Source organism: Rhea pennata, chromosome 1 (assembly GCF_028389875.1).
Source record: "Rhea pennata isolate bPtePen1 chromosome 1, bPtePen1.pri, whole genome shotgun sequence".
Lineage (NCBI taxonomy): Eukaryota > Metazoa > Chordata > Aves > Rheiformes > Rheidae > Rhea > Rhea pennata.
The window spans coordinates 84215950-84333582 of record NC_084663.1 but is presented as its reverse complement, the minus strand read 5'-3'; the positions used below and the strand labels follow the sequence as shown (position 1 = coordinate 84333582).

Here is a 117633-nt window from a genome sequence, read left to right as displayed (position 1 = left end):
TTCACATGGCAGGCTAGAAAATCATTTCTCACTATTGGCCTCAAGCTGAGAACTCACTTGTGCTAGGCAAAGACAGAATTGCAGGTTAGGGAGTCCAGTGTTCTACCTCAGAAGAACTGAAATAAATAATTAAGTGCTTTTAATGTCTTATGAGAGACATTCAAACCAAAGTACATACGTTTAAGCAAATAATCTCTAACAAGAGCACATAAGAGAAGGTAACTAAAATTCTTAAAGGGTACCTAGCTAAATCTATGTTTTTGCATTTATGGTGGAAAGGAGAAATTTTGAGCGGAAATTTATTTGCCTTTACAAAATACAGAAACAAGTCTCTTTGTGATGTTTTAGAGTAGGTTAGTATTCTTCTAACTTGTAAAGTCAGGATTTATCTATCAGCAGCAGGAAAAGATATTTGATATGAAGTAAGGGGTTGAGTAACCAAATCTTAATGTGGTGAAGTCAAAGGGCCTGAGCAATACGGAAAGTAGTCTAATGAGCCACAGGATCAGATGATCCACAGATCATAATGATTCACAGGAAAAGCACCACGCTGTTGGTACTATCATACAGGTGAGAAAATTTGGTGATAGGAACAAGAGCTTTCAGCCCTTTTTCTAAATTCTCCCTATGATTCAGATTCTCAGTCCTTTGAAGATGTAGGTAGTGATAGCAGGAAGCAGTGGGATTTTGGTACTAAGTGTTCCCATTAAACAGGAGTACGCTAGAATGAGTCGTTTTCCTGAAGATACACAAAAAAGAAAGATTAGAGGAGCTTTGTAAAGCCATACTTGTTCTTCTCTTTTCTCAAATAAGTAACTTTTGCTAAAAATCAGTGCAAATAGATAAACAATGACAACAGGTAATTCAACACTAGATTCCCACTAATCTTGAGTATACCTGTTGCTTGTGATTGAAAACAGAAGCTTAAAGGAACTTAGAACATAATTAGCTATCTTTGTGCATCATATATTAGGTTTAAGTTTCACCCAGTAGAATTAAAACAAAAATAAGATCCTGCAGTGCAAAGCATAAACCAACAGTTGACTAGCAGAAGTTAAAAAAAAAAAAAAAAAATCCCACAGATCTGTGGGGATCTCTACCTTGCCAAATATAGGTTTGCTACATTTTCTTGGATGTTTTGTACCAGCCAGATCTTTGGGCATGACAGACCAGAGATGAGATGCGTAGTCTTCATTAAGCACATCCTGAATTCCAGATAGAGGACAAGAGGTAGTGCACCTTCCCTCAGTATCTCTATTAGTTCTTTCTCATGATACATTGGTGAGATAAATCCCTTTATTGTATGTCTAGCCTCTCTCTTCCCTTTGGCTTTGATTTCCTTTTTCTATATGCCATTTCATGTTCCTTGACTGCTCAAAAAAAATTTTTTTGTTTCTGCCCTCAGTGTTTTAGGTAGGGCAAAGAGTCCCCGTGAAATCACGGTGCCTGAGGGAAGAGAAAAATGCAGAAGAGAGAAGTGTCATTAGACAGCTCATGAGAGACTTTCATAGACCATCATTGCCACAGTGCCCAGGAAGCTCAGATTCTAACACTTAACTTTGTAGTATCCTTTCAGACAAGATAGTTCTACTATCCTCTTGTAAAATCTAACATATACATTAAACAGTTTGCCCAGGTCACTGTTATGGTTGCTCAGCCTACTACTGAAACCATTTGAACCGTCTCTTCTCTCAAAGCATCACCTGCCTACAACCTGTTTCCTCCTGAGGTAGAGTAGAACTAAATGCATCCTCTCCCCATTGATCCTGTCCCCTCTCAAATTAACCTGGCCCAGAATTAAGATGCAGGGCTAAAGAACATTCATTAGGCAAGCAAAAGCAATTATTCACTCTATGGCCCAGCCTGAACACACTGCTAAAAGGCAGCAATACAAAGCGAGAAGGGTGAAAATTCAGCAGGTGCACTGCTGATCCTGAATCTTGACAACAGTAAAGACAATACTCGTCTGTGTTCCCACACAAGCTTTATTAAGTAGGTAGTGACCACAAACTGTGTTTGCTTGAAGTGCATGAGCCATCATTTGTCTGTAAGCAGAAGAATAACATCTTTTATGTGGCACTTTCCTCCTGTGATGTGAGCTGCAGAGAACCAAGATGAGCTGCCCTGTTGCACAATTCACTAAGAGGTCACTTTTCAGTGAAAATATCAGCATCTGCTTTACAGGTTCTCTTTTACCATTTCAACTGATGATTGTAATGAGGGCCATTTTAACCATTCAATAGAAGTCAGTCTTACTGCAACAATGACTCTACCTAGTCCTCTAAGTACATAATAGTAGGACTCTGGAACCAGAGGAGTTAGAGCGTGATCCAAGAGCAAAAGCTCTTCGTCATTCTAACCTTGAGAAAGGAGCTGTGAGAGGAAGCTGGACCAAGAATTTATGCTGCAATTTAGAAAACCTGTTTCAGTATAACTTGAGTAGTCACTTAGTCACATACAGAGCTCTTCCCCAGCAACATTTGGGGCAGTCTAGGCCAGCGTGTTTCTGAAGTGAAAGAAAAAAGGTATTTTGGGGCTCTCATCCAGAGTGGAAGAGTACAGAAGTGGAACATATGGAGGACACTAAGCCAAACCCTTTACCAGCCCAAATATTCCCATAATAAACCTACAAGAATAAAGTTATTATTAAAATTAAAGGCTAGTTTAAGGCATGTACAGTATTTACAGCCATTAAAACTGCACTAAGAGGGGAACAAAGTGAAGGGAAATAAGGACAGAGCTAGGAAGAAGTTCCCACGCCCTTTCCTATCAGATGTAACTGAGAAATGTGTCTTTATCTCCTCTGATCTCTTCAGTAGCAAAGGCCATTCAGTGCCTACCTAGATGTTCTCCTGATAATCTATTTCCAGGGACTCATCTCTAGCACAAGGTTAGAGAGGTTCCATCTTGTCCCACATAATAGTTTATTGCAGCTCATAAAAGGGAGCTTATAGCAGCCAATGGGCCTGTCTCCCACCTAGCAGGAGTCAATAATGCCCTATATTCTCAGGGGTGAGGGAACTAGTCAAAAGCAGATATTGGACATCTTCTTAAACTGTGTGAACAGATTTCAGAAGAGGAGTGTGCTTTCTGCAATATCAGCATAAGCCAGTTTCAGCCCTTGGGCCAGTTTACTTCAGTTCAGGTATGAGCTGAGACCAACTAATGTCTGTTCCTAGGTTTTCATCCTCAAGACCAGGAAAGCTGATATCCAGGAGGATTTTGCTCAGACTGTCATTCATTGTGTCCAGGATCAGGCCCTCCATGAGCGACCGGTTTTCAGTAAGGCCAGAGGCTGGCAGTTCAACAGATGATTGCTTAATAGATTCATGAATGAAAGTTGGAGAGCTTGTAAGCGGGCCAGGCACCATTTCACTGGATTCTGTATTAAGCAGTTCCCGAGGAGAGACAAAGAGGGAATTTTTAAGAGGAGTGCTGTTAAAACCCAGCAAGTCCTGGTTCTCCTGGAGAGGTGTGAATGGCAGCTGAAGGGTTCTCACTGGACTGAAGTCCAGTTCATTACTTTCCTTGGCTAATGGTGCAGATTTCCAGGGATCCAGGCATGCTGGTGGGGTAGTAACAGCCGGGACTTTGCTGGGGGTGGAAGAAACAGGCAACTTGCTGAACATTTCCTTGACTGGTGTTTTAAAGGGCCCCTCTTCCTCCTGGGAGCAGCTGAGCTGTGATACACTCTCTAGAGTCTGGCTTTCCTGCAGGAAGGGAAGATCTGGCCCTAATTGTAAAGAGTCAAAGCCATTGCCCTCTGGCAAAACAAGGACTGGCTCTTCTGAACAAGGCTGTGCCAGGCGCTGTTTCCTTCTGGATCTGCCCATTTCCCGCCTTTCCCGTCTCTTTATAACTAATGTGTCAGAAACACCCTTAGATGGGGACTTCAATATGGTGAAGTGTTTCTTCTGCTTTGTGGCTAAGACTGGGAGGAACAAGCCTGGCTCTTCCTTTATAGGTAACGTTGAGGTGAATGGGGACAGCCAGTCATCCGGTTGGGAGCCTTCCTCCTCCTTTATACAGAGGGCCTCAGGGAAAGAAGGTGATTCCTCACCAGGCTGGGAGTTGCTCTTCTTTAGAGAATGGGTTGGGGCAAATAAACTTTCATCACATTGACTCTCCTCCTTGACAGCAGTCATTGTTAAAGAGGATGACTCTTCAGTAGAGAGTGACATCTACAAAAAACCCACAAATTATAAGCAGTCAATAAGTAAGGATCTAACACATCCAAAAATACAAATGATAGTGAAAAGAAGAATAGAAACACTGGTGGTAAAAATGATCTTCAGAAAGTAGTAGCAATAACAGCAGATAGAGATTGATCTCTGTGTGAAATTAATACAGAGAAGTCTACAGATCACATCGGAAAGATTTTAGCTATATGACTGGAAGTGATGCCCTTGAGACCACTATGAAAAACTGTTCTAGGTGGAAACTATTTCTGGAAAGTGGCAGAAGGCAGGAGGAAAGCTAAATATTTCTGGAAAATGTAATCCCTTTGATTTCTCCTTACAACATCAACACGAAAAATAACAAAATGAAGGTCCTGGATTTCTGTGAAAATTGTGAAGAAAGGAAAGAGGGAAGGGGAGAGGAGGAGAAAAAAACAGATGGAATCAAAAATGAAAAGTATGAGGAAAAGATAAATCACAGGAGGAAAGAACATGAGGCAACAGGCATACAAAGAAAATAAGACTGAGTTAAGAAAGGACGGAAGAAGTTATTGTTTTATAAGGTCTAGGTGTTGAAGAACAGTCAGTGAGATGCCAAGAGTTTAATGTTTAATAGCCATCTTGATTCAGCCCAGAATTAACTGGGTACCTGCTTCTTGCTAATTCTTTGGAATTCCAAAAACTCTAAGAAAATACTACATAGGAATAAATGCTCTTTCAGCATCAGTCCTTATGTTAGGACTATCTCTCCAGAGCTGTCACAATCTGAGCATTTTAGGGACAAGACAGAGCCATTGCTCACATTCCCATTTCTTCAGATTTGAGCAGTAGAGAAAGATTATCTTGACCATTTAACCTAGAGACCTCTCTCTCCTGCAATGAGTTAAGGTAACATCCTTATAGCAAGGCAACTAGTGGGTAATAGTCACCCTAGAGACAGAAAAAGACAACAAGGATTGTCACTGGCTAGTTTATCTTTTGCCATAAGCTTCTTTCAGAGGAGTAAATATGCACAAAGAAACCACACAAAGAACAGGATCCAAAGACAATAGCTATGGGGGCAAAAAACAAATAAACAAAAAAATCCAACCTTTGGAGCAATGCGCACACGCTTATTGCTCCGGACAGTCTCCGAGCTGTTCAGAGATGTCCCTTGTGCCATGGATACAGGGACCTTCACAGAAGGCTGCAAGACAAGAGGCTGACTCAAAGGGAACTGGATTGGAACCAGGTAGGAGTTGATGCGAGGAAGTAAAGGCTTCATCTTTCGGCCTGAAAGGGAAAAGAACAGATTTGCTAGCCTCCCACCCTTCCTCTACTGTGTGTTGAAACCTAGGCACCTGGCAAGAAGTCTTTCCCAATCCCACTGAAATAACCAGCTGATCAGAGATAAAATTACCAGCCTTTTCTGCCAATTTTGAGGATACAAATCCTAAGCCAGGAGCCCTAGGAACAAGAAAATATTGTTGCTTTTATAAATCTTAGACCTAAAGTTGAGGGGAGATCTGCTCTCACTCCATTTTGAGCACCTAACTCCCTCCATCTCCCCCCACATCCTCTCTCAGACATAGCAGCCCTGTCTCAGCTCCAATGCGTCAGAAGGGAACAGCTTCAGGAAGCCTTTGAGGGGGCAAGGTTGAGTCACAGGTTCCACTTTTATTCCTGTGGGAATCTGGGACAGTCTCCAAGATTTAGGGGATGGATTCTTTTTGGCCTAGGTTGGTGCTAACACTCACGTGCATTATGAGGTTCAGTTTTGCTGCTGCTGTTGCTTCCCATGTTTTTCTGGGAATCTTGAACATGTCGCTTTTGCTGCTGCAATTGTGAAAAAAGAAAGAGGAGAGGAAGGAGAAAAAGAGACTTAAAAAGAAAAACTCATCTTTGTTCAAATGCCTCATTCAGAATTGCGAATCCAGAGGCCGGTGCTAAGCTAATACAGAGAGAGCAGCTGTTACCACCAAGCAGTCATGCTGGCTCTATTTCTGTGCCACTTGCTATTTTATGGCATGCCATCTCTAGGCCAGCTACCAACAAAGCCATGTAGAAAAAGAGTTGGCACGACAGAGCTGCTTCTGGACTCTGCTGCAGAAGTAATTGGGCATTAGTGAACTCAGTGCCAGAAGAAAAGCAGATAGGATAACTTCATTATGCAGCAAATCTCTGCACAAACCATAGACTGGATATTTGAGTAGAATAGTAGAGGCAACAGAGGAATCAGAGGCCTAAACAGATGGAAAGAGAGCCAGGGTAGCAGTGGTGACAGAAAAGCGCTTGACTGGCTGCTTGCATGTCTGTCATTGTTAGAACAGCTAGACGCAAGAGAGACAGCAAACAGGAACAGGTTCATCCTTCCAAGGCACAGTAGAGTTATGTTCCAATATGAGAAAAGAAGCACACAGAGATTCTACTCTCTCTGGATCTGAGCCCCAAAACAAATTGGGACTACAGCCAGGGAGAACAGAATTGTACCTGAAACCTCTGGCTGGGCTTGTTCTCAGAAGGCTCTTTGCAGCCTACTTCAGCAGTAGGCTTAGAGTTACTCAAAGTCATACAGCTTTACCAGCTAACAAAAAGCATATCAACTGAAGGCAATAGACCTTTGGCTCAACCCTTTTTCCCAAAATGGGAGTATATGGAGCTTTTTGACTAGGTGCAGCAGTGAGCCAGCTCCCTCCCCAAGCCTTCTGTCTTTTCCTTCAGTGACTGGCAAGAGGAAAATGGAAGCCCAAGCCCCGAGCCAGAGGGAAAGTCTTACGGATTCAGAGTGTTCAGGCGATGTTGGTGGCTCCAAGTCCAGCGGCTGGTGGCAGCAAGGCATTGAGAGGGAGAAAATAAGAGGAAGTTATCAACCAAAGAGGAACAAATGGGGTATTTTAACTGTATAATCTGAGCAAACTAGTAATTGAATCTGCCCACCCACTGCAAGAAACACAGGAAAGACTGACCACACCTATATCAGACTCCAGTTTCTTTCACAAAGTGAAAATTCCTAAAACATCCATCTGGGAAAGGGAAAGCCTGCCTTGTGACTCTCCAGTCAAAAGAGCATAGAAATTGTACTAATGACCACTTCAGTGGAAACCTTTCCACTAGGAAGTTACATTGGACCCATGGAAAAAGGTCAAACAAGCTCATTATTACATTTAGCACACTATCTGAAGAATATATGTCCCAAAGAAACTCCAGTTTATATATACAGCCACAACACCTTCTCTTTCAAACACAGAGCTTGTCTATTTGTCAAGCAGAAGATACTTAATCCAGTTTCTACAAAAAGGCTGATGTCAAAGCAGCTTAACCTTCCTGCAAAATAAAGTGTATCTGGCTAGTGTGACATTTAGGAATCAGATAGACCGTGAGATTTTCTTTGCATGTGGCACTCACCTTAAACACCTGGTCCAATGTCAGGCAACGGTTGGCATCAGGGTGAATAGTCCAAAAGGAGATTTTACCATTAGCAGATGTTTCACGAACAAACATATCATGAAGGGACAGGTTGTGCCGAATAGAGTTCTGGGGGAAAGAAAAAGCAGTAAATTTGTTATCAGCACAGCAGGACCTGCCTCAGACATGACTGGCCTGGCACAGGAATTCTATTCCAAAGTCTAGGCAACGTGGATCTTCATATTCACTGCATACCCAGCCAACCCTGTCATAAAAGCCTTGTATCCTCCTTACTCCTGAGATCCCTATTCTTGCTTCAGTGACCAAGCATTCCACCATTTTTCCTATGTGGCATGAGAAATAAAGGATACTGGAAGTGGGACATGGACATCTGGAATGTGACAGCATTTAGAGTAGGGGATGTTTAAATTAATCTCCATCTTACTCTGCAGGCTGGAGAACTACTTTCATTTTCATTCAGAAAGCATAGGATTTTGTCACCCTGTGGCCCCGGCTACTTGAGGATCTGCATGTTACCTTCCAGCCTGGCTTAGCCACATGTTTAAAATAAGGGAAATGATCTTCAATCCAAGTATAGATGTCCTTCAGAGTCATACGCTTCTTCTCGGTGCTGTTGATGGCAAACTGGATCATGGCCATGTAGGAGTAAGGGGGTCGTTCTGATACTGAATCCTGCCAGGAGGACGAAGGGGAAGAGGTAGGAACAGTAGCAGCAGAATCTTCTTCAGTCTGAGAGACAGAAGGAACAATATATGAGTGCTTGCAAAGCCAAGGAGAAGAGCCATGGAACATCCCTGGTCCTCCAGGTCCTGCTATTCAAATCAATAAAGGGGAAACTCAGGTTATTTAGAGATGGTCATGTCCGGTTCTTTCAAGTTGTCTAATCGACATGCATTGCTTCCCTATCAATAGTTTTAGTGCATGCTCTGTTGCCTCCTCCTGCTTACCTTGATTCTTTCCTGCAGAGGTATCCGGTTCTCTTTCTCTGTTTTCTGCTTCACAGAACATGGACTTAGCCCATCAGATCTCATCTTCCCCAGCCACTGGATGTTAGTGAGACTATTATCCAATACAGAGCTAGTTGCCTCACTGCTGCCTGTTGGGATAACAAGCCCATAGCTCTGTTTACTTGTGAGTAACACTCTTCCCCCTTAATCCCAAGTGCCAAAAGGAAGGGTCTGGCCACTCTTCTCAAAAAGATATCTCTGTCTCAGTATAGGAACAAGATAGTATTGCAAAGATAGTGTCTTGTGGATATATCTTGCATTCCTGATTTCACATGAATCTGACAAATTTCTGGAGGAAAAAAAAAAAAAAAAAAAAAAAGCTGCAGCCTGAAAGTCCCCACTGAGAGCTATTGCTCTCAACCAAAAACAGGACAATGTTGACTGCAGTACTTTGAGAATTCAAGTATTTTCAGCTAAAGGATAAATCTAATAGGCAGAGGCCAAGAAAAGGGATGGTGTAAGCTCCAGCAGAAAGATCACAGCATAAGATCTAAGTCAGAAGCTCACATATCTACAGATTTTTGAACAGCAGTGATGAAAACTAACAGATATGGTTTTACTACTTCTGGTGAGGCTGTTCAAAGCAATACAGTTGCCAAAGCTGCCTATGGAGTCTGGCAGATAGTACTATACCATGGGATTAGACTTGTTACAGCCCCAAAGAAACAAATGGGTTTTTTTTTTGTTTTTGTTTAAGTTGTAAACATATTTGATCTGAGAAGCCATTCAAAATAAAATCCGTCCTACTTCTAGCATTTGCTCTGAAGCTTCATGAGACAGCCAAAAAGGAATGTGACTTGCTACAGTTATTAAAAAAGCAGAAATCGTCACTGCTTCAAAGCTCTAGGCCCATGTGTTTTATTCCCCATTAAAGCGTTATATGCTAGTCTTGATTCCAGTCATAAGCCTTTTGCTAAATGGAACTTAGTATTTTGTTCTTGTGGTCTTGATTTCCTCAAATTGACTCCTCTTTCTTCCTCGGCACTAAAATTTTGCTCTACTATATACACCTTGATATGCCAGCTCTATCTTTTGTACAAAAATATATCCACTAAGATCCTTCAAGATTCACTACATATTAATAGCTAATGCCCACCAATTATTTTGTAGTTAGCTGAATAGTTTTCACTATTTCATACCGATATCTGGGCACTACACTCATTGGCACAATTCAGGGCTCATTCTCTACGTGGCAGGACAAGAAAAAAATAAAGACTACATACTGTTTCCTTCCTGTTCCTGCCCAGCCATGGAATCAATTCCTGAGTGCCAGAGTGTTGTCCCTCCTGCAAAACCGCTGGTCTGGATAACATTCTTCTCTCTTTCCCATCCATCTGCCTCACTGGGTGCTGTACTGGCTTTCTCTTCTGATGGTAGATGCTGTGATGCTGCTGGATCTGCTGAACGAGAGCTGCCTCCACTGCTAATGAGAATGAATTTGTTGGGCCCGTTGCTGCCACATTCTTTTCCTTTCGTTGTCAGTGCCTCGATGATGCTCTGGATATCAGCACTTGTAGGGATGGCCACCACCTGTGTGTTGGGCATAGTAGGATGGTTGATGATCTTTATTCCTGCTGGGAATTTCTGCAGGACACAGTCCACTTTGTGTTTGGGTTGGTTGCTGTGTTGGTTCCCTTGGCTTGACTCCTGCTTAGGAGTCTTTTTACCCTGACCACTGGGCTCATCTCTTGCTGAAGTGCTGTATGCATCTTTCTGTGGGAGAGTCAGTTTCCGTCTTTTGAGAATTAAGGGCCTGCGAGGGCTGGTCCTCATTATTGATTTGTGCAGTCAGTCTCCATTGAAAAGGACAAAAACAAATCCTGCAAAACAAAGGATGCAATGTGAGAGTGTGAAGGGCAGGAACAGCTAGGAAAGATGAGACAAATCACCAGAGCTGTACACACATTCTCAGCAATTGCTATGAAACTAGAAACAAGGAAGGAATCAAAAAATGGATTCTTTTAGCAAGATCCATAAAACTGTTGGAAAACAGCATTACACTTCCTTTATCCACATCCTCTGTAAACAGGACAGGAGAGATATTTATGAAGTAGATAATTTGCATCAGAAGTTGAGAGTCATAGAGTACAAAATAATGAGGAAAGTATGCATATATGCCTTACAGATACAAGACGTGCCTTATACCTCAAGACTTAGCTGTGAAGTGACTTGTCCAAACTCAGTTAGCAAGCTGTAGGGAAGAAAAGATGAAACAGAGAAATAGCAGTCCTGATTCTTGTATCTCTTTGCTGTAGCCATCAGATCACACAGCCTTGGGGAAAAGGTGATTTAACAGATTGTAAAAGATCTAGGAAGCAAAGATCTCTCTAGAGATTGTCTCCTGGACACTACAAGGTCACACAATAAACACACTTTAAGTGAGAAGTGCTTTTAAATAAATTCAAACTAAATGCTTTGGCCATTCCTTCTGTAGGCTTGTTAAGCACTAGAAAATTACTCATCCTAGGGCAGCATACAGTTTTAAATTCAACCTGCTGGACAAAAAGACATATGTAAATTTTAGAATGGCAGGGAGAGGACAGGACAAGAAAGTAAATCAATTCAGAGATACTGATTTCAGGGTAAGATGCTGTGTGGCCCTTCTGGGAACACCACTGACAAATATCATTCCAGTTACAAAATAGGTAGACTGTCTCTTGTGGCAAACTATAAAAGAACAACAGCATTCACACTGTATTGATTATTTGTTATTTGGGATCATAGGTAGAATAAAAACAAAACAAAAATATGTCATTGTGTATTGGTGGATTTGATTCAGCCAGGTAGGAAACAGCAAAATTCTCAGTAAGAATCATTTGCACAGCTACAAAAGAGAAGAAGTCCAGCAGATTAAAAAAATGAATTGTAGCCTTGTGTGCTGGAAGCGGACAGACATGGGATCAAAGGCTGCCCAGCAGCTGAAAGCCACCAGCAGAAACACTCAGTATTACACAGAAGTCATGTCACCCAGGCACATACCAGGGCCCTTGGCAACCTGCTCCACTCCCTTCAACAGGCATCTCCACAAAATAAGGATGAATGTGTAATCTTTAGCCAGTTTCCAATAAGTTGCATCCCTACAGGGGCAAGTCATTTCCTGAAAAGCCCCAAAGCCACTACTGGTTGAATCCCGGGAACAACCCTGTTGTATGCATAGCCCCATGGAGGCAGTAAGGAGGTGAGCACTAAAGGGCCTAACACACATGCCCAGCTGCTTCTTCTCCCCAGGTTCAACTCTCTCCGTCGCCCATCCTCCCCTCCCAGACCACGGGGTACCACCAAGCCTGCCACACTCACCGTTGAATCTGGATTGCCTCCCCCAGAGCCCCTCCACCAGTGCCCTGACATGCCCAGGCCCGGGCCCAGGCCTTTCCCTCACCCCAGCTACCCTGAGCCCTTAATGAGGCTCTCACACGGGTGCCCTGCCACTACCTCCAGCCTCACTGAGAAGATACCGGAGGCGCGAGGGGTGACAGGTACAGATCACTACTCACCAGCTTCCCGGCCGGGAAGGAGACGTAGAGGGGGAAGGCGACTCAGACGCTTCCGGACTCAGCCACCGCTCGCAGCACAGGTCGTTTCCCGGTTTGAATTTGGCGCCCGGCGGCTCGTTGGCATCACGTGCCAGTCTGGCCCAATGAGATGCAGGTCTGGGAGGGGAGGGGCGCCGTGGGCCAATTGGCGGCGGCCGCGGGGGATACGGATGTGCCGGGAGCCCGCGAGGCGCTGCGGTTGTTTTCGCTCTGCGTGCCGGTGAGTCCGAAGCGGCAGCGGGGGGCGCAAGGCAGCGACGCGTTTCGGTGGGGTTCCTGTTCCGCGGGATGGTTACACAGCGGGGGCTGGAAGGGCCTTCTCAGTGCTTGGCATGGGTCCAGAGGAGTATTGGCGTGCGGATGGGTGGAAACTCCCCCTAACCGCGTCCTCGTCAGGCCGCGAGCCCCTGTGTGATGCACTGCTACCTGTTGGTGTATAAAAAGCACCGACTTTTATATTCGTTTTATATTTCGGTATTTTAGTCAGGCATTATCATGGACCGATGTCTTTCTTCATTAGTTTCTTTTTGAAAAGTTTTTGATGAAGAAGAATGCTTATGTGAGTTTAAAGTATCTGATTTGCATATTTAAAATATGTATTTTCATAAGGAACAATTTTTCTAGTAATGCTGAGTCTTGCTTAAAATGCCATTTCAGGAGTCCTTTTGCAGCTGGGGTATTTTTGTTGTTGTTGTTTGCCTATCTCGTCTCCGCTATACCTGGCTACCTGCCTTTGTGAAGCTGAGGGGCATTTAATTATCTATCCTATTATGCTTTTGCTAAATTTGTGTTAAATCAGCTATAAGGCTCAAAACTACTGCTGTAAATGTGGAGTTTACATAGAGATGTGAACATGGTACTGTTGCATAAAGATTTTATTTTTGTTAAAAATTAGACTTGAGATTTCCAAGTAAGTTTGTCTTCAAATCCATTTATTTGCCTTCTACAGATCTGAGAGCACTTTAGCATCTTCTTGAGGTGCTTTCCTCTTTTTCCAATTGATACTAAAAAGCATCATGAGGTTTCTAAGTGGTTTTACCATACCTCTTGATGCCTCCAAAGAAGAAATGTACCGGCAAGGCCAGGAAGGCAGAGCTGGTATTCCTTGAGAGGCCGCGAGAGGGACCTATCCATTCCTACGAATCTCCACTACCTTTGGCTGAGAATCCAAGACGAGTTCCTACTAAACCTGTAGACCAAAGCACCTCTCCTGCCTGGGTTGGTATAGATCGTCTTTCCCTCTGTGTCCAACCACAATGTTTTTTCAATATTCTCTTGCATGTCTCGGCAAAAACCTATCAGACCCAGATACTGAAAGCCAGTAGCATGGACCTACATTCATTATAGTTGGCTAAAACATGAATAAGTACTTTTTAGTTGCTTCATACTCTAGTCACAGACAACCAGTGATGTCTTGGTCACTTGAAAATATAAAACTGTACAGTGCGTACTGATCAATTATTACTATTTGTCTTCTGAAAGACTAATTCTCTTGACAACACTTCCTACTTTATACGGCAATTGAAAATCCCACATGTGATAAAACATTATTGTGGGGCATTTTTTTTTCTTTCCCCTCTCCTTTTTTCTTTTTAAATTGGCTTACTGCTTGAAATAATTCCTGAACTCTAAATGTTAGATGTTAAAGTATTAGGCCTTTCATTTAAATCAGGCTTTAGGTACTCTGGTGCTATACTAAGTTTAGAACAAATAATCCTGGAGTGGGGGCCTGTGTTCCCTAACCTGCCCTCTTTTTCATTCTGTGTATTTTGAACAGTTTCTCTGCAAAAACAGGCATTCTAATGGGCTCCTTTTCTCGTTTGAAAAAATATTCCAGGGTTTGTTTGCACTGTCCTAAGACATTCTATATTATATCATGTAATGTGAAGAGTTTTAAGCAAACAGCAGTTACAAAGATGGACAAACTGTTCCCACGTAAGAACAGCTACCACTTTGGACAACTCTGTTATTGTTACTTGAGTCTTTAAACTCTTTACAGAGAAGCTCTGAGAAGCCTAACTTCAAACCCATATGAGACGTTCCTCTGGCCCTGGGTACCTAGAACTATTTTTGTGATGTCTTAACTTCAGAGTAGAACATGTTTAGTTTTTTCCTTTTAAATTTTATATGTGAAAGTGATGCACACAGCCATTCAATTCGAAATGTACAATGATTCTAAAACATATTTGAAGCCAACAGCAACCAAACTATTAGATGTTATCCCGTTTGTAGAATGCTGGTAGGTTTGAAACTTCCTGAAGCATCTTCTGCAGATCTTTTTTCAACTTGTCTCAGTGGCAGATAAGTTTCTGCTCATCTTGAGGGTATGTTAAGACTCTCACAAGCTTTTAATTGCTAGGCGCCTGCCCTGGTAAAATTTAACTTGCATGTCCTCTGAAACCAGGAAGTCACATCTTCAAGGTTAGTAGCTCACTGATGTTCTTGCAGTTGTGTGCCAGGATATAATTATCTGGGGATCATTGCTCTATTCTGCTATGCAATGGCATTGCACTCAAGCAGTACAGATGTACAATAGGAAATCACAACCCTTAATATAAATTACAGAGAAATACTTAATTTTTGAGAGACTGCAGTAACTTCAAAACACTGAAAGGGCACTGTAGCTGTTGTAGCTAGATCTTAGGCTATTTCAAGCACCACATCCTCTAGAGGAGAGCAGAGTGCAGAATGTTGAACCCGGCCCTTTCTGTTGAGACCCAGGAAGATAAAGAATACTTTAATAGAAGGGTTTTCAGCTTTTGAGTAATAGTCAAAACTCAATAATCTAAGTTTCTGTGGAAGATTCCAGGCTATCTTGTGTGAAACACTGACATTGGATGCCCGGTTGGTTCCTTCACCTTAATTTACATTAATAAGGCTTTCAAACTACTCCTCCCAAACATCTTTATTTCATAACACATAGTTAATCTCTGTATTCCAGAATAACACATCATCAGAAAGCCACAGATCACTACAGACATTTAATAGTTCTAAGTGGGCATCTCTTACTCAAAATCATATCATATGTATTGATGTCAATTCAACCTGAATCTGTTTAGGGAGGTTGTAATTCGTTGAATTTATTTGGAGTTATACTAAGACACAGCAAGAAACAGTATCCAGCTCTGAACTGTTTAAATCAGTGAGAGTTAGAGGAGTAGATGTCAATTAGATGTTTTTTCTTTTCTTTTTTTTTTTAATCCCAGGTCTTGTGTGCTTAAGTTACAGAGAACAGCTCACTTAAACCACATGCTTTTCCAAGAAGAGTGGCAGAACATAGTTTCAAAGTTCAACTTGATTAATGACTGATTTTCTTTGCTTCAGAACAGATTACCCACTTAATGAAAACACTAAAGAAAGATGGGAGGGGGCAATAGAATGTGGTTGGTACTTCTTGATATGGAGAAAATTAATCCTTTCATCATCTGTCTTGCCCTTTAGGTGTGCCCACATTTTGAAACATCTGAGCTAGTAAGCTTGAAAGGATGTCAGAAGAAGCACTGTGGTCCTCACAAAGACCAGAATCAGGATGCCAGCCATGGTTTGCTTCACCCAGGAGGTGCTTGCCGAAAAGCTATAACCTGCAAGTTTCCTCCTTTAGCTTTTGAGACTTCAGAAGGGCATGCAGTCCACTCCTCAGATTGTCTGGATCACTCAAGGAAGAACACAAAACTCTCTCATAGGCAGTCCAAAAAAAGGAAAGCAGCAAAAGCCAACATCCAAGAGGATAGTCCTAAAAACTATAGAGAAATATCTTCATTACCTGTTGCTCAGCATGTAGAACCAGAAGTCTCTAGTTCCCCAGATATACAGACTCCAAATCTGCCTTCTGTAAGGAAGTGGAGATGCAACAGCACTTTGCCACAAATGGATAGCCACAAATGGCTTCCACATAATACTTTGACACCCAGTATCGATCCCCCTGGGAGGGAGGACTCAGCAACAGTACTTGTTACTGATACTCCAGAGCATGAGTATGGAGTAAGGGTAACCTGGAGACGGCGGCCTCATATAATGAAATACCTGAGGGAGAGAGGAAGGCTGAATGCTGGTGACGTATTTGTGAGGATGAATCAGTTCTGATCTTTCTAGGAGAGACCAAGGTGCCTTTAGACTTAGTTGGAACAATAATTCAGTTATGTGCAAATACATCTAAATAGAAAATGGTATTTTCAAGGATAAAGGCAGTAACTTTATGGCTTGCTAATCCTACTGAGAAATCCTCTTAGGATGGGGGGGATTGTGGGTTTTTTTTTTTTTTTTTGTTTTGTTTTTGTTTGTTTTTACTTTGGTTAGGTTTCCTTTGAGAAGGGCATGCCTCTGTAACAGCTTTCTCATCTACGTGACTTCTTGCAAAAGAGGTCTACATGACCGCTTTCTAAACCTAGCGGTGATGAGACACAGGGAACACTGAGAGAAGAGCCTGGCACTCGGCTCAGACAGAGGTGGCAACAGAGGGCTCTGTGCCCTAGAGGGAGGTGCTGGGCAAGACTAACGTTGTTCGCCCTGGGGCTGCTTCCCACCCCCCCTCCCCCCCGGGTCCCTCTCGCAAGGGCGAAGCGGGGCGCGTCCCCGCAGCTGCGCTCCGCGGAAGCCGTGAGGGCCGCTGGTACCACGCATGTGCGACACTCGGCCCGCCCCGCTGAGGGGCGCTAAGGCCAATGGGCGGGCCGAGTGCTGCGCCTCTGGCCAATGACGGTGGGCTTCAGTACCGAGTTCCGTTGCCAATGGTAGCGGCATAGGGCTGGGCGCGGCTGACAGGGGTCCCATAGCAACAGCGGGGGCGAGGATGGAGAGAGCGAGGGGCCGCAGCGCGCCCGGCGGGGACAGGTGAGCCAGGCCCAGGCGACCAAGATGGCGGGGGGGGAGGAGGTGGGCGGGAGGCGCGGGAGCCCGGCCTGGGTGGTGGCTAGGACTGCAGTTCGGATCGATGCCGCGGGTCGCTGGAAGCGATCCGGTGCGCCGGGCGTTTCCCGCTTCGGGATCGCCACGGCGCGTGTGGGCGGCGGAGTCTACCCAAAGTAGAACTGGCGGGCGGCGAGCACGCGGGATCCCTTTCGCTTCGGGGTGCCCCGCTTCTTAGTTGCTTCAAGAGTGGTTCCTGCGGCTATGGAGTACTCTGTGGCCGTATTTAGCATCTACCGCGGAGCCTGAGTATAGTAACACGATATAGCGTTTGCATTGCCATAACTGTACTAAGGTAAGATCTAAGTGCAATTGTAAATGACGAAAAGCGCTTAGAGCAGCCTACTGGCACTTACTGCCTTGCTGGAGTAGCATTAAGTACCTGCATGCTAGCATAACTGTACATAGCCTAAGTGTTGTGAAAATCTTAGCATAATAAAAGTAACTTTCAGCTGACACACACAAAATGTAATAAAATCTGACTGTATTTTATGTACCTCACTATCCTATACAGATGATGTATCATCTACATACTTGTGATTAAATTGGTTTTGTGGAGTCTCCATCTTATTTTCTTGTTTCTAACTGTAGCTGTGAAGCATTTTTTACAGTGCTACACTGCTGTTTTGTTCCTAAAGAAGCTTTACAGATACATGGTGGCACAGTGTGTATACTGTTGCAAGGGAAAGAAAGGTGCAACTGAAGGGAAATTAACCAGTGTGGTAGGAAAAACTGTGAAGTTCAGAGAAGACAGTTTGGAAGGAGGTTATTCCTGTGGTATTTGAATAGCTCAAAAATAAAATTATATGACAGGTTGATGTGAGGCTATGGGCAAGCAGTGAAAACAGATTTTGACAGAATTAACATGATTCCTGAAGTGAGACTCTAAAAAGAGAAGAAAATCTGTTTTATGTTGGTAATGTTTGGATGGGGGAAGTAAAAGCTAGTAAAGAGAAAAACTTAAATTTTAAATAATTTAGGATGAACAGTGTAGAACAATATTTATTTGAGATACAAACTTGTAAATTTTATTTGGAAGAATGAAAAGAGACCACAGAGTTAGTATGAAACCCATAATCTAGGGCCACCAAATATGCTGTGACCCATTAGAAGACTTCTTTCTGCAGACTTTAAAGACTGAGGTTTATATACGTGTTTGAGGTTAATATACCTGTTCTGGAAACAGTTTTAACAAAATGATGAGCAGTGCCAATAAATTTAATTGCATAGATATGTTAGACTTTAATGTTTGAGAGAGTTGAGGGCAGAGGATATGTTTTTTTCTTTTCTGACAGCAGCTGTAACAGTATAATTTCTCCTAAGAAACCTGTTTTGCTTACTTCTATGGGTGTTTCATAGAAATAGCTTAACAGCAGTGCTGGTTCACATTATGACTACTTCCTCCCCTTCTTCCTCTGGTTTATTAAAAAACTATCCCCTTTCCTAACTTTCTTTTTTAAGCTATACATGGGAACCAACTGGTCTACATTTGTAGCTTTTTCTGAGGTGAAATACTTTAGCTATTGAGCATTATGTAAAAATTACAGCAGTAAATAAAGATTACTTTATTTCTGGTGCACAGTAGTAAAGGTAATAAGTAAAAAAAGAAAAGCCTGTAGTTTTGTAAATGTGCCGTGGGATACTTGATGATGATGATTTAGCAGCTTGGATTTTGTCTTCAGGCCTTATCTGAATGATGTTTTCCCCTGAAACCATGATATTGTCTTAACCTGCTGCTCGTCAGCCAGTGCTACATTCCATTTAAGATGGCCCTAACTGAATACATTTGAGTTCATTTTGAAGTTTGATTGGCTTGCAGTTAACCATAGCACAACTGTCTTGATGCTCTAGAAAATGCTAAGATTGATAGTGCTCTTTCATGGTTTTGCTAAGTGCTAAGCCTTCCTTCTTTTGTGAAAATCCATCCTGAGACTTAACATGAAATGAAAAATAGTTTATATTCAGTAAAATAAAAACATTCCAATAAACTAATTTTTAAAGCATTGTTGTATTTTAAAATATTGAGAAGGGAATTTGGATTATGGTGGTATGTATCTGAGAATCTTGAGAGAGTGGTGAACTTCACCTTTTTGCAAAGTAATTATGCAGTATGTAGCAATATTTCAAGCTTCCCATGAGCAGTCTTGAAAATGTATTACAGCTTCTGACATGAGGGTGTCATGTTTAAAGAACATCATTTTCAGGGTGCAAAACCTTGACTAAGTTTATGGAAACTACAAAACATGAATGTCAACTAAAACGGTGACTTCTGTAATTTGGTTTCTTTTCCGGTGACCACACATGCATGCGTTAGTTGTTTTCAGTTTGCGAACTGATCAGCTCTGGAATACTTCTTCAATGTCTGTGTAAGTTAATGAAGAACACAGTCTATTGTCAGTTTGCTCCATTTGAAAATTATTAGGAATCCATGGACTTAAAGGGGTTCAAAAGTCATTTCATATATTGATGCTCAGGTAAAAACTTGCCATGTTTGAAAAACCATAGCATTGCTGAGGGGATATCAAGAATCTTGGTCTGTTAGGCTTGACTGTTTTTCATAGATACACCTAAATTATCATTCTTGGGGGAAAAAAAGAACAGATTTACTGATAAGTTTAGCTATACTTGTAATCCAGATGAGACATATTTTCTTTTAAAAGTCTGTTAACATCTCTGTTAGTCCTTGGGGATATTTTTATTTGAATATGAATGACTTTTTTGCAATTAACAAGCCCTGTTTTATAAATGCCAGGATTTATTATTCTGCAAATCTTATCCTTAGATAAAAGAGAAGTGGTTTAATATCTTGTTTGTCCCATCCCTTTCAAGTCCAAACAATATCACCAAGAAATCTGTCCAAACTGAGATAGATTTTTTTTTAAGGTTTACAAATGTGATTTAGGAGTAGGATGCATTTTAAAAATAATAGAAAATCTTTTGTGATGAAATTTGATGTTGCTATAGTGTGAATGAAGAAGGAGTCACCTCATTTCCTTGTAATGTAGACAGCACTGTCAAGAAAGAGGAAGAAGTAGCAAAACTGTATACCAGTCACTAAAATTTCCAGATACATCTTGAAATACAATTGGTAACTGTAATTGTTAGAACGAGTGAGTCTTCTTGAAGTTGAAGGTTACTTGAATAGTTCTGCTCCCATCCTACCCCTATCCTCTAACATTTTAATGATGACCCATTTACTGATTACTGATGACCCATCTTTATAGAGACGACTATTATTTTTCTTTGCTCCCACATTTTTTTTTAAACTGCTGTTGATATGGCATCTGTAGGAGGGACAAGTGCCCTGGTTACAAGAGAATGATGACTGTGTGTGTGAGCACCTGCATGTGTCAAAACTTCCTGCAGCCAGATTCACACTGGGATAGCTCTAGACTCTCGTTTTGTCATTGGGACACCTTGGGTGCTCTTCACACTAAAATTGTTGACTGTGTTGTCATTGGATCATGGAATCCTCTTGTAAGTGAATTGCTGATATGCCCAAATCTGTTGTCTTACACTACCACAAGAATATTTATCTTTACCACCAGTGTTGTTTAAAAAATATATTCTATGGGATATTGAACTTTAACATCTTTTGATACTGTTATAGAAGTCTGTGTTGTCACACATTAACCCTCTGCACTCTTTTTCCATTTAACGTTCCTATGAGAAATTTCAGGTTAAAATAAAAGGTGAGGTCTAGCAGCTAAATTTTGCTCAGTCACCTAGTTTGGGGTGGAAAATAGTTGCTAGGAGAAAATAGAATAAAAATTGATTTATATTGCTCTGGTTTCATGATGTAATGGGGTACAGTATCCGCAAAAGTGACATAGATCAGGTTTAATAATTCACAAAGTGGCAATCAGAGGAGTCAGGATTCTGAGATCCTGGTAGACCTTGCTCTTCTCTTTCCCTAGTCTATTTTATAATACCTTTATGTTGCTTGGCATAAAGTAGCTTTTATAAATGAAACAATCTGGGAATTTGGAACATATAGTTGAGATGATTAAATAGAAAGCTGGTGTTTTGCTTATAGAATAAAGATGTCCTATCTTTTCCCTATCTGAAACCTAAGTTTTAGCTGAATTTTTGCAAAAGTGAACACTCGTTTTTGGAAGTGTAGCATTCTGCACTTGCATTGGTAGTTCAGAGCTAAAAAGGCCTTACTCAATGTATGTCACAGATTTGTATCTTCCCTGTCATTTCCAGAATTATTGGGAGTTGCCAGCTGTGAACTCTCAAATGAATATACCTGGCAGGAGATTTCTTTGTTCCTCTCCCTTTACAAGTATATGTAATAAATAGATATATATGTTTTTTGTTTTTTTTTTTCTCAGTCTCAGTGTGATTTGTTGAGATTAATTCTCCCAGGGTTTAAAACTTAAAATATTTTTCTCTTGTTCTGTTTGGCTACACAGTTGAACATGTACATTCCTATTCTTATTTTTGTCAGTGCCTCCTTCTCAACCTCCTCGATGGCTTTAATGGTTAATGACTTGTGTTGACTTCTGGTTTCACTTGGTCTTCTTTCTAGGAAAACAATATTCCTTTCACTTTAGATATGCTGTGTTGAACTACTTAAGCCTTTGCTTGCTAAGAAGATAAAAGGATCTACTTTCTACTCTTCCACTGTAGTATGATAGAGAATGGCATGTGCTTTTGTTTGCACTCTTTATCTTCCAGATACAAGATTTGCTAACTTCTATTCAGAAGAGTGCTGCTTTATTTTCATTGCTCCATTCTGTAGTTGTAAGTAGCAGGAGATAATCTTTGGTACCCAGTAGGTCTGTTTTGAATGGCATATGAATAACCAGTACATCAGGTTAAATAGTTCTGAATTCATACTTTATCCTTTTTGTGCCACTTGTGTTCCTGTAGAATTTTCTTGTTACAGCCTGTATTGGCATCTAGCTCCTTCCTTCATACCTGGGTCTAAACTATTTCCACTTACCTTGTGATCTCCAGAACTAAAAAAGACAGTATCAATCCATTTCTGAAAAAGGGTTGGGGTAAGATATGCTTTATTCTTTATCTCACCATAATTCAACTTCTTGCACAGACCCTTAATTTCTCAATGTTCTGTTACTTTACTAGCAAGTTCCTGATTAGATGACAGTCTCCTGCAACATTAGACTTTTCTGTTTCACGATGTGTTTGTGTGGTTATCTAATAGTGCAAAGCATATTCCATTGCATTTATGAGATCATATGATTTTATTAATTCTATGCTAGGGCTCCCATTTTGAAACTGAAGATAGGGATGATTCTTCTGAATGGTCATGTCAGCTTGCCTATTCCATTTTATTTAACAGCACTCATTCCAATGATTTTGTAAGGTAAAGAAGAGAAAGTTTGTCTTCTACACTGATAAAGAGTAGTTTCCTACATTAGGGTTCTGCACAGCGGTTTCTCTGATGGGAAGTGGCTGATTCTTTCTTACTCTTATAGTTTCTGATACTGTGTTTTTTGTTCAGAGAAGAGCATCCTTAGCTGCAGTTAGTCAGTACTAGACAGCAATAATTACCTAGTTGCATTTGACATGTAAACAGTCACCCTAAAACAGATGGCATGAATTTTCAGAGGAACTCCTTCAGGCCAAGTCTAATGTGTTTTTTCTGAGCTGTTTTAACTCAAACAGCCTGTCACTTCTTCCCTCACTATGAGGACATTTAATGGCATTATGGACTTATCATGTAAGTATGGAGACTGTGGTGGTGCAAAGATAAGTTTGGAATAAATTGGTTGTTCTCTTCACTTTACCTCAAAAATAATTTTTAAGCTGTTCATGTTCTTAAAACAAAAGAATTTTCTTTGTCACTTGTGTATCCTGGCTATTTCTCTGAATTTCTTTCTTCAGTATGGTATTCCTATTGCTCTGTGTTGCCTGGGCAGCGGTTTTGCCACAATAATGAGTTTCTGATGAGTTTGTGTGAAGAGTTTGGTATTTTACCCTAGAACTGCTAAATACAATACTGTTCAAATAAAAATTGCATTGAGTTCTGAAATAGTGCCAAGTTACTTGCTGTATTCAAGTTCTTGGGGTACCAGAAATAAGCAACAAAAAGGTAATTCCTAAGACTGCTGCATTAGGCTCCTGGTCCTGAGTTATCAAATTATGATATAAGTAAAACAGAGGGTGACTGCTATTTTTAAGATCCTGTTGCTATGTATTACTACCATTTTTATAAGTCTGGATTATGTCTGAAGGAGAAGGAGCTATCAAAATTTCAAGATTTTTGTCCCTCCTCTTCCAAATGCAGTGTTTTTCTTCTTTCCTTGTCATACTACTTTATCTCACTTTTTATTATCTATTCTTAGCATTATCTGTTATATTTCTTAAAATAAGACATTCCAACCAAATGAATCCGATCCCCAAAGCCTAATAGTTAGCAAAAAGAGTATATTGTACTAAAATGTATAGTTCTAGCTCTGTTAGTCATTGATATAACAAGATCATTGAGTGCAGTGAGATTTCTTGTTTTGCCTTAACTTTTCTGAGATCACATTTCCTGTCCAAGCTCACTAAACCACTCCTACTCTGGTTCCACTCCCATGCTTTTCTGCTCAATACCTTTTATGCCACTCTTGCACAGTCATCTCCTTTATTAAACCAAGGTTATGCAGATGCTGCAAAATGCATGGTTTAGCAGTGTTGGCAGCTGTTCTGGAAGTAAGGTATCTGATTGTAATGGATAGTCATTTCTTGTTAGGTAGTATGCAAGTCATCGTGTTCCTTTCATGTGTGCCAAGTCATCTGCATACATTTGAACAGATTCTGGGGTCACTTGCACTTGACATCAGATTAATGGGTAAATAATACCTGCTTACTTCATAGGCCTAGTGGTTTTTGACCTGCGGTTTACAAATAGAGGGAAGAGAAGGGATTGTGGCTGTGGATTACTTTTACAGGGTTGTAGAGGATGATGAATTTATTTGCTTTTCATTTCATTGTATATATGGAAGTTACACATTTATGTCCCTGTGTGTGGAATGTTTTTCCAAAAAATACTCTCAAATCCTCTGAAGAAGTCAAACAAATAGTCTAGAAGACTGAGAAATTAGTTATTTACTAGTTACAAAATAGTATGGTTATAAACTGTAACCTAGTTACAAAATAAAATTGAAGACCTGCCTACTATATTGACTATTACCTCAATGCAAAGTTAAAGTTTGGAAGATGAGTAAAACCTAGGATGTATAACTGAGATGAATATACAGACAGAATGGGATATTCTAACTTGGTTGTTTACATATGGAAGGTAGACTTAAAACATTATGTAGCAGACATGATTCTTTTCCCTTATTCCTTTAGCTAAGCTTCATCTATTTTGAAAGAATGTTTTTTTCTATACCATTTCTTTTCTTTCTAAGATATTCTTTGAAGATAAATAATCCATAGACCAGTTGTGCTATGTTATTAATACTGTAAAGGAAATCTTCTTCTCTTAAAAGAAGAAATCTTTTTTTTAAGAGAAGAAGAAGAATCTTCTTCTCTTAAAAATCTTCTCTCTCTTCTTCTCTCTCTTCTTCTCTCAAAAATCTTCTCTCTCTTCTTCTCTCAAAAATCTTCTCTCTCTTCTTCTCTCAAAAATCTTCTCTCTCTTCTTCTCTCAAAAATCTTCTCTCTCTTCTTCTCTCAAAAATCTTCTCTCTCTTCTTCTCTCAAAAATCTTCTCTCTCTTCTTCTCTCAAAAATCTTCTCTCTCTTCTTTTTTCTGTAAAGGAATAACTTGCCCCTGAGTTTCTGGAGGATATTCTGTAGTAAGTTTAATGATTATTTGAATGGTTCAGATAGTCACTGCTGGTTATTGTCAGAAACATGCAGTAGTTAGAGGATTGGAGTGTATTCTAAGGTGGAGAAGGATTTGCAGATCCAGATTTTTGTCTTTGCTCCCCACCATACTCTGGTCTGGCATTTGACTTTGTTGCTCTTATTAGTTCATTTTGTACCTCTTCTGAAATATTTTAAGATAGCAGTTCTTCAGTCCAAATAACATGTGGGATATATTTGTATATTAAAGCATTTCCAAGAGAGATTGCAATATATTCATTCATTCTGAATTGTTTCCAAAATTAAACATTTGCTGTTCCTGTGCATTGTGTGATTATGTGTGTGATATGTTTAATAGGTGAAAGAAAAGCTGAAAAAAAATTATGAAAACATTCAAAAAATTGTTATTGTAATTAAAAAAAATCTATACTTGTTTCTATGGAGGGAGTCAAAGGCAAAACTGATTTAACCAGAGAAAGAATTGTCTAGATAAAAATCCAACCAGAAGCTAAAATTTGCTCCTGATAAAGTATCAGCTGCTTGAAATGTTGATGCAATCTCAGCTATGTCACTTAGAAATGGGTGTGATGTTTCATAACTGCTTAACAACAGGCATAGTTTTGCCTTACAAGGCTTTCTGGCAGTTCATTTCATTATAAAGGAAAAACTCGGTATCTACCAAAGAAAACTTCTGTTTTTGGGAAGGCAGAGAAATCTGATAATCCTTACTCCTTTCAGTGCTATGCTGTACATTTTCCTAGAAGTGAGTAATTACTTCTTACCAATTATCAATTGTGTTGGTTACAAGGGAAGTGAACAGATGGTATGCCTCCCTTTTGTGGACAGTAAGGTGCATTATTCTCAAGCTATTTCCAGAAGTAGTATTGCAATTTTAGTTTTGCTAGGAGTATATCTTTTGAAAGATCAAAATCCTTCTTAAAATAGCTATTCTCTGTAGCTTCTATTTTCTTTCATAGCTGGAGATTATCTGAGGAGAACAATTCCGAAGAAAGTTCATAGTAAAAACTCCTTCAGTTGAATCAACTCGTTGACTCAACACTTCTTAATGAAGTTGCTTTTTCTCACACTTCTACCACTAAAAATAAAATCTGATGGACAAAGATGTGTGCCACTGTCATCATTCCCTGATTTTTGTTAAATATTAAGTGTATTGCTCTGAGACATAACCACTGTTGCCATATTAATAAATGTCCTGCAAAGAAAGGGAGGGGGGAGTTATGTTAGCTTTGTTAGACTCCTGACATAAGCAGCTCTCTGTGGAGTAAGGAGTAGAACATAAGATACAAGGAACTTTAGCTTCTTCTGTGGAGAAAAAAGATACAGAGTACCTTGAAAGGAAGTACAACAATGGAAACAGTTAAAAACATAAGGATCTTTATTTAGAATCAGGCTAATATTTACATCTATATTGAAAGAGTGTGTCAGTTGAGACCAAGGCCTAGAAGGATTTAAGTGACAGACTGATGCACAATATCAGGCTTGTGTGTAACAAGACACAGTAAACATGACTTCTAGTCAACTTAAAATGAGCTATAAGTTTATACTAGAGACTTTCCCTGAATGCCAAACTTCAGAGTATCAGAATTTTTAATAACTTACAACAGTGTAAAAACAGGTGATAGTGCTTGAATTTCTTTCACCGAGAATTCAGTGTGTACATAGTGTCAATGTATGCTGAGATTAAGCTTAGAATACAGTTTCTTAAATAAATAAATAAATAAATAAATAAATCTTCTCTCATGTCTGATTCTATTTTAAAGCTGGGATGGTTTCTGTTTCTGCCCTCTACTCTGATCTTCTGTTTAAGAGAGACCAGAGAACTTTATTCTTTGAATTATTTATCAAGCATGTAGCTACTTGAGCTATAGAATAGCTTAAAAAAAAAAAAAAAAAAAAAAAAAAAAAAAAAAGGAAAGAAAGAAAAAGAGAAAGGGAAGAGTTGTTTTAGTTGTTGCTGATCTGCAATGCCCTGCTACATTGAGTACTTAGGAAGAGAAACTCAATAGGATGTTTCTTCAGTGAATTTCTGGAAAAGCAATTGTCAAGTTTTCCATTGTTTAATGTATTTCAAACCTGTTTTTCCAGTGAATTCTGGATCATGTGGAGCATTTTCTTTCTAAAGGCTGCTCTTCCAATGGCTTTACTCACTTCCTCTGGCTTGCTGCCTCTCTCTCACAGCTGCAACCAGGCAGTTCTTCACCTAGCCAGTTCCCCATGTAAACGTCTGTAGATTTGCCTCTTAACTTCAACAGTCAGCATGCAAAAGTGAACTTAATTGATCCCTTGATATAACCTGCAAAAAAAGTGTTTTGCATTTCCATCTGGGATAACCACACCTGTAATCTGAGGTAGATCAGTGTTCCTTTGTGACAGCAGTGTTTTTAGGCTAATAATATTCAGCCCTGATTAAAGGATATTGTTTTCTGTTGAAAATCCTCAGCTCCATGAGGTATTCCAATGGTTAATTAGCCATAGTGTTAAATGTAACTTGTATTTGCAGTCTGATTTTGTTTAACTTCAGCTTCCTCTGACTGGATTTTGTTGTCTTCTGCTTTCTTAATAGCCATTTCTGGCTTTATATCCGTGGAAGGTATATTTTTCAGTCCTCAGCCAATTTTTTCTGCTTTCTGCTGAAGTCATTCCAGTTCTTCGGAGTCCTTTATGTTGTGCAGCCCTCAGGCTGGAAATTTTCTGATTCTCACTGACTTCCCATTTTTCCTACCCTGCGTTTTCTATTCTCTTCTTTTAATGTCAGAGTATTTCATTATTCAAAGAATGATATCATACTGTGATTTTGTATTTCATTGATTCAGTGCTCATGTGGCTAATTATTCCCAATTGCTTAGATTCTAACTCTGTTGTTTTTTCAAGTCTAATATATTCAGGAACATAGGAAAGTTGGAAGGAAAGTGTGTTAACTCTGCCAATCTGCACTTACGCTTTACAACATAGTTGCTCATTACAAAACTGGAGTCTTTTCTTTCTTTTTTTCTTTTTTTTTTTTTTTTAAGGAAAAAGTCATACATCACTCTAAAAGAGCTGGCAATAGATATGCGATGCCTTTTTTACAATAGTGAAAAGCATACAAACGGCATAAAAATTGAATTTTAGATATAGGTGAATGTTTATTTAATAATGTGAGTTATCTCTTCATTGCAGTTAGTTTGGTGTTTTGAAAATGGTTAGGAATGACCAAATAACTTGAATTTATTTCATTTATAATTAACAAGTTTGTCATTCGTATTCCTACTGCAACACTTTAATTGCTGCTTATGATATAAAAACCTGGCTAATCTTGATTTCAGTAGGAATCTGAGATGCAATTAGTTAAAAAGAGAGCATTTCACTTCATCTTGGATTATGGTGAACCTGGAAAGGTCGTGAGAAATAGATCTGAATGCCATTCTCTCACTATTCTATTTAGTATTCAAACATGTTTTTGTATCTTCTCTATTGAGTATTTTTGTTAAACAGTTGCCTTCCCATTGCATTTGTATTCTATATGCTGGGTAACCATTAGTCTTCACTACTATGTTATTCTTTGTATGGCTTTGTTTTTTGCTGCATGTGCCATAGGAGAGGTAGTGGATTCAACTAAGCATAGCAAAGGAATTGATGGCTGAGGTGTTGGGTAGTCTATTCTCCACTATAATAGGTAGGAAAATCGTGACAGGTTATTTGAATATTTTCAGTTCATATTTATCAAGGGTAAATGGACTGTTCCAACCCTGCCTCACCCCAACCATATTATTGTATCTACGGAAATGGTATTTTTCTCCGTTCCCAGTGCATATTTAACTCCTCTTCCTGCACGTAAATCCAGCAAAGAGAAAAGAGCATAGTGAACAGTGCTGTGCTTTTATGCAGGCATGACCGGAGAGCACTTAGATGTGCTATTCTGTGTAGTCCCTCCGCAGGAGGATTCTTGCTGTAACCGGCAGCTGTGCTTGCGTTCTTCACCGCTGAGCTGTGGGAGTGCCTCTTGCACAGCGTTTTCCTGGAAGGTCAGTAACAACCATCTCCGCTGGTGGCAAGCAGAAAAAGTTTGAAGTGTGTGTGTGGTGGTGGTGCTGGGGGGGGGGCTCCTTTGACTGGCTGTTATGTTACTTTCCTGATGATTAAGTACTGGAAGGAAGGTGTGTTTGTTTATTTCCTTCTTACTTTGATCCTATGTAGATCCTTGTATTACAGGGAGAATTACTTCTTTTAGTTTGTGGCGTGCTAGGAGATGTTTTTAGTCTGTGTTCAACAGAAAATTGTAAAGGAGAATGGCCACCTTTTGTTCTCTAAAAAGTATTCAAGAGGCCTTTTTTTTTTTTTCTTTTGCTTTTGTCTTCTCTTTCTATCTTTTCAAGGGAGAATGGGAATCTCCATTCACTGTGCAGTCACTTTTTGTGTAGCTTTATATACGGAAAATGCAGATTCTACTTGTCTTCAAAAAGTTTAGTGACCTTTGCTGGAACAACATGGAGACATTGTGTCCTGTTAGTCTTCCTATATTGGGACCAATTTGAGTCACAATTAAGTGGTTAAAAGTGAAGCATTATACAATCTGCATTATGATCCTGTTCCTACAATCTTCAGACCTGTCTTTGAAGTTATAATTTTATTCCAGTGAACAAAGAAAATAATTCAAAAATGCATGACAATCATTTGAATTTTCACTAAGGATATCTACAAGTCTTATACGGGAATTTTAATATTCTGTATGTTAATATTTTGTTGTCATCTAGGTAAAAAGGAAAATTTGCAACCTTATTTCCAAAAATGGTATTTCCCCCCCCCTTTTAAGGAGAGAGGAAAAGACTCTGAGGGTGTGTTTTCTGTTGCCAGAGGAAAAGTAACAGAAATACAGAAGCTAGTTTGTATCTGCAGAGTACAACTTTACGGTTCTTTTTAATTACATGAGAATGTGTCCATAATCTAATATTGATCCATGGTACATATATCACTTTATAACAAACTTTTCATAGCAGTTAAAGTCATCTGTTTTTTAAGTCAGTACTGCTTTGTCTCTTTCTTGTTTTGTCATGAATATTTTAACTGAAACTGTCAAACATTCTGCTTATGCCAGAAGTATCCTTTTCCATCATCTATGCTTTTATATAAAGAATATTTCACATTTTAAACTTACGTTCCGGTTTCATGTGGCAACTAATGTTTATCTTGCTGCACTCAGTAAAAATGCATCTGTCTGTATTTCTTGCTTAAACGATGGACTCTTGAGATAGAGAGTTTATCACTGTAACTGTTGCTGCAAGGACACTCACTAGCTCTCTGAAAGTCTTCAAGACAGGTATTTTTTTCAGGCCCTCCTTTGCCTTTGAATCCCAGGTGCTGCCTATTATTGGCTCATTGGGGAATAAAGTTAGTTTTAAAAACTGAGGTGCTTTCAAGTTTCTAGACCTCTTGATTGATAACACTTTAAAAACATTAGAAAAAAAATCTAGAAACGGGGAAAAATTAATGTTAAAAACGATGACAGTTGTGACCTCCTTCTAAAATACCACTAGTTGGGCAGTAAGCATCAATTTTAGAGTATTTAAAGTGTTACTTGCAATGTGCTAATAACAAAATTTTGCTCTGGTCAGCAACTCCAGAGCTGCACACTTCAGCATTCAGGACAGGGACTGTGTTGTAGAGGGTAATCTGCTAGTAAGAAACTTGGAGCTGTTGCTGTGTCTATTTGCTTAGCTGACTGGAAGTTAAGTCAGATACAGATTTAGTAGGGATTAATGGGGCCTTACTTCTCTCATTATCACTGTATGCTGTGATCCATGCTTTATGCTGTGATCCATGCTTCATGTCATGTGTTCTGTAGAAATGGCACCCTTGCTACCTCCTTCTCTCCCTCCCTCTCTCTACTGTTTTCCATGTTGGGATTATATTCAGCAACATTTGCAGTTTGTGACATCTCATCACTCGTCACTTCTATGTGCCTCAACCAAACAGGGAATTTCCTGTTTAAATAGGAACTTTGGCTGGCCCTGCTTTTCTCCTTAGCATCGGTAAAATATATAATGTTTCTTGCGTAAGTATCTTCTTTCTCTGGTATTAAGGTTCTCCCACTTCAAGAGATGTCAAATTCCCAGTGTGGGAGAAAGGTGCACAACTGTAGTAGGCAGAATGTGTGCTTACTTGTCAACTAACCTTTCTCTTTTGTAGGGTGCTTTAAATTGCTCTTTATGTAATGCTTCCTTATCATAAAAAAAGGAAGTGGGAACTCTATACGGAATATGTCTTGGGGTCAAAAACTACAGCTATTGTGAAAGTCAGTTATAAAATGCTTTAATAATGAAATAATTATTTTTTCCGTTTGTGCGAATTAATATCAGGTGGTATAAATAGAGATTCTATTGGGTTATTAACAGTAATTTTGGCAATTCTGGTGGGAGGAAAAATTGGTATAGGATTTAGTCAAGAGGAACTCTCAAATTTTAAGTTAGTTTGGAATTTGGTATTTTATGAGGGAACAGAGATTTTAGTGAATTACTTTGAGCTGTATTAAGTCTTAGATGTAAATTGTCTCATAGCCCACCTACCTACTGGTTCATAATCCATCCATCAGCAGTGACACTTTTTTTTCTTTGCTTATCAAGTATTTTCAGAACAGTTTACTACAATGATTAAGTCATAATTTGGTACTATTTATCATGGAGTATGAAGTATGTTTTATTCTTCAAATTTTTATAACTTTATCTCCCTGTGGGGTAGATACTATGTCTTACAGTTGTTTAAAGTCTTGATGGTAAAGTTGTCGTAGTCCATAAATATGGTACTCTTATAATGCAGGCTACCTACTAACAATAATTATTTTTTTCTTTCTGTTTTTCAGAATCTTTGAGGATGAAAGCATGAAACTACGACAACTGAGACTAGAAAATCAGGTAAATGGTAGTGCAGAAGCTGGCAAGAATCAGCATAGCAAAACAAACATTAGCCACCCCCTTTTTCTAAGTAGGGAGGAGATGAAATTGTACTTGCTCTCCTTTCTCCCCCATTATTCGTCATGATAGCCTGGCCTGTTGTTGTCATCTACTTTGTAATATTTTACCTAGAACTACGTAAGATGTGCGGCTGCAGTGAATCCAGCCCCCATTCTGTGACATGTAAGGCTGTATGTGGATTCAGAATCAATGTCTTGGAGACTTGAGAACTGGGGGTGATGTGATCAAAAATGTTTGATAAGCATTCTGCATGTAAGCAGAACTAATTGCTAACCCTTCTCCTTAAAGATTTTCCTGGCTTTTCTTTGTTTGAAAATCATCCTTGCCATGATTGGTAGGCTTGATTTCTTTGATACATTTATGCTTCATATAGAAACTCATTTCATTGAGATTGAGTCACTACAAGGCAGGAATCAGTCAAAAGAGAGGAAACTCTCTGTAGGGAGTTATGCAGTTTAATCATCAAAGAAAAATGTTTCTTGAGCTATAAAAAGATTTGCTTAACACTGCTGTTGAGACAGACTTCCAACATCTTTCTACCTTTTTTTTTTCCCTCTCTAAGAATAAATTTATAGCCAAGCATTTAGCATGTATTGGGTAAAGTGTTTCTGTTTTTAAAGCAGCTGAGTGCTGTTTACTGACTGCTTAGATCACCATATTCTTTGAAGTCATAATGTATGCATCCTTAATATTCTGCTTCTGTGACATTTTAAACGCTTGTCGATTAGAAGTCTTGAGATGTAAGGTTAGTACAATTATCAGGCTGGCCATTTCACAGAAAACAGTGCATCTTGCAGTAAGCTGAATTACATACAGTTCAACTAGATAGAACATAAAGGTGAGTTTGAATTAAAGTATATTTTTTAGAAAAGACCTTCTGTCTCACCTGAGGATTTTTGAATCCAGACATAGAAGTCTTTAGGAAACTGTTCTAGTGGTTAATAACCCTCTTCACCAGTACTCGTTCATTATTTCTTGTCTGAATTTGCATAGCTTTGACTTAAGTCTTTGGACTTATTGTCAGCTTTTAAATAAGCTTTATATATATATATATATATATATAGAAAAACACTTCAGAATCAAGGAGTAAAGTGCATTTCTGGTCATATCCATGAAAATCAGAATAATTCTTCTACCTGTAGGCCTTCAAGTAACATTCGTTAACGACATTGAATAGAAAGCAGTAGTTTCAGAAAAGATTCAAGTAATCTGTGAAAGAGCATACAGTGCCAAATACCATTCAGTAGTAAAATCAAAAAATAAAGATGGTTGGAGTGCTTGGTGATAGAACCTGGCTGTTATTTTCAGGATTGGTATCTTGAGTCATGAGCAACCACAGGCTCTTACTGCTAGGTACTATGGTCAGATATATGTCCAGTTTCGGAGCTTGTCACGCAGATGCATCACTTTTCTACCAACACTGGTGCTGGGCTAGGTGGAATTCCCTTGAAGCAGCTGTCAGTTGCACCGTAAAAAGGTGAGTTTAAATAATTCATACCAGTCTGCAGTTTTGTTTCAGGCTTTTTAGATTTGGTTAAGTTTGCAATCATTTGCAAAACTGATGACTACAGATTTGCACTAAAAGCATATTTTAAACCCATCCTGTTCCCCCCATGTACACACCTTGCAAATGAGATTTGGCAAAAAATGCTAACAGTCTCTCATTTGTGATTGTATATTCAGGTTTGAATGTTAACTTTGGAAGTTTGCTCTTAAATTTTTCTTGAATAATACCATGATTTCTGAAGAAACACAGAGATTAAAGGCAGATCACTAGCAGGCTCCATGATGGACTAATTGCTGGTTGTAGCTAATGCCCTACTTAATTGAATTTTCTTAAATATTTGTAGGAACTAGGATAAAAGTTGCAAAATGCTGCAATCCAACATCATCATGTTTAGAACCTTTCACCATACTGAGAATCTGGAATGAGCATTTGCCACAACAAAGATGTATGTCTGCCATCTGTCTTTTTGATGGGTTTGGAAACTGATGTAAAATATTATTTATAATAATGTATAACATCAAATTCCGTTTGTGGGCCAAATCTGTCTGCCACGATGTTTTTGTCTAGCCTACTGCCTTTTTCTTGGAGGAGAAAGTGGGTGGCTGCTCAGGCAGTGCTTTCTTCCTCTGCAGCAGAACCAGTTTCTCTGTGCACTGTAAGGCATCTGAAACCCAAACTGCACTGCTGCCATGTCCACATGGGTGGAGAGGGAGAAGCAGATGGCATGTTTCTGAATGCCTCTAGTTTGACACTTGCTCTTGGCAGTAACTTTCATTAATGCCATCATCACTGGTGTTATCATTGCTGCCTCAATATGAATTTAGGGTAGGGGACTATCTGGAAGAGTAGTGAAGAGGTTTCAGAACTAGGATCTAGGACGCATGGCCTACTGAGGTAGGACCATGCCATAATACTGCATCCTCAGTGATGCAGGGGTTGGAGTCTTCCTGTGTGCCATCTTACTGTTGATCACAGTTATACAAAAAATACCAAACTAGCTGTGGAATTTTCATCCTGATGAAAATTCGTTAGAACCAGTGTTGTTGGTTTCAGTTTGTTAAAATCCAACTATTTAAACGTCTTGTATTCTGACATTATGCTTTTCTCTGTGATGCAGGGAAAATGTTTTTGAAGAATTTTTAATGCATGGAGTTCACAAAATGAATCATGACAATCAGTATCTGTTACTAATTTAATGGATTACATGTTCCTGTGCCCTATCTCTGAACTATTTGAATTTTTTAATTGTAATACTATATGAATTTTTAATGTAATACAGAGCTGGAGGAAAAGCCTGGTTAGTAGACAATTTTTTTTTTTTTAATTTTGATTCCATTTTAGTGGACTATGTTTCAAAAGAACACAAGTCTGAAGGTAAAGCTGCTATGCCATCATGTGTAGACAGAGTGAACTGCTACCGACCATCCTGTCAGTTGGCTAGCAGATTTTCTACATCTCAAACAAGCAAAGTAGTAGAGAGAAACCTTTCTAAAACACATCAAATAACTATCATATTTTACCCCTTTGGTTATCCTGAAGCTCTTCCTAAATGAAGGTCAGTCTCATCTACCAAGAATATAGTATATGTTTCTGTATGATCCTATTGCCCAAAGCCTATTTTTTCTTAAGAAGAGTCCTGGAATCTTTTTGATAAAACAGAATGTACTATAATAAGAAAAAAATTACTGGACCAATGAGCAGTAAGATGTTTCAAAAATATAATTTAATAATTAGTAAAGTAATTCTTTAAAACTATTTATTCTGTATTGACCCCAATTTTGATTTCCAGTTAGGCACTTTTTTACTGCCTTTAGGATATGTCTCCCTATCTTGTCTGTCCATTTACCAGGTAGAGAAGCCGTAGCAGCAATTTCTCTCAGATTCTTAGTCTGAGGATAATTCTTGTTTCCCCTTCTCCTTTTATTTCCACTACTAGAGATTTATAAAATATTATGGAATTTTTTACTTTTCACTTAGCATTAAAATGTAATAAAAAAGACTGAAATTCTCCTATAGGGCCTGACTAGCTTTCTAGAGAACAAATTTGATTTGTGATGAGCATTTGCAAAGAATTGTAATTTTTCTGCTTTTTTTTTTTTCCTTTCTTCCAGACCAATGCTTTAATCTCTTTAAAATTCCATGTAACTTTTGCTATGCAGGCCAGCCATTGCAAAAAATTCTGCAATAACAAACAGTACCAAAGATTACAAGTTTCAGAAATTATTTGTATGTTAAGGTGTCTAATAAGCAGGCATGGATAAACTGCACCTACAGCAAGAGACTTGCACAACGTTTGGCCTAGTGGTGCATTACAGAATATTGGAATCTGATTCTCCCCTCTCCTTCATACACCTTATAAGAATAAGCATGGCTGTCTTTAAAACGATATGATGTGCCCATTTACCTTGATTTATGTTCAGAAGTTGTTTCTATTTTCATTTACTGGGAAATAATGAACATCAAATCTATATGCATGTTGGAAAAGTATTGTTTCATTTTTAATGCTAACATTTGGACATTTGGATTTACTTTTTACATTCGGATTTACTTTTTTTGGGGGGGGGGGAGATTTCCTTGCATTCCTGAATTACATATGAAATGTTTGCAAGGCAGATCAGATTTCCTATCATTGAATGAGCCCAATATTAATGATTGAATTATCTGTTTTATTCTTTTCCTTTTAATTTACTTATTTTACCTTTACCTCCATCTCTTACCTCAGAGAATGATTTTCTTAGAGCTGTCTGTTATGAGTTCTCCCAATTAGGTGAAAGCTTTTGTGATAAAAGCTGTTTCCTTTTAAAAATCTTGACTTGCTTTTGCTGCATTGTGAAGGCATTTATAACTTCAGCAGCAGAGTCAACTGAATGAATGAGCCCTGGTTAAGGGTTTTTAGAAATGGTTTGTGCTAGTGTAAGTCTCTGTCCCCATGTAATGCATGGGGCAAAGACTGTCATCTTTACTCTGGCATTTCCTGATAGTCTTGGAGATCAAATCTTAGCAATATAATGAACATATTTCTCTCAATATGAAGTTTGTTTAATTGTACTGAAGAGTGAGGAAAAGTTATCCATTTCCTAAATGCACAAGAAGTTGTTGTCCTAAAAGACAGAATGTTTAGTCCAATCATAACTGCAGTGGAAAGAATGGAGAGTCCTTGTGAGCTGTTATATCTGCTCTATCAGCTTAAATAAGAATGATGCATAAAGTAAGAAAATCAGAAGGATATGCTGCGTATTGTAAAACTTACTTTGTGAAATGCTCCTAAATGACTGCTGAATTTATCTGTAGTTGTATTAAGGATTAGTGCAGTTTAGACCGAATAAAAGGAGTTAAGATTATTTGCTGATGGCCTCAGGATAGACCAGAAAATGAGGAAATGTCCTCATCCCCATCTACCACTGATGGAGAATCAAAGGCAGTGTCTCACTCCAAAGACATTGTGATATCTGTGTCTAGGATTTCTGTCAGATTACAGCATTCTAGGTTGATCAGTGATCTTGACTGATAATGTGCCTTTGCCAATATCTGAAATATGCTTTCTGCCTCTCTGGATGTGGTTACTCATTCCAATTTTACGCTTGCTCTTTGTTTCACAGAGAGCTCTTCTGGAGAAGAAGCAGAGGAAGAAACGTCTTGATCCCTTGATGGTACAGCCAAATCCTGAGGCAAAGCTGCGCAAGTCAAAGCCCAAAGGGTGTGAGGAGCAGACTCCTTTAGTAGAAAACCCAACTCCTTTCCACAATGATGTTACCTTACATGGTAAGTAATCATCCTGATTGCAACACTTTCCAAAAATGCCAGTTTATGCATTTTGTGTCAGAGATAGTCACCTACATCGCTGTGACAGTGGTCAGGGAGAAACAAGACTGATTACACATCTCTCTATGTAAAAAAGTAGAATTGTAACACAGTATAGTTGAGCAATACTGAACTGTAAAAACAAACAAAAACCATGAGTTTTGTGACAGCTGAGAATCATCTGCCTTTGAGTACTCTCTCTTGTGTTAGGCTAAAAAACTTCCAGACTCTGGGAACTTCTAGAAAGGTAGAGGTATAAGAATCTGGAGTAAGAGTTTTCAGAAGCAGCAGGATAAAGAAGGGAGAGTAATCCAGTAGTGGATGCCTATCATATCCTTCAAGGCAGAACTCTCAGGATTGAATATGACTGAATGATAAAGTAGATGAGAGCAAAACAGAGGGCTTATGAATACCAAATGAGATTCTTACTGTTTTTTTATCTCATTTATTGATTTCTATGAGCTTCTGTGAGAGAATAGAACATGACAAACAAACTGTAGTGGTCCAGAAAGTCATAAGCACAATGAGATATCAGGGAGGCAAAGGCAACGACTCAGTGGTCTCAGCATTATAGTAACATGGAGATTATTCCATTAGGAGTGAAGAGTAACACCTTAAAGACTTCCATGTCTTAGGAGAAAAAGAAAAAAAAAAGAAAAAGTGGCAATAAAACTTCTTACATTCTGCTGGAAGTATCAGGAAAGAGTTTGAGAGCCATGATCCCATCAGCCTATCAAGAAATTAATAGGAAGCATCCTATGACTTTGAGATGCATGGTGCTGTAATACCACCATTATATCAGCCGTAGAGTAGTAGAATTAAAAACAAACAAAAGAAAAAAAAAAGTGTTACTTTGCTTGAGGATCACATTGGATCTTTTTTGTTTTGTTTTGTTCTTCAGATTTCTTTTAAGATCATAGTTTGGGGAGTATAGTGGTGACGTGGGTAGTAGCATTTACGTGTTTAAAATCAGATTGGAGAAAGCTTCTGTTACAGGACACTTTAAGTCAAAGAGAGAGTAAAACAAGCTGAAGAAAAGATTAGATTAAATTTGAAATTAGAAAACTGCAGTATTCCTTCAGAACAAAAATGAAAACTGACCATTTCCTCGCTTGCTTACATAGTTCTGAAGCTTCCCCTACACAAACGAATTTTGTTAAGAAGTGGTAACAGTTTTAAACTTCTTGGAAATCTCTTGACTAGATAAACTAGGTAAGTATGGCTTTAAAATGAAAAACAGTAGGAAACCAAGAAATTCAAAGCTGAAACTACACTTAAATATTGTGCACTCCACAAACATATTTCCAATATTATGCCAGTCCCTAAAATCAAGACCTCTCTTGCAATTAAGAAGTGCAGTCCACAGCTGGGTTGTATGTTTAAACTTGGTGTTTTAATTTCTACCAAAAAAGTAGGTATCATCTATTTATAGTATATCCTGCCTGTACACATCTAATAACATCAATTGTGATGTTCACTGTAGAGCACCCACTTAATGCTACAGGAGCAATCAAGGAACCAGAATATCAAGACAGAAAAAGAACATAGAGTAGCTGTAATACCACTTGCCTTAAGTGTTCGAGCCCTTGTTTGTTTGTTTGTTTTCTTTTTTTAAAAAAAAACTACAATATTTATAGATGCGGGAATCTGATGCCTGACATTTTTAAAGTAAGTTACTCACAATTTTCCTGACCAAAGTTTAGGTGAACAAAAATAAAGCAGTAGTTTAAAGGGATGCTTGAGCAAAGGAAGGCAAAATGAGGGACTATCTTGGGACACTTCTGTAAAGGTAAAAATTAGGCTTTTGAACTCCACTTAATTTTGGCCTGCAGGCATTGATGGGCCAGCTGCTTTCCTGAAATCAGAAGTGCAAGATTTAGAGACCAAATTCCAAACTCTCTCTGCTGAGTCTTCCATAACAGAAGACAATGCAGATCAGGAAAATGATGGAGAGACTCTAACAGAAACAGCAGCCAAACCAGATCTGCAAGAAATCTTACAGAAAAGAGGTAAGATAGCAGGGCAGAGCTCTTTTTCTCAGGGTTCTTCTACTTATATTTTTTTTCATTTAAAAAAAGCAATTGGAGATCATGAAGCAAATGTCTGTAGGGCCTTCTTTTACATACACGGCTAGTAGTTTCTCTAGTGTGTAGTTATGCGCAGAATGGCAGTTTCTCCTTTTTTCTGACATGCTGATATTAATTGGAGCACTAGTTATATTTTAAAGCTTTATCAGTATATCTTGTATTATTTCTAACCTTTCCAATGAAGTTAGTCACAAAAAAATACACTTTTCATTTTGCTAAATTTCAAATTATTTTTATTTCAGATATAATATATATGCCGATAATGCCTGAATATTATGACAGCAGAGGGACTTTTTATTGTCAATAATGCAGTAATTGTTAAACTGTTGAGGAGACCTCCAGGAAAGTTATGCTTCCTGAGTCAGAGGATACCATGATCAGTAGTTTTGGAGTTTTATTTTCAATAGTTGAAACTACTCAGTCTCATTAAGTAGTTTCACATTGGAGTGTCCATTGCTGCCTGCCAAATTTCTTAATTTGCTGCCAGTACCAAAGGAAACCTTTTTGTTGCATGCTGCCCAAGCGCTTTGCAGCAAAATAAGTGACTTGCATATAATATGGTACACAGCCTGCTTTATTTTGCAAAACCTGTCTCAGAATGTTTCCAGAACACCTTACGAATTAAGGTACTACCATAAGTAGAAATACTTTCAGCTGTCAGATGCAACAGCTGTTTACCTATGGATAGCAACATTATACAAGAGTTAGGACAGGAAGCAGGATAGAACATCTGAATAGAAACTTTAGGGGAAATTAGTGGAGGTAGAATGTAAACAATGACTTTTGAAACTGGCCAGAGCACTATGGTTAACGCCTTTCCTCTTTCCAAATGTGCTTTGTGATGTTTATTGGATGGTTGTTAAGACTATATTTTCCGTTTCATCAGAGACAGAGAACTTCTATCAATGCCCTGTCTATTCAGTGCCATGTTAGAATACTGCTATAATATTGCTTCACAGGAAAGAATTCAGATTAACAAGCTGATGCTGTTCCTATTCTGTAGTGCTTTATGTGCTTTTCCATTCCACAGCCAATTTCCAAATTGTAGGAAGGAAGTCACAGAACAAGATGATGCAACTCCAAGTGAAAGGAAACACCAAACAGTAATGTGTACAGAAGTTCTTTCTAAATTCCGTTAGCCAGAGTTATTTTAGTTATATACCACAATCATGAATGAAAGCATAAACTAAGCAATACAGTTAGCATGTAAAATGTGTAGTGATAAAAGTCAGACGGCTGCTTAATTAGCTGAGTAGTGGAAAAACGTCACTAGTGGTTTGGATTACGAGGCTCAGGAAGCAATATACCACAAGAAGAAAATAGGCAGTTGGAACAGCAGAGATTAATTATGATGGTAGGAGCAGAACAGCTTTGTAAGAGGCATATGTGAATTAATGATTCCATGAATTCATGATGTCTTCTTTCAGAGGCTGCTTGCTTGATTCTCTCTTCTGACAGGAATTTCAGGCAGTTTGAATTTTGATGAGGAAGACACAGAAGACGATGAAGAAAGTAGTAAGAGACCAGCATCTCATTCACCATATCCTGAATCTGAGAGGCCTCATTCTGCAACCAGCCTTAAATCTTCTGCAGTAAGTGTCATAAAATCCATTTCCAATAAGGACTGGACACATACTTATTTTTTAGTACTCATACCTTGAGCACTATATTAAAACATAGCAGTTGCAACTGCTGTAGTTATTGTGCTCATTCCTGAAGGCAGAAAAAGGTCAAAATTGTCAGGTTATCTGACTGACTCATCAAGTTAAACAAAGATCTAGTAATGATCAAAGGAGAAGGATAGAGGAACATGAGTAACCATATCAGTGAAGAAGAGAAGACAGTGAATCAGCTACTCCTCAAAGACCCTTTAAAAGTCTTCAGCCAGGACACTTCTCAGCAGAGAAACACAGGTGGTTTCTTGCTAAACTCCCCTTTCCCAAATATCTTCCTCTTGAAACATCAGGTCTTCTGTTTCAACTGACCTTTCTTTTCTTGGGGAATACCGGAGCCTCTGATCTGATACTAATCTGCTAATACGATGGTTTTTCCACAGGAAACAGGTGCTTCCTGTACTTCATCCTCTCAGGCAGATGCACAGCTAGGAGAAGTAGAGAACTTGGAAGATTTTGCATTACGCCCCGCACCCCGTGGTATTACAATAAAATGTCGAATCACTAGAGATAAGAAGGGAATGGACCGGGGCTTCTTCCCTACTTATTACATGCATCTGGAAAGGGATGACAACAGAAAGGTATTGAGACCAGGGCACAGTATCTTGGCTATTGTACTTCTACCACAGACCATTTTTGTTGTAATACGGAGCGGTGGATAAATTGGTAAGAAATTGGAAGCTGAGGAGAAAAAGCATGCTGATGAGAATGGCTTATATTTGGCAAGGCATTAAGCAAGGTTTAGAAGCAATAGTGTAACGAAAGATGAAATACAAAAGTATAAAAACGTAAGGGATAAAGGAGAGAAAAAGGAGTGAGTTGTTCCAGAAGAAAAGGAGACAAGACAAAAAAATGACAGCTGCTTTGAATCTAGACTGTTGAGGGGATTGATTGGCGGGTTAAGATTTCAGGCTGTTCACTTGTGGAACAGGTCAAAAGTATAGAGACAGTAGTAACAACACAGACCAAAAAGGGGAAGGAGTGAGAGGAAGCAGCTGAGAGTTTGGGTAGCAATGCCTAACTATGCGTTCCAGTTCTATGAAAACTCTAGTCTTGATCAAAGTTTTGTATTTCCAGACATTCCTTCTTGCAGGGCGAAAGCGGAAAAAGAGCAAAACATCCAATTACCTCATATCTATTGACCCAACTGACTTATCTCGGGAAGGGGAAAGTTTTATTGGAAAACTCAGGTGAGAGCCACAGATGAAAGAGACAAATGTATAGCTTCTGCAATAGAAAAGATTGGATTTTCATTTTAGCTGAGTTGGAATTGTTAATAGCAGTCTGGTATCAATTCAGAGAGAATGAACTTGCCTCATCCTGATTAATGTAATCTGTATTCACCACGGTTGGCAAACTTTTTTCAGAGTTACCGTTCAACATGGCAATTTAGAGAAGGAATCCTGTCTTGATGCTTTTCCAGGACAGGTTACAGGCACAGTTTACTATGGCTCTTCTGTTGAAGCTCCTTAGTGAGCTGACAATAGGAAGATTCAGATGGGAGTGCCTGGAGATGTGTAAGTGGTTTCACTGTGCACAAGCTACCTTCAGAGTTTGACAAATATTTTCCACTGACACATCTCTCTCTCTCTGTTTCTTCCCCTTACCTGACATTAGATCAAACCTCATGGGAACTAAATTTACAGTCTATGATCATGGAGTCAGCCCAGTCAAGGCACAAGATCTAGTGGAAAAGGCTCATACTCGACAGGAGCTTGCAGCCATTTGTTATGTAAGTAGTGTCTCTCCTCTTTTGCCCTCCTTCCTTTTTTGGCAGCCTGGCTTCCAAGGAAGCTAGGCTCACAAAATCGTGCTGCCTGGCAACCTTTTCTATTTAACTTTTGAACTAGCCAACCAATTTCAACTAGACTAAGCAAAGGGCAGAAGCCTCAAAGATAAGTTCCAAGTTTCATGAAAAAAATTAGTGCTGGGGTAGGGAAGGAAGGAGAGAGACCCAAACTAATATATTCACTAAGGGAAAGTTGCTGATGTGAGCACGTTCATTATCTGTTCTGACAACCTTGCTACCTGACCATCATCAGGCATGCGGCCAGCCAACATATCCTTGACCTGGAGCCAGACACAGCATGATCTGCCTTTTTGCTCAGCTGGTATCTGGTGGACATTGAGAAGGAACTGGTGGTACCATGTGAAGGAGAGGTATTTTGGCAGGACTAAAGGTATTGCAGTGGATAGGAGTGAGATGGTATTATTTCAGTAGCAGCACATTGTTAGGCAAGGTATATTTCCACAGATTTGCTAGCTGTGTCTTAAAGATATTTTCTTATTATGATCTTGTGGATAACCTCAATCCAGGCTATGGGGAGGGGAGGCACTTGTAGCCACATAACTCTAGAATTATGTTAAGATCCGCAAGCCACGGAAGTTTGAGGTCTGCGAGGAAAACTTGAGATTCTTCACTAAATGATAGCCAACCAAGTGGAGGGATTTTTGTCTTTACCATAGTTAAAGCAGCAAAAATTTAAATGGGCCTTAGTCTACTGGAGCATGATTGTGATCTTTTTGCTAATGGTCTTAGTAGCACTTTGGGGGGGGGGGAAGAAAAAAAAGAAAGATGTGATGATTCCAGTACTAACCTATTTACGTGTCACTGGATGTTTTCTTTGCATACAGTATTCTTCACTTCCCTGCCTAATTGTGCAAAGATGTTAAAACGAGGAGACAATATAAAACCAATTTTTCAGAATTCTGAATGTCTTCAATGTTTTATCCACATCAAATTATTAAAGTTTACACATGAATAAAATCAGTACCCTGGTTCTCGTACGTATCCCTAGATTTTCTGAAATGAGATAGTAGAGATTGCAGCTCCAAAGACTTATTCTGTCTGTAAAATGCACTAGCACATTAGAAGAAGCTGTATAACTTCTATTAATCACTATTTGTAAAAGAGCCTGGTTTTGTTTCCTTTGGGGGGAGTTATTTTGTTTGGTTTTAATCTGTGCTTTGGGAATTTTAAAGGTTGTTACTGACGTGATACTATAGAGCACCTTAAACAGAACGGATGACTAGAGAAGACCAAGAAAGACCATTTTTCTTTGTTCTATACCCAATCCACTTGCAGTAGTCTCTTACTGCACTTTCAGATACACTCTTAAACAAAAATAACAGAGCCTAAATATAAATAAGTTGTTCATTCTCCAGGAATATTCTAGCCTAAATGGTAGTTATATAGATGAAGTAAAAGACCTATGGATTTTTATCACATTTAAGCCTTGTTCACTAGCAATATTTAGGCATCTTTTTGCCTCATGTGAAACAAATTTTGCCTGAGATCAAATTTGTCTGATTTTACTGTCAATGATTGTTTCATTAGAAGAATATAGGTGTGCTACAAGTTAAAAAAGTAGTACTGTGTATGTCTTTTAACACAGTTTTCAAAACGGAGAGAGGCAACTATTCTCAGTAGTTAAACACAACTGCAGTTAGATAACTGCTAGTACAGTTGTAGCTAATCAAATCTAACAAATCAGCCTTGCTGTCTTTTATTCTGTGAGATGGAGTATTTAATTTTCTCAAAATAATGTCTTTCCTTGTCTTTTAGGAAACGAATGTGTTAGGATTCAAGGGTCCCAGGAAAATGTCTGTGATTATTCCAGGAATGAACATGAATCATAAGCGAATTCCAATCCAGCCACGAAATGTGAGTTTGATCATGTTTCAGTCTGGAGGAAGAGGTTAAAACTTTCTCCGAGAGATCTGGCTGCTACTGACAATTATGGTTGTCAGAGAACGGTTATTGAGGGCAAATATTGTTAGCAGGTTTCATGGGCAGTAAACTTTGCAGTGCAATGTAAAGGCCTTGGTTAATGTCCTTGCCTTCTACTTCATTTGTAGCCTTTTGGATAGTGTTTGTGTCCTTACTTGCTGTTTAGTTGGACCTTATCTAGCTGCTTATTTAGCTATTGTAGGTGCAATAGCAACAAGATACAACACCTCTTCATGGACAGGGCACTTAAGCTGAGAGCTGTATCAACACAGAACAAATTTGCACCTCCCAAGAGGTTAAATTCTTAGTCAAATATTACATACAGGAGATGGATAATAAATGGAGAGTAGCCCACAGAAAGAATGAGGCACTATTTTGTTGTGGTAGCAAGAGTGTAATTGCATTTGTGATCAGAATGTTGTCAATTTCTTTGTAGGAATCACAGAAAAAGAGGATTACAGTACTGAGAAATTGGAATGAGGAGGATGGAGTTTTGTGGTGGCTATTCAGTGAGGACTTCTCATAGATGTGGGAGATTTTCTAATTAACAGCATACAGGGATGGGCCACCTGGGAGGAATATAGGAATGTCATTTGAGTATGCAGGGATGGTACTAGGAAGGCCAGGGCCCATCTGGAGTTTAATCTGGCAGTAGATGTGAAGGATAGCAAGAAAGGCTTCTTTAAACACAAGAGCAACAAAAGAAAGACTAAGGAGAATGGGAGCTTGCTGCTGAATGGGGCAGGGCACTGGTGATGAAGGATATAGAGAAGGCAGAGATACTGCATGGCTTCTTTGCTTCAATCTTTACTGCTGAGACCAGCCCTGAGGATCCCAGGGTGGCTGATGCACCAGAGGGCTGTGCTGCCATTCAGAGGGACCTCAACAGGCAGAAGAGATGGGCAGAGGGGAACCTCGTGAGGTTCAACAAGGGCAAGTGCAAGGTCCTGCATCTAGGGAGGAATAAGCTCATGCACCAGGACAGGTTGGGTGCTGACCTGCTGGAAAGCACCTCTGTGGAGAAGGAACTAAGAGCCACGGAGGAGAAGCTGACCTAGATGAAGGGACGGAGTGCCTCCTCAGCAAGTTTGCTGATGATACCAAGCTGCGAGGAGTGGCTGATACACCTGAGGGCTGTGCTGCCATTCAGAGAGACCTGGACAGGCTGGAGAACTGGGCAGAGAGAAACCTCAACAGAGTTCAACAGGGGCAAGTGCAGAGTCCTGCACCTAGGGAGAAATAACCCCATGCACCAGTACAAGCTGGGGGCTGACCTTCTGGAAAGCAGCTCTGTGGAGAAGGACCGGGGTGGAAGTGCTGGTGGATGACAAATTGACCATGAGCCAGCAATGTACACTTGTGGGCAAGAAGGCCAGTGGTCTCTTGGGGTGCTTTAGGAAGAGTGTTGCCAGCAGGTCGAGGGAGGTGATCCTGTCCCTCTACTCAGCCCTGGTGAGGCCTCATCTCGAGTACTGTGTCCAGTCCTGGGCTCCCCAGGACAAGAGAGACATGGAGCTACTGGAGAGAGTCCAGCATAGGGCTGCGAAGCTGATCAGAGGACTGGAGCATCTCTCCTATGAGGGGAGAAAGGCTGCGAGAGCTGGGCCTGTAGCCTGGAGAAGAGAAGACTGAAGCGGGATCTTATTAATGTCTACAAATACCTGAAAGGAGGGTGTCAAGGGGATAGGGCCGGACTCTTTTCAGTAGTGCCATGCGACAGGACAAGAGGCAGTGGGCACAAACTGAAACATGGGAAGTTCCACTGGAATGTGAGGAAGAACTTCTTTCCAGTGGGAGTGACCGAGCCTTGGACCGGGTTGCCCAGAGAGGTTTTGGAGTTTCCTTCTCTAGAGATACTCAAAACCCATCTGGAGGTAAATCCTGTCTAACATGCTGTAGGTGACCCTACTTGAGTAGGGGAGTTGGACTAGATGATCTCCAGATCTCCCTTCTACCCTGAACCATTCTGTTATTCTGTGACCATGAGCCAGTAATGTGCCAAGAAGGCCATTGGTATCTTGGGCTGCATTAGGCAGAGAGTTGCTAGCAGGTTGAGGGAGGTGATCCTCAGCCCCAGTGAGGATGCCTTGGAGTATTGTTTCCAGTTTTGGGCTCTCTGGTACAAGAGACATGGTGCTGCTGGAGTGAGCCTAGCAAAGGGCTACTAAGATGATTAATGGACTGCAGCATCTGTCATATGAAGAAAGGCTGTGAGAGCTGGGCCTGTTCAGCCTGGAGAAGAGTAGACTGATGGAGGATCTTATCAACAGGTATAAGTACCTGAAGGGAGGGTGTAAAGAGGATGGGGTCACTCTTCTCAGTAGTGCCCAGCAACAAGATGAGAGGCAATGGTACAATGGCCACAAACTAAAACACAGGAAGATCTGTTGGAATCTAAGGAAAAACTTTCTTATTGTGAGGGTGACAAGACACTGGAACAGGCTGCTGAGAGAGGTTGTAGAGTCTCTGTCTTTGGAGCTACTCAAAAGATGTCTGGACAGGGTCCTGGGGAATGTGCTCTAGGTGATGCTGTTTGAGTGGGGGGGTGAGGGTGCACTAGTTGATCTCCAGAGGTCCCTTCCAACCTCAATCACTATGTGATTCTATGAGAAGTGTATTTGAAAATGTTTTAAAGTGTGGGATGGAAAAGACTTCTGATTCAGAACCCTTAGTCTGGATTTCATGTTTGTTGTGATAAAGAAAAGGACAGTGGCAGAAGGACAGAGTAAATAGAGAGAAGTGATCAATGTTATAAGCTAGAAAATACTATTTGCAGCAATGTTTTGAGTGGATATGAGAAGAGAGAAAAGACTCTTTTAGAGTGGAAACTAGGAGTCATAAGAGTCTCGAAAAAATTAATTCTGTGAATGGGCAGGAGAATTGAATCTGGAGATGGTCACTGATTAATCATATCTTATAGGTATTTCCATCTCCATCAAACAGTACTGTAACCATTTCATGGTCCTGCCTTTATTTTTCTCTTTCATTTTCCCTAATGTTTTGTTAGCATGTAAGCATGGTAGCAGTGGTCAAGGCTGAAATACAAAGTTGTTCAGAAAAGTTGTCAAAGCCTGCCAGGGTAGCAGTTTGACATTTTGGTTTTGCTTCCCTCTGTAGTCCAATGCCACCAGTTAAACAATACTGTCCCCACTTTAAAGGAGAAAAAAATACATTTCTAAATGCAGTTTTGCAACTATTCTCAAAGTTCTTTTATAATCTTTATAAAATATATAAAGAAGATACAAAGTAAGTAGATTAACTTGAACAGTAAGCTTTAGCGAAAATATAAAAATTGATTATTCCTTGAAAATCGATTATCATATCTGTATACACTAATACTAAAACATATGCCATAGTCCTACTAGCCAGACCTCTGTAAGAGGTTGTTTCCTGATTATCTCCTTCCTATTAAATAACTTCTTCTTTTTTTTTTTTTTTTTGATAGCTTTTTAGTTTATATTATTTCAGGCTTGATTTCGTTCATTGCGTACCTTTTAAAGCATATGTTTTCCTCACTACTGTTGTAGCTCCTTATAATTCCCTCTTTTGGTCAGACATAATACGTTTTACCTCTTTTTTTTTTTTCCTCTCATCTGTTTCATTACTTTTTTTTTCTCTTACTAGATCAGGTAGCATGACATTGAAGGCTACAGTGGGCTGTAAGTATGCCTTAAGTAGGTTCAGACTCCTACTGAAACTCTCTAGGGCCTGGAGTTCTAGAGTTAAGCAAAAGAAAAATCATCTAATTTAAAAGTTACAAAGTTGGAAAGGGAAGTTGGATCCTGTTGGAGAAAGCTTTATGTGAGTTTTGGAAATGATTCCTGCCAGCAGGGTGATAGTCTGCAGAAAAAATAAATACCTGTAACCTGTAGAGCTCACACTTGCTCTCTCTCTCTCTCTCTTTTTATCATGTTTGGGTAGAGATATGATGAGAGTTTATTGAGGGGAAAGAGACCCTTGGACTGGAAACGTGGAAAGGTATCTGCCTGGTACTCGTAGGATATTTTCAGTAGACACATGGGAATGACTTTCAAGTGATAGAGTGCACATACCTGAAAGAGGCAGTACTTAAAAGCAGAGCCATTCCAAATCTGATAAATATATTTATTTCTTCTGAACAGGAACATGAGAGTCTGCTATCAAAGTGGCAAAACAAAAACCTGGAGAACCTCATTGAGCTACACAACAAAGCTCCAGTCTGGAATGATGATACTCAATCCTATGTTTTGAACTTTCATGGGAGAGTCACTCAGGCCTCAGTGAAGAACTTCCAGATTGTCCATGACAATGACCGTAAGAGTCTCTTGGAGAGTCTGTGGGGCTGTCATTAGAACAGGGAAATCCCAGTGTATTTTGTGAGGTTTGGGACACCATCCCTAGAGAAGGGAGACTCAATAGAGAAATTCAGCCCAGGGGATATTTGAGACTTCTGACCTCAATGATATGAGGCTTCCCTTTTTCTGGGGTGGGTGCAGAGGCTGGTGTCCACAACTGCACCAAAACAGGGGACAAATGCAAGCCTCCTGAAGGGAAAGAAAAAGATTAACACGGCACCTTCTGCCCAACCAAATAGTGGTTTGAGCCTTGGCTCTGTGAAAGAAGATAATCCCAGCAATACAGTCACTCTAGAGAGCAGATTTTAAGGCCAATTTGGTAAGAAGGGATAGACACACCAACCGCATATATTTGGTACTGTCTGACTCCTGGTTTGTTTGTTTGATCCTTTGATGATCCTTTTTTTTTTTTTTTTTTTTTGCCTTCACATGAAATTGCTAGTCTCTGAGTCTTTCTTTTCTCCCCAGCTGACTACATTGTGATGCAGTTTGGTCGTGTAGCAGAAGATGTGTTCACTCTGGACTATAATTATCCTCTCTGTGCTCTCCAGGCCTTTGCTATTGGACTTTCCAGCTTTGATAGTAAATTGGCCTGTGAATGAGAGAGATGAGACTTGAAACATGGAACTCACTGCCATCCCTGCATCTTGTTGTATGAGTTCCAGATGGAGCAATGAGAAACACACTGGGGATGGAAGGGAACTGGAGGACAAATTTCTGCAGGCTTATTAGAAAGCAAATAGCAGCCCTAATGGCATTGTGGTCATCAACGGTAGACAGATCTTAGATCTTTGGAGACTGTCTAAAACTGAGCGCTCTTTGTACGTACTGTGGAAGAACAAGGCATATGCATAATGTTTTTGTTGTCAGTATTGACACTGCTTTCAAAATCCTGAAACAGATGCTTCATGAAAGCAGGCTAAGAAATTTAGGCCACTAATTGGAACCTGTTCAGCTGGAATTAGAAAAATAGTGGTTTAGTGTCCATATACCTTTGATCTTCAGCAGTGCCCCTGAAGCTGATGCTGCTGATCTTACTCTGAGTTCCTGAAGAGATTAATTCAGGAAAAAGGAGGAAAGTTATGGTATGTATTCTATTTTGCTCTGTGTTATCTTGTTGTCTGTTACAACATTCAGAGAGAGAGAGAGAGAGAAGAGAGAAGGGTTATGCCTCTGTGCAATTGTAGATAGTATTCAAGAAATAAAGAGTTGGAATGAGACACCGATTTTAATAATCCACTTCTCTCTTACTCTGAAGTATGGTTCTCTGTTAAATTTAATGGTCAAGTTCCCTTTCATTATTCTAATTTCTCCATATCCCTTGACAATCTTTTTACCAAATAAAGAAGAATCAGATCTCAAATAGTCCTTCCTTAGTGAGTGATATTATATATCTATTCTTTTTCTTAACTACTTGAAAAATGAGATTGAATACATGATAGAATCTGACTGAATTTGGCTGAGGGTAGTATTGTAACAATTTACAGTACTATTCCTGAAAAGCAGTGTTCTGACTGAATCTAGACTCTAAGCAGATCAGTTGTGGGTGTATTTTTTTTTTTTTAATTTGTGCATTGTTTGTAAAATTTGCCACATTTTTAGGAATAACCTACTGGCTGAATTAATGACCTATAGAAATATACTTTACATAAATATCTTAAATCTAAATATAGGAAGGAGAAACCCCTTTCCAAATGAGAGTAGAGGTATTTCAAAAGCAGCAGTAAGTTTTTTTTTTTTTTTTTTTTTTTTTTAAAAAAAAGTTGCATCATGGGGCTCTGCAATTTGTCCTGCTGTTTCATGTTTAATGCTGGATTGTACAATACAGAGAATGCAGGACCTAGCATGAAATGGTTCTTGATTCAAATGGCCTTGACTCGTCAGAGTGAATTGCTGCACACTGTCAGGTAAGCCTCACAGTCCACACATCTGTTGTGTACTAAAGCAGAGAACAGCTATTAGCTTGCCTATTTCGTGACATTATGCATATCCATGATGATACAGGAAAACTGTATCCCTCCATTGAATAGGTGTTCTCCAAATTTGCATATTGTCATTGTCAGCAGACTAGCTCTGTTTCATGCTCTCAAAGGCCAGACTTATTGTTTTTGGTCTCCTGAATCCTCAGAGTGGTAGATATCACTTGCTCCTTCAGAATAATGAAAATTTGTAAAGGCACTTTTTTGGTATTGCCAGGGAAAAAAAATCATAGTTATGTGTAACTCTGTATTTAACTGTAAATTGTGAGTTGTTGCTGGGGGCTCCAACTCTAGAAAAGCTTCTCTCTCAGATGCCCAGTCTACATCAGCTGGGAAGCTGTTGTCTTGAGACTGATCTCATCAGCAGAGTGCTCAATGAAGAGAAATCAAATTGTGGATGTCTTTTGTGCTTGTGTACTTCATGCTCTTCAGCCTGGGAACAAGACCTGGCAGTGTTTTCCAGCTATGCTTTGCTGAGTTCTTGCCTGATGGTTCTACATTCCCTTTACCCTTCCAGGAAAAACTAAGAAATCGGTTCCAAATCTGTCTTGATCATTTCTGTGTGTGTGTGTGTGTGTGTGTGTGTGTTTGTTTTGGGGGGTCATTTGTCTTTTGACTTGGACTGTATGAAAGAAGCTGTCTCCCACTAGTTTGGGGTGACCTGAAGGTAGGATGTTAATTTTCAACTCAAGACCATTTTCTCTCTACTGAGAAAGCCATGGTAGCATCCCTTTACTCATCCTTTCACCTTGGCCAGTCAGCAATGGCTTCAAGATATTTGTTGACTTAAAAATGATCTTAGCAATGTCACTCTGACCTCTAGCCTTTCTGTCAAATTATGCAGATGGATGAACTACTTCAGTGCTCTTTGATCAGGTACTGTTCCATATGAATTGTATTTATAAGTTTTATATCTTAATGAAAATAAACTAATTTATAAATTGTAAAACTCTAAATTTTTTTGGTAGGATTTTGCTCTCACTTGTGGGTGGTTTTTTGTTCCTCCTGTACTACCTACTACCTCAGTTTTTTCCTGTCCTCTCATACTTCATCTGTGTTCTTACTCCCCTTTTTCCTTTATAACTCTCAATTCTCTCTTCCTTTATGATGTTTTTTACATATATTTCAAGTATAAGAATGAATATAAAATCTAATGCCTTTTTTCCCCACCCTCAGGAGGTCTTCCTGTGCTGTTATTGATTCCTGTTTGATTCTTTCTTCAAGCTAATTGCACTTCTCTTCCCCATATTCTTAGTGCTTCTCCCAGCCTCCAGCTAGGGCTTTTGGAATGGTTCTTTATGCATTTTCCTACCCTCCATCTGAACCCTTTATACAAGCCAAGTATGACACAGAATATTTCTGAATCAAGAACTGAAATAATACAAGGCAAAGAGGAACACCAAGTTGAAATGATTTGTTTCTTATTTTCACTGGAAGATATAGGAACCTTGCTAAGGTTCACACAACTGACACTGCTGTCTGTGTAGACCCTATTCTTTGAGGCAAGCTGTTCACCATCTCTTGTTCCAAATTTTTCCATCTCAGACAAATTAGGTAAAGTTGAGAGGGAAAATGATTTGCTCTTAGTATACTAAGTAATATTAGTTGCCACTTATTTGCTTTTGCATACAAATGTAACATCCAGGAAATCCCAAGAAGAGCTTAGAACAAGGAAAGCAGCATATTAAACTGTTAAGTATGAATCCTAAAGGCGGACATAGCCGACTACAACAGCTCATAGGCTCATGAATATCGAAGGCAATGAATAATTTCTTGTTCTTTTCATGGATCAGTTCTACTCTCACTGAAGTTTTGCTGCTGAATCTGGTAGTAGCAAGAGCAACATTTTCGCTAAAGTATAATAGAACTATTATGCATACAATACTTAGAGTACTCTTCCTCTTGCTGATATTAATAGTTGTATAAACCTCTCAGTTGTTGTAATTGAATTCGGTTTCCTGTCCTTGTTACAGAAGGCAGGCAAGCTTTCCTCATGGTTTACAGGCCAAGAGCTGAGAGTTTGTGCAAAGTCCTGTGAAACAGAATTATAGATTGGCTTCTTATTTGATAGTCAGGAGTTCCAACCTCTTAGCTATAGTGTCAAATTGTCATACTTAACTGTAATTTGGAGCCACTACACCTGGATCTCAGAACTTAGAAAGAAACTAAGATACCTATAACTGAGTAATTTATTGTACAGTAAGATGATTTTTGTGCACATTTAAATGAAACGGAGGATAGAGGCACACAGGCAGTGAAAAGTGCTCACAGTTACAATGCTGTAGGCAGAAATGCCTAAAGTCTCTTGGCTTGTTTTTGACTATGTTTTTGCTTTTTCAGATGTTTATGGTGATCTATTTCCAAGTATGACAACAGCAAAGGAGAAAGACTGCTGATGGAAATTTAACAGGAGGGCAGCAGAAGCTGTCAAACTGATCAAAGGTGTAAGTGACTGACTGCTGAATAAGAGACAGTAGGAAAAAGGCCATGAAGGGCTTTAATAGTGAAGACACACTATATATTTGTTGCCATAAAAAAAAAAAAAAAAAAGAAGGGCAGTATCTGCAAAGTGTGGAAAGATGTGATAAAAACAGCCATCCAGGAAAACAAGCATGTGCCTTCCATCTGGATGGCTGCAAGGAAAGCAGACCAGAGAAAGGGTGGGGGTGCAGAAGCAGACATGAGAGAGAAGTTTAACTGGGAGATGAAGCTGTACAAATGGATAGGAAAAGAGCAACTACATAGTGAAACAGACCTAAGTCAGTCTGAACTAGGCCTGATCCTATCACAAGGCTGGTTTGACAGGGGTGGGTGGAGGGAGGAAGGAGTGCCACCAAGCTGGGACTGGCTATTTTGGTGATAGTGCCAGCTTTATGCTAGTTCAGAGTGTTTATGGAGCCACAGTGTGTTGTCAACGCAGTGATGGATAACGAGATGTGTTTTGTAGATGAGAACTGGGAAGAGAAGGCATAGAGGGAGATGAGAAGGGATGTGAGGAGCCCCCACCGAAAAACTGTAGCCAGTTTAAGGTCAATTATCTGCAAAAGTAACTGAAAAAAAAAAAAAAAAAAAAAAGCTGGAAAGAACACTCCTTTCCATTTAGACGAGTCGCTTCCTTTCTAGGACGTTCTTAGTACAATTAAACTGTTCTAACCACTCTTACGCTGTTGCGGTTGGTTCGTTTCGTAGTGTCTCAACTATGCTAGGTAGAAATTAAGTCTGTCAGGGGCTCGGCAGAGGCTGTGCATGTGCGCCGTGCCTGACTCTAAGGGCCCGGCCCGCAGGAAAGGGCCGCTGGGGGGAGGCGCCGCTCTGTGGGGCGGACTAGGTGGGGGGGTCAGCAGGAGCCGCTGCCGCGCGCAGCCACGGGTGGCACCGCTTCGCCGTAGCGGGGCTTCCAGCAGCCCCCGCCGTCTGTGCCCTCAAGTTTGGGAAAGTAGCAGGCAAGCAGGAATATTTTCACGGCTCTTCCACCGAGGAGAGGACGACTCAGTCCAAATATAGACTCCAACTTCTCCGCCCTGCTCGGTCGCCGCTGCCCTCTGCGCCGCGCTGACTCCTGGAGGCTTCCTGGGCTGTGTGGCCGCTGCTCCTGGCGCTTGCTGGGGCTCCTGCCTTCCCCTCCTCCCTTTCCTTTGCGGACGCCTGGAGTTTCCTTCCTGCACTCCCTTGTTTGTGGAGCAGCGCCTTCCCGCGCCTCCCCCGGCCCCTTCTTCCGGCCATTGCCCGTGTTCCCTCCTCCCTGGTCACACACGCCCTAGGCTAGCGAGCGCCGATCCCCGCTGGGTTTTGTTCCCAACTCCGCCTCAGCCTTTCTCTCATCTCCCCACCCCGGGGTCAGTCTCCTCCCCAGCCCCGTTCCAGCCTCTACGTTAGGAGTCCCCTCCCTCGGCCGCGTTCATTTCATACCAACTCGCATTCCTCGCATTCCTCACTTCCTTCTTTCAAACTCCAGGGGAAATAAAAACTTTTCCTTTTCCTCCCGTACTGCTGCCTGGCCGCCTCCTTCCTTCCCCGCTGCTGCCCGAGTTTGCCGTCCCGCTGCCTTCTCGCGCTTTTCAGGTGAGTTGCCTTCCCCCGCCCCCGGGGGCGCTTTACGTCCCTGCTCCCGCTCCTGCTCGCTGCCTCTGCTTTGCCTGCCCGCTGCCCGGCCAGCTCGGCCATCCGGCATCCCCTGCCGGCATTGTTTGCGGCGGGACCCCGCGAGGGGGCAGCCCGAAAGCCCAGCTCCAGCTGGCTCCGCCGCAACTTTTTTTTCTCTCCCTGCTTTGGCGGTGGCGATGTTCAGTGAGAAACTGCTCTGCCTGCTCTCCCAGCCCAAACCTTCTCCCACCACTGAAGACTCGGGGGTGGGGATCAGGCGAGAGAGAGAGCCAGGCAGGCGCATAGTAATAATCCTCGTTGCTCTTTTGGCAGAAAGTCCTGGAGCAGAAGGAGGATTTGAACCCGGTCCCCGTTGCCTTTGCGGAACAACAGCCGCTCTCTGCTTGTTCAGGTCAGGACACGCGATTTCACACTCGCTGTCGCACGGGGCAAAGGGGTGTAGGTCCCTGGATAAAAGGTAAAAGGAGGCGTTTGAAGCCAGTCAAATGCGCCAGAAAAGGCCCAAATGTACAAAGGAAGTGATCAGGAAATTCTCAATGGAGGCTGCTGGCCGCTTCCCCCGTTCCGTTTATGCGTTGGGACTTTGGGAACTCGGCAGCTTACCGTAGCAAGAGAAGGGGGAGTAATTCTAGTAATTCTGCTAATAATTCTAATGAGGGAAAATAGATTTCAGTACCTTTTATGGAGATGTTTTGGAGGGCAGGATGAAGAGGAGGATCAGGACGTTCTGTCACATGGGTATGATTTTTACTATAAATTCTGGAAGATATTTGGGGGGGGGAACAAAATCTCTTCCATAAGAAAGCATGTGGGTTATGGCATTTCTCAAAAGATGAAATAATATTGTTTTCTCACATAAGTTATTTTGAAGTTAGAGCAGTTGAAATTTGGTGGAATACCTCAGGAAGGGATTTCTAAAACCGAACCAAAAAAAAAAAAAAAAAAAAACGAACTTATCTTTTCTCTCATATAAATAATTTAACTTAAACAGCTGCTTGCATGTGATGCTGAAGACTGCTTTTTTTTTTTAGAAGCAGGAGGGAGGAGTGTAACTCAAAAAAGCAAAAAGGACTTTGGTAAAGTTCTTTGTGATATTATTTATGTTAAAAAAAATTAAAAAGTCTACCTTTGTTTTGCCTTCATTTAACCTGAAGTTGCACTTATAACCTTAAGATATGAGCTCTCTGACCTCTCAACAAATAAATGACACAATATTTATCAGATGCAGGGGGATAGGTGGGAGAGAAGGAGAAACTTCTTTCTTTCTTTCTTTCTTTCTTTCTTTCTTTCTTTCTTTCTTTCTTTCTTTCTTTCTTTCTTTCTTTCTTTCTTTCTTTCTTTCTTTCTTTCTTTCTTTCTTTCTTTCTTTCTTGTTTTCTTTCTTTCTTGTTTTCTTGTTTTCTTGTTTTCTTGTTTTCTTGTTTTCTTGTTTTCTTGTTTTCTTCCATTCAGAATGGATTGGCTTCCCCTACACTTGATCCCACTGTCTGTGTACAAACTGAATGGAGAATTTATTCAGCTGCCTGTCTGTCTCTGTAGACAGAGTTGGAGATTTTGTTGTTTCTGCGTCTGCAGGGGGAAGTAGGCAGTAGGATAGGGCATAGACCAGAGGGAGAGGCGGGAGAGGGACAGAACCAGGGGCAAAACAGAGACTGATGGTTGATGACAAGGCTTAGAGCCTGGTTAAAGCTGCTCAACGAACAGCGGTAAAGTTAAAGACGTTTGGTCGTGGTAGTTTTTTCTCACGACATAGAAGAGCCTGGACTGTGCTGTAGTGAATACAGAGGGTTTTCTTTATGAAAGCTGTCGAATTCTGAGGGACTCAGTGGTTCTCTTTGCAAGTTTAGTTCACAGGCGAGCTTAAAGGCAGCCAGCCAGGGCATGCAGAGTCACCTTATGAGTTTTCCCAAAATCCTGGTCTGGACTTTTCGATCAAACTCAAGTGTGTGACAAGTCTGTTTTCTCTGAATAGGAGTATCTGCTCATTGGTCATAGCCTCTCAGAGGTGATTTCTGGAGGAATCAGTGTGCATGAAAATTCCTGTTAATGATAGGTGTTAGGAATTTCCCCACTTTATTGGCTTCCTGGTACATTTTTGGGGGATTTTGAATTAATTTCACTGTCAGCTTTAAAGTATTTTAAGTTATTACTGTGGTATGTGTTTTAATGTTGATATATCACAGAAATTCTGTGAAAAACTGCTCTGAAGAAGGCACAGAATCTTGCTTGTGTTTAAAATAAAATCACAGTTGATGTTCTTTCAGTCAGATATTTGTTCTACAGAACTCATAAAGTAAGTAGATTTTTGAGAAGGCTGTTGAAAAGTACAGAGTCTCCTGTAGTTCCTGCTTGCCTGAGATTATCACTGTTTGGAATAATACTATACTCGTCCTCACAGCTTTCCTTCCTTATTAGCATGTATGGTTTTTTTGTTTTGTTTTGTTTTATTTTGTTTTCCTGGCCGTATCTTTGAGCTCTTTGTTCTGTCACAACAGAGTTCAAGGGATGGTTCAAAAAATATTTTAGACTGGTACTGCTAAAGAAAGAAGCTGTCCACACAGCCTCCAACTGTGCATTTCAATACTGGTGGTACTTCTTTCCTTTGTTGCTGGCATGGGTATTTACATTGCTAGTCACTGACCCAGGAAGCTCTCATGCCAGAGAGCTGCTCCAGGTGAAAAATAACCCTATCTTTTAGTGAGTTAGTTTTCAGCCAGATCTGTTCCCCAGTCCGGTTAACCGTATGGTCACAAAAATGCTGGTATGTGCGGGTGATGAGGCACAATGACTAGAGTTGAGTGATGGGAAAGATTGGGCTGTTTCTTCTGACAGTATTGCTATCTTACACCAACTCTTTGGGATCAGTGTTCCTTGGAGTAGGCCTGTAGTCACTTCTGTGCTAATTGCATGATTTTCTGTCTTCCCAGGCCACTGGACTATATCTTAGAAAAGCAACAATTCAGTTTACCTTTTTGTAAAGATCTGTCATATCATTTCTATAGCTCAAGTTTTGTCCTTTGTCCATTTTTTTTTCTAAATATCACACAGGGGATCTTCCACTAATTATTATAGGCAGCTTTTCTATAGCCTAGTGTCATCTGGAAAGTTTACCTGACATTCAAACTAATTTTTTGTATTCTACTGCAACAATTTTTGCCTTGGTGCACTTCTTTGAAATGATTGTTGTTTCTCTTTTTTGGCATTTGCACCTTCTAAGTTGTTACAGACTATTAAACAGACTAAGATTTTACTATTTTTCAACTTCTGCCATTCTGGGCCTAATGATTGTTGTGATACTTTTCTCTGAGTTTTCTTCAATTTGTCCGTTGCCTTTTTGCAGAATGAGGTGATAATCCCACATGTTGGAGGTGATTCGTATCTCTTTATTGTGGGAAACACATAGCTCAGTACAGGCAAACAAAAGTTACATCCATTGTTTTGTAGAAGTATTTGCTTTGCAAACTGCTCACACATTTAGCATTCTCACTCTTGCATGTTTTGAGCTCCTGCTTCTGACAGAGCTTTTTCTTCACTTGATTTATCTTTGTTTTTCTGTTGTTTTTTCTTCAATTTCTGAGCCTTACTTTTTCCAGAGAGTCTTATTTTGGGATATTTTTCCTCCTTTGTCTTGTTTGGTTTTTGAGCTATCTGAATTCCTTTTAATTGTCTCTGTACACTGGAGTTTGTAAACTTTATTTTATATCATCTGCAAATTTCATTAACATGCCTGTTTATAGTCTTTTAGATAAATAATAAAACTGGACTAGCACAGAACCCTGCAACAAACCAATAGACATCCCTTTGACTATTAGTTACATGAGTATATATCATTCTTAGTTTTGAAGCCATTAGTTAATTTACTGATCATATAAGCAATACTATTAAAGCAATTTAAATTAATATTCAGCTATGATTTCCTTAGAGAATAACAAATGCAATTCTAAATGTAAACCTGTTACATCATCCACTGTATTCTTTTCTTTTTCTAACTTCATGGTAATTCTATCCTCCTTTGAAAAGCAATCAGGTTTATCAAGATTTACAGTAGCATTTATAAACTCATCCTACTTATTGTTCATGATACACTCCTCTCTCCCTTCCTCAGTTTCTGTGTTATGCTAATCACCATGTTAAATAAATACCTAACATATTACTTTCTACAGCCATGATCTGGGAAAGAGCCTTACAAAAAAAATCAGTGATATGCCTGCATGGAGCTCATTGCAAGATCTGAGACTACACGGTGAGAGTATTGGTGGGGGGATTTTTTTCTTGATGTGTAATTTTTTCTTTTTGTTTTGTTCCTGCCCCTTGGGTCCTCCTTTTTCTGGAGATGATGCAGTCAGTCCCCTTTGTTTTTAACACCATATGAATTAGACATTTTCCTGATAGGGAGGGGCAGGTTTTCCAGTTCCTGGTGCCACTGGCTGAGTCACTGGCTCTGTTTTTCTGTTCCATTGTAGTTTTATAGTTACCCTCTTCATATCTAATATGTGATTGCCAATAGCTAAGTGTTTTACTTTGCTGTGCTTCTGAGACATGAGTGTGAGTGCTTTTCAGAGCCTGGATATAAACCTTTGAAGCTTCTGTTTGCTGTTGCTAAAGAGAAAATAAATTTCCATAGTCCTCAGAGTGCTTCCTTTTGAACATTAATGACAGATGTCCAGACAAAGTCTAATCTATTGTAACCAGAACTGCTGTGCTTTAATTGAAGGAAAAGTCAGGAGAGCATTGAGCTGGTGTTAGCTAAGATAGGAAAGTACAAAAGAAAGGGTGATTTATTGATGTGGGTAAAAGTTCATCTTACCTGACCATACCTCTCCTTAACAGGTCCTTGAAATAAACACATGGTTACCAGAGTAGCAGGATTTAGAGAGGTTTCCTTGATTTGAAAATCTGGTCAGCTTCTGGGGGCGGGGGGAGGGAGGAAAAGAGAGGTGTAAAATAGATTTGCATAAGAGGACTTTCTCCTTACTTACCACTTCTTTCTTTATCTTTTTAATTAAAGAAGAAAGTTTTTTTCCCTATTCCATTCATGTGTGAAACATCTACACAAATAGAAGAAAATAACTGTGCAGGACAAACAATGAAAATGGCTGTATTGTGTCCATCTAGTAATCTAACTGAAAATTAAATAAGAAGCATCTTATTCCACTCTTTGTTTTTGGTCACAGCTTATATTTGTAATAACATATTCTAAAAAATAGAGTCAAGTCTGCGTTGGCTGTGTCCCTTTAAGAATCTAGTTTAGCTTGGCTAGCTGCCCTTGTTCCTCTGTAGATTAATCCAGCAGAAGGTATATAACCTGCTGACCTTCCTGGGGAGAAGGGGCTGGAAGGGCAAAGAGATAAATTAGAAGGTTTGTGCTTTCCTGTAATATCTAGGGGTAAGTTTAACTTATGTTTTCCAATTTTTACTTTTTCTTTTTCCTGTTTTCTACTTAGTGTTTCCAGTCTGAGGGTTGGGGTCGTAGTTAGAGTAACTGCTCATGGTTTTTGCTTGCTTTCTGTGAAATCTGTATAAAACAGTTTGGAAATAAGAGTATGTTTACTGCCACAATTCAGAGGGAAGTGTTCTGACCTCAAAATTACACTAGTCTGAGTTGAGGACAGCTCCGCTATCAGCTGGTGGGAGAACTAGCTAAAATGGCTGGCACTTGCTTGTCTGCTAGAAAGATTCAGACTCTGTTATACAAGAACAAATCAAGTGGCCTTTCCTAAGTGTCAGCCCTTTAGAAAAGATCTTTTGAGCTTTTTGAGCTGTAAACAGTGAATATTTGTTTGCTGCATATTCCAGATGGCATGTGTGTACTCCAACTCCGAGCTGAGGTGGTCTCTGAGTCCATGGAGAGCATGCTGCTTGGTAGGCAGTAATGAGTAGGGCTCATTCATGGAGCGCATGTGTTTCACGGTTGTTCCTTTTAGGAAAACGTTGAGGCATTGGCTTATGAAAATTTCCAAATGCCTTTTAGCTCCTGCTTAACTCCTACTGCAGTCAGGGCATATGCTTAGTTGGTTGACTGAATTGGGATTCCATTTTATATACATAGTCTGCCTGTGTGTGGTTTGCTTCTGTCTTGAGGATGTAGTAATGGCCTTCTTAGCCCTTGCTGGACAAGGTGATGCACATATACACAGCATAGACTACCTGAAAGCACTACAAATGTGGAAATCTGGCTGTGCTCATGAGCTCTGGCTAATGCTTGTATATATTCTGTGGAAAGACTATCAGCCCAGGTTCAGCTATTGCTTTGGGTTGGAGGCTGGTTATTATTTTGGAGCTGAATATTTTCACTGCTTTAGATGAGATCTGAGAGGGGATTAACATCTGTCTCCTCTCTGAATTCATGTGAAATTCTGATGTTGGTGTCACGGAAATCTAAGCATGTCACTGTCGTGAGTTTTTTAGGACATCTACCTTGAGTTCTAGACAAGAGGATGAGAGGCATCATGAACAGAAAGCAGGAATGGGGTACAAGCACTTAATGCTCTCAGATTTTGTAATATCCAAATTATAAGTCCCTCAATTTTGGAATACTTGGTAAACTCAAAAGATATGTGATTTCCAGAAAGTATTCAGCTTCAGTCCTTAGAAAACTGAGCTGCTTTGAAGTTAAAGCACTTACAATTACAGATTGCTTTTGAAGATCTTTTCTTGTCTTGAAATTCTTGACTGGATTTTACCCTCAGTCTGATTTTTGCCTCTTTGTGCTCTGGTTTTTCGTAGGTCAAATGGGGACTCTTTGAGTCTGATGGTGAGATTTTCAGAGAACTGACTTTTAGTGGATTTAGGAGCAAGACTTTTTAGGTTCATGTTAAGTTCCCTATCCCTTAATACTAAGGTAAAGAATACTCTTTGATAAAATGCTAAGTTTGATTTATATCTGCATTAAGTTTGATTTGGTAAGACCTAAGTCATTTTAATCAATCTCTACACTTGCCTGTACTTGAAGGGTCAGTCTTCCTTTAAACATGTTAGTTAACATTATTGATGATTCTGTGATAGAAAAGGAACATGATTATTGTACTACTTCATGAGTAATTCCTTCCTAACCAGCTCTGTGCTTGTTGAGAATATAACTGCTACTAGCATAAGCCTGGCTAACCTTTTCCACGCTACCACAACGTTCATCTGTTTAGAAAGCTGAGAGACACATGCCACATGTCTCAGGATATCAGGGAGAATGGGAACTCTGGGAACAGCTCCCATATGGGAGAGAACAGTGACTCCTCAGGAATTGTGCTGTTCCTTTGAGGGCTGGGGCCAGCCCAGTGTGTAGTTGGATCCCAGGGCAACCTGGCAGTGTCAGTCTCAGCTGCCCTTGCTAGCTCATTTTCTCTCTCGGTTCAGATGTAGATTGCCCAGTAGTCATTTTGTCAGCACAGTCTCTGGCTGGTGACCTTGTAATATAGCCCATATGTGAACTGTCTGTGGCTCACAGTTAATCCCCAAATTGGCCACCCTGGACTAGTGGGAACAGAACTAGTCTCTCAGTGGGCATGTGCCTGTTCTTTTTTCTTTTTTTTTCCTTTTTTTTTTCTTTCTTCTCTCTAGGGCAGCCAGACTTTGTGTTCTGTTTCATTTATCATAAATGTAACTGAGTGGATGGTGTGCAAGGCCACACAGAGTCTTATCTCATCACGTCCTGTTTAACTGCATTTTCCAGGACTATACTGATAGAAATTCTTGTCTCTCCTTGTTTTGATTTATATCACTGTGCTGAACACTACATTCTCTCTCTATTTCAGCCAGAGCTCAACTGCTGCAATAATTTAAGAATGGTGTTTTGCTTTGCCCAGGAAGTCAGGTGCCTTTTGAACAGCAGCTGCTGCAGGCAGTTTCGGTGTACCAAGCAAATGGAGCCTGATCTGGTGCTAGCCAGTGTGATAAGCATTCTGCTAGAGCCCAAGCACGTGTCGGATGTGACCTGAGACAAGTAATGCTCCTTCTTTTGTAAATTAGTCTTTTTCAGTACTTGGAAAGAGACAAAAATCTCGGAGCACAATCTGTAGATGTAATGTAATTGCATCACCTTACCTAATGCACATAGGGAAATCCCAGTTCTTTCTTCCTTACCTGGCCTTGTGCTGCTGCCTGTTAAAGAGTTTTTGCTTCACCTACACAATGTAACACCTACCCTAACTGGTTTTACTTACAGGATTCAGCAGCAATTCTCTGGTGTTCTGGATGGACAGGGATATTCATAGGGAATAGTCAGTATCGCACAGAGATTGCAGGAGGCCTAGGGCAAAAGCTGAGATTGTAACCAGTCTCAACACTTGGCTAAATTGTTACGGAAGAAGTGGAGCCCTCTGAAAAGTTATCAGTGAACTGTTCCTTCTTTTCTCCGGTGTCACTGGAGCTTCTGACGGAACCAGAGTGGCTCTGGCTTTAGACTGATTTAATGACTAGAATATAGCTTCTGCGGAGCCTGAGTGACTGGTTGCCAGGTAATTACTGATACATAGGTGCTTCCCCATGTCTGCCCTTTCCAATACTTTTTTTTTCTCTTGCAATCTTTGAGTTGCTCCCCCTTAGAGCTACTCATCTGCTGATTGCACCCATTCTTCTCTTTCAGAGGAACTGAGCCATTATTGTAGTGTCCTCTAGAATTTCCCTGCCTTCTTTCGCTGGTAAGTTTCAGTACTGTGTGCCACTGTACCTTACTCAGTAGCTTTCCTCATGTTCCAAACTGTCAGTTTTCTAAAATCAAATCTCCTTGTATTACTATACTACATTGTGTAAATAACACTTGTTACTATATTCTTTATGGAAGTAACTAGTTCTTGCTGTTTCCAGGTTTTCTTATTGCTGTAAAATACTTCTCTAAAGCTATAGTTTGAGCAATAGGGTATCTCTTCCAGCTGGACTCATTCTTTTTTGAAGTTATCTACTTGACTGCATCTGTTGGCAACCAGACATGAAAATGCTGTGGTTCAGCTCCTCTGTAGTAGCAATATTTGGCTCTCGTTACCAAGGCAGCAAGTGCCAGAATTGTGCATTTTTATTTGCATTACAGTAACACCAAATAATACCTGTAATGAGATGCAGTCCCTGCCCCAAGAGCTTGCAATTCTGTTAAATGAGGCAAAGGATGAGGTTAGGAAGGGAGGTCCACAGTAAAGTGAAGTGACTTGCTCAGAGTGAAACCTACTCAGAAACAAGAATAGAACCATGCTGTCAGACTCCCCAAGGCTGTACTGGCAAACATTCCTCCCACAGAGAAGTAAACAGGGGTGTCTTTGCTTAGTGTATTATGCTTGAAACTAATTCCAGGAGGAAAAGGGGGTGGATATGGTGGTGGGGGAGTCTTTTGGACAGAGCAACTTTAAGAAAACTGAACAACTGAAAACAGCTGGCTACAATTTTTCAGATCCTCAGGAAAGTATGATTTTTGTGTTGAGCAGCTGCCACAAACACTTAGGAGGGAACTGCTACCAACAGCAGTAAGTGCGGGACTGATATTAGAAAGCAGATGTGTCAAACCCATAGAGTCTATTAAAGATGCACCCTCTGCCAACGAGTCCTCTGCTGAAGGGCTATCTTGGCAGCTATCTGCCCCTGTAGAATCTCTGAATCTCAATGAGATGCCATGTGTGAGAAGGAAGAGAGCTAGCATTGAAAGTATCAGTACCAGAACAGTTAAATAAAACTTGATGGTGGTGCTGAAAGATTTTTGTGCTGTTCTCCATGGTTTTCCTTTCCTCTGACCCAACAGGCTGCCTCTGTGAGATGGGCCATGGCAGAAAGAAGTACAAGGACTGAGAATGTTTGAACAGAGGGAAATGTAACAAGGAAGTGGAGATGTTGTGGTGATGAGGTGGAGGTGTTGTGAGGGCCTAGTGTCTTTGATCTTTGTAGAGAGGGCATGACTGGAGTCCACAAAGAAAGATAGTTAAATCACCTCTCAGTGAAATAATAAAGAATGTGATCAGAATAAGAATCACTGTAAGGTACAAGACCAGAAATGCAAGAGCTGAGAAAAGAAGTGGAAGGTTAAAACTGAGGGAACTAAAGAGGAAACATACCTTAGAAGCTCTAGTAAAGTTTGCCATTATGAGAGAAGATCAGCAGATTCAGAGGTTGTTGTCCAAAAGAACTGTGTCTAGGAAGGGCATTCAGATTTGAGCAAGTCTGCCTGGGAAGAAGAATGTCTGTTTAGTGAAAAACTCCCTTTCAGAATCAGATTCTTTCAACATCGGAATAAAACTGTGGTTACAGACTCTGCTGCAAGTGGAATTAAAAAAAAATTACAAGTACTAAAATACCTTATGATACTAGACCACTCAATAAAACAAAACACCATTAAAGTTACTTTATGTATATAGTTGTTATTGAATAGTATTATATTACTTATAATATTAATGAATATTATTTAAACCTTTACTATTAACAATATATTCAACATAAATGTTCTAATTTTGACCAGACTGCTTTTCTGATGATTCAAAGCAAAATGATTCCACTGACAGTTTTTTGTCTTGCCATACTTATTGTAGAGTTTGGCCCCCAGCTTCTCTGTATTTTGTTTTGCTTGGTTTAATAAATGTCTACTTTGGCCCGTTCAAAGTTCTGTTCAACAGTCTAGGACACTGAAGGCCTGAAGTGTTCAGTCGAAGAGAGCTACAGACCCAGGCAGCATCTGTCCAGATTTAGCCATAGCAGTGTTTCATATCTCTTAGCTAGGTGGTATTGCACATGGTGCATAATTACTGAAGAAAGCCACACAGGCTCTTTAACTTTCTAACCTGAAGCAGTCCCTTAAAGCCCCTAGCACCTTACTGAATGAGAGATTTTCACGGTCATTTCAATCTGTGGCCTTTCTTAAACTCTCAGAAAGAAGGCTGATTAGTATTAGTGTACTTGTGAGTTTTGATATTTCAGACAGAGATGACCAAACATTCTTCTTAATTTTACAGTCTACCCAATTCCACTTCCCTCAACACCAGTCAGGAATAGCTTTAGTGCCAAGAAGGCAGAGGAGAATCAGGCTCCAAGGTACAGAAAAGTTAGAATTGGCCATGATAGCACATGTCATTGCCTACTGACCTAGGTGCAGCTTGAACTAACATTGCTGAATTGCTGATCTGGGGTGAAAAGTGAGGAGAAGCTTTTTTTTTTTTTTTTAAAAAAAAAAAATCTAATCACTTCAAGATTAATCTAATTTCTTCTCTCATTGCTTTAATGTACTCTGTCACCCTTGATTTAGACTGGTGTGAGATAGGGCTCAGATATTCTGTCTCTTGTTCTGTGGATTCTCCTGAATATTGAAACAACTTCAGCTGAGGTCAGTGCAGCTTTTCTTTTGTTTTTGAAGAAGAGAGTCCTGGGAGTTGACAGTGTATTGCATAGAGCATGTCTTTCCTCTTCTACGTATTTTGGAGTTTGAATCAGAAAGGACCTAAAGCTAGCTCTGTTGTTGAAGATGGCACAGAACTGAAGCCTCAAACAAATAATGATCAGGCAGGAACTTCTAGTGTGTGGATGCAGATGCAAAAACAAAAGTATGCCTTGGATATATTTGTTCAGTTTCTAGCATAGAGCGCATCTTGCTCAAATTGTCTGCTAGGTGTTCATCCACATCTGCAGGGGCATTGAGAGTAAAGTAACTTGGTTCAAAATTGGTTCTTTTTGTGTTTGATGGCCATACTTTGCCTAGGACACGATTTTGTCTGCTTGCACACATTGCTGGGGGATTTGGCTCTTGAGAGCAGTGGTTGTAGCTTCTCAGCAGCCATGATTTTGGAAGTCCTACTGCTGAGCAGGAAGACTTATGTTTTCACTTGGTGGAGAGCCTGCTGGTTATTTTGAGAATTGCCATTCCCTGTGCTGTTGCAGTATGAATATATTTCCTACCTCAAACCTTAGGCTTCTTTATGCATTTGTCCATTTCTCAGTCTGTCAACCTAGGTTAAACTAACTTATGCCTTATGTCTGTGGAGATTTTAATGTGCATTAAATATGGAGAGTGTGGGTAGCCACCAGGGACTACAGATGCCTGGGGAAAAATCAAAAGAACAACTGAAACAGGTAGCTTCTCTTTCTCTTCCTGTGTCTGAGTCTCCATGTGGAAACTTACGCTTTACTCTTTGCTTCCCCAGCAGCAGAATCTCTCAAATACCCACAAATTTTTTTTGTTGAGTATCTGACAATGACAGTATTGGTGATAGATGCTTGCTGAAGAAAGCAACTGTTATCATTTATTTCAGGGCCTCTAAAAGCCACACTGCCTGCTTTAGTGCCATCCACAGTGTGCTTCAGATATCTATTCTAATGATAAAGATCACAACTGAGCTTCTCTCCCCCCCCCCCCCAATCCAGACACTTATCATAGTGCTGAAAATGTACAGCATGGGTCAAAAGGATTTAAAAAAGTGTATTGTAGGGATTGAAACGGACTAATGGATGGTAGTACACCATATTAGTGGTTCATATATGCCAAACATCCTAACAGGGGAAATAAGTCTTATACTAGATTTTCTGAATTTCCACTTCAATCACTTGTTAATACTCTGCCTCATGATGTGAGACATATACTGTGTCCAAAAATTTATTATACAAACACCCAGTGTTATCTTACTTGTTTCCTGAGTTTATGGAGATGTAAAATAGATATTTGCTGCTGTCCAAAGTCATTAAAGAGTAGTAGAGCCTTCCGAGAACCAATGTTGTCAACATCTTACAAATTTTTACAGCTCATGAAAAAATGAAATTCATGAGAATTTCAGCTTTTATTAAAAAAAAACCCAAAACCAAAACAAAACAAAAAAAACCCAGCCAGTCACAGTCTCAGAGAAAAGTTTGCAAATCATGAAATTCAAAAGGGTCAGGCACAATACAAAAAATAAAAAGGAGCCCATGATGTCACATTTTTAAGTCAATATCATGAGAGTTCCTGGATGCCTGAGCCCTGAATTTTTGACAATTTGAAGTTGACTGAACGGGTCTGCTTTGTCTTTTTACCAGCTAAGATTTGGCATAACTACACTAATTTTATTCTAGCTAGTTTTCCATGTAGACCATGCCCGGTCATCTCCTTTGTCCTGCTTATCATCATTGTGATGCTTTTGAGCCAGTTTGTCTTGGCATGTCAGAGCTCTTGATGATTTTGGTGCTCTTACAAAAAAGTCAGATTGTGATTTCATTGCTACTCAGCTCAATGTGGTGATACATAGGGAAGTTTTGAGCTCTCTTACTTTGTTTCATGAGGTTAGCTGTTATTTTATGAACCTTCTTTGTGGCTCAGATAATAAAACTATTAAAAAGGTAAACAGTTTTGGAACTGAAGCAAGGGAATGGTTGGAAGTCTGTAGAAGGCATTTGTCTCTGTGATTGGCTGGAAACATCCATATGGTACAGTAGTGTTTTCTGAACTGCGGTTTTAGCAGCTCCAGTTAATGACTTCTTTCTTATTGCAGGAGTTCATAAGTAGATTGTAACTTACTGTAGTTTTCAAGAGTTAGTAGCTGCCTACTTAGATTTAAGAAGAAACTGGCTTCTACTCCTGTCCACTGGCAATCTGATAGCCCAAAACCTGTAAAAAGATAGAGGGGCAGAGAGCACAGAGAATTGTAAGAAGTTTGCCCAAGGTCATTCTGAAGATGAGTGGTAGAAACAGGCTAAGCACCCAAGATTCTTGACCTGCAACCCAGGGCTTTTATCCTTTAACTCAATAGTTCCTTCTGCCCTTGCCATCATATAATGCTGAGATTTGGGAGACATTCCATTAAACTGCCTGGCTCCAGGAACTGCTTTTTAAAAATGTGGCTGATCATTAAGAAGCAGAAATGTCAGTGTTAAAAATGACACCAACCGCTAACTCCAGTCCAGTGAAACAGTATCTAAGAAAATTCCAATCCCAGTGCTCAGTGATGACTAGATAATTCATCGCAGCTTTATTTTGTGTGATGTCGTTCATCCAAACTGAATCCCTGTATGCATGCTTCAGAAAGTTAAATGGCATTACAAAGGTAATGATAGCAGATGGAAAAGGAAACAAACAGACAAAGGTTTTTTGAAGGGAATTGAAAAGTGATATAGAGCTAGTGAGGCAAAGAGATATAGGAGCAGGTCTTCTAGCAGAAGGGTCTGCAGAAGAAAAAGCTTTTATCTCAACACTAATGAAATCAAGTACATGGTTGAGTTACCATTTAAGGTAAAACTGAAGTAAAATGTGTTTCCTTAAGCCTTGGTGGAAGAATTTAAAACTCACATAAGTTATGAGTTAGGAACACGTATAGTTAGTTGCCATGCCAAGCTGGTAGACCCCTTCTGTTTTGGTTATTCAGTTATGTGTTTGAATCTTAAGATGGAGCAGAGGGATAGAGCCTGTTGAGGCAGAACTCTGCGTTTGGTAGAACTCTGCTGTTAACTGAAGCGCTCCGCTGTTGGGAAGGCCAATTCATGCACACATGGGCTCCTCATTGAGTATGTTAGTTTTTTCTTCAGCATCTCCTCTGTTTTCTTAGAGAGGAGGATTTCTAACTGAAATGGGATGTGTTTGTCATTGCAGATTCTGAGTCTGCTTCTCCACGTGGCACATTGGAGTTTCTAACTGGCACCATTACCTCCAACGAGTGGAGTTCTCCCACCTCCCCTGAGGGGAGCAACGACTCAGGGGGCAGTGAGGCCTTGGACAAACCAATTGACAATGACGCTGAGGGTGTATGGAGTCCAGACATTGAGCAGAGCTTCCAGGAAGCGCTAGCCATCTACCCACCATGTGGACGACGGAAGATTATCTTGTCAGACGAAGGCAAAATGTATGGTAAGGAGAAAGAAAGGACCCATCACAGAACCTCAGACAACTTGCCATGTGCAAGCCACTTGATTTGTACCAGTTGATGTTCTGAACTATTTCCTTCCTCTCCTGGGCTATCCCAAATGGAAGCAGTTGGTCAATTCAAGTTATATTTAGGAAAGCCAGTGAAAATTTTAACTAGCATAAAATTTTAAACTCCCCCATCCCATCTTCCCCGCTACACACTCACACAAACAAAAACACACACACATTCCCCAAATCAAAAACATCGTAAGCTAAAGGGCGTCTCTTTCAGAGGAGAACCAAGGTAGAGCGCAGAGCTACGCATGCTGCTGAGCTAAGTTTTGGATAAGTGAAATATGGCTCCATGAAAGTGAATAAATCCATCTTTTAAGGTATCTCCTACTGCCCTCTCTAACCTTCTTATTATTCTAACTGGTAAAGGTCTGTGTCTCTGGTCCTGAAGGTCATAAATTGAGCTCCTGAACCCCTGAATGGCCCTGCTGGTGTTGTATAAGCGTACACAGTTCTTTAGCTACCTACACTTACCTACACTTTCTGAGCAGAAACTAGGCCCTTGTGGCTGCTCTCTTTCACTCTAGTTTGCCTTCTTACAGCACTAGCATGAATGTCTGTCAACTGTGAGTTGTTTTCAGCTAGCATGCTACTCAGTCCTGAAAGCAGAGAAGCACTGGCCTGCAGCTGCAGCAGAAGCCAACTTCTAGGTGATAGAGGTGATTTTTGACCCATTCCACAGCTGTTAGGAAATCTCTGTTGCTGTTGTCCACAAAAAGCAGGTTTGGGGCTGGATTGTTTAGTTTGGAAGGAAGCACCTGGTACTTCTGTGACTCCAAAGCAGAGGCTGAGCGCGCACAATCTTTGGATAAAAGTCCAAGGTTAAAACTGTTTCCCATTGCACTTGCAATAATCTTGTGGAAAACAGCCTTCTGCTGCAAATACTCATTTTTTTCTTCCTTTATAATTTATTGAATTTGTGTGTCTCAGCAGACCCCACCATGGGAGCACCATGCCCTGAAGCTTCATATGCAGCATTTCACATGTCATTTTGCAGGTTTCTGTCCCACCCATCAGATCATTGTTCCCTCAGGTAGGGAATAGATTGCTACAGATTGCTGTGGTGGCTCGGGTGGAGTCTTATTTACAAGATCTTATCTACACTGGATGGTTTAAGTGGGTGCATACTCATAATTATGTGTGTATAGAGAACACCTTCAGTGCAGACCTTAGTTCAGTTCTTTCCCTAGCTTTTCTCATCCACACAAGTACAAGTACTGATCTAGATTTTGTGATAGTTTTGGACTGGGATAGCTGCCATGGCTATAGCTATAAGCTTGAAGCCAAATTCCACTTCTGTCTAGGCTGATAACTTGGCTATTTTGCAGGTAGATCAGAAGTTAAATCCCTGGAACATTTATAATCCTCTGATGTCTTCCTATAGTTCCTGCTGAATCTGGTTCCTCAGTAGTCCAAGCTGAATGAATTGACTGCCATGGTCTCAGCCTTTCTTTTCCTGCAAAAGCCTCTTTTTTTGCCCTCTCTCCTACCTCATCTAGTGCTTTTCTCATCTTGTACTGAGTTACCCCAAAGTGCAAACTTAGGGGGAAACTTGTCTTTTTGGTTATGTTAGCTAAGCTTAGGCTGTAGTGGCTCCATCTCATGAGGCCCCAGTTGCAGAGTTAAGTTCTCCCACAGTAGAGATTCCAAATGCTCCTGCTCTGTGCAGGTACAAATATTTTTATGACCATGCCATGAAACAGACCAGGGAACTGATCCAGCTTAAAACTAACATGGCCAAAAATGGAGAAAAAAGGAACTTTAATTTGGATCCATGATCTGTTTCACTGCCTTGCTCCATAACTGCTTGGGCTTGCACTCAGGGAAGGGATGATGGAGATGGGAATGAGCAGCCATAGTTGACGTGAGGGTAGAATTCCTCTTTCAGAAGCAATTCTTGCTTAAAATGTTGAACAACTAAAATCTGACTTGAAAATCCACCCTGTGGCTCATCAGGGTTACAAAGGATAGATTAATAACATGCTCCTCACCATTGTAAGTCCATGGTAGTTTTCCTGACAGCTGATTCTTAAAATTACTAATCAAACAGATGTGTTTTTAAGACTGTCTTCATTTGCTAATAATTCTGCATAGCCCTTGTCTCTGAAATACTTGGACTTCGGGGTTAATGTGTCAGAGCAGGGAGTGAAATGGACTAGAAAATAAATAAGAGAGTTGTGGGAGCAAAAGCAAAACCAAAGTAGAATGAATTGCAGAAACAGAAGAGACTTAACTGGGGTCTGACCCAGCATGCACTGGGTGGAAAGTCTCTAGTTAAGTTAACCTGTAAGGTACAGAAGGTAAATAATCTATATGCAGAGTGAAAAGTCTAGACCAGGCTCTGGGAGAAGAAATGAATAGATATTCTGCAAAGCCCACCCTCACCCCCAAAATGGCACTGTGTCCCTGCTTGCCTTCACTGCACCTGTTCCCAGTGTGGACAGTTAGTTCAGTGCACTCCTGACAGAACTCTAGACTCTGATTTATGCCCTCCTTTGCTTACTAGTCTTTAGCATCTATGCCAAGGAAGAGGAGCCCAGCCTGTGATCTATAGAAAGATATGACCAAACAGGGAGAGTAAATATAGTCCCTGATTTCATCTTCACTGCTTATGAGCCAATTCACAGAACAGGGCAAGCTGTATGTGGAGCAGGCCCTACCTCTAAGGGAATATTGTTTAGCTTTCCCCTGACTCATTTGCAAACAACTCGCTGAACCATGGTGTAGAAATTTTACAGAGAACTGTGTGAGTCCTTCCCCTTAACAAAAGGAGAGCCTGCCATTGTTCCCCATTTGGTGTTGGCTTATGTGGTACATATGTTCTTTTGGCCATGTTATTTCAGGTCGCAGGATCTCTTACCTGTGGAATTTATACAGCTTTTACCTGTTGGGGGACAACCTGTAATCAATTTAAAGTTAGTTATAGTTCCATAGCTTTTACTTGTTGAGCAAGCTAAACTTGAGAACCAAGTCAGTATGGAGAACTTGCACTGTTTTGTTTAAACAGGTATAAAACTGCACCTTTTATTAAAATCATTTCAGTCTATACAAAGTGCCTCTTGCTTATGTTCCCTAGCCTGCTCAGGGTTGTCTTGCTGCTCACAGCTCTTTAGGTTACACTGCTCATTACTGTGTGGAGCTTGCAGAGTGGGCGATGATTCCTATTATACCTGTAGGTCAGTTAAGCTCCTCTCTGTAGAGTGACCGTCTGTGTCTTGGAGCCTTTGACTTTTTTCTCTTCTTCCTTTTTTTTTTTTTTTTTTTTCCCTCTCTGTACATATTTCGTTACCATAGGCAGCGATCTGACCAAATAAGCTTAGACCATATTATTGCTCAGGGTACAAGCCCTCACTGGCTTCTCCAGCAGTCTCTGCCTGCCACATGCTTGAGGCATAAAAACCTATCTTATTTGATATGGGATCCTATCTTTTCTCCTGATTGTTCTGTTAATATGCCCTAGTCTCACTGCTTTTAACATTAACTTACTGATCAGGTTTCCTCTGAAAACCACTAAGGTATTGTGGGACTATTTTCATAATAGTGTTACCTACTTCAATACCATGGAAGCATGGTATTATGAACCTGGCTTTTACCTTTTCCAGCTGTATCTTTCCATGGGAGAAATGATGTCAGTAGCATCTGTACCAAAAAGGTATTCACAGAGTCTGGTGTTAGTCAGGATGTCCTGGCATCTGGTCTGTGTAAAGACAAGGGAAAATCTGTGATTTGCATGGAGATGCTAAATAGAGAGGGGCTCCTAACACCATGAGGACAGAGAAATAAATATTGAAAATACCCTAGTGAGATTTAGTTTGATAAAAGACAGTTAGGGCATTTATTTACAAGCAAGGAAGTAGAGCTTGGGACAGCCCTGATAAAGTGACTACCCTAGCTGTTCAGTGTTCCCTTTCATTGTACAAAGTCTAGCTGTTTCTGAACCAAGGCTTAGAGCACTATTTCATAAGACAAGCTGGAATTGGTGATTGTTTGTGTTAGAATACTCTTCTGTAGAATGTGCTAGGTTAGCAGCTAGTTTCCAAACAGCACGGCTGTTTCTATGGGGCAGACGGCCAGAGGCAGTCATCTCCCCAGCTGGTGCCCTTTCTTTGTGAGTCAAAGCCTTAATATGACTGACAGAAAATATAATCTTAACAATTTCCAAAACTTAGAAGTTGGATGTCAGGAGAAGCTTACTTAACCACGTTACTGGTTAAAACCTGAAGCTTTTGCAGTTAAAACCTGAACCTTTGCAGTGAACTGCAAAGACTTGGGTTTGCAATGTGAAATAAGGTGCTATAAAAGGTCAATCTGGTGCTGAAAACTTCCATGTCATAGGTAGTTCATCCCACTCCACTTATGAAGTGACAAGGCAAATGTGAAGAATATTGTCTTCGTCTCACATCGCTAGTTAATGTTTTCCCTAACTTCTAATATCAAACTAACAGCAAAACTGAAAAGCAAGCAAACAAATCTGAAGGAACAAAATATATGCTACCAGTTCCTGTTCTCAAACCCTTTTCCTCCTTAAGGGGAGGAGCATGGCAGCTATTTTAAAAATTAAAACCTTCAAGGTGTAAGTGTTCTATATCTGGTGTAGCATCTCACTTTGTGCTGTTTCAGTGCAAGCAACTGGAACATGCTGACGATGTGTTTAGTTGACATTGAACTGGCAATTCTGGCATTCAACCATATGAACAGCCCTTTATCCTACAGTTTTGATAACAAAATTGAATCTCCCATTGTAAGGGTGTTTAACACTACAAGGCAGTTGAAACTTAAATCTATGGAGAATCAGTCAGGATGCAGGCTTTTCTCTTCCCTTCTTTTCCGGTGTAGGTGTGACTTTTGTACTGAGATCAGCAACATTACTTAATAACAAAGTCGGCTTTCGATTTTGCCTTTGTGTGTTCTGGTTCTTTGGTTTTATCTATATAAAGCCAGATTTCTGGAGATTTTTGCAACAGATTAAGCTTTTGCTGGAGTTGGTAAAGTTTTTCTTTCCATCTTCTTTGTAATCTGAGTTTAGAGTTCTTTGTGTAAAATTGCATTTCAGTTTAACTAATATCTTCTGTGTGTTCCATGCATACATATAAAGAATTATTTTCCCACAAATTCCAGGCATTTTCTGAGAACTGAGAAATTTACCTCTTCTGAAATGCCTACCAGCCAGGAAACTGCTGGTATTTGCCGGGGGTGGGGGAATGAAAATAAAATAAAATAAAATAAAATAAAAGCCAAGCACTTAATAGTGCTATCTGTAGCTTCTTTCTTTAACATGCTTAGTAATGTTCAGAAATAAATTAATGGTTCTATTGTGCCATAGATGTTCTCTAAGTTATGACTACTTTTTAAAATAATTTTATTTTATTGTTTAAGAAAATGGAACATATCTTCTCTAGTCCCTTTATGATTTTTAGCAGCTCTATATTCCCAGTCTTTTTTTTCTGTCAGGCCTAAAGCCAATTGTACTGTGTAGGCTTCAGTGTTTTCCTCATGTTCAGGCAACTGCCTTCATTAACAAAACTGCATGACCCTTTTTGCTCTTCCTCTGGCTTTATTTCTAAATTTCAAATATTTAATAATTCTGCAAGACTGAGTTGATTTGGAGGAGTATATTTCTCAGCCAAGTATTCTTCTCTTTTATTTTGTAAATTACACTACCAGTATATCTGATTTCCTGTTTGCTAAGCCAGCCTTATGGTTTGTAGCTGCATCCACTCTTCCACCCATTTCAATTTCATTAGTCAATGTTTTCACTTCTTGCAGTCATTGTTTTGCTTCTGCTATACTTTACACATTTCCAGTGTTTTCTGAAAGATTTAGTAAGAAGCCCTAGTATTGTTTTCCATTTTTGAAAACAGAGTTCCATCACAACTGGAGCCACATATTTCCAATTGCTAATGTGCTCTTATATATATATATGACTTTCATTTACAGCTTCAGATTGAATTCAGTTCCTGGTAACCTCAAATACGGAAAATGAAAATAGATCTCTGCTGGCTTGGGTTTCTTTTCCCTGAAAGTAAACATGTATGAGTCTCTCTTCTGGCCAGGTTTTTACAAATGCATTACCAGAAAGATCTCAAAAACATAAGAGTAAGTTCTGAGAAGAGCAGCAAGCCTACCAGACTTAACATTGATTTGGGAGTTGAAGGGACAGATTTAGGAGGAAAGATTAAAGTAACTAAATATACATAGCTTGGCTCAGTGATGACTGAAGGGGGGGGTGGATACATACTAATGGTCTAAAAATATTTGAAGGGTGTTAACATTTAGGAGGGACAGGGATTATCTTATGTGGAACATGTGAGCATGACTAGGATTAATGGGAGAGAAAGAAGAAATATAGGATGGATATTACAGGATGGATATCAGAAGCTTTGTGGCAGTATGATGCCCTGTGCTGAGGGATCTCTCTCCTACAAGGAGTAGAAGGGAAACGCTTATTTGGGGCTTTTAAAACTCTATCAGAGAATACTATAAGGAAAATATCTGTGAAACTAATCCAAAGGATAGCCTGGTAGGGTTGTGCTTTGTATCAATGAGAGATGGATTTTAGATTAAACATACTATGATTTTACATAAGAAACAGAGGACAATAGGCATTAGCTGATCACCAAATAATTACTTTTTCACTGTGAATAGCTGCAGATTTTTTTTAAATTGTTAGTATTATATTTTATTATGTCTGTGTTTCTGTGGTGTGAAAAAGTTTTAGACCAGTGGACTCGCAAGCCCTGTAGTTTCTCAGAATTTATCTAAATTTTATTCTTAGTCAGACATTGGGTAGAGAAGGCAAATAGCATTTCCAAGCAGAGGAATCTACATAGATAGAGGCAGCTGATGAGTGTGAATACACAGATTGTACAGAGACCTGGCCATAGGAAAATAAGAGTTTACTTTCTTCAACAGTGCAAGCAGATAAAGTCTCTCACATGAATCAATTTTCTTTTAAATGTATGTCTTATAGAGGCCAGGTATATGTGAAATACAGCTTAGCAAAACTTTATTGTTTATTAAAATATATGTGCACATTTTTTTAGGCAAAAACAATGCAAGACAACATAAACTTCCCAGGTTCCATGGCCTTCAGAGTTTTGGCCCAAAAGGAAAGGAAAGACACTTAATTAGAGGAAGACAATATTACAATTAAAAAAAAGAGGCTGTATTTTCATTCATATGGGATCCAGAAAAATAGTGTGGGAGAACTAGAACTGTTTATTGGTTTTAAACAGTTGCTCATTAACTATCCATAACAAACCCTGTATTGTCTCTGTATAATCAAGATCTGGGCAACAAAACTAGGAAGGCTGTGTGCAGTTTGCACCCTGACAGATGGTCTTGCAAGTCTGTTGGTCTCTGGCAGAGCTGACTTAAACCTCTGGGGCCTGGGCCCACCTGCTGCTGAAGGGTGCATAACCAGCAGCTGCTCCTCGTTAACTGTCACCTTGAACTTCTGACCCATCTTCTGGGTGCTCCCTCAAACTTTCAGCAGCTCAGCACACACATGCATGCAGACATCATCATGCTCTGTCCATAGCTTCTTGAACAGGAAATTACACTGTTTCCACCAAAACTTTTCCATCTGAAATGACTTTAGAATCATTCTTCTTTCCTCTAGTGTGCAACATGTGCAGGAATTGCAAATTTCTGTCCAGGAGCTCCGATGTGAGTCTGTGGACCGAACACAGGGTGACTGGTGCTTTATGATATAACCCAATAGGAATGACTCAAGTTGTTGATTGCATGTGCTGTAGACACAGGCCTATTTCTAAGCATGACTGTTTCAGCAAAACACATGTGCATGCGTGGGATTTAGCATGAGGTTGCCTTGAGCCTTGACTGGAGAATGCAAGCATTCCTGCAATATGAAGGCAGCATCATCATCTTTGGTTGCTGAATCGTAGAAAACAGGCCTGGAAGGAACCTTCAAATGTCACCTAGTCAATTTCTGTGCCCAGAGGCACAGCTTTACTTAAGCTATTCATGTCTAGCCTGCTCTTTTATGCTTGCGATAGTAGGAGAGTGATTTGACATTCTAGATAGAGCAGCTTACAGCTAGAAGGAAGTTAAAGCACCTAGATACTTGCAAGTTTCCTTTGAATTTGTGTGCATTTTTTAGATAGCACTAGCAGTTTAGATAGTTCTTGTCAGCCTCTTGTTCCTGCCCTCATGCCACTCCCCGAATTATGGTTGCCCAGTGCTGTCGGGCAGTGCAGACAGACTTGTAAACTCAGTCGGGGAACAGCTGTTTAAAGAATGTAGAGCAGAACTGTGCCAGTGTTAAGAACAGAAGGAGAGGAGAAAAATAATCACAAGCTACTGCAAAGAAATTTTATGAGCTTGGCAGATTTCAGTTACCCAGCAAATGATCCAGACAGTAGCTACAAAGCCTCAAATTACGCAGAAATGTCTATGTTCTTTTATCACCACAATGATCAATATTTTATTTTCACCTATTAAAAAAATATGGCTTCCTTAACAACCATTGTTACTCCTATGCCATGTCCGCCTGGATGTGACCCTTCTCGAGCAGGGAGGTTGCACTACATGATCTCCAGAGGTACTTTCCAATCTCAACCATTCTGTGAAGTAATATTACTGAAGCACCCCTTGAGTTGCTCTCAAATACCACCTCAGCCATTGGAAGCTATTGAAACAAGCAGAAAGACTTTCACTGACCTAAGGAAGAGTTTGCAGGTGTCTAGGTCCCTAATACAGGATTTGGGCATGTGAGAACTACAGGGTGTTGTTGGAGCTGAACATAGGTTGCAGTGCTACCCTAAATAATCATGTTTTTCTGAACCTGGGCCTTACTGAGTGAAAAATAAGCTTGTGTATGTATAATGTTGTTTATAGCTGACCTAAGAGACTGAAAGCTGTCAGTCTGACATGACTTTCCATGCAGATTCTCATTGGCTGTTTCAGGTGGTATCTGATACACACTCTGGCATATGAAAGATTCATGTTATTATAAACAGCTGCCTTGCTATAAGTGTGGAGTTTCTCAGCCAAACTGATTCTAGACAGGGCCTGTAAGATTCTCATCAGTCTTACTCTAGGAAGCACCAGAACAGGTCCCCGGTCCTGTTTCTTCTTCAGCCCTTAATGTGTATGTGAAAGAGTACTTTATTGGAAGGATAATTGCAATTCTATGGCCTGAGATGATAATATGGGAAAACACAGCTGATGAGGACATTCAATTTGTGCACCAAAAAACATTGCACTCATGCAGAGCTGTGTAGCCTGGAGCTTGTTGGTAAACTGATGGTAAGGGATTGCTGCATGCATACATTGCTGCATCTTAGTAAAAGCTCATCTTTCCAAGGAACAACCCCACATGCTTTTGGGGCAGTAATTAGGATGTACTTTAATTCTGCCTAACCTTTAGGCAAATGATACAAGGACAGGAAGACCTTGCCCTTTCTCCTACCAGTCTGTGCATTAGGGCTAGGTGGAATAGAGTTCCAGGCTATAGCTTCTCTGGTGGCAAAGCTGGTTTAAGAAGTTCTACCCTGATTCTTACTTTGTTCTCTCTGTTGTGCCAAAGCTATGGTTAATATGGCCACAATGGGAACTGGATCAGCAATCCAATTAAAAACAAACAGATTGAAAAGAAATGTAACAAAATAAAATATATATTTTTTTCTTTTAGGAGGAGGAGAGATGTTTTGTTTATTTTTTTAATTTTGGTAATCTAGTTTACAAAGTAGGTGCATCTGCCCTCTCCCCCGTACCTTCTTCTCCTGCCTGCAGCTGTACCAAATAAATTGCTAGATGATGGAGTATCACATTGGGCAGGAATGACCAGCTGAGGAAAGTGAAATATCTTCAAGTAGTTTTGCTGATGAGGAATAAATTGGTGTAACTACAACTGTGGTGACTGACTTTTCATCTATCTCCACTCATTGTTCAGAACCAGTAAGAAGCTTCCCAAAGCCCACAGGCTCTGTAATTACTATTATTATATCGAGGCAGGTAATGCTTCTCCTCTGCTCAGCCCTCATGAGGCTATGTCTGGAGTATTGTGTCCGGTTTTGGGCTCCCCAATACAAGAGAGACATGAAGCTGCTGGAGTGAGTCCAGCAAAGGACTACGAAGATGATTAATGGACTGGAGCATCTGTCATATGAGATGAGCGGGGAGGTTGGACTAGATGATCTCCAGAGGTCCCTTCCAACCTTAATGATTCTATGAAAAGGCTGAGAGGGCTGGGCCTGTTCCGCCCGCAGAAGGAAAGACTGAAGGGGGATCTTATCAATGTGTATAAATACCCAAAGGGAGGGTGTAAAGAAGACATGGCCAGACTCTTTTCAGTGGTGCCCAGCAACAGGGCAAAAGGTAATGGGCACAAACTGAAACACAGGAGGTTCTGTTTGAATCTAAGAAAAAGAAACTTGTTTCCTGTGAGAGTGACAGAACACTACATCAGGTTGCCCAGGGCAGCTGCGTATCTCCGTCCTTGGAGATATTCGACTTACTCATCAATGACTTGGATAAAGGGACAGAGTGTCTCCTAGCAAGTTTCCTGACAATGCCAAAATGGGAGGAGTGGCTGATATGCCAGAAGGCTATGCTGGCATTCTGAAAGATATGGACAGGCTGGAGAACTGGGCAGAGGGGAACCTCATGGAGTTCAACAAGGACAAGTCCAGGGTCCTGCAATTTGGGAGAAATAACCCTAGGCACCATTACAGGCTAGGAGCTGATCGTAGAGGGGGTCCCAGAGGGGTTCTCCAAGCACTGCTAGAGGAAAGCAGCTCTGTAGAGAAGGACCTGGGAGTTTTGGTGGACAACAAGTTGACCATGAGCCAGCAATGCGCTCTTGTAGACAAGAGGGCCAGTGGTATCCTGGGGAATAGGAGAATAGGAAGAGTATTGCCAGGTCGAGGTGTCCTGCCACAATCTCAGCCCTGGTGAGGCCTCATCTGGAATACTGTGTCCAGTTCTGGGCTTCCCAGGACAAGAGAGACATGGAGCTACTGGAGAGAGTCCAGCGTAGGGCTACAAAGATGATCAGAGGGCGGGAGCATCTCCCCTATGAGGAATGGCTATGAGAGCTGGACCTCTTTAGCCTGGAGAAGAGAAGACTGAGAGATCTTATCAATGTCTATAAATATCTTAAGGGGGGGGTTGTAAAGGATGGGACTGAACTCTTTTCACTTGTCCCATGTGACAGGACATGAGGCAATGGGCACAAACTGAAACACAGGAAGTTCCACCTGAATATAAGGAAAAACTTCTTTCCTGTGAGAGTGACAGAGCCCTGGACCGGGTTGCCCAGAGAGGTTGTGGAGTTTCCTTATCTGGAGATATTGAAAACCCTCATGGATGTGATCCTGTCTGGCATGTTGTAGGTGACCCTGCTTGAGCAGAGGGAGTTGGATGTTGAACTAGATGATCTCCAGAGGTCCCCTTTACCCTCAACCATTCTGTGATTATTATCCCTTGTTTGTGCACTTTGCATGAAGAATCTTAAACTGGACACAAAGAAAGATCAGTTTCTGTGTGGGGATAGCAGTTTTTGTATTTCTAGATGTGGATTTAAGCTACATGGTGGAAATGAGAGAAATAAATCTGAACCTTCCCAAGAGAAGGCGTTTATGCAAGACGGGATTCCAGTATTTATGCCAGTTAGTAACTGGGACAGATGAGTTTTATAACCTCAGACAGATTGATCACCAAACCTCTGTTTTCCCCTATATAGTATGGGGAGAAATCATACTTGATCATCTCTGTAAAGCACATTTAGATTCTTAATTGGAAAGTGTAGCATGTTCTTTCTAAAGGATGTGGGTCTTGTTCTCCAGTTCACCAGGACCATTTCACTAAATGGTCCTGGTCCAGTTTAACTAGTGCATTCTGCCTATTGACAAGGCCTCAACATCTGTGTCATTTCAGAGTAGGAAGGAGCTCAGCACTTGCATAGTCAGATGATGAAAATGGATACGTCAGGGCAGAGCTGAAGATGTGGTGATGCTGATCACTTCATTGTTGTATTTTTTAGATATCCAATTGCTTTAATAATTTTTCAGAAGTATTGGCTTCATCACAAAACCTTATTTTAGGGACAGCATGAGCACAGGGAATCTTTTAATGGAAGGTTAAAAGTGAGCAAATTTGAGCATGGAGTAAATGATCAGAGTGATGAAACTTTCTTCTCACAGCTGAATATGAAATTCTCTGGCATGTGTAACTGTACTATGGGAACTCAAACTTGACTATTCAGCACTACGGTTCTGCTGTGGCTTGGGAGAGATGTCTGGATATGATTGGCCAGTGGCCCAATTTGCATGTGTTTTCTATGGTCTGTTTCATGCAAAGTGATTGCAGGATGATGACCAGAGTGATGTATTTAAGTTCTTATATTGGCTTCTGAATATGTTTCTCTGGATTCAACATTGACCATTTAAGGAGAAATTAGATTGGTAAGAAGCCTGAAAGAAACTTGATCAGAGTGAACTTTGTCATTATTAAGATCATTTAGAAAGTTATCGTTAGTGCCTGACACAGAGTCAGCATGCTCCTCTTGAGAATGTGCATTATTGTCAGGGCCACTGGCCATGTAGATTTGCCTCCGTTTCAGTCCAGATGAACAGGAAAAATAAGACACCATGCTGCATTTCTTGCTCAGTATACTTTGTGCATACCAACAAAGATTGAAGACTGCTGGTGAAGAGCAAACAGCAGAGTTCAGAGATTAGTGGTGGAGAAGTGAGGGTGGAGGGAAGTGGAAAGTTTGAGAGAGAAAGATGAATAGGAAAGTGGTTATTGTAGAATTTTTATTCTGGGATAGTCTCAGCTGTGGTAGTGGAATTAATAGTAAAAGTACATGCTGAAACAGAGAGGGAGAGAAGGATTGAGCCTATGGAAGAGTCTGAGTACTGAACATCAGCACTGTATGATATATGTGGTATACCAAGATGAATTTCAGAAAGAGAATGAGCTATAGGATAGAGAGAAGCCAAATTTTAAAGCTCTTAAAAAAAAAAAGAGATTTTAAGGGTGAAAGGAAGCATGCTAAGTAACCAGGAAAGATGTGACATTAGTGATAGCCAAAAGCCAGGGAATATAAGAAGGGATGAAGAGAACCCAAGCCAGAGAAGGAAAGAATGTTGATGGCATATCCTCTTGCCTGGAAAAAGCTGGGATGTGAAATAGGGAGGCTAACAGAAGCTCCTCACCAAGGTTTTGGTAAGAAAATGAAGATGGTTTGTGATGAAGTCTAATAAAGATGGCATTAAAGGAAGGAAGAAAGATATCAGAGCCAAGTGTCTGGGTATCTTGTGGAGAAGACAGGATTAGCCATCAGAAAGATGAAAAAAGTTTTAGAACAAATTCCCTGTTTGTGGAAAAGGTGATGCTCAGGAAGGCATTTAGTGTAGTTGAGAGGAGGAGGCAGTGGAATGAGAGTGACGAAAAGTAAAGTTGTGCAGCTAAGAAGGGACTAGGGCAGACCTCATGGCAGTTTAGGTCATACTGTGCATGCGCTCATGGACATAACACCCACTGCTTTCGTCTTGTCGTTCTAGGGGAATCTAAGACTTTGCACTTAATTTTGCTTTGTGTGCATAGAGAAGCATTAACATTTGGTGGATAGGTGGACATCCTTAACTTCCCTTTTGCTTCTAAATTTATTTATCATGCTGTGTTCATTGCTTGCAGTTCATTATGTTATGTTGATTGCAGCAGACAGTAAACTACATGCACAACAAGTTCAGGAGACAGTGTTGTCCTGGGAGCTATCATTAAGTGATACAAATAGATTGAAATAATGGTTAAGATGGCTCCATTGACCTTGCTTCAGTTAACCTTTCACTGGATATAGCTGAATTTTTGCTTCTATAGATCTCTTATCTTTGCTACACTTCATAGGTAGGTGCATAGATTTCCTCTGGGAAGACAGCAGTTACCTCTATCAAGAAACAGATACTTTCACACAGTTTCCCACTGGAAAGATTTTGCAGAAATCATTATGAGCTCTTAGCCCTTACCCATCTAGGAGAGGCTTTTGGTTGACATTTTTGTCAAATAGTGTGCTAGGATAAGATGATTCACAGGCTTAAAAAGAAGCTTTATCTGCCTCTTGTACAAGCAGTATTATACTATTACTAACAGAGAGCCAGCATGAAGCTGTGAAGTAGGATTTGGATATGTCTTATATGGCTCTGGGAATTTCCTTGATTTCTCTTGCCCTGCCTCCATCCCCTTTGGAGGGGAGGTACTTCTCTCCTGTTACACTGGAATAAGCACAGGTGTAGAGTGCAGAATGTAAAAGCCTTTGCACCTCTGTGAGCAACACTTTCCTGATAACTGCTAAGGGCAAAATTTTGCAATGCACTGAGAGAGGAGATGGGAGCTGAATTGATGCCCTTGAAAGTACGTCTATTAGGACTAGGAGTAAAGAGCAGGAGAGAAGATCTCTCACTTTCCTCTTTTTTTTTTTTTTTTTTTTTTTTTTTTTGTAGCATGTCTCTAAGGGGAAGGCTTCAGGGAGGATAAAGGGCTTTTGGGTGTTGGGCTGCAGTTGGTATGTTGGCTAAAGCTTCATGAAACCTAATGCGCAGTTTCAACAGAAGAATCACAACTGTTGGCAGGTTCTGGTGACCATGGCAGGCCTCAACAGGAGTTATTCTAAGAACACAACAAATGATCAGATTACTGAGGGACAATTTACATGGTCCTAAAAAATGAACCATCTGACAGCTTATGACAGCTCTGTCTGTTCCAGCTGAGTGAGGAGTGCTAGCTTTTGCTTACCGTGTAGCCAGAGCTGTGAAACAAAGAAATTGCTTTCCATAGTCTGTGAACTAACAGACTACCAGCGGTCTTAATGTCTGCATATGTCTAACTTCTAATAAGGAAAACAAAAGGCATACCAGACTTGCTTATTTTGCAGTTTTTGATTTTTTTGTAATTTAATACCTTCCTGCTGGGGAGCTTGTTAGGCTTGGCAATTTGCATAGTTCTGTCTTTAGTAACTGTGATGATAATGTCTTTGTGGGGTGACCTGTTTTTGCTACCAGTGTCTTTATTCCCCTCTCCTCAGTTTTTTTCCAGTGAAGAACATGGCATGAGAGAGCTTTGTAATTTTTGCTGATACTGTTATGGGCAAAATGGTCTTGATTTGAGAAATTTAAGTCTATTGAATTTGTTGCCAATTAACATAAACTTTTATTTGCTAATTGGGTACTGAGAAAAACAAGAAGGAAAAAGAATTAAACCCTTGGGGAAACGAACTTGTCCAGGTTGAGCTTCAGTCCACCATCTCTCCTCCCTCCCCCTTCCTAGTCTAAGCATCTCTTGTTTTCACCATGTATTACACTCAGTCTCACCTGTTCCCTTAGCTGAGGCAATGGGTCGCACAGGAGGTTGGGATCAGCTCGTAAAATGGTTTCTTTCTGCTGTTCCTTGCTTCTGAACATTTTTCTTCCACTGCTTCTTGCTTCTTACTGTTCCTATGCTCCAGTGTCGTTTCTCCACAGGCTGCAGTCGCTTCAGGGGGTGTGCCTGCTGTGGCATAGGTCCTCCATAGGCTGCGGTCCTTTCAGGGAGAACTTGCTCCAGTGTGGCTTATCCATGGGCTGGAGTCCTTTCAAGGGTGTGCCTGCTTGGGCATAAGTTCCTTCATGGGCCACAGTCCCTTTGGTGGTGTTCTCCACACCCCCCAGCATGAGTTCTCCACAGGCTACAATCCCTTCAGAGGTATACCTGCTCTGGTATGAGATATCCACAAGCAATAGCTCGCTCAGAGACCTCCCTTCTCCGGCATGGAGCGCCTCCTTCCAAGAGTGCATCTCCAGCTATGTCTCTTCTAATGTCTGCTTCCATGTGTCTTCCCCATTTCTCCTTCCTTTTCTCCAAACACATCTATATGTTTCCTCCCATGTACCTCCCTGTCTTTTGTATATCCTCCTGTGTCTTCCCATGTTTTTCATTTTTGTGTCTCTTTTTGTGTCTTCGTTCAAGTCCTCACATATGTCCTTCTTTGTGTCCATCTGTGTTGTCTGTCCCTAATGGATACTACTCTTTCCTAAATATGTTTGAGCAAAGGTGAGATGTACTGCTGAGTGGTTGAAGTTTTGGCATACAATGGGTTGTGTTTAATCTGTTTTTGAACAGCTGTGCCTGGCACAGGACAGTTCATGGCCTCTTCCCACAAACATCATCTCTGCAGCCCCCTGCTATCAAAATGCTTATATTTATGCCCAATACAGCACTGGTGAGAGATTGTGCTCTGTCTATATAGTTCCTTGACTTCCATGGAATCACAGCAAAGCTGAACTTGCTCCATAACATTTATTATATTTAGCTGAGAATCTATGAAAATTTAGTTCTGATGCAAGGATGATCCATCCTCAGCCAGTATCTGAAAAGCTTCCGTTTGTTCATATTGTTGGTATGGCCCAGTTTGCCACCTATTAAAATTTGTCTGCCCAAAATTTTATTCACCTAGTTATTCTCAGGGCTAGTTTTTTATTGACTCATTCTGTCTCCCCCTCAAGGAAGTTTCTCTTGGTACGTCTACACATTCCTTCTTTATAGCTAATGGGGTCTGAGCACCTTATTTTGTCTTCTCCATTTCCCACTTCTGATGTGCGTCAACTGTGTCCTTTTGAAACTCTGGATTACGCCAATATCTATGCTATCTGTGCCTTTTCTCCATCACTTCTGTTGTTTCTTACCTTGCGAATCTGATTCATGTCCAAAAGAGAAGGGTTTTGGAAAACCATAAATACTATTCTGGGCACTAGAAGAAGGTGGTGCAAATGTGTCTCACTAGCAATTGGTCTGAGCTTTGTAAAAATTAGCTGTCAAAACAGGCACGTGGAAGGTAGCATAACAGTATCTGATCCCACCTAACTGTCCTGGACATGTGACAGTGCTCTGCTGGAACTGTGGGAACTGAGGAGATCAGAGTGCTACATGCTGTGCATTGTCTTTCTGGCACAGAAATAGTTCTTAATTTGTGTATAGAGGAGCTTGAGTTGTCCTCTCTTCTCAGCTATGGTCTTCGTGATCACAGGGGAACAAGGAGAGCTTCTGTAATGATGTCAGAAAAAGATTAAGATCTGTGAGTGTAAAAGACTTTCCCATCCTTAACTGTGCTTTGGTTACATTTCATGAACATGGCATAAATGCAGTCATGATTGCTCACATTCTTCTAGAACATATGGAATTACAGGGTTTGCTAGACCTTCCTTAAAGGCTTGGGTGGTCAGTCTCTAGCACTGAGTCCTTCTTTGCATTCAGTTTATTCAGAGGTTGGGTTAAATAAGGGTCTAAAGTAAAAGCAAGTGACAACTCTTTCATGGAATATTAAAGTCTCTGAATAAAAATCCTGCCTCTTTTCAGTGCTTGCTTTCTTGATTTCTGTGATGTTCTCATGTACAAGTTCTCCATTCACTCCTTAGGTATTTCATAGAAAATAATAGGGATTTTTTTTAAATTTCCTTTTAAAGAAAAGGAGAAAATCAGACCTTTGTTATAAATAAGCTTTACAAGAGCTGCAGCTTTGTTTCCCAGTCTATTCCTGCTCCATTCCTTTAACAACTGCAGATGTATAAGATTCCTCACAGCCTTGCACTTCCCAGTTCAACTTCTTCTGGAGGTGCTGCTTCACCACTAGTGTGGTCAACACAGATGTGTTTTTTGCAAAGCTTTGCCTTTCTCTCACATTTTCTGCCTTGAGTCAGCCTAGAGGTCAGATGCACAACTGCTGCTTCTCCATTTCTGCTTTTTATTCTTCTGTCATGCTTTTGCTGTTCAAAAGAAGGGAAGAGAATCTGGATATCTGGTCAGACTTGGCACATGGGAGCCAGTTTATGGAACCTGCATAGTCTTCCTCATGTCTCGTCCCAAGCAATTTCAAATTCTGTACCAGTGACCTCCTAGCTTTACATTTCATTACCCATTTCATTCATGGTTCTTTTACTGCAATTTCCCTCATCTGTCACCATGACCATCTTTTGTTTGCATCTCTTTTCTGACCCTTCCTTCTGTTTCACACTGAATATAGAGGTGCTTGTCTTATTTTCCCTGGTCCCTGAAGGGCCTGATCTCCCTCTGGCGTGTCTTATAATCAAGATGTAAAACCATCTGTCCTGGCCTGTGCCCCATTTGTTTTTTGTGGGAGCATCCCATTAACTTCCACAAAGCTAAGCTTTCTTCTTTATATCTCTTTTGAAGAATGCTCTTTTTCTGTAATGGCTACAAGAGCCTGAAAACACTTCATTCACTGTGTTATCTCACACTGATAAGTACCATCTAACTATTTCCATGTACTTCTGCATTGTTTTTTTTTTTTTTTTTTTGTTTTGTTTTGTTTTTTTCCTGTAGTTAGACTCTGAATGGTTTAGGTTTAGGGTAAAGGGCTTTCTTTTTTATTTTTATGGGTCAAGACTGATGGTCTTGACCCATGCTGACAGTTTCTATACATCACGGTAATATAAGTATTAAACAAAACATTTAATTCCCCCTTTTAACGATAATTTTAAGTTATATAGATGCAAGTTGACAAATATAACTTGCAGCCCAAAGTTCTGCTTCTAAAACTCTGGCCTCTGCAATGTGAACTGAAGGAATACCTTCCTAAGACAGAAGATAATGTGAGAGCATGTTATCTTTCTGCTGACTTCTGTGACCTCCATTATGCATCTTTTGCTTCAGGTCATAGCTCTCTAAACTTGTGTGTGCATTATTTCTCTGTTCCAGGCCGAAACGAGCTAATTGCCCGCTATATTAAGCTGAGAACAGGGAAAACACGCACAAGGAAACAGGTAAGCGTAAAGTTTCCTCTGTAAACATTAGCTGCTTTGTGCTACTCAGCATGGAGAGGGCTTGTGAGAACAAATCCCTTTGCTGCTCACTTGCTATTAGTTTCTGTTTTTCTTCAAAAGAGAATGTTTTGCTGAGCTGGCTAGTAAGAAAGAGTGGCGGACAGAATCAGCTTACACATTTTATGGTTGGACTGAAACACTCATCCCTCCCAATCACATCATGACACACAATATTTTCTGCTGCTAAGCAGTATGCAATTTTATTTGTCTGATCTACTAATGAGTATTTCTTTGACCATCAGTGTGTAAGTATGACCTTCTATATCAAGGTTCTTTCTTCAGCCCAGACAGATGGACAGCAAGGGTGATTTTCAAAACACTCAGTGCAAAGGAATTTCCATGTGATTTGAGAATGACAGTCAAGGCAATGCTGGAAAATTCCTGAGCAAGCTGGACCTGCTTTGAGTAGGAGGTTGACTGTATGGCCTCCATAGATCCTTCTAACTTAAATTATTCTATGATTCTGTCATGCGTTTCAGCCTAGACTAGATACAGAGAAGTTCTGAGAGTCACTATATAATGGCTAGGAATGTAGAACATGGCTTTCCCTTCTCTGAAGAGGAAGCAAAGAGATCAGAACTCTCAACCCCCAGGTTTAAGGATGGGTTCTTCAGTTTTAGAGAGATCTCTGGCTTGATAAAGCCATTTGAATTGAAAGAAGCCTTAAATGGTCCATTTCTGCTTCTCCCCATCTTCAGGACAGTGAATTTATGTTCAGAGAACATGTCAGTGCTATCTGAAACAAACTTAAAGAAGAAAAAAGAAAAATCTAAGTAATTCCCTACTGCTTAAGGTGCCCAAAGTTTGTTGTTTACTTCTGCAGGTGCTACCAACTATTTCTCTGGAATAAAGATGGATTTTGTATTTCAATGCAGGTATCTAGTCACATCCAGGTCCTGGCAAGGCGAAAAGCTCGAGAGATCCAAGCCAAGCTCAAGGTACGATGTGTATCCTTTAACATATCTTTCAAGCCTACCAAGTCAGCCATTCCCTCATCCTTTCCCTTCTTGAAAAGCCTTGATAAAGGATGAGATCAGCCACAAACTTTAGTAAACTGGGGAGGAAAATATACTTCTCAGGAAGTACTGTGCAAATATTATATTATTGAGGCTCTGTGATATCTGAGGCAATGTTATTTAAAGAATAAAGAAACAATACCTTTAATTTTGATTGTGTCTTATTTTTGCCTGTAGTTTATGCTACTCTAATCCAGCTCTGAGAGTCCCTGGGGAATAAAGGAACAGTGTTTACTTGAGAAGGAAGGGGTTTATGGAGTGTTGGTGAATGAACCAGCAGCTGGGTATCCTCATTAGCATTGTTACTTGAGAAGGAGGGGGTTATGGTTACAAATGCTGGCCAGTATTTCAGTCCCTTGTGTTGTGGTAACGTTGGGAAAGGGTAGTCTTAAAGTTACTGCAGCACTAGTCTCCCCTCTGTTACTGGTAGTGCTGTGGACTTCTCTGTAAGAAATAGTGTCCTGCATTGGCATAACCACTGGGAGGAACTAACAAAGCCATCTGTCATCTTCTCAGGGAAAATGGTGCCAGCTGAATTGATTTTGCCCTTTGATTAATACAAACTTGATTTGAAGAGGCCTAGGTTATCAGAAGAAAAAATGGCTGAATTCTACCCACTTATTTAAGTAAACTTCAGTGTTTTTCTTTCTACAGGAAGAGCTCGGAGAACAAGCTAATGAACTGATAGCTCTTGATATTTATTTTCACTCACATTTCAAGCAGGAAAAAGGTTTATATGCTCTGACTGAATTGATGTAAATGTCAAGAAGGTCAAGCTTATGAGTGACAATTGCACAAGAGGGTTCTCCCTGATAGAATGTGAGCTGTCCAGAAAGGGCCTGTCAAGCAAGATGAGAGGTCCAATCCTTGTTAAGTGTCATCAAGACAGCCAGGGAAGGAAGATGCACACTGACCTTCCTTATTTGGTATGCCAGTAAGTGATCAGGAGGGAAACATATTTCTTTGCCTATCTGAAGCACATTCTCCCTGATCTTCTATGCTTTGAATGATAATGATAGTCTTGACAGACCAGTCCAGCCCTGACTGTTAAGCGGACAGTTACTAGAAGGTGCTTCTTCTTGGCTGTCTGGGCCATTTCTCAGTTGGCCTCATGAGGAGTGGACTGTGTGTCAGTGAATTGTTGACACTCGATCCTGACCAGGATTGCATGCATCTCTGTTGTGAGCAGTGATTACTTGTAACAGTCAAGACTGCATTCCCCCATCCATTTCCTGGCTCCATTTTAGAAAACAGTGCTGTGTCTGTAATTAGCTTTTTGTGTTTCCAGCTGCTCTGATAAGGTAAAGAAGCTACAAGTTACAACTGTCAAGTTCAGTGCTTCTAGGTACAGCTGCCTAAGCTTGAAGCCTGTGGTGTCATTAAGTGGTCAATTCAGGTGGAGGCCGGCTTGACAGACAAGTTAGAGAGAGTAGGAACAACAACTGCCCGGGGCGATAAAAGATTTAGTGTTGCTTATATCTGTAACCTTGATTCCATTCCTTACGTGTCACAGCTCTGGGATTTGGCATGATTGAAAAGCTGGCCAGCTGAGCCTGTTTTCACTTAGCACACAGGCGCAAGCCCTTTTTATTCTCAGGGAATGAAGGTGTCTCAGGGAGCTCCATGGAGCCATTGACTGTTCTCCTATTACACTACTTTGGGCCATGCTGTTGAGTTCTACCCAGCTGCCTGCAGTGAACCATTCCTCAATACCAGACTGTTCCTTTCTGCCTGCAGAGGCAAGTCTATAACACTGATTCAACAGATTTACTTCTTTGTTTTCTCTAGTTATTTTCATAAAGCAAGGAAATGAAATCACAAAAGCTGCTGCCCTTCTTCCAAATTCTTGCCGACAGCTGTATGTTCTTCTATCACTGTTGATTTTCCATACCAAGTATACATTTTCATGTTTATACCCTAGATAAGATCTGCTATGTTATGACTTATTAGAGCAACTAATGTAGTACTATTTTCTCAACATGAATTGGGGTGTCTTCCATAAGTGTACACGTTGTCTATAACGGATAGAGATAGGGAAGTAGGGTAAAGCTGGAAGAATAATATGTCTCCAGACATTAGTGGTTTTCCATATCCTGTGTGGTTAATAGATGTCACCTGTACTAAGCAAAAGAGGAAAGATGTGTGTGGAGGGGTTTCTTCCAGTGTTTTTTGAAAAGGATAGAAGAGTAAACAAAAAATGCAAATATTTTAATAAGACTTTTTGTTGCTTCATTTGTGGTTTATTGTTTAAGCATTAATTGCATGAGTGGGTTTTGTACTAGAAATGCAAAGATGCAAATGAATACAGAAGTATTAGCTGAAAGAGAAAGGAGATGTCTTTGATGAAGACCTGTGTTTTTCAAGCAATCTGTCAGGCATTTAAGCAAAACAGAAAAACAGAACAGAAGATGAAAGTTAAAATCTTTTCCCTGCTTAATTGCTCATGTTTTTAATAATTCTACAGGTGATTTTATTGCTTCTCCCCATAAACTTAGGTAGACAGAACATTATTTTCTTGTGAGAAAAGGGGAGAGAAAAAAAACTTTTGCAGTACTGGCAGCTGGGAAATGGTCCTTACATATGTCATAAAAAAAAAAATGAAAAGAATGCTTACACTTAAAAAAATGTTGCAGATAAGCTTTAAAGTATTTCCCGCAGCATCATTTAAACTGAATTCTGAAAAAATTTCCCTTAGCGTTGGAGAGGCTTACTAATGTTTGCAGCAATTAAAATGTTTCCCTTACATACACTTGAATGGTAATAACAGGAGTCACAAATGTGAAAAAGAAAATATCCAAGTTGTGGCTATTTCAACAGATTATTCCACTTATAGATTATCATTTATTATTGAGCTTCCTTTATCATAGAATCATAGAATCAGTAAGGTTGGAAGGGACCTCTGGAGATGATCTAGTCCAACCTCCCTGCTCAAGCAGCATCACCTACAGCGTGTTAGACAGGGTTGCATCCAGGCGGGTCTTGAACATCTCCAGAGGAGACTCCACAGCCTCTCTGGGCAACCTGGTCCAGTGCTCTGTCACTCTCACAGGGAAGAAATTCCCCCTCACATTTAGGCGGAACTTCCTGTGTTTCAATTTCTGCCCATTGCCTCTTCTCCTGTCACATGGGACAACTGAAAAGAGTTTGTCCCTGTCCCCCTTGACACCCTCCCTTCAGGTACTTATACACATTGATAAGATTCCTCCCCCCCCCCCTCAAGTCTTCTCTTCCCCAGCCTAAAGAGGCTCAGCTCTCACAACCTTTCCTCATAGGGGAGATGCTCCAGCTCTCTGATCATCTTCGTAGCCCTACGCTGGACTCTCCAGTAGCTCCACATCTCTCTCGTACTGGGGAGCCCAGAACTCCCAGGACACTGTCCTGGAAACAGGAGATTGCCTGTTTCCCCACGAGTGGGACTAAAAATCAACTCTACCTGAGACCAGTGCAATCCAAAACTGGTGGTGTATTTTTGCAGTCATGATGACAAACTCCTGTTTCAATCTGTAGCATTGCCAAACTGTCCAGGACACAGTACTCGAGATGAGGCCTCACCAGGACTGAGTAGAGGGACAGGATCACCTCCCTCGACCTGCTGGCAACAGTCTTCCCAATGCACCCCAGGAGACCATTGGCCTTCTTGGCCACAAGGGCACATTGCTGGCTCATGGTCAACTTGTCATCCACCAGCACTCCCAGGTCTTTCTATGCAGAGCTGCTCTCCAGAAGGTCAGCCCCCAGCTTGTATTGCTGCATGGGGTTATTCCTCCCTAGGTGCAGGACTCTGCACTTGCCCTTGTTGAACCTCATGATGTTCATCTCTGCCCAACTCTTCAGCCTGTCCAGGTCTCTCTGAATGGCAGCACAGCCCTCAGGTGGATCAGCCACCCCTCCCAGTTTGGTATCATCCACAAACTTGCTGAGGAGGCACCCCATCCCCTCATCCAGGTCATTGATGAAAAAGTTAGTACTTACTCTAAATGTTTATCTGCTACATGCAACAGAATCCCTATAATTTAAACTTAGAAAGTGTTAGAGAAAGTGGGAGTGGTAAACCAAATGGAGACCTAACAATGAGAACTTACTGCAGTTACTAAAATCAGCAGGCTAAATGAATGCAAGCAGCAAATAAGAGTTGCTGAAGAAGAAAAGAGCTTACCTCTTTCAACAGCTCCTCCAAGCCAGGGAACTCATCTGTAGCATTGCCATTACAATTATAACATCATAGATAAAAGTAGAGTCTCTGAAGGATAAAGATTAGTTTTAGGAGTAGGAAAAAAGGCAGTATATGAGGAAGTTCTTCTTCCTGCCCTTTTCTTGGTAGAAGAAATGAAGAATGCTTTTAGTTTTAAACATACATTAGGCTCTCTAGTTGTTGCACTGCGTCATTGCTTCTAAGAAATGTGTGCAATTCCACAGCCATGTTGAAATACAAAAAAGAACGTCCTCACGTGTGTGCCCTAGGAGATTGCCTGTTTCCCCACGAGCGGGACTAAAAATCAACTCTACCTGAGACCAGTGCAATCCAAAACTGATGGTGTATTTTTGCAGTCATGATGACAAACTCCTGTTTCAATAGTAAAGTTGGTTTTTAGTGTTGTTTTGATGATCAAGCATCCTCCCCGTTGAATGTTTTTACTAGTGATTAAAACACAGGAATGGACAGAGGAATGGTCCCAGCATTTTGGAAAGAAAGATCAGTCACATCTGGAGCTGTAGGAGTGGGAACAGACTTTAGCTTTGAAGAAATCTTAGGACTGTTGTATATCTGTTGTCCTGGTTTTCAGAGATGCTTGTTTCCTGCGAAGAAGTGAATGAGAAATCCTGGTTATGCAGCATTAGACCAGGAAATGTATTTATTATAATCATTCTGGTTTTTGTCTTTCTGCTCTTGCCCATAGGATCAGGCAGCTAAAGATAAGGCCATGCAAAGTATGGCTACAATGTCATCTGCCCAGATTATCTCTGCAACGGCCTTCCATAGTAAAATGGCCTTGCCTGGTCTTCCACGACCAGCCTACCCTGCTGTTTCTGGGGTGAGTGAATGAGAGACTGGGAGGTATTGGGCAAAGGAGATTCAAGAATTTGCAAGGATGTTAGGACCTGCTTAGGAACATCCTGGGGACGTATCAAAAAGAATGAGGCCAAAAGACAATGCCTTTTAGAGCAAATCTGTCATATGGCTGCAATATTTTACATCTTGTTCTCTGTTCACACTGATGTAAAACAATAGACTTTCACTGTATGCTTTTTCTAAAATGACACAAGTGAGAGAAGAATGAGATCCTTTGGATTTTCAATGGCCTGAAATATTTTTAGGTCTCTGTATCTCTCTCTCAGTTCACAATCTTGTTGGATAAAGCTATTTTGGGCTATCCTGATCCTTTCCCAAGTTCACCATTGGAACAGTATGCTCCTGAGTATGTAAATCACAAATTGATGGCCATTGTATAAAATCTTAAAGAAAGGAAGCTTGTCAGCATGCCCTAACCTTGAGGCATAGTGTAGTGAGCTTTGCTGAACACTGATTTCTGCCAAACTATTCCTGTGAGATTCTCCTGGGAAAAATGCTCCATCAAAAGGGGAGGCATCATAAAGACTCTGGAGACTTAGGCACAGGGTGTATACATAGTATTTAACATTAAAATTGCTGTTGGGTCAGTCATTTGCATGTAACTACCAGCAGTGTATGGAAAGAAAGCCAAGATCAATCAGCACCCCCAAGGGATGAAACATAGGAAGATAGAAAGGGAAGATACAGCTAATCAGGTCTTTTCAAAGAGTGAGAGCTTGCAGTTTTCCTCAAATAGAAGCAAGCTTTGCTTTCGTCTCTAGCCTGAGGATGATAACTTTTGTCTGTATGTTGTTCTCTTGCAGTTTTGGCAAGGAGCTTTGCCAGGCCAAGCTGGATCTTCCCAAGAGTAAGTATTCCTTCCCCAAGCTTTTGAAGCAGGTGTTTCTGCTACTCCCTGTATGCTTCCCGAGGAATACTGTTAGCTAATTCAAGATTTAGGAAATGCTAAGATAATGTAGTCCTTGTTCTCAGACAGATAGATTCTCTGACCATGGATCTGAGACTCGAGTGCTCTGGTTGAAGGTGAACTAAGAGTCATAAAAGAACTTTAAATAGATAAACCCATATGCTTTTCAACATGACTTAAACCACCAGCCTCATGGGTTATGTTGAATCTGCTGAATCTGGCAGCCTGGTAGAGGTGAGGCTACCACAGCTCTGTGCCGCCAGGTCCAACCGGTAGCAAGGCTAAGCATGTGTTCCCAATAGGCACACACACAAACATATGTGTACAATACACATACACACGCATACAGTCAGCCACATAGATCAACACAAACAGAAATACTCCCCAGTCACGCAAACAGAAATAGCACCAATAGCCTCATCCTGTTCTCTCTGGCTGATCCAGATGAAGGCCCATAAGGGAAATATATACATATATGTGATGTGAATCTCTCTAGTAGCTAGGCATCTTAGACCCTCATCTATCCTGTAGCTGACCCCTGGATCCTTCATCTCCTCAGTTGCTGACGCCTGGACATGCAAGTCCCTGATGCCTGCAGCTCCACTCCAATAGTTGATTCTGTCCTCCTCACTAACAGACACACAAACATGTACACCCCCCAACACACACATACACGCTATGGATTCCCAGTAGCTGGCCTTTGTCACATAGTCCATTCTGTGGCTGGTCCTGGATCCTGCAACTCCCAGCTTGATGGCACTTGAGCATGCAATCCTCCAGACCTGCAGCCCCACTCTAGTTGCTGGTAGCAACCTTCTCACATGCATACACATGCATTGTGGATTCTTCCAGTAATTGGGCTTAGACACAGTCCCTCCAGTAGCTGGCTCTGGATCCTTCTTCTCCTCAGTTGCCTCCCATACACACACATGCACTCCCCTCTCAGCCAACTCCCAAGCCCCATGGTCTCTCCAGCAGTTGACCTGGACCCCCACAGTTTCTCCAGTAGCCGTCTCCTCCAGGTGCTGGCTTCCAAGCCACTTGACCTGTTCACTGGCTAGACCAGCTTGCTATTTGCTATTTTAGTGATCACAGACTGACACACATACTGTCACTCACTCCAGTTGCTGGCACCACAGAAACATGGGCCTTGTGACCTGTGGTCTCCACTCAGTTTAATAAGTGGACAGGACAGACTGCACTGGTCAGGCGCAGGGCATGGCCAGACAAGCTCATCGACCAGCAACCTATTTGCATGTGACCGGGGTGGGGGGTCCTCTTTCATGCCATTATGCCTCTATTTTCCCACATTGTTCCTCGCCAAAGGACATCAATCCCTCCCTTTTCCCACCTTTAGTTCCTCCCCTATGCCTCCCATAGTGAGTCTGGTGCAGTCCTGAAATACTCTTGCCCTACATCCCATAATGTATCCCATGGCCCTAGGCAGTAACCCCATGGGTGTCTCCTGTGACCACAACTGCTCCTGTTGACTGATCTGGTGGGTTTCACCCCTGGACTCTGGAGCTGATGGTTCTCCTGGGACAGCTGCAGGAAGGACAAGGGCAGGGTCCCTGTCTCTGAGGGGTTTTTTTGGATTCTCTCCATGCTCCTTTGTGTTTGTGGTGATGAGCCTTTTTTGGGCTGATGGCTCTTCTGTGATGGGCCTGGGAGTAGCTGAATGAAGGCATTTTTCAGGTTCCCACCTGCCATTGTTCCCTTGTGCTCCTTTGTGTTTGTGGAGATGAGCTATTTATCACATAACCAAAGAGGAAATGGTTCTGTGAGTGCTTCAAGCCAACTTAAGTACAAGCTGCTGAGAAGGTGTCTTGTTCTTCACCCCTAGCCATATGTTCCTTCTCTCTTCTTGTGCTATTGCTAATGTTTGTGGGGCAGATCAGGGAACAGATTCTGTTAAGGGATCTTGAGGGGGAAAATGGTTAGTAAATGGACTGGAGCAATTCTGAGAGGAATGAAAGGTAGATTTTATACCTTTAGTTTGAAAATGAATCAGGAAAAGTCAGTTGTTATCTCTAGGTGCATTTTTTTCCCACAGTGGTGTTAAAATGGGGCTGAATAGTCTTGAGAAACTACGTTCAATTGTGAGTGCTGAATAACTCTGAAAATCTAGGCCTAAAAGTCTGAGAGGAGCCCAACTTAGAAATATACCCACTTACATGCATTTAAATTCATCCAAAAGTAAAAGGATAAAGTAAATAAATGGGTCCTAGTGCCTGTGTTGACAGGCTGAATAAGGATTTCCAAATAAAAATCTGGAGATCTTTTAGTATATCTGCAGGGAAGACTTATTCAGTTCAATCAAGGCAGTTTTTGTTTCCTGAGTTGTTCTCCTAACCATCTCTTGCCCACACAAATGTACTTTCCCAAAGCCACTTATGCTAATAAGTGCATCAGGAAAAATACTTAATCTAATTTGCACAATTGCCCAAGATTCTTTTACTTCTTTTGTTTTTTGTTGTTGTTACTATTAACCATCTCTCTTGTGTGTTTCTCTAGCGTGAAACCTTTTTCTCAACAACCCTATGCTGTACAACCTCCTCTTCCATTACCAGGTAGGTAAGGAAATACATTTGCTTGTGTTAAAATTATATTTTACCTTCAAAAATAGCCAATGCTTTTAAAAAGGTTAAAAACTGCTAATTAAAAAAATGGACCTATAGAAATATTTCAGTGAGCTCATAATTTGTATATGATTTCCCTTTACCACTGTCTCCTATCATTTTACTAAGAGCTGAAAAAAAATAATTTTGCCTTATTCTGAAATATTTCTCTTTTTTTTTTTTTTTTTTTTTTTTGGTTGGTTTTGGTTTCCCCCCCCAACAGCTCAACAGACAACAGAAATACAAGTTCACATATCTCTGCTGTCCTTCCACCATGCTGTATCTGCTGGAATGCTCATAACACTGTTGCCTCTTCAGTGCCTGGTTAAATAGGGCTTTTCCTTCTGAATTCCCCTATTCTGAGGGGCTAATGTTGATGTTAATGGTGATGCATCATTCTCTGTGATATCTAAGGGCCTAATAAGGCTCATCTTAAAGTTGGTGAAAGTGTTTTCCCTGGTTTCGGAATCAGCTAGATTGGCTTTTACAGCATACCAACCCTGTCTTAGCTGACAAGCTGTTTAGAGCACAGGTGGAGCGAGAAGCCTGTGAATGTTATTTTTGCATGAAGACTGAAGTCAGAATAAAATCTAATTAGTCAGCTCTGACAACAGGTGCTTTACTGGAAAGCTGTTACCAACTTGTCTCTTCCTAAATTTTGTTCTATAAATCCTGTGTCATTAGGGTTTGAGCCTCCTACTGGTCTCTCACCTTCCCCATCAGCACCAACTTGGCAAGGACGAAGGGTTGCTAGCTCCAAACTTTGGATGTTAGAATTCTCTGCATTCTTGGAACAACAACAAGACCAAGATACAGTAAGATACACACCTGACTCCCACCCCTCATTTATTTTTGGTCTCAGGGTAGCTTCTGTTCATCATTAATGTGTCATACACTACTATACATGTGTGGAAATACTTGCTTCATTGATCTATTGAAAATAGAAAGGCATCTTTGGGAAACGCAGAGCCCAATTAAAACAGATCCTCCACTTAGAGGACAGGATTGCTTAAAAACAATATAGTAAGCTCTGTCATCTGTTTCTGGCCTCCCTTCCAGTATCATTGCTGTTTCTATATGTATACCAGAGTTCAAGATGCTGAGGTCATAAAACAATTGTACAGCCTCTGCAGGGCTACTCTTTGCCTTTGAGGTCACACCCAGAATCAGAGGATGGTAGGATCACATGAAGCCATATGTCATCTCTCTGGTGTGTTGAAAAGAACTTAAATTTATTTGGGGGCAACTGGGATGAATTTGTATCACTGTGTTTCCATGGTGCCACCTATAAAATGGGAGTAATAAGATCTGCCTGTCTCTTGAAAGCCTTCTGATGCTGCATCTTGAGACATACATTGGTGCTGGACCAATTATGTTTCAGAGTATTTATGACTATAGAACAGCATCATGAGGCAATAATTTAGCCATAAATGTAGGAAAAAAATAATGTTTCAGACAAATCAAGAATTATGTGGGTGTATTGATATGAAAGAAATAGCTGTTTGAACTGGTATTAGCTGAGATATTTGTGCTAATACCTCTGGTCTCTTAGAAAATGATATCAAATCTTCAGTGATATCAAGTAGTCAGGCCTTACCCCTCGCTTCTAGGTAAAGATGACAGAGCATCTATTGTTGCAGTTCTGGAATGTTAGTTCAGTGCTTGTTTGATATAGGGGCAAAAAGCTTTCTGTGTAATCACTCCCACCATTTTCTGCAGCACATCCTTTTGTGTACTGTTTGCACTCCCCACATGAATTGGTAAGTGAACTTCACACTTCCTGGACTTGAAGTTCTTTTTAAATGGTCTGACTCTGTCCAGAGCTTTTTGGATTTCTGTGGTGAGATGAACTCAATGAGTTTGCTAAAAAGTCTTAGCTTTCCTTTGAAGAACTGTGAGTGTTCAGTATGTAGTGAATGATTTCCTAATTCCATGTTTTTCCTCTCCTTGCAGTATAACAAACATCTGTTTGTGCACATTGGGCAGTCAAGCCCCAGCTACAATGATCCCTACCTCGAGGCAGTGGATATTCGGCAGATCTATGACAAGTTCCCTGAGAAAAAAGGGGGCCTGAAGGAGCTCTTTGAAAGGGGGCCAGCTAATGCCTTCTTCCTTGTCAAATTCTGGGTAAGGGAAAGACCCTATGCAGAGTACCTATTTTCTGTCAAGTTCTCACTGTAAGAGTGGTGGCCTCAATAGCTGATCAGACTAACAAAGATCTAACAAATTTTTGCTGTGCAGGAGACTGTTCATACAGCCATGACTGTCACCTGGTATCTTTACTTGATTGCAAAAGGCCCTCATTCTGGCCTGAAGCAAGACAGATCTTTCATGTCTTCTGTATAGTTCTTGACTAGTGCTTGAGGAGTTTATTTGCCAATGATGACTTGGGCCCTTTGAAATTTTTTATTTCTATGTAAGAGAAGAATTCAGAGGAAATTACTCTCCTTTGCATTCTCCTTTGCATGTGTGTTCACTTTCCTCCGTGTTGAGTAACTTAGTCAGAGGCAGCATTTTTCCCTCTCTTCTCCTATCTAATTAGGTGCATGTTATTTTATCCAAATACCAATAATTTACAAATGTGTATTTACTGCAGGCACAAACACAGACAAAAGATAGAAGACACTCATCATGAAATTGGATTATGCTGATAATATATTACTGAAATTACTTCTGGTAAATTGGAAGAAATCAGCCTGGCAAAAATCTATTCACTCAGTTGGCCTGAATAGTATATTCATGACCTAGCAGATAGTTGCAAAACGTGCCATTATGCTTCAAGGTACAAGCAAAATACTTCTGGTTTTAGATGTTATCATAGGTATTACATGATTAAAAATAATAGCAGCTTGGGGCAATGACAGGCTAGATGGCTGAGAAAATGTGATGAGATAAGGAGTCTTTCACCTTAACTTTACCACTTACAATTCAACTCTGGTTCAGAAGTGAGATAATGAGAAATGAGCTTCTTTATCTCAAACTCTTCATACAAACTGGCATTAGAAAGTCACTTATCTGGTGGTTTCAGGAGAAAGAAAAGGTAATTAAAGTGCTTTGAGAATTAAAGTGTCTGCTTCCCAGCTGTATCAAGCCTGGCCTTTCCAGAACTGAGGTGGAGCACCTTGGCTGCGAGCCTGTTGCCCAAGTGTCTTGTGCTTAGACTATTACTTACAGGTGATTTTTGGAGGCACGTCCTTCTACTACCCCTACGTTGCGTGGTACTAAGGTGGGCCCCTGATGGGATTAGCCTCTGTAAGAATAAAAGAAAGCCTATATCGAAGACTAAAACAGGAAATAAAAGACCAGCCCTGTTTTCCTGGGGAAATAGGAAATTTAGGGGAGAGAGCGGCACTTGCTAGGAAGGGTCTTCTTTGACGAAAAGCTACATAATAATTGCCCTGCTAAAAACTAGCTAGAAAAGGAAACAGAAGTCTAGGGTTTAAAAAAAAAAAAAAAAAAGGCAGTAAGAAGAGGCAGCTTCTAGTAAGTGAGCCTTGGAAAATAAAGTAGGAGCTACAACAAACAGTTGCATCATGCTCTAGGGATCCTAGGGGAGTTTCTATGCTAAGGTGAAGAGCATCTGCTCCTTTGTGGTATCACTTAGGAGCACATTGGAAGTTCTAGGCATCAAAAGAAAGAGCTTAGAGAGAGGTGTTATCTAGAGAGGAGAAAATATTTTGAACTTCTTGACTTAATGGGAAGAAAAATTACAATAAAACTGTGTTCCTATTTGTGAAAACTGTTACTGTGTTTTGAGCCTACCGGGTTGGGTTTGTTGTTTCTGGGTTTTTTTAATGTATTACAAGCCACTAGGGCTTGTAACAAGTAAAACATTCAGTTTTGTAGTTGCTTCTCTGTGTAGATAATAGTAGGGTAAGAAAGCACTGCTTAGAAGATGCCATGTTCTGTATGAGGGTGGCCCTGAGCACGTTCACCATTAATGTTGTGTTTCACAGGAGTACTTGCATTAATTAATCTTGCTGTAAGATTTCAGTAGGATCTCCAGGGCAATGTAATAGAGACGGTTCAAAAAACTTTTGCTTGATTCTCTCCAGAAAATTCAGATTCTTTTTGGTTAAAGACTCCAAACCTTTTTGTTGGAAGATTTTGAATTCAGCATGCTTCAAAAGTGGTAGTGCTGCCTCCTGGTTAAACAAAGCACATAAGTCATGCATATAATGCACTGTGCTACTTGTGTCACAACGGTTCCTGAGTCATGTTGTAGCAGATATATGTAATGCAACTGCTGCCTGCGGGAGGGACCAGATCCTATGAAGCAGCAGAAACTGCAAGTTGTGTGTGACGTTATGTTGGTATTACCAAACAGAGATTTATGGGTCCTTGACCAAATGTTTGTTTTAGCCAAATGTTAGCTAAAAGCCAAAAATGATCTCATTTTCAAAAGTTTGTTTTTGCCAGTTCTCCCCCCACAAAATAGGCAATTTACACAGATAAGACCGTGTGGTCCAAAAATCCATCTTTAAATCTGAAAAACTGATTTCAGCTGAAATTCGTATATATATCTCTGCATTTCCATGCCTCTGTGGCAGGATATGCTAGGGTGTTTTTTCATTTTGTTTCGTAATGACTATGCAGCTATACAAATTTAGAGTTCATGTTCGAAGGTGTGGTAGATAAAGCAGTTATGACATTATTACTATGATTTGTAGCATCTTTTTAGGTTAAAAATACTATCTACAGGCACATTACTAATGCTTTTAAACTCAGATGAATAGAGTTGAAGATTTTTCTTTTGAAGGTTGACTTTTTTTTTTTTTTTTTTTTTTTTTTAGCATGGAGATATAGTTCAGTTTTTCAGAGGTTCTGAATTGAAGTGGTAGCAAAGACTTACAAAACTCAAGACATTGGTTATGTTGGTTTTGTATTTATGTGCTTTAGGTTTGAAGAGTCTGAGGCAAGGACCTGCCCCAACTGCAATCAGCAGTCCAGTGAACATACCAGGTGATCTCTTGTGCACTAAAAGTCTAGCTAGAAAGACTATGTTTTCAGATTCTTGACACCATTAATAGCACTTGGGATCTAGTGTAACAGAGAAAGAGTTATTCAGTTTTGTTCAGTGGTGCTTTAACTTTTAGCTATTGTATAAATAATTTAAAAGTTGGTTAGTTTAAAACTTGAGTACTGATTGCAATTCTTCCGTGATGATTTTGGCTTTGGGAGTCTGTGATACAATGAACTAACTCCTGAGCTTGGATTGGCAGGTTGTATATGTGTATAACATCTCTGTGACATTTCTCTGTGCTCCAAGTGCATTCTAGCACATGACAATGAATGTGAGACGTTAGCCTCCCACCACATGGGCAGTGGCAGCTCTGCTCTTTACCAGTGTAATGTTATCTTTACCACCTGTTACTTGGCTCTCCCTATGATCTCCTCCTACATGCATCGTTATTAATAGGAGAAGAGGAGTTTTCAGGGCTTTATGTATTAGTGGAATAGTGTACTTGCATCTTAAAGCTTTCAGAAGTTGTGAGAGACTGGGTGGGAGATGGAAGAAAAATGACAAACAAGGAATTTAGAACAGACACTACCTTGTCCAAAGCAGCCATCTGCAGAGGAGTATATTAGAGGAATTGCCTGGGAGACCTTTTCTACCAGTGATGAATGCATGTAATAATTTATTCTTCTCAGTGATAGGCAAGCTAAGGAAAGAGTCAAATCACTCAACGGTTTCTTTCCATTAAATGAATTATACATTTCTGGAAGGGGCTGGAGTGGTGGGCTGGAGACTTCTGTCCTGCGCTTGCCTTTTCTCCCCTCCCAAACAAATTCAGTCAGAGCAGCAGACATGCAAACTCCTGTCAGCACTCTGCCCTGCCCACTGTATGACTTCAATCCTGACATGGCAGGAACTACCTGGAGGACAAAGGAATGGTAATTTAGTCTCCATGTCCATTCTGTCCTTGGCACTTCTACTAAGGCAACAAACAAGCAGTTAGCAACAGAGATTTTTATGAGCTTTGGACATTTTTACTGAGAATGGATCTGACAGTAGCTCATTACAGCCTCCTCTACAGCACAAGCTCCTTGCAGCTGTTTAGTTATGCAAGGGAACTCGAAGACAAAGGCCGTTTTTCACCAAAGGTACTCCCCAGAGTATTCTGTATAAAGATTGCTGGCAGCAGAAAGCTTGTTGAATTGCTGAGGCATCTGTCCTCTGGATGTCAAAATGACACAATCCTGAGGGGGTCTAGCTGAGTCACAGGTACCCTGAATATTGCAAGATCTTTTGCTGTCTCTGGGTAGCTCACATGCTGCCCTCTTTCCCCTTTCTTGATGGCTGAAGCTGCATGAGTTTTGGACCGTTCTTTAAGCCAAGAGTTGTTCAGCATATGCCTTTCCGTTGACAGTGTGGGACTTGTATTGGCCTGCGTGCTTGACCCATGTGCAAGACGTCTACATGGCATGGTTTCTCACAGCATTAACTACTGTTTGGACACTGATCCAGTCATTGCTTTTCAAAGCCTCTGATGACTGAAGTTTCTAGGTAATCAACTGTGAAACTCATTCCCACCAAAGATCAGACAAAGACTATGGCTTAGTATGCTTAAGGCATAGTGCACAATGTCAAACTTTTCTGTAAATCTTCCTTGGAGTTGCAGAAGTCAAGTGATAAGCTCTTTGGAGCTATTTACAGCAGACCTTCTAAGAGTCTCACACCACCAAAACAATAAAAAAGTAATACTGTCTTGTTTACAGTTACCATGTCCTTCCCCGAACAAATCCCTTTTTCCCATATAGAAATCTTGCCTGACAGATATTAAAAAATTCTGCTTACTTGTCTGGAAAGGAAGAACTCTCAGATGTTTCCCCCAAAACAAGCAGATCGGCTCTCTTGCATGCAATCTGGAGATCTCTGGCATGTGCTAAGCCTATTTATAGAGGTACAGCAGTGATTGTAGTTTCAGCATACTTGCGCTGTCTATCTGTCTGAGGTGCTGCAGCTCTATTTCCTGCAAACACTAATCGGAACCCTTGGCTGCGTGCTACTATTATTTTTTGGATTTACTGAAATTCCATGTATGTGTGTTTATGTGCTGATATCTTCAGAGGAGACAGAAGGAGATGGGTGCCTCACTTTTGCTGACTGACTCCCTGAGACATATCTGAAAATCCTAGCCCATAATATTTTAAGTGCTTTGGAATAAATGGTGCAGTGTAAAAATCAAACATGATCCCATTGCTTCACTGGAACAGAGCTCCCAGGAAACTGTTTGGACATGATGTTAGTGAATGGTGATGACTGCTTAATTCAAACAATATTACCATAATTTTGCTTCCTGCCAAGTAGTTTAATGGTGATTAATTAGGTGTTAATTAGGTGTGAAATCCTACAGTCTGATCTTTTAGTGAGAGACTTGCCAACTTGTGGAGACACCTGCAGTGGCTTCTTATACTTCTATCAAGTTTCTCATGAAGTGCACCTAAGATCTTTCTGCTTTACCTCATATTGACTGCACTTGTTTTTGAATTTACCATATTTAAGAGTTTATGGGAATGTGACCCTAATTTTACTGGTGAGGGTTACTGAGGGTTTCAGTGGAAACTGTAGGAAACAATATGTCATTTTGAAGAGTGATTTGTGATCATGTGGTTACTGTGCTGTTATGCTCTCCATTAATGGCAGAGTGAAACCTATATATTCATCCCTAATGTTGCCAGCCAGTGTTGATCCTGAAACATTCAACCATTCTTTCATTCATTCTCACAGAATGAATCTATCCAGCTAGAATTGACTGAATGCTATATCTACTAGTTTAGGAGGTATTTCTGGAGATGCACTGCCCACTTTACTTCATTAAAAACCTATCCTAAATCTTTCACTTGCTCTTGAGTTTGTACAGCTAAAAAAAAAAAAAAGAAAAGGTAATTGGGTTTTATTGCCTTATTGGCTTGGCCTTTCTGTGGCATGGCATCATTTATCTAAGGCAGATGGTAATTTTTCTGCAGGTGGAAACATGCATGCATGAAGGCAGAGTGGCAGCAGCATCTTGAGTATTTTGCTAAGTGGAAAATGGAACTTGATTTGGTGAAATAAATGGGAAGATGATTTATTTTATTCCCTTTCCACTCATCTTCATCCTCCATGTGCCCAAAACAACAAGTTAACTGCCAGGGGAATTGGACTGAGGAGAAATACTGGACATTATTACATGGCTGCCTTTCCTGCTAATGGTCTTGGTATCGCTCTTGTCAAAGTGATAAATTCTTCTGTGGCCATAACTCTGTGATGTGAGAGCTGCTGGTGAGTGGTATGGTACAGAGATCTTAGATCACCCAGCATGACTGCCTAGAGCCAAACTTTTAACTTGAAAGGAATGGCAATGAAGTGACTTTCTGTCTTCTTGCAGGTCTTATGCTATAGATAAAGTACTCAAACTCATTTGCTGTAAAAAGTAGTCTTGCACTGTATTTTCCCCATTGATGCCCATCCTCTCAACACATGCTCTTTGTGTGAATGCACACTAGCATTTCTGAACCAAGTCCAGGAACTGATCATACTGAGAACTAACTGAGCAGTTCCTTGGTTGGTTTTGTGCTACAGCTGCACAAAGTTTCTGCCAGTACAAGAGGGATGGGAAGGCACAAACTGCTGCAGGACAGTGAGACTGCTTTTCATGGCAGGATCGCCTTGGTGTTCATCAAGCTGCAGCTCTGAGGTGTCGTTTCCCCTAAAGCTTGAGCCAGGCTGAGCCTGTGCTGCTATCAAAATAGGCAGCCTTTTACCCTCAACTTTTGTGTGTGTATTCTCTCCGCTTCCTGCATGTGGAGGCATGTGGAGATTCAGTCAGCTTTCTTGTCTGACTAACCCATCAAAATCACAAAAAAACAAAAAGTGTATCAGCTAGGATCAGCTCTCTGGTCTGTCTAATTTCGGAGTTGCACAATTCCTAGTGGTGGCACAAGGAGAGCAGCAGGCAGGTGTGGCTATGTACAGGCAGATTGCTGCTTTCAACTAGCAGCACAGATGTAGATTAACTAAAACCTCTTGTAAATTTGCACTTTAGAGAAATAAGCTAATAGCATTGTCTCATGGTAGAAAAGGACAAGTATTATGTATGACAAAGAAAAGCGATTTTCATTATTGAGGTGCTTCAGTTCCCAGGGTAACATTGCCTGTTTTAAAGGCTACTCTAGATTCTGGATAAAAAAATCTCCACTGACACTGAATAGGAAAAGCATGCTAGAATTGTATTTAATACAGAGTCCTTTTTGCACTAGGGCAATAGAATGCATTGTAGCAGAAATAGTGTTTCTTGTTTCCTGTTTCCCTCGGTTCGGCAGGAAGAATAGAATAGACAGAAATAACCCAGGGAAACTGGTCACTGGTTTTCGGGTAGTGTAAGTTAGCACCTGAACTTACGGGGTATAGACAGGCTCCACCCTCTTACTTTTAAAAGGGAGGAAGCCAAGTTGGGCATTCGCACCAGCTTTGGGCTTCTCGGGAGCAAGTAAATGTTGCCGCTCTTCTTTTTCATAAGAGGGATTAGCATGACCCCTGGCGGAAGCTTGAGGGAGCCACATGTTGGGGGTTAAGGAGTCGCATTTCAACAGGAAGCTTCAGCTGACCAACTGTAGGGACCTACATTTGAAAACTGGGCTACTAATGCAGCTGGGTTTGGGTTTAGATGGAATTGGTTTGGATCTACCAGCAAGCTACCTTCCTCATGTTGCATCCTGTCTACTCATATACTTCATATCATGGTCAGGATCACCATATCTAATGCTCTTCTCTCACTCACATTGTCCTTCTCCTTGCCCTCTTTCCCCTTATCTGAAGCTCCAGAATGGGGAAAAAAAGCTTTATTACGATTGCTATACCCTTAACTTTCCTCCTAAGGGAGGCATGCCAGTTTAGCCTATCTGTCACACTGCGCTTTCTGCCCTCCATGGGCTTCTTGAGTGCCTGCACATAGTCCTGGCACTGTCCCATTATGGTGAGTATCAGCTAAGGCAACAGACTATACCATAGATTTTAAAGATCAGAGTATATTCCACTAGATTTCATCAAAGTGTGTGCAAATTCCCACCACCTTTTTCCAAAGTGAGAACTGGATTTTAGTGCATGTTTTTTATATTTCCTCTACTTGTTTGATGCTCATTAATCTGATTAAGGACCTTTTGGGCACGCCAATACCTTCCAATCTTGGCCAAGTGAAACTCCTTTAGGTCACAGTGAAGACCACCACACATGGTAACTATCTATTCTTCCTGACTTTTTTTTTCTTTTTTTGCAGGCTGATTTGAACACCAAGATTGAAGATGAATCCAGATCTTTCTACGGCGTTTCCAGCCAATATGAGAGCCCTGAAAACATGGTCATTACCTGTTCCACTAAAGTATGCTCTTTTGGAAAGCAGGTGGTGGAGAAAGTGGAGGTACGCAGCAGTCATCTGTGTGCATGGCTCTCTCAGGGCTGCGGTTCTGTTGCTGCAAGTACTTGCATGCTGCATATATCTCAAGGCAAAATATATCCCATGCTTTTTGTTAGGGAGATGGACTGGAGAAGCACTGACATTCATGCCATAGATTGTTATTTCTGAGACATGCAGGTGTAAGAATGCTCCAGCCTGCAACATGGCCTTTTCTCAAGACTTCATTGAAGGTCTGGTACTGTTTATTGTTTTTTCGTTAAGTCTCAGTTTCTGGAGACATGTGAAAATGTGAGACTCGGCTTCTTGGGAGCGGAAGAAAGCTGGGAAACCTGGGCCCATGTCTTTGCTGAAAACAAGTAGACAACACTTCATTTTCATCAGTGGTTTTAAACAGATAATTTATAGAGTATAATTAATTAATAGAGTGCAATCATTTATAGACTATAGGTTTATGGTTTTATGAGGCTTATGTTAGTGCTTGTACACTTACAGTTCTAGCAACAGTAGCGCTGCTTTTTTATATATATATATGTTTGTATGTATGTATATATGAATATGGCATTGAAGAAATTCTTCTTTCTCATGCCAAATTCAATTGCTAAGAGAGCTGCTCTGACCTGCTCCCTGCTGCCTTCTTTCTCAAGAAGGTGCCAAAGGACAGTTATGTTCTCAAAACTGCATGTTCTAGTGTCAGTGGTCAACTCTAAGCTACATTCTTCCCTAGGACCCATCTCCAGCCACATGATAGACATGCCTAAAGTCTGGTTATGAATTTCTATGTGGCCATATGATGGGATACATAGGCCAAGGAAGGGAATCATGGTGCTTGAGAGAGGACATCAAGCTTGTAGACTGAAAGGACGTAAAAGACATTTAAAGGTTTACTGTGAAATGTTACAATCCAGTGTCAGCTTCTGTTCAAGGGAAGATGAAATATGCAGGAGCTAAGATGTGAATGTGAGGAAAAACCCCTCTGTGTAACACTAGCCAGACCAAGATCCCTGTAAGTGCCAGCCCCTCTTCTGAGGGGAAGCACAGATACTGTGTCCTTTCTCATAGACACCAGAAGGCTCTGGTCCTCCCCAACTGAGCGTATGATTACCATCATTACTAGGAGCTTCCTATTCTTGCTAAAAGCAGTCAGTTTTAACTTCTTTAGTTTACTGACACTTAATATTTTTTCCAGTAGAAATGCAGAACCTAACAGAGCTGACAATGGGTTTGCTCTTCTTAGTTACCTTTCACAGCTCCTTGGTTGTTTACCACTTGGAACCCATTGTTCTTTTATTAATTAGGTCATTATCATTAGTAAAATGAATTGAAAATGTTGTGGTAATTTTTCTGTTTTGAGTTCCTTTATATGATGTGATAACGTTAATCCCACATGCCCCTTTTCTGTTTTATGTTGCAGACAGAGTATGCACGCTATGAAAATGGACACTATTCCTATCGCATCCACCGCTCCCCTCTCTGTGAATACATGATTAACTTCATCCATAAACTCAAGCACCTCCCTGAGAAGTATATGATGAACAGTGTGCTGGAGAACTTTACTATCTTACAGGTGGGACATTGAACTGTTTTTGCTGAAGTTTGAAAACATAAAAGCCCCATGTAAGAGTTCACAATTGTGAGTCACAGCAGATTTCCTTTTACAGCTCTGTATCTAACTGCACTTAGTTATCTCTCATGAAAATTGCACCTCAGGACAATTTATGGATCTCTAGAGAGCATAGATCATACAGAGAAGTAGGAGAAAAAAATTGAGAGGTCTGAGTAAGAGCAAGAAAAAGGAAAGATGAAGGGTGAACTGATGAGGCAGAGATACAGGAAAGAGGAGGATGCAGAAGTTGCAATAAGAAAAATGATAATTCCATTATTAGACATTGAGGCCCCTTTTGCAAGGTAAAAAAGGAAGAACACTTTCAAGTGGCCATACAGTTCTGGCATGGAGAGAATTCTCCATCCTGAGAAGGCAGAAGAAAAATGTTGCTTCCTCAGGTCCACCTTGAACCTGGAAAGAATGTAGAGGAAGGGGCATGTTGTGAGAAGCACTGTGACACTTTTATGAAGTGCTGCAGCCTCTAGCTAGGGCAGTACTATAAGGCTATAGTAACTAGATTTTCATTATTGTGTATGTAGTCTCTCCAGGCTCTGGAAAGCCTAAATTGGGAGAAGAGGGCAAAGATAGCTTAAAAGGTATACTTTCTTAATGGGCTGTGAGTGCTGTGCTCACTTCCACAGGGTGTACTACTGATCTTCCCCCAGAGAACCTGAGGTTGGATAAGTGAAAGAGATGCTAGAAGCTATATGGAAGAATGGAAATCGAGTAGTCTTCATTCCATCTGCTGAAGATCCTGTGGGGCTTCAGGCAATTCATTTCACTGCCCTGTGGCTCAGGCACTTCAGCTATAAAACAAGGTTAATAACATTCATACACCCCACAGGCTTTAGACGGCTTTGCTCTTTCATGTTTGAACTAAGCTCTTAGTGCTTGGCAGAAAAGATGAATGTAAATTCTGTGGGATTTTCTTCAGGTGAGCAAAGGCACGAAATGGGCAGAGCCAGAAAGATGAAAGGCCTATGTGCTGTAATTCATACTGAGGAATACTGTAACTGCTTTCTGCATACATTATTCCTCAGCCAGGCCTAGGCTTGCTCTAAATTTGTGAACAAAGTTGTCATATAGATATACTTCCTCTTGGACTTTATGTTCTGAATAATCTCCTGTCCTTCTCTCACCTGCAGTCACAGAGAACCATATTTCATGTGGGTGCTGGCATGGCCTTTCATATATTTCCATTAATAATCTTGCAGTCCTACTCCCTGAGTGGCAGGCTGAGAATTTTCCACCCCACAACAGAGAGCTGAAAAACAGTCATTCTTAATGCAAGGCATGCTGCTAATCCTCAGTTCCCACTGCCAAGTTCTGAGGCAAGTCTAATCATACTTTTTCTGAACCCATTTGTGAGTTTAGATACCTCTACTCTCACAACTGTAGTTTATCTTGCTTTGCACATTGCTCTGAATCTGTCACTGAGATTTCAGAGCCCATTTTGGTGTAGATCTTTGGAAGGGGCTCTGCTGCTTTACCATTTCTAGATGCAAATAATCTACAACTTTGTCTGCAGAGGGAAGAAGTGTTAGTTCAGCTGCAAAATAATCATGAAGTAAGGAGAGAAAAAAGGAATAGACTAAAATCAAAGTGCTAAAATTAATAAGCAAGTCTGAAAGCATCTGTTTTCTTTCTGTTTTCACAAGGGTGGCTGGGCTTTGGTACAGTACAGGCCTCCAGCTGGTATCCTTTTCTTCTGCAGATGAGTCAGTGCTACTTCTGAAAAATTGTTGCTTCTCCAGTAGGAAAGAACTGCTTGAATCTTAAGTTATGGCACAAAGCTAGATTATGAAAGTGTGCAAAGGTCTGTGGTATCAGACATATGGGGGAGACAGAAGCTGAGCTAGAAGCTCTGGGTGCAACATTCACCACTCACTGCTATGTAGTATAGGAAATGAGTGCTTCTGAAGCTTAGACAGTGCTGCTCCATCACCAGACTGCATTGCAATTCAGTGACACTGGCCTCAGTTGCAGAGGTTCCAAAGGTACCACAGAGAAAGAAGTGCAAAAAGAGAAGCAAGCTTCTGTAAGAATACATGAGTGTAACAGCCATTATTCTGACATCTACAGCACACGAAATGGGAGGTGTAAAGGAGTCAAACTTGTATGTCTCCTGTGTAATGAGAAACATTTCATGATCCTCACAGTCTATGTTTACCACTGACAAGCAGGAGCAGATGGAGGCAAGGGACTGTTCATGGATGTGGTATATCATCATATGATCACATCACATGCAGGAGCAGATGTGCCACAGCAGATGACATCTCAAAATCCAAAGAGCAGAGCAAAGAGAGGCTTTCTACAAAGCACCTTCTCTCTGCTGAAATCTGCATCATGAGGGGTGGGGACCAGGGTAAATTGCTCTCTTCAAGCAAGGGAATGACATGCTTGCTTTAAGAGAGGATGACTTCTCCTGGGTCTAATAAATCCGCTTCCCTGTGTGTGGTCACTTCTTAATCTCAGGTTTTTTTACTCTACAGTGGACTCTGCTCACCCCCCTGTCTTTTTACTGCACTGTAGTCTTAACAGTCTGAAAGGACTTAAAAGGCTTCCTTGCTGGGTGTGTGGGCTTGTGAATTGGGGGTTGTGGTGGCGGAGCTGTGTACTGTTCCTGTGATTCTCTGTTCTTTGTTTATTATTGACTTTTTTTATCTATGTTAAATGTATTGGAATTTGTAAGCAGCACAATAGCAGTTGCCATCTCAGCTTCCTCTCTGTTTCTCTCTAGGTTGTGACAAACAGGGACACACAGGAGACCTTGCTGTGCATAGCATATGTTTTTGAGGTGTCAACTAGTGACCATGGTGCCCAGCATCACATCTACCGTCTGGTGAAGGACTAGAGACTCTCTGCCCCAGATCATCCATGGGATATATGTCTGAGGAAAGAGTTCATGCTTGAACATCCCCCACTATCAAATCAAAAAATAAACTGCAGATATTGTGTATTTTCAGAGAAGTACCTCTGAGCTGTTTTATGATTGAGAGGGCCTAATAATAAGTTTGTATCTCCAGGTTTGTGCAAATGGGGAAACGGCTTGGAGTTGAAGAAACATGCAAATGATTACATAGGGAATTGTAGAGAACTGCATTCACTACAAATATGTCCTCTGGGATATAGCCCCCCCACTGGGAAACCAGGCCTCAGAGCAGGCACTAGGAGTGATCATGCAGATAAAAGACTGGTATGCAGTCCGAGCTGCAGCTATGGGAATGGTAGCAGCTTCCACAAGCTAGACCACTCAACAACGGTTTGAAAGGATACATGATATGCCCTCCGTGCGTACATGTGCACTCATATGTATACATTCATAGGTCTACACATGCACAGACATACTTCCTATATGAATGGATAGATACATGTACAGTTAAGACATGCATGGGCATATGCATATGTGTGTAGAGATGCACATAGTAACCTACACATCTGCCTGTCTAGTTGTCTACCTTTGCAGATGTGCAATAACATTCTCCTTCAGCTATGCTGTTGGAGGCTGGACATAGTTTTCCTCTCTTCCATACACAATAGTGAGAGGCTAACCTTTCTTCTGCCTTTTAAGCTGACCTTTAAAATATTGTGCTTAGAATATTGAGTATGTTAAATCATGTTGTCCTTCCAGCAGATTTCCTCCATTTGTCAGATCTAATGACTTGACTGACTAAATAATTCTTGCTGCTTTTGCTCTCCCTGTGCAGCTCAGGGAGACAGACACTGCTCTTTTCTTGTGCAGAAGCAAAATAATTGTTTACCAAGATCACAGAATAGCTGATGTTGGAAGAGACCTCTGGAGATGATCTGGTCCCACCCTCCTGCTTAAGAACAGTCAGCTAGAGCAGGTTACCCAGGGCCGTGTCAAGCTGGGTTTTGAATATCTGCAAGGATGAAGACCACACCTTTTCTGGTTTTCAACCAACCTCATGGATGAAATTGTTATACCTATTTGTTGCAGACAGTGATGTGCACAGGTATTGCAAAGAATGCCATGTGGCCAGCAAATCACAGGAAAATGAGGAGAGGGAAGAATGAAAACAGATTGGCTTTTCATGCTTGCAAGGCAAACAGTCTTTCTGTTTTCCTTGTAAACGTTGTTGTTTACTTTAGAATCACTGAAAGGCAATAATCTTGGTCCCCACAATGCTGTTAATGTGGCAGAAGCCTTTCATGTGACTCTGAGGAAAGAAATGGGTTGTATAATGCTGTCTGACAACTACTGAGCAGGCAATTTATTGGATGGCCAGGCACAGTCCCTTAGTACAGATTTCTATAAACGCTGTTACATCTACTCTTTCCATAGTGCCTCACAGCACCTTAAGAAACACCTCTCACATTTGTGTCAGACATTTCCACCCATGCATTTTTGGCACAAAGAAAATACTCACTAGCACCTGGGACATATGAGATGTTCATTGGTAGAAACTAAAGGATTTCTTGGATTGCCAGGAAGTAAGGACTTGAGCCACACATAAATTAAACCTGACTTCTCTGAAGAATTCCTGAGCTTGTTGGTACTGTCCTATACAGCTCTCAGTCAACTGGTAAAATAGTGCTGCAGGCTCCCTGAAAATACTATATAAATCTTCCCATAATATCTGGAGAGGCCCACAGACTTACATATCTCCTCCAGATTCCTATCCATCTTCCCGATCTTTAAAACGTTTTGGTTTTGAATTTGAAGTTTTAACTTGTGCTCATTTACCAGGTACTCCAGAAATCTCATTTCCTGCAGGTCTAAATCTCAACTCCCTTTAAAGTTTGAAACTTTCCCACTTCTGTAGAATGTTATTTCCATGTTTTATGGAGTCAATTGACTTCTTTAAGAACATGAATGTCCAAATTTCCACTGCCATTTTTCACAAGTATAGATGAATATCCCCCATCTTCTCACTGAAATTCATGAAAAAATGCTTAGCTAGCCATCCTGCAGTATGCAATTAGCATCACTGCTGCTTGGTGTATCAGATTCTGAAGGGGGAGTTCCTTTAGTGGGAAAGTTTCCTTTTTAAACACAATCTGATATTGTGCCAAATCATCTCCAAATGCCTTACTATGCTCAAAGCACTATGTTATAAGAACAAGCACAGTCATCACTTCTTCCTATTGCCTGTGATGGTTGTTTCTGTCACATCAGTTTCACTTACCTGGGGCTCTGTGGTTCCTCACCTCTTCCTCCCTGCCCCAGGATACTTTGAGCAATCTTCTACCTTAGATGTTTGTTTTGATGATCTAAATAATACTTGTTGTATGTCCTTGTTGCTCTTATTAGCTTCACTAACTGTGCTTTGTCTTACCCAGCTTTAAACAAATTCTGTTATAAACAGAACTTAGCTGGATAATGGTAGCTTCAGCTACTCCATGCAGTTCTTGTGAGGATGAACCTGCTAATGCCTTCATATCATCATGGTTTTATTTTGAAGCTGCTAGCAGGAACAATTGTCCTCTGCTAGAAATAGGCAATGTTCCCTTCAATGATTTAAAATCTTTAGTTTTCCTCTTGCTTTTCACTGGCTGACAGTATTGTGTTTCCTTCACTGAACTGTTGCCCAACTCATGTGTAGAACCTGCCCAGGCCTATAATATTTTCTCCAGCATAGTATAAACCTCCCAGTCCTTCATAGTACTTAGTTTATGATCTTAAGTTTCAATACAATCTTTCTTGACACCATGTTGCACCTAGATGCTGTGATTCCTCACAAGCAAGTCATATCCAAGCAACAAGAAGAAACACACTACTAAAATGTAACTTGTAAATCAAGTGAGTTAGACAAGTTTATTACAGTACATTTTTCATATGGGATCTCCTAAAAAAAATTGTCTGACGTATGAATTCACACTGGTGTGGCTTTAGCAGTTAGATGAAAAGGAAAGAATTAGAAGATCATCAGTAAAGACAACTCGTTTGGCTTTGTGAATGACTGGTCCTAAAGATTTCCATCTTAACAGAGGTTTCAAATGGAAAACCAGAATATGGTTACCTACAAAGCCCTCCTGGAAGTGATTCTTACATGGTTGTGGTTTTAGTATTCAGGTAAACACAAGCTGCACTAGGACTAACCTTATGACACATAGCCCTGCTGGGGTCCCTGCACCTCTAGAGTCTGCATGGGTCTGGATATTTAATTCAGTGTGGAGAAGAAACTAACTGACTTATTTTCCCATTAAGTTATTGCATGCTAGTTTCTCTGTTTTAACTGCCTAAGTGCAGGTTTCTACCTGCATGCTGGTTACTTACCTGCATGTAGGATGTCCCTCATAGGGATGAGTCTTTACCAGCCATTCTGTAGAGCAGCTGGCATGTGGTGATGGTATCCTCCCATGTGAGGAGCTGTTGCTCCTATACCTCCTCTGTCATGTACTCTATACTCTTCTGTTCAGGGCCTCCATCTACATCAGAACTTGTGGTACTTTGTAGGTGAAGAAGATAGCAAAGGTGATGCCATCAAGTTAAAGATGGGGAAAGATGGTCTGATTCTTGCAGTGGGGAGAGGGGTCTATTTTATTTTTTAATACACTGAAAGGATCTTTCCCTGATCTTGCAGACCTTACACTGCCAGAGGCTGCTTCTAAGGAACATGCATGGCTAGTACTGTTAACTTTCTCTGTGCAGGAGCCAAAACTGGCTAAAGAGGTGAGTGCTACTTTTTGCACCTATCTGCCTGTGCAAGATGCTCCTGCTGTGGCTACCATCTCCAGCACCCACAAGCACCTTCCATAGCTGACTTCCAAAGAGCAACACATAACTAGCAGACTGTATTTCACCAAATTGACAATGTTCTCCACTGCATACTGCCAATATCTTTCCATAAGATCTTGTATAACTGGTAACCAAGCCTGGATAAAGGCAAGCCAAGGATGGGACTTTAAAGATCAGAAAACACAGGATCTTGAAATGCCCGATGTTCTGTGTTACACAGCAGAAACCCAGGCATGTGCAGACCTACTCTGTCCATCAGATGTCACTGCTAACCAGAGTAGCGTCATCACATAGTATGGACCAGATTACCTGCTTCTCTGCAAGTCCCAGTCCCTACAGTCAGCCACCCAGGTACAAATGGGACCAATCGGCTACAGCTCACTAGCCATGTATGTATCTGTTCTTTGCAGCCCTATGCAATTCCCTTCCTAATCCCCGAAGCATGGTGTGGAACACGCAACAAACCAAATAAAGCCCACTAATGAGAAAAGGAAAAATATATTTGGCCAACACAGATAGAAATTTTTGAAATTCTTGGACAGCAAATATAGTTTGCGATTGAAGCTTGTACAGAAAAAGGGCAGTGTGTAGTCTCCAGAAATGGAAAATTGCTTGTAACGCTATGTTACAGCTCTTCTGCAGACATGCACCTGGTGCCTTGC

General features: G+C 40.6%; 4 protein-coding genes across 6 annotated transcripts; 3 read left to right on the top strand and 1 right to left on the bottom strand.

Moving 5' to 3' along the window:
- Positions 1-3131: 3131 nt before the first annotated feature.
- On the bottom strand, positions 3132-10363 carry FOXM1 (forkhead box M1). The gene is made up of 8 exons (XM_062571112.1): positions 9814-10363; positions 8531-8679; positions 8100-8312; positions 7563-7691; positions 6934-6978; positions 5915-5993; positions 5269-5450; positions 3132-4181 (listed from the first exon to the last, which is right to left on the bottom strand). Exons 1-8 carry the CDS (start codon positions 10361-10363, stop codon positions 3132-3134), a joined length of 2397 nt encoding a protein of 798 aa, XP_062427096.1.
- A 2810-nt stretch (positions 10364-13173) lies between these two features.
- Positions 13174-16206, top strand: RHNO1 (RAD9-HUS1-RAD1 interacting nuclear orphan 1). Its single transcript, XM_062570592.1, has 2 exons — positions 13174-13341; positions 15565-16206. The coding sequence occupies exons 1-2, from the start codon at positions 13174-13176 to the stop codon at positions 16204-16206; spliced, it is 810 nt and encodes a 269-aa protein (XP_062426576.1).
- A 608-nt stretch (positions 16207-16814) lies between these two features.
- On the top strand, positions 16815-50652 carry TULP3 (TUB like protein 3). The gene is made up of 11 exons (XM_062593408.1): positions 16815-16953; positions 31655-31706; positions 36873-37035; positions 38907-39083; positions 40620-40753; positions 41218-41415; positions 41912-42024; positions 42452-42566; positions 44400-44498; positions 48686-48857; positions 49367-50652. The coding sequence occupies exons 1-11, from the start codon at positions 16913-16915 to the stop codon at positions 49498-49500; spliced, it is 1398 nt and encodes a 465-aa protein (XP_062449392.1). The 5' UTR covers positions 16815-16912; the 3' UTR covers positions 49501-50652.
- Positions 50653-52286: 1634 nt separating this feature from the next.
- On the top strand, positions 52287-113238 carry TEAD4 (TEA domain transcription factor 4). Of its 3 annotated transcripts, XM_062593421.1 has the most exons (14): positions 52287-53321; positions 55294-55372; positions 59145-59224; positions 69494-69748; positions 88532-88596; positions 89532-89594; positions 94571-94705; positions 95547-95590; positions 98165-98220; positions 98953-99083; positions 100222-100395; positions 108528-108668; positions 110077-110229; positions 113009-113238. In XM_062593421.1, exons 3-14 carry the CDS (start codon positions 59185-59187, stop codon positions 113120-113122), a joined length of 1371 nt encoding a protein of 456 aa, XP_062449405.1. In that variant the 5' UTR covers positions 52287-53321; positions 55294-55372; positions 59145-59184; the 3' UTR covers positions 113123-113238. The 3 variants fall into 3 exon arrangements, with proteins under 3 accessions (XP_062449405.1, XP_062449412.1, XP_062449419.1); XM_062593428.1 differs by lacking the exon at positions 94571-94705 and having other exon boundaries at positions 53218-53321; XM_062593435.1 differs by lacking the exons at positions 52287-53321; positions 59145-59224; positions 69494-69748 and adding an exon at positions 54760-54939.
- Positions 113239-117633: the final 4395 nt, after the last annotated feature.

Excerpts from the sequence above, each read along its gene's own strand:
- FOXM1 (XM_062571112.1), bottom strand. The coding sequence starts at position 10,363 with ATGAGGACCAGCCCTCGCAGGCCCTTAATTCTCAAAAGACGGAAACTG. Across the intron at positions 8,313-8,530 it reads CTCTGCAGGAAAGAATCAAG|ACTGAAGAAGATTCTGCTGC; the intron begins GTAAGCAGGAGG and ends TCTGTCTCTCAG. Across the intron at positions 4,182-5,268 it reads GTGTGCGCATTGCTCCAAAG|ATGTCACTCTCTACTGAAGA; the intron begins GTTGGATTTTTT and ends GGTTTTTTGTAG.
- RHNO1 (XM_062570592.1), top strand. The coding sequence starts at position 13,174 with ATGCCTCCAAAGAAGAAATGTACCGGCAAGGCCAGGAAGGCAGAGCTG. Across the intron at positions 13,342-15,564 it reads AAAGCACCTCTCCTGCCTGG|GTGTGCCCACATTTTGAAAC; the intron begins GTTGGTATAGAT and ends CTTGCCCTTTAG.
- TULP3 (XM_062593408.1), top strand. The coding sequence starts at position 16,913 with ATGGAGAGAGCGAGGGGCCGCAGCGCGCCCGGCGGGGACAG. Across the intron at positions 31,707-36,872 it reads AACTGAGACTAGAAAATCAG|AGAGCTCTTCTGGAGAAGAA; the intron begins GTAAATGGTAGT and ends TTTGTTTCACAG. Across the intron at positions 42,025-42,451 it reads AGTTTTATTGGAAAACTCAG|ATCAAACCTCATGGGAACTA; the intron begins GTGAGAGCCACA and ends ACCTGACATTAG.
- TEAD4 (XM_062593421.1), top strand. The coding sequence starts at position 59,185 with ATGCCTGCATGGAGCTCATTGCAAGATCTGAGACTACACG. Across the intron at positions 100,396-108,527 it reads TCTTCCTTGTCAAATTCTGG|GCTGATTTGAACACCAAGAT; the intron begins GTAAGGGAAAGA and ends CTTTTTTTGCAG. Across the intron at positions 110,230-113,008 it reads AGAACTTTACTATCTTACAG|GTTGTGACAAACAGGGACAC; the intron begins GTGGGACATTGA and ends GTTTCTCTCTAG.